Source organism: Pyrus communis, chromosome 7 (genome assembly GCF_963583255.1).
Source record: "Pyrus communis chromosome 7, drPyrComm1.1, whole genome shotgun sequence".
Lineage (NCBI taxonomy): Eukaryota > Viridiplantae > Streptophyta > Magnoliopsida > Rosales > Rosaceae > Pyrus > Pyrus communis.
Window position 1 is genome coordinate 5,298,804 of NC_084809.1, and position 140,470 is coordinate 5,439,273.

General features: G+C 37.8%; 18 protein-coding genes, 1 long non-coding RNA gene and 1 other non-coding gene across 22 annotated transcripts in view; 9 read left to right on the forward strand and 11 right to left on the reverse strand.

Moving 5' to 3' along the window:
• Positions 1–2,747: 2,747 nt before the first annotated feature.
• LOC137741161 (transcription factor MYB4-like) lies at positions 2,748–4,641 on the reverse strand. Its single transcript, XM_068480968.1, has 3 exons — positions 4,428–4,641; positions 4,160–4,289; positions 2,748–3,542 (listed from the first exon to the last, which is right to left on the reverse strand). Exons 1-3 carry the CDS (start codon positions 4,558–4,560, stop codon positions 3,044–3,046), a joined length of 762 nt encoding a protein of 253 aa, XP_068337069.1. The 5' UTR covers positions 4,561–4,641; the 3' UTR covers positions 2,748–3,043.
• Positions 4,642–17,772: 13,131 nt separating this feature from the next.
• On the reverse strand, positions 17,773–20,124 carry LOC137740405 (uncharacterized). Its single transcript, XM_068480284.1, has one exon. It carries the CDS (start codon positions 20,122–20,124, stop codon positions 17,773–17,775), a length of 2,352 nt encoding a protein of 783 aa, XP_068336385.1.
• A 7,801-nt stretch (positions 20,125–27,925) lies between these two features.
• LOC137738790 (uncharacterized) lies at positions 27,926–29,481 on the forward strand. The gene is made up of 2 exons (XM_068478263.1): positions 27,926–28,412; positions 28,504–29,481. The coding sequence occupies exons 1-2, from the start codon at positions 28,140–28,142 to the stop codon at positions 29,077–29,079; spliced, it is 849 nt and encodes a 282-aa protein (XP_068334364.1). The 5' UTR covers positions 27,926–28,139; the 3' UTR covers positions 29,080–29,481.
• Positions 29,482–32,804: 3,323 nt separating this feature from the next.
• Positions 32,805–34,710, reverse strand: LOC137738737 (uncharacterized). The gene is made up of 4 exons (XR_011069051.1): positions 34,320–34,710; positions 33,714–33,814; positions 33,287–33,627; positions 32,805–33,103 (listed from the first exon to the last, which is right to left on the reverse strand). It is a non-coding gene; the product is annotated as an uncharacterized lncRNA (long non-coding RNA).
• Positions 34,711–35,165: 455 nt separating this feature from the next.
• Positions 35,166–38,163, reverse strand: LOC137740200 (G-type lectin S-receptor-like serine/threonine-protein kinase At2g19130). Its single transcript, XM_068480026.1, has one exon. It carries the CDS (start codon positions 38,104–38,106, stop codon positions 35,599–35,601), a length of 2,508 nt encoding a protein of 835 aa, XP_068336127.1. The 5' UTR covers positions 38,107–38,163; the 3' UTR covers positions 35,166–35,598.
• Positions 38,164–41,475: 3,312 nt separating this feature from the next.
• Positions 41,476–42,602, forward strand: LOC137740391 (universal stress protein PHOS32-like). The gene is made up of 2 exons (XM_068480267.1): positions 41,476–42,248; positions 42,327–42,602. Exons 1-2 carry the CDS (start codon positions 41,567–41,569, stop codon positions 42,335–42,337), a joined length of 693 nt encoding a protein of 230 aa, XP_068336368.1. The 5' UTR covers positions 41,476–41,566; the 3' UTR covers positions 42,338–42,602.
• Positions 42,603–42,895: 293 nt separating this feature from the next.
• LOC137739145 (uncharacterized) lies at positions 42,896–47,174 on the reverse strand. 2 transcript variants are annotated; one of them, XM_068478652.1, is made up of 6 exons: positions 46,830–47,174; positions 45,663–45,945; positions 45,486–45,538; positions 44,111–45,380; positions 43,820–43,966; positions 42,896–43,698 (listed from the first exon to the last, which is right to left on the reverse strand). In XM_068478652.1, exons 3-6 carry the CDS (start codon positions 45,534–45,536, stop codon positions 43,073–43,075), a joined length of 2,094 nt encoding a protein of 697 aa, XP_068334753.1. In that variant the 5' UTR covers positions 45,537–45,538; positions 45,663–45,945; positions 46,830–47,174; the 3' UTR covers positions 42,896–43,072. The 2 variants fall into 2 exon arrangements, with proteins under 2 accessions (XP_068334753.1, XP_068334752.1); XM_068478651.1 differs by having other exon boundaries at positions 45,486–45,945.
• A 1,589-nt stretch (positions 47,175–48,763) lies between these two features.
• LOC137740805 (frataxin, mitochondrial-like) lies at positions 48,764–51,710 on the forward strand. The gene is made up of 5 exons (XM_068480607.1): positions 48,764–49,050; positions 49,462–49,534; positions 49,672–49,719; positions 49,808–49,902; positions 51,412–51,710. The coding sequence occupies exons 1-5, from the start codon at positions 48,809–48,811 to the stop codon at positions 51,539–51,541; spliced, it is 588 nt and encodes a 195-aa protein (XP_068336708.1). The 5' UTR covers positions 48,764–48,808; the 3' UTR covers positions 51,542–51,710.
• Positions 51,711–57,121: 5,411 nt separating this feature from the next.
• On the reverse strand, positions 57,122–58,297 carry LOC137740351 (uncharacterized). The gene is made up of 2 exons (XM_068480218.1): positions 57,640–58,297; positions 57,122–57,559 (listed from the first exon to the last, which is right to left on the reverse strand). The coding sequence occupies exons 1-2, from the start codon at positions 58,168–58,170 to the stop codon at positions 57,350–57,352; spliced, it is 741 nt and encodes a 246-aa protein (XP_068336319.1). The 5' UTR covers positions 58,171–58,297; the 3' UTR covers positions 57,122–57,349.
• Positions 58,298–62,031: 3,734 nt separating this feature from the next.
• On the forward strand, positions 62,032–66,515 carry LOC137739443 (G-type lectin S-receptor-like serine/threonine-protein kinase At4g03230). Its single transcript, XM_068479012.1, has 8 exons — positions 62,032–63,589; positions 63,911–64,408; positions 64,550–64,702; positions 64,795–64,979; positions 65,104–65,314; positions 65,431–65,668; positions 65,771–65,921; positions 66,002–66,515. The coding sequence occupies exons 1-8, from the start codon at positions 62,176–62,178 to the stop codon at positions 66,302–66,304; spliced, it is 3,153 nt and encodes a 1,050-aa protein (XP_068335113.1). The 5' UTR covers positions 62,032–62,175; the 3' UTR covers positions 66,305–66,515.
• Positions 66,516–69,809: 3,294 nt separating this feature from the next.
• Positions 69,810–69,902, forward strand: TRNAY-GUA (transfer RNA tyrosine (anticodon GUA)). The gene is made up of 2 exons: positions 69,810–69,846; positions 69,867–69,902. It is a non-coding gene; the product is annotated as a tRNA-Tyr (tRNA).
• Positions 69,903–70,751: 849 nt separating this feature from the next.
• On the forward strand, positions 70,752–73,919 carry LOC137740406 (G-type lectin S-receptor-like serine/threonine-protein kinase B120). Its single transcript, XM_068480285.1, has 7 exons — positions 70,752–72,012; positions 72,125–72,247; positions 72,416–72,582; positions 72,727–72,937; positions 73,055–73,292; positions 73,370–73,520; positions 73,608–73,919. Exons 1-7 carry the CDS (start codon positions 70,752–70,754, stop codon positions 73,917–73,919), a joined length of 2,463 nt encoding a protein of 820 aa, XP_068336386.1.
• Positions 73,920–80,025: 6,106 nt separating this feature from the next.
• On the forward strand, positions 80,026–85,496 carry LOC137740407 (G-type lectin S-receptor-like serine/threonine-protein kinase RKS1). The gene is made up of 8 exons (XM_068480286.1): positions 80,026–81,229; positions 81,345–81,455; positions 81,598–81,764; positions 81,915–82,122; positions 82,261–82,498; positions 82,578–82,728; positions 82,813–83,002; positions 85,381–85,496. The coding sequence occupies exons 1-8, from the start codon at positions 80,026–80,028 to the stop codon at positions 85,494–85,496; spliced, it is 2,385 nt and encodes a 794-aa protein (XP_068336387.1).
• A 9,479-nt stretch (positions 85,497–94,975) lies between these two features.
• LOC137738750 (calcium-binding protein PBP1-like) lies at positions 94,976–95,607 on the forward strand. Its single transcript, XM_068478226.1, has one exon. It carries the CDS (start codon positions 95,071–95,073, stop codon positions 95,440–95,442), a length of 372 nt encoding a protein of 123 aa, XP_068334327.1. The 5' UTR covers positions 94,976–95,070; the 3' UTR covers positions 95,443–95,607.
• A 2,193-nt stretch (positions 95,608–97,800) lies between these two features.
• LOC137740408 (putative F-box/FBD/LRR-repeat protein At4g03220) lies at positions 97,801–99,765 on the reverse strand. Its single transcript, XM_068480287.1, has 3 exons — positions 98,677–99,765; positions 98,195–98,377; positions 97,801–98,103 (listed from the first exon to the last, which is right to left on the reverse strand). Exons 1-3 carry the CDS (start codon positions 99,763–99,765, stop codon positions 97,801–97,803), a joined length of 1,575 nt encoding a protein of 524 aa, XP_068336388.1.
• Positions 99,766–119,224: 19,459 nt separating this feature from the next.
• Positions 119,225–121,846, reverse strand: LOC137740363 (F-box/LRR-repeat protein At3g58900-like). Its single transcript, XM_068480233.1, has 3 exons — positions 120,890–121,846; positions 119,865–120,038; positions 119,225–119,748 (listed from the first exon to the last, which is right to left on the reverse strand). Exons 1-3 carry the CDS (start codon positions 121,820–121,822, stop codon positions 119,416–119,418), a joined length of 1,440 nt encoding a protein of 479 aa, XP_068336334.1. The 5' UTR covers positions 121,823–121,846; the 3' UTR covers positions 119,225–119,415.
• Positions 121,847–125,063: 3,217 nt separating this feature from the next.
• LOC137740908 (pentatricopeptide repeat-containing protein At3g12770) lies at positions 125,064–127,754 on the reverse strand. Its single transcript, XM_068480712.1, has one exon. The coding sequence runs from the start codon at positions 127,728–127,730 to the stop codon at positions 125,514–125,516; it is 2,217 nt and encodes a 738-aa protein (XP_068336813.1). The 5' UTR covers positions 127,731–127,754; the 3' UTR covers positions 125,064–125,513.
• Positions 127,755–128,640: 886 nt separating this feature from the next.
• Positions 128,641–129,960, forward strand: LOC137740820 (uncharacterized). 2 transcript variants are annotated; one of them, XM_068480627.1, is made up of 2 exons: positions 128,641–129,450; positions 129,626–129,960. In XM_068480627.1, the coding sequence occupies exons 1-2, from the start codon at positions 128,837–128,839 to the stop codon at positions 129,636–129,638; spliced, it is 627 nt and encodes a 208-aa protein (XP_068336728.1). In that variant the 5' UTR covers positions 128,641–128,836; the 3' UTR covers positions 129,639–129,960. The 2 variants fall into 2 exon arrangements, with proteins under 2 accessions (XP_068336728.1, XP_068336727.1); XM_068480626.1 differs by lacking the exon at positions 129,626–129,960 and having other exon boundaries at positions 128,642–129,532.
• Positions 129,961–132,856: 2,896 nt separating this feature from the next.
• LOC137740411 (uncharacterized) lies at positions 132,857–133,174 on the reverse strand. Its single transcript, XM_068480288.1, has one exon. It carries the CDS (start codon positions 133,172–133,174, stop codon positions 132,857–132,859), a length of 318 nt encoding a protein of 105 aa, XP_068336389.1.
• A 6,679-nt stretch (positions 133,175–139,853) lies between these two features.
• LOC137740412 (pre-mRNA-processing-splicing factor 8A-like) overlaps positions 139,854–140,470 on the reverse strand; it is a 1,011-nt gene continuing 394 nt past the window's right edge. The window contains exon 2 of the mRNA XM_068480290.1: positions 139,854–140,158. Within this exon, the coding sequence (XP_068336391.1) occupies positions 139,854–140,158 (305 nt within the window). The remainder of the gene's footprint in view (positions 140,159–140,470) is intronic.

Genomic DNA, 140,470 nt, shown 5'->3' on the forward strand with positions numbered 1-140,470 from the left:
AGACTATATTGATTGATTTTCAATTTCAATGACCATTTGTGATAAAAATCCATCTAACGAAAGACATAAATTATCACAATTTAATACCTTATAATGTAAAGCATTTTACAATTTTATGACCCATTTTGAAAATCACATCAAACCTCAAAATGTAAAATGTAGTAACCCTATCATTTTTTATCTTTGACCACAAATATTATATAGGTAATATTAGGAATACTAAATTCGTAGATTAAATTTTGCAAACTAAATGATATGGAAGTTATTGGTTGAATTATCACTTCAGTGTTGATAAACGTGCTCATTTCTATTGGTGACACATAATTTAGTTTGCAAATTTTGCCTACAAATTTAGTTTCCGTAACATTACCCGACTTATTCTTTTTATGTATAGCAATTCTATTTTATGTTTTTGCATATATTTAAAGGAGGCCATGGCATTGGCAGACGGCAATCTATAGTAATTTGGCAAGGCCACATCACGCAACCATGATATCGTACCCGCAACAAAGAAACAATCAACTAGAGGAGATCACACATATCGTTTTGATCTCGACCAAATTAATATTTTAACTTAGATAACCGCATGTGGACACATATTTATCTTAACAAGTCACACAAAAATTTGGATAGAGGATGCACACTTAATTAATCGATTAATCATAGAACGTAATAGTGATTAAATATTAATTTGATGAAGCTGACATCACATGTAGTGATGAAAATGATGATTCAGTGAAAACGATAGTATATCTCTCCATAGAAAATGACGTAAAGTTGCGATGTCATCAATGGTTGACTAAGAAGCAATAGATTAAGAAAAAGAACTCTTTCTCCATTAATTACACAGACAAGTCTCCCGATAGAAGAAACAAAAGTTTAGTAGGCGGTTTCACACAATTTGAATATTTCGGTTTCACACTCTATTAATCTTGTATAGATGTCAGTATTGGTCTTGTCAAAGACTGCTATATACGCAAACAATAAAACCAACCTACTTAAAGAAAACACCAGAACAAACCACAATCCACAAACCAAAACACACATAGATAACACAGGATTTATAATAGTACTTAGGTCTATTTGTTGATCGTGTTTTAGAGTGCATGAAAAACCTTGTTTGTTGAAACCCTAAGTCCTAATTAATCTCTCTCGGACTTGCTCACAACACTCAAAATGTTTTCACTAAAATTCGCTTTGAAAAAAGAAGTACACATCTCTAGAAGAATTTCGAAGAAACCATTACTTTTTTCTGATGAATAAGCTTAACTAATAATTAAGATTGTGTTGTGTGAATCACATGCATATATATAAAACAGATACAATATATTGTGTAATTAATCATGTTGAATAGTCAATTATGGCGGCGGCACATAAGTTAACGTAATAGTCAAAATGATAATTTCTAAGATAATAACTCTGCCAATGGAGATATGTAGAGTCGTAGAAATAAAAACGAACAACTGACAAGGATGTAGAGACAAAATTTCTAATTTTTTATTTATGTTGGGGCCACAAAGCTTGGAACCTATCACTAAAACCTATGACTAAACCTACAAGATTTGGCAAATTATGGGTTTTCAAATAACATCGGGAGCATAGACTTGGAAGGTCTTCTTTTATTTAAATCTTTACATTAATTTGATATGAATTATTAGTAACTTTATATTATTTTTGTTACACTCTAACAAAATAATAATTTGAATTAAATAGATAAAAGAAAAAATGATTTACATGTGAAATTCTTTCATCTTCTCTTCCTACCGATCTCTCTCCCCTCCATCCCTTCTCTCTTCCTCGCCCTCCCTTGTCCGTCTGAATTTTTTTACCAAGAAAAAAAATATGTAACATCACATTCAATGTCATACCATGCATTTCATAATTGGATCTTTAACAGTAGGCAAAACATTCCATCAATTGGCCTTTTGTTCTAATAATTATTATCTGCAGCATAGGTTACATAGCTAGAATCACCCTATCGTTCTTCCATCACTTTTTCAAATTCTTCACCATCCAGATCCTTCTCTTTAGAAACGAATAGAAGGTCATGTACTTTCCCTGTGTCATTCTAGGCTACAAGTTCTGTTTCAAATCTTCTTCCATAAAATCTAAAATCTGCAATCAATCATTTCAAAAGAGACTTCCATTGTAAACATAGATTCCATTTGTACTGCTGCTCACACAAAAATGCTCAGGGGGAGGAGGAGGGAGAGAGAGGGGATGAAGGAGAGAGACGAGTAAGGGAAGAAGATGGAAGGGTTCACGCGTGAGCCCTTTTATTTATTTTTATTGAGATGATTATTTTGTTAGGGTGTAACAGGAATAATATAAAGTTATTGATTAAATCTATCGTCAAATTAATCTAAGAGTTTAAATGAAAGAGGACTTCATATGTCCTCAAATGAGGACCTAAGTTGAGCATTACCGATTAAGTCCTTTGTACATTGTGTTAAGTTGGGCACAAAGCCGCACAACACAATTCTTTTCCATACTCGTGTCATGTCTTTTATCGCAGATTTGTAGTCTATAGAAATACCAAGTACAAATACGTTTACATTTGTCCACGTGAATAATGGTTTATTTTTGGTTATCAAGCTTGGTTATATTCAGTTAATGTACCATTCATCAAGTTAATAAGGTAGTCGCCAGCATGTTTAGTACTAATTGGATAAATAGGAGAAAGAATTGTAATTTCATCATGTTTTAATTTTTGATAGAGTTCTTGTTCAGATGTATATATAGGGAACACACACAGTATCCTTTATCAAAGGGATGTTGCTGGGTTTACATTATGAACTTTTATAATCTCTTTTCACAAAGTTAAAACACAATTAACAAAAAAAAAAAACACAAAATGCTGGAATTACATTGTATCTCCAAGCATAAAATTGATATTTTGATTAGATAAGACTGTCAGATATTCAGAGAAATAGAAGGGTCACTGACCCACTCTTAGCCACTGATATTGTCCAAACTTAACCACCTATTATTCAATGTTGGGTTTTTATTACAAAAGACAATCTCACATTACAAGAAATCTCCATCAAAATAGTGGATACAAAAACTCGGAATCCATCAAGGGCGTGTAAAACCCACTTGGAATGTAGGAATTATCAGCCAAAAATGGCTCGGTCCAGAAATCATCGATGAACTGATTGTCTGCATATGCTTCCATGGAACTAAGATTAAAGTCTTCCACAAAATTAACCCAATTATCATCTGCACTCATGGACGAGACTTCACTCGATGACAGTTGTGGAGACGATGAAAGTTGGGAGCTATTATCAACACGATCATCACTTTTTTGGGTTACTTGGAGGGCAGTGGTACTTTCTGCATTTGGAAAAATAGCTTTCTTAATTGGTTGATCCACTGCTGCTTCTAGGTTTGAGGAACTGGGAGTTTCTTCAGTATTTGTGGCTGATGATGAAAATGATGAGTTGCACTGTTTTTTATTCGTGCGTTTCTTGAGGTTTGTATGCCAGTGATTTTTGATCTCGTTGTCCGTTCTTCCTGGTAGCTGAGCTGCTATAGCAGACCATCTGCAAATCAAGGAAAACAAGATTCATATATACATATACATATATATATATATATATATAGATATATCATGAGATTTTGCACTTAAATAATTACTGAATTCTAGACTTTGTTTATGACAAGCAATGATCTAAGCTGAATTAAGAGGACGGGGAATTGAATCCGGGACACAAGTTGAAGAGGAATGATCTAAGCTAAATTATTAGATCAATTACACAAATTGAATCCGGGATATTTTTATGGTAAGCTAAATTACTAGATTTTGTTTTCAACTTGTTTATGACAAGCAATGATCTAGCCTAAATTAGGAGGAGGAGGAGTTGGGGGGGGAGAGGAGGGGGGTGGGGGGGGATGTGGAGGGTGTTTGAATCCAATACACAAGCAATGATCTACTAAATTTCAATCCTACAATTACTGAATTCTGGATTACAAAAGGCTTTTTTGTTTTGTTACATTAAAGGGTTTCGGACCCTGAACATAGAAAACTCCTACCTCTCACTCTACGCCCACCCTCACTACTAGGCTAACCCCAGCGGCTTAAAAACATATGATTTTATGTGATCCAAGTTATCAAAGAATTAGGTCTTCATAGGATACATAAATTAATAAGGGTTCATACCTATTCCCCAATTTTTCGTGTAATTTGACGATAGTTTCCTCTTCTTCTTTGCTGTAGTTTCCTCTCTTGATGTTTGGCCTCAAATAATTCATCCACCGCAGTCTGCAACTCTTCCCGCACCTTGACAGACCTAATTCAAGTAAAACAAGATTAATTAGTGCTAAGAACTAATTAACGCTTTAGCTAAACACTTCAACAACTAAAACGCAATTGAATCATTATCTCTAAGTACAAGTTCATCCACTTAATCAATCACTTAGTGTCTCACCTGCAAATTTGGGAAGTTGGCGCCAATTCCAGCAGCCATACCTAGTGACATAAGCAATTAGCTTCCTGTCTTCCTCAGGTGTCCACGTACCTTTCTTCATTCCATTTTCATCACGGCAAGGAGTTCTAACCATTTTTCCTGATCAAATTCTCTCTACTCTTTCTCTATGGTTTCTCTGTTGCCTTTTCTGAAGTTTGAGTGAGAGATCCAGTGCTTGTTTTTTAGGTCTTACCGGAAGTTGAAACTCCTACTTATTTATATCATTCCCAAAAACGTGTGCCACACAATACAGCATTGACACGACCTTGCCCCACATTTGTTTGGGTCCCACATTCCTGACACTAGGACTTAAAATAGGAGCATGTGGCAATTTTCTTCTACAAGTGGGCTCCAAGACGAAGATTCTCGGAGCTACATATTTCTTTTCATTTTTATGTATAAAGCGTGACTTTGACTTTATGTTGTCAGGAGGAATTACATCAAGTAAATATTGAACACGAGTGCAAAATAGCCAGCTTCAAGGAAACAGGGCAGCCTGAACCATGATGCTTCCTACTTGCACCACACCATGTGTTGCACCACGAACGCCTTCTTTTGCATGGGTTCATTGGCCTGATCCGTACAGTGTATATGAAGTAGATAAAGTAGATTCTCTTCCTTCAAATTTTTTTTCTCGCACCTCTCTTCTTTTCTTTCTTTTTTTTTTTTTTGATTTTTTTGATTTAAAAAATTAATATATTTATTAACGTAATTTAATCATAACTATTTAAATAAAAAATAAATATGAAAGAATAATTTAGAGTGGAGATATTCTTTTTCTGAAGTCAACCCCTGACTTTTGTTGCGCAGAAAACTATGTGGCCACGGATGGCGCCGATAAAGGAATAGCAAAATAAAATATTGCGCGTTTGGACAAAGGAAAAACAAGATATTTACTTACTTAGAGACAAAATAAGACAACAATGTCACGGGTCGAAGAAGTTTGTCTGGCCATGGATCATCATCCTATTATACGAGGATGTGGTGTTTGGAGTATATAATGTTGAGATCATGTTATCGATCATATTTTGTAATAGTAAAAATTATGCAGGTAGGAAATAAAATAAACGGATGTTTTGAAATAGGTGGTTAAATTTTGAATTTTTTAAATTAAACATTCATGCTTTTTAGAGATTTGATTAAACTTTTATTCTCATAATTTTGGTGCCTGAATTAATTTTTTTTTGTACCAAAATTACATAACCTGCCACTGCCCCTTAGTTCTTAAAACCTCACACCAAAATTCCCTATAATCTAGCATTTTGATTACTCTCTCCCTCTTTGGAGATAATTGTAAAAAATAAATAAAAAAGAGTAGTTAAATACAATATTTTTTCACAATACTTTCTACAATTTAGCAATGATTATCTACGATTTAATATATATATATATAGATATACATAATGTTTATTTTTTTTTCAAAACAATTTAAAATATTTTTACATCCAACGAAATCAAACGTACCAAAAATAGGACTGACAACTGTATAAACGTACCAATAAATAATGTGTACAAAATCGGACGTACCAAAACTGAAAATAATGTACCAATATCAACAATATATACCAAATCAAACGTAACAAAATCGCAAATAAACGTACCAATCAATGTTTTTTACAAAGTCAAACGTACTCAGTGATAATATACACATAATATGTTGTACTTGATAATAGTTTGTCAACAACTATAAGTAAAAAAAAATGCAAAGAAAAATAGTCTGACAAAAAAATATGAAAAAATTACTGTGGATCACCAAAGATTTGGAAAAAAAAAATCCATAAAAACAAACCATTTGGAAAAAAGAGAATATTTAATGTTTGTAGGACAAAACAATTTATTTTGATCGAAAGAATATAATTGGAAAAAGAGATAATAGAGTTAATAACTAATATCCCACTAAATAAGGAAAAAAAAACACATCCAATAACTTTGAGGATAAATTCAGAAATTAATAATTAACATTTTATTTTCAAAAAATACATAATGATATGTAATTTAAATTAACTGAAAATGCAGGTGTTTATTGGGCAAAACACTTTAATCAAATTTTGAAAAGACACAAATGTTTAGTCTAAAAGATATAAAAAAATTGCAAGGAATTATAATTTTCTCTAAAATAAATAGATAGGTATAAAAGAGAAGTAATAGGTAAGATCAACTATCTTTTAATACGAAGAGAGATCTGAAAATCTTAATACGAATGAATATAAAATAAAATAACCCTAAAACCAACCGATGCAGTTGGAGCGTGATGAAGAATATAATTGAAAATATAAGGAATATGATAGGATAGATAAAACAAGGTTCACTATCTCCTGGTGCAAAGAAATAATAGACCTACTTGTCATTTCCTTTTTATACTTATATATTTATTTTATTTCCCACCCTGCATCAAAAAACTTATACTCTCATAATAAGACCATTTAATATTTTGTTGAAGCATAGGAAAATAGGAAAGTATTATGGAATTGAGAATGTTAGAGTTTTTATTATAAGTAATGCTACACTTATCATCTATTTGTACAATCATTCTAATAAAGGTAGGGCCATCAACACATATGGGTCTCATCTAATTAGAGGGATGGTACAAATAAATAGTAAGATTAGCATTTTTATTTTATAATTTTTTAATGACGACAACTGGTGGCAAGCCATGGTTATCCACTTCTCCCGGGGGCCGAGAAGACTCATAGAAGCATTTCAACCTCTCCCTGGCCATAAGTTTGGCTTCCACACCAGCAGCGGGTTTTAAACCTGAGACCTCCAGTTTTTAATTTAAAGGAAGTCTCGCAATCCTTCTTTTATCATTGGTCCACCAGCTCGTGGTTATTTTTAAGTTACGCTATTATTTGAAGGAAACAGATCTGGTTTTTTTTGTTTTCCTTGTGAATTAGATTTGTTGTTCAATAAAAATGGATATATTTTTGCTTTAATTAGTCTTGTATCTTGTTTTATTGGAAATACATCCTTATAGAGAAGCCCTTTATCCAAAGGGATCCCCATTTTGGGTAAAAAATGAGACTTGTTGTAGGGCCCACTTTGAATTTCAACGATCCGAACCGTTTATTTTGTAAGTCTCAATTCATAGATCATCCTGGCAAATATTCATATTAATCCGAACCATTTGCCTATTTAATTATCACAAATGAAATTTCATTGTTCCATATAGAACAAAATGTTCGTTAATTTCTTTGAACTCAACTAGTTCTGTCAAATATTTCCAATTGGGCTAATATTTTGCAACAATGATCTATGAGGACCAACTTAAAAAATAGACGGTTCGGATCGTTGAAATTCGATGTGAAGTGGGCCCACAACTAATCCTTATTTTTAAAAAATGGGAATCCCTTTCTTTAAAGGCCCTATAATAAAATAGTGTGTATTGTGACATAAAATCTAACACTGTGTAGTCATGTAAATCATTAGCGGATTGTATTTTGGATATTAGAAGATGTTATCCCTTTATGATTGTATTACCAGCAAGGCAAGTAATCTTTTTTAGTTTACTATAAATAAAGGTCGATGAAATGAGAAATACACATCCTAGAAATTCCTCAACTCTCTCTTTGTCACACCCTCTCTCTCCTTTAAAGAAAAAAGGCCAGAACAAGGAGAAATTTGTTTTGAGATTATGAAATATAAAATTTACCCTAAAACTTTTGCTAGCATGTTTGTCAACGAAATTGATGAAAATGTTTAATATGTCTACAAACCTTAAATAGTGATTATGTGACATCCCGTCCCGGAAATATCGAAACGTACGTATGAAATTTACAATTTTGCCCCTAGTGCGTTTTTCGTCACGTTTTTGGTTGCTTTGTGTGTAGTGGCATGTGTTGGGCCACACACACACCTGCACATTCACTGTCTCTCTCTATCCTTTCTCTGTCTCTGTCTCTCATCTCTCTCTCTCCCTTCCCGTTCTCACCATACGTACGGACAAACCCCAAAACCCCTCAAACCTTAGCAGATCGAGGGAACCAAGTACACCATCAAGCTCGTGAGGCTGAGAGGAGTCCAGTGGTACCATTTTCAGGTAAGAAAACTACCATTTCCACGTCGATTCGAAGTGGTCCGAATTGTGTACTGTTCATGCAAGTTTAACCTAGTTAGTTTTTGGACTTTTGAAGCTTGTAGATGTGTTGGTGAGGTCCCAAGGAGCTTGGGAGTGCATCGTTGGACGGAATTGGACGTCGGAACCATGAACTATAAGTTTGGCCGAATTTTCATATTTTTGGAAAGTTTGATTCCGTTGTTTTTAGGCCCTAAAACTTGTCCAACGTGGTAGATTATGATTAGGGCTTCATTTTGGTATAAATTACGTGAAAAATGGTTGAAAAACGAAGGAGAATAGTGAGTTTAAACTTTTCCCAGTTTTCCGGTGACCGGAGTCCGGCGAGGGTAGGCCGGAGAAGAAACAGGAATATTCCGTTAAGTTTAATAGAATATTCCTAACGGCAGTAACGGTATCCAGTTAAGTTTAACGGAATATTCCGGAATTTTAACGGAATATTCCTGACGGCGTCAGTTGACACCGTCAGTGTGCATGGCACGTGGCCGCGCGTGGGGGCGCGTAGGTCCGTGCCTATTTTGGCGCGTGGGGGCGCGTGTGGGGTCCAAAAATTATTTTAAAAATATGGTTGTGATCCTGAGGTTGTGTAGAGTACGTTGGTATATTCATTTGTCCAATTTGAGCAATGTATGAGAAGTTATTACGAGAAGTTGGTTTTGTGCTTTAAAGTTAACGTTTTTATAGTTATTTCGCATATAGGTGACACGTACCCCGAGGACGAGCGTGGTCACTTGAGGCAGGGGGGCTACGACCCTTCCACGTACCAGTGAGTGGGCTTTTGTTTTCCGTATATACCTATATACATTTATATTCCCAGAAATTGATTAAAAAGGGTTATTTACGTTATGCCATGCACCATATTATTATTGTTTATGCATCATCACATGCATTAGTAGTGGTATATATATACATATGCATATTGGGTGCTGTGGACGCACAGGTAAGTGCCAGGTAAGCGTTATTCACGTTTATGTTCAGTAATGGTTTGAGATAGTTAGAGAGCTCATAACCTGCACCCCCGGTGTTAGTGCTCCCGCCCGTGGCCAGGGCACAGTTCTTCACGTGATGTTCACCTCCCGCACCTTATGCTCACCTTGGATTCAAGGTAGGTGCACAGTCCTGTCGTACAGACCACTTTAGGTGGTTCCGACTCGTAGGTGACCCGCGATTATTCGCCCAGTCTTCACGTGATCGTAGCACTTATTTACACCCAGGCCTGTCGTACAGACCACTTTAGGTGGTTCCGACTCGTGGGCAGGTTTAGATATTGAGATTGAGATTTGAGCTCTAGATGCAGCCGTACAGGTCACGTTAGGTGACTCCGGCTGCCAGATTACATGATATTGATATGTTTATACCTGGGCACTTGCATATCGTTATGAGATTTCGGCATGGCACATTATCGAGCATGATTGACATACCTTTGAGCATATTTGGCATATGTTTTATGTGTATATATTTTCTGGGAAGTATACAGGTTTTACGGCGAGGGGTTAGAAAGTATTTTATAAATGGTTTTCGAAAGCTTTGTTTTTGCCCACTCACGCTTTTGTTTTGCACCCCTCCAGGTTCTAGTTGAGTACCAGTTCCAGTGGTTTCCCAGAGGGCTTTTCCGGCACTTCTGACAGACACATATCATAGTAGGGTCACCTTCGGGTGTACTTTTGTCGCAACTTTTCCTTTGGGCTGCTGTAGACCTGCTCTGAATTTGTGACTCTCACGCTAGCACTTGTATTAGTACATTGTATGCTAGTTGATTTTTATTTACTCGTACTTTATATTACTACTTTATTAGCTTCCGCACGTGCACATGGCTACGTCACCTTTGTGTGACGGCCAGCACGCTCCGATCTCGGTCGGGGTGTGTCAGATTAATTGTCTGTATTACCTCAGAAAAATTATAAGAAGTTTGGTTTGGGTCAATAATTAATTTGTATTTTAAGTATAGATTGATGGCAAAGTTAGTATCAAAATGTTGATTTGGATCAAATCCTATTATAAAAACTACTAATCATATGCGCACATGTCATACGTGTGTAATTAAATTTGTCTACTATTTGTTATAAAAATATTTATATCACTTCTTAAAAAAAAAAAAAAATTGGGCATGGAACTTTGAAGGGGGTTAGGGGGCGGTTTTGAAGTGGGAGACGTGGGCTTAAAAAAAATTAAAAATTAAAAAAAAAAGCTCGTCCATTTTTTTGTGTTTTAAATAGGATATGTTATGTTTACTTTGACTGTGAGGTTCGCGAAAAAAATTGAAAATTTGAGTGCTATGGAAGAATAATACTTGGTTACTCAAGGATGAGTTGAAATTCTTACGTAAAATTTCTCAAAATTGTTCGTTGTCAATTTATAAAACTTCATGTTTATAATCAGAACCGTTCATATTATAAATCACCCTATAAAGAATGTCTTTGCCAAAAATCAATTAAAACTAAGGTCGTTGAGTCATCAAACTGTTTAAAAACAAATGAACATAATCGGTAAAAACTTTACGAAACGTCTAAGTATTTGCTACAATAGATTGATTAAACGACCTTAGTTTTTATTTATTTTTTGCAGAGATGATCTTTACAGTGTGATTCATAGTATGAATAGTTTGGTTCATAAGCACAAAACTTTGTGATTAAAACACTAAGAGTTTTGAGTAGGAATTTCTACACATCTTTTAATAGCCAAGTATTGTTCGCTATGGAATTACTAAATTGCCATGTCTTTTAATTTTGTTTAGATTTGATGAGAATGTTAGAATAGTAATTTCAAAAAATTTTGGTTGATAAACAGGATTTTATTAATAGGTAGCTTAGATTTTGTGATCTAAAATAAACTACTATTTCTATCAACATTACTCTTTTATATATATATATATATATATATGTTTACATGATTGATAGTCTATCTCTTGTAATATCTATGTATAAGAACTGGGATGATTAATGTCAAGAACTCAAAGTCGAGTTGGTAGATCACTGTTAATCACATTGATGTTGTCCTAATTTAACCAGATGCACAGTTAGTTTGGCATTTGTTAGTTTTATCACAAAAAACCTCAATGCAATTAGGAGTGGAATAATTCAATGAGAGACTTTGGATATTGTCCCTAACTACTAATGTTCTATGACTAAAACCTTGGTATATTGTTATGTCCTGTTTTCGAGATGGGATTGTATCGCGTATGACGACGTCAGGGCTCTGATACTATGTGAAGACTTAAGAGTCAATTCAATGGCATACTACTAATCACACAAAATTATTCCAACTTAATCACCTACACAGTCTCACAGATGTTAAATTTTATCACAATTGGTACAATTACAAGTGAAACCATTCAATATAAGTTGTAATTTATTCTATCAAATTTTCAAATAATAATTAATTCATTAAGTAATTGCTACATATCATACAATATATGAATGCCTTATTTTTTAAATGACACGTAGTAATTTAACTGCCGATCGAAGCAACATAGTTAGTAAGAGGTTTCACACCACGTGTGAAAAGGGATTTGTTGTTATGTGGTTTGGATGCTTTCATGGTCATGAAGAGTCTTTCTCTTTCAAGACCACCAAATGAAATGAGATGGAAGCAACACACACCATCTGCCCATTTGGGGTGTCCTAATCGGGCAAATTGGGACCCTTTTAGGTAACATATGTACGGTCCTCACTCCATCAGGTCTTAAAAAATAGGAAATAGAAGAGGTATTTTACTCCCTGATTGATTTTATATAGTAGTGTACTTTAATTAAGGACTCCTGTTGAGAAACTGAGAATTATTTCCCACCCTATTATTGAATAAAGGCATGGATTTTGAGAGGCAAACTGAGTGGTCAATTCACTTCAGGAAAGTCGATTGAGACCCGAAAAATGCAAAGAAACATCACCTCAACTTTTCGTCAAGATTATTTTCTCTCAGACATGATGCGGTGGATTTTATAAATTTCTTTTTTTTTTTTCCGGTAGAATTCAAAATCAATTACACTCCAACATAGCGGATTATAAATTAATTTTATAAGCATCAATACAATTTCAATAATAATTTTAATCCAAAGATGCGATGTTTTATTTGTTATATACTGAGCTCATTTGAGGTTGCAAAGGCCTGTAGCTTTTTAGTTGAAAACATTTGAATTTTTGCTTACCTCAAGGTTCAAGAATCAAATCCCTAATCCCACTTTTGGCTTTCCTTATTGTAAAAAGAAAACAATATAAATTCCATGCACATAAAAGATATTTTTAACAGACAAGGTATTGCCATAGCGCTTACATGCATAATTTGGTAAGTAAATTAAACTAAGAACAATCTTAGTGCTCTGGAAGCACAGACTAGAATAAGAGGTGAAGATTGATTGGTAGCATACTCGGCACAATCTCTAGTATTATCATCTTTCTAAAAAGAAAGTAACGCCAACATGCACACAAAAGCTAAGTGTCGAACCAGAATTCTTCAAGTGTATGTAAGATATTCTTGAATAATAATCTAGTGAGATTTTTATTTTCAAATTCTGTAAATTAGCTTCGAGAGTTTGAACATCCTTCCTCTCTAGCTTTGAGAGTTTGAACATCCTTTCAGTTCACTTTTTGAGACATATATAGAGCACTAACAATTATGTTTACTTTTTATATATTTAGAGTCTTTGTGTAAATTTGTTTTTAATTTGCAAATCTATCCATACAGAGTCGTGAATCACGTCTCATTATACAATTAGGAACTTTAATATCATGATGAAATAAAAAATTAAAATCAAAGAATTACTTAACACTAAAGCGAAAGTGTAGTGATATTAGTAGTTTACACAAGGATTTCAACTCATAAATTTTCGACACAAAGTTCCTCAATTATTCTTTTGTGTATAAAGAGACAAAACGCTGTCGTTTGTCCATGACTGATGACTCCATATTGTTTTAATTTTAAAGCCCAGTCCCTGAGCCCCATATCTTTCCCCATTGTTCTCTTTTCCCCGTCGCTTTTCCTCTAATTCCCCGTTATTTGGTTCCCTCTTCCACACCCCCCCCCCCCCAATTTCAAAACACTAAATTTCTAATCCATGACCCAATCCCATATTATAATTACATAAGTCCAATATCATACCTCCACTTATTTCAATTCTCCACTCCACCACTATTTGGTTCAAAATTCAAGTAAGTTTTTTGGAATTCTAATCTAATCTCAATTAAATTATAGGGTAAATTACATAAAACTACCTCAACTATTAGGTCATTAACAGTTTCATACCTCGTCTTTAAAAAGTTTCGATGTCATACCTTAATTTCGAATTTGTTGCAATGTCATACCTTCCATTAGTTGTCTGTCAATTCCTCTGTTAAATGCTAACATGGTTTGAAGCGGGGCCTATTTTCTATTAAAAAATTAATAAAAAATTATTAAAATAATAATTTACCCAAAAAACAAAAAAAAAAACCCCAAACACCATCTTCCCCGACCCCCATTCTCTGCAACCCAGATCCCGTCTTCCCTGTAACCCACCCTTTTCTTCCCCCTCCCGTCTTCCCCAAACCCACCGCACACCCATTCTCCACCTCCTCCTCAGCACCCACCCTCGCACCCATCCTCCACCTCTTCGCACCCACCTTCCGCACCCCAAACACCATCTTCCCCAACCCCCATTTCCCTGCAACCTAGATCCTGTCTTCCCCAAACCCACCCCTTTATTCCCCCTCCCGTCTTCCCCAAACCCATCGCGCACCCACCCTCGCATGCTCCACCTCCTCGCACCCACCTTCCCACCACTTCAGCCTCATCAACCTCATCGGCACCTCCTTCTCCGATAGCTACGTCTACCTCGTCGCAACCCAAGCGCGGTTACATGGCAACGAAGTTTCAGGAGCAAGGCAAGGAAAACAGGGTGGGCCCGGAGAAAATGACTAGAATGAGGATGAAGAGGTCGAGGGTGGCCGACGGCGAGTGCTTACAGAAGATGGTACAATTAGGGTTTGAGGATTTGGGTTTGGGCGTTGGATAAGATGAAGAGGAGGATGACGTGGGTGTGAGTGGTTTTGGATTTGGGTTGTAGGGAATGGGGGTCGGGGAAGATAGTGTTTGGGGTTTTTATTTTTTGGGTAAATTATTATTTTGGGTTAATCTCTGTTTACTACCCTGAAGTTTCATAGTTTTCAACATTTGGTACATTAAGTTTTTATCATCCCAGAGTCATACCTCAAGTCTTAATTTTGGGACAGTTTCATACATCCGTTAAGTTTTCTGTTAGAACTTCTGTTAACTGATGACATGGCGACGCCAACGTGGACAATAACTGAGCGTCACGTGTTAATATGGGCCCACTTCAATATTTAAAAAAAATAAAAAAACCCACCCATCTTCAGCCTCCCCCAACCTCCCTTCCTTCTTCCCACTGCAACCCACATTCTCCCCCCAACCTTCCTTCACCACCAAAACCAGTCTCACTCTGGCACTACAATTTTCCAATTTGATTTATTTGATCAGTAGTATTCAAATTTCCAGAGGTTTAACCAATTGTACTTTTTATAGACTCGGACACACTGCACCCCACCCCCCTAAATTTTCTCTCTTTTCTGTTCCCTCCCTCGTTTCTTCGTCCGGTCCGCTTCCCCTCCCGTCCCAATCTTTGATGTCGTTTTGTCCATTCTCCTTTCTCTTTCACTCCTTAAATTCCTCTTTAAGCCCCTCTTTGTTTTTAAACCTGTCGTCGGTCTCTTCGCAACCAGCTTCCTAACAGTCCATGACTTTGAGCTCAGTTTCTTCTTTGCTCAGAGTCAAAGATCAGAACTGGAAGTCTTAAGGTTTCGACAGATCTGCGTCACTTAGTGTAAATGGGGATGAGAGAGAGGGAGGGTGGGACCTGGGTTGGGGATGGCTGATAGTTTCAGAGGGGATCCCCCCGGCGAGCTTATAGCGCCGGCGTCTCAGCAGCAACCCAGCGGCGATAGCAATAAATCAAAGAACCCATAATGTTGAAGCCATGACTTCAAAACATGGTTGTCCCTCCTTCGAGGTTCCGTAGTCCCCTAAAAGTCATGGCATGGTTAAGAAATTTGAAGAACCCAGTCATCGGGAACCATCATTCTGCAAAGTCAAATAAACAAACCCTCAAGCAACTCATAACTTCGTCGCAATCCCAACACTTGCAGCTACCAACCCGCAAGTTTTAGCATCTCGTCTCTCTTGCCACTTTAAAATCGAACAACAGCTGCACCTTTTTTGCAGACCCGCAACTCCCAGATCCACACTTACAGCCATTACAAATTCTAGCCTCAACCCACGACCTTCAGTGTGCGGATGAGGATGAGAGAGAGGGAGGTGGGATCTCAGTTGGGGGAAGACGGAAGCGGGGAAGAAAGTTGAGGGAGATAAGGGGTGGGTCCTCATGCGAAAAAAAAAATTATTAAATGATTTTATTTTTTTAATGTTTAATTAAATAATTTTAATTTCCACTTGGACCTCTTAATGCCACGTGGTGCCCAGTCATTGTTTACATGAACGCCACATCATTAGTTAACGGAAGACTTAACAGTCAAACTAACGGATGTATGAGACTGTCCCAAAAGTAACACTTCAGGTATGACTCTGGGATGAAAAAAACTTCATGTACTAAATGTTGAAAACCACGAAACTTGAGGGTAGTAAACAGAGATTAACCCTATTATTTTAATAATTTTTAATAGAAAATGGGCACCGCCTCAAGCCGCAGTAGCATTTAAGAGAGAAATTGACAGACAACTGACAAAAGGTATGACATTGCAACAAATTCGAAGATAAGGTATGACATTGCAACTTTTTAAAGACGATGTATGAAACTATTAATGACCCAATAGTTGAGGTAGTTTTATGTAATGTACCCTAAATTATATTAGATATTGATGGAGATTTTTAGTCTATTATTAATATGATTGTTGATATGTTTTATATTTGTATACTCGTTTTATCATTGGAATTTAGATGAAATTTTTGTTTATTGGTTAATTGGTATATGTTTTGTGGAGAAAGGGTTGCATCAAACATCTTTGGTTTTACCGGTTGCAACCGCTTCAGTGGAGATGACATTTTCCACTATGAATATCATTAAGGGTCAACTTCGCAACAAAATGGGAGATCAATGGTTGAGTGACAGCTTAGTTGTTTACATTGAGAAAGATGTTTTTTCATGTATTGGTAATGAAGCTATCATGGAATATTTTCAGACTATGAAACTTTGTCGTGGACGTTTGAATTAGGAATTTATAGTTTGTAATGTTGTTTTGCGTATGATTTTTGAATAAAATGTATTATACTTAACTTTTCAATGCTATTTTTGTCTATAAATTTTTTAACCTTTATTATTGAGACCTTCAAATTTAAAATCATGAATCCGGCACTGATTGCGTGTGTGCGTGTATAAACCGTCGTCTCGCTAACCCATTTTCTATGCAGTACACAGAGGCCCACAGTGCGGATAGCAGTCATCATCAGGCTTGAATTCCATGCATATTGTCCACACTAAAAAAGAAGAAAATCCATGCACATAAAAAGGTAAAGCATATTTCATGCGTCGCGTCTACCTTGTAATTCCATGTTCGATGAAAGGTTGTTGACTTTGAAGTCAAAGTCAAGCTGCTCATGTGCTCTGAATTATTTTCTCTTTATATGCGTTTCATGTTTTCACGTTTTCTCACTATGTCCCCTTCCCACATCTTCCTCAAACGTCACTACGTCATATGTACGTGGAATATTACACCGAAAGCTAATTAAACACAACTTGTTTTGCTATTCTGTTCACATATTTATTTACACCAACTTGGTAGCTTCCTTGGATGCAAGGACATAAAATGTGTGAATATGGGGTTAGTCTATTGTGCCATTTTTAATAAAAATTTCTAAAAAAAGTTATACATGTCATTTAATTTGAACTTTGGGTAGTGTAATGCATGTAATCACATTTAAGTATAATAATCTCTTTCAGTGTAAAATGACGTTCACAACGTAGTCACCGACCTTGTTGTAGTAGTAACAACTTCATTTTGTGTATTAATTATAACCATATCATAATCGTATTACACGGGCTACCTCTAAAACATCTATAAAACAAGACATTACTCATGTATGTATACGCAGTGGCGGATCCAGGATTTTAAACTCGGGGGGTCCCAATAATAAAGGTTAAAAAATTTATAGATAAAAATAACATTGAAAAGTTAAATATAATACATTTTATTCAAAAATCATTTGCATAACAATATTACAAGCTATAAAATCCTAATTCAAGCGTCCACGACGAGGTTTCATGGTCTGAAAATGTTCCATGATAGCTTCATTACCAATACATGAAAAAACATCTTTCTCAATGTAAACAACTAAGCTGTCACTCAACCATTGATCTCCCATTTTGTTGCGAAGTGGACCCTTAATGATATTCATAGCGGAAAATGCCCTCTCCACTGAAGCAGTTACAACCGGTAAAACCAAAGCCAACTGAACAAGCAAATATACATATGCAAATGTTCGATGCAACCCTTTCTCCACCATTTTCTTAGCAAGCTCATTAATTCCCCGCAATTGAGAAAAATCATTATCAGAACGCACAAAATGAATGTAAATATCAAGTTGATCTTGAAGTGCCAATCTATCTCGATCCGTGAAATCTTTAGGATACATATGAGCAAGGCGAACAAGCTTCTCTTTATCAAAAGCTACAAATGAATCATTCGGACTCAAGCATGCCAAGCAAATAAGCAATTCGGTATTACTTTCAGCGAAGCGATCATCTAATTCTGTAAGTTGGAAATCAATGACCTCGAAAAAGAGCTCCACTTTGTAATGATGATGATTGGTCTTTCTTGGAGCCTTACGCAATGACTTCCCTTGAATGACATATAAATCATCCATATTAGGCACCTCAATTTCATGTTCAACACAAAAAGATGATACTTTATCAACCAAAAGATCAAAATTTTCATCATTCCTCATGCAACGTAGTTGTTCTTTACATGTCTTGACTAAAGCCATTGCATTCACAATCTCTTGACCTTTTTTTTGCAATGCTTGTGACAAATCGTTTGTAACTCCTAATATGGATTTCATCAAAAAGAGGAGGAACACAAACTCAAAAGATTGTAAATCTTTTAATAACCTTTTTGCTTCACCAGCACTATCATTGTAGCAATCTTCAACAATCATGTCAAGCACATCCACCACAGATGAGAACATTGTAATCAAACTAATCAAAGCACCATAATGTGAATTCCACCGTGTATCCCCAGCACGTTTGAGACTAGTTTCTTGATTTAACCCTTGCCCCGTTTCAAGACAATCATTTTCAATAGCTTTCAAGAGATTTTCTTGTTGTTTCTCTCTAAGTGCATCACGACGCTTACATGAGCATCCAACAACATTTACCAAACTATTAGTCAATGTGAAAAAAGCGGCAACATCGGAGTTTTTCTTTGCTACGGCAACAAGAGCTAATTGTAGTTGATGAGCAAAACAATGAACATAAAATGCACAACTTTCTTCATCCAAAATTTTTTTTTTAAGGCCATTGAACTCACCTCTCATATTACTCGCACCATCATAACCTTGACCTCGTAGGTTGGAGTAGCTCAAGTCATGTAGTTTCAAGAACTCATCAATGGACTCCTTTAGTTTACTTGAAGTTGTTTCGGTAACATGTTGGACTCCCACGAACCTTTCAATTACTTGACCTTTGTTGTCCACATAACGCAAAATCACCGCCATTTGCTCCTTTGTTGAAATATCACGTGATTCATCTACCATTATAGAAAAGAATTTACTCTCTTTCACTTCTTTCATAATAGCCTTAATAGTTTCGAAGGCACATGAATTGACAATATCTTTTTGAATTGAATGAGCTATTAGCTTGAGATTTCCCGGAGCATTTTCCAACACAACTTCCTTTATTTTCTCATCATGATCTGCAAGGAATTGCAAGAGCTCTAAATAATTCCCCCTATTATTCGAAGTGACACTTTCATCATGGCCACGAAAAGGAAGGCCTTGTCGCAACAAGAACTTAGTGCAATCTATTGATGCATTCAAGCAAAGACGATATTTCATACACTCTTCTTCTGATTGTTTGATCACAACTGCTTCAATATGTGTCTTTTGGTTCATTAGATAACTAGCCGCTTCTCTAGCTTTATTGTGGAAACTACCAATAGGACCAACATGTTTGTCAAAACATTCTCTTGCATTCTTCCATTTCTTAAAGCCTACCCCAGTGAAGGCATCGCTTCCTAATTGTGAAAAGTTGATTTTAAAGAGATAGCAATGAAGACAAAATGCCGCATCTTTAGATATACTATACTCCAAGCAATCATATTCTTCAAACCACGAAACAACAAATCGTCGCTTTTTCTTTGCATGCAAAGTGTATGGGAACTCATACTTTGTAGGCCTACAAGGTCCCATTTGCAAATATGCTCTGCGGACCTCATCTTGAATATTAGAAGGATAGTCCTTCATTCGAATTCTTTTTCCCGGGTCTCTCTCAAGATTATTAAAATCAATGTCACACTCAATTTGTCTTGAGCTCGAACTACCCGAACAAGTAGATGGTGCTATTGGCTTTGGCTTGAAAAATCTTTCCATATTTCTTATTTCTAAACTACACATTTAACCAAAAACACAAAACATATACCAATCAACCAATAAACAAAAATTCCTTATTTCTTATTTCTAAACTACACATTTAACAAAAAATACAAACATATACCAATTACCCAATAAACAAAATTTCCATCTAAATTCTAATGATCAAATGAGTATAAACATAAAACATATCAACAAACATATCAATAATAGACTAAAAATCTTCATCAATATCTAATATAATTTAATTGAGATTAGATTAGAATACCAAAAAACTTACTTGAATTGTGAACCAAATAGTGGTGACCTAGAGATTTGGGGAGGTATGATATTAGAGTAATAAAATTATAATATGGGATTGGGTGTGGGATTTAGAATTTTAGGGTTTTGAAATCTGAGGAGTTGGGGATTGGAAATTGGATGAATATGTTAAAGCTGGGCATTGGGGGAAGCAGAAAAGAAATTTGGGTGAATATGTTATTGGGCATCAGAAAAGAAATTTGGGTGAATATGTTATTGGGCATTGGGGGAAGCAGAACAACGGGAAACGAGGGAAGGGTGGGACAGTGGGGAATGATGTGGGTTAGGGGAGGGATTTAAAATAATGGGCAAACACTTTGGGTGGGATTTAAAAAATAATTTAAAACAATTGGCCAAAACTCTGTTGTTTTGGGCCAATTATTTTCTTTCTTCTCCGGTCATCTTCTCCGACAAGAAGATGTCGCACCTGCAACCTGCACTGTACGAGGGGTCCCCAGACAATTTCTAGTAGCGATTTAGGGTCGTCGAAGGGTCCTGGGACCTCTCAGGTCCCTCTGTGGATCCGCCACTGTGTATACGTATATATGTATTTAGGGTCCGTCTACAATACCTTAATAAAAAAAATGGGTACTGTTATTCACACATATTTTTTACCTCTCATACACTTTTGTTAATTTTCATCCATTGATCTTCTTTAAATCATTTGATTCGATTGCCGGAATTTGAGAGGGGTATATGAGAGGTAAAAATAGTGTGTAAATAGCACTACCCTAAAAAATAAGATATCAGTACCATTTAATTTGAATGTTAAATTGTAATCAATAACGTCCAAGTATACTACCTTAACAATGTAATCTAACGTCCACATCGTAAAGGGCAACCTTGGTATAGTAATATTACTGTCATTTGGTTTAATTAATATAACATTAAAAAAATTATGTAACCTTGGAGTGTAAATTTGAATGATTACGGTGTATGTTAACGTCATATTGTAACATAGTTACGATGTTGTATAAGTTCATAATGTTCCCTAGCAATCATACGTCTATATTCTAATAGTACGTCATTGGTATATTAATAAATGTTAATTTTGTAATTCAATCACGTTGAAGTACAAAAATCTAACTACCTTGACAATGTAATGGAACGTCCACAATATAACCACCAACCTTGTTATTGTGATAATTGCGCCATACTTTGTCATTAACTTGAACCTTATCATAATTGTATAACCTAGAGTGTAATGCTGAATTATCATAGTGTATCTTAATTACTACTGATACTTTTTTTTTATTTTTAATAAGTTACCATAGAATCTTCCTATATTTATGATAGCCCTCATAATCAAAGTGGCTAGCTAACTAATTAACATGGTGATATAAAATAATTTTCTTAAAACATAATTTCATTAACCACTATGAATTATGTAATTATCTATGTATTGTGCAAGGCTCCCTTAGGATATTTGAGAACAAGTATTTGGATTTGACAATAAGGTTAATTAAATTTTCCAAAAAATTAAAAAAAGATATTAGATTGAATGTATTTATTATAACTAGATGGTGTACATTTGGAATTAGTGAATCTAAATGCAAGTGACCATTTACCACAGTGGTGGAAAGGTGTTGAGCCCTTGCATGACGGCGTGGATTCAAACTCCGTCGATGGCTAATCTAACATCTAATCTCACAAAATCTACCGTTAGACAAAAAAAAAAAAAATCTAAATAACTAGCTATGTGAATAGTTTGAAATCCAGTTGTTTCATCCATATTCCTTCTTATTCAAACCCTAGCATATATTAATATGGATTAAGCAAACAAGTTACCCTTTTAAATCATTAGATTTGAAAGCACTCTCCATCCAAATCGGTCCTAATCAAGAATGCTTGTGACTGTGTATGATCTAGTTCATGTAAGATTGACCTGGGAGGCAGAAACTTCTCCTCTTGTTCTATCCCGCATCTAACCAACTATTTGTTTTATTTGCTGGAACTTAATTTGGAATGGTAAGGAAATCCTTTGGGTATTTCAACACTAGATCAAGGTCAACCCTAAGTACGCGCTTGATTGTTTTTATTTAGTGTTATCAGACTAAGTCACAGTCAAGCTTTAAATTATTTTTTTCCCAGAAAGAAATAATTCTGCAGATGATCAGACTTGACTCCATTACTTCGTTAAAAAAAACGACTTCAGTAATCCAAGCTACACCAAGCTTAATGCATGCATGTATATTCAATTAAACTTACTAATTAATTTGTTTAAACAAAGTGATACCTTGCGCGTTTAATTGTGAGGAACTTGACTCCAACTTTCTAATTCGTAAGAAGACCAGTCAATACTGCTGGAATTTAGTATTGAGCCAGTCTTTTTTTATCCATAATGTCCTAACCTAATTTTCTAGTCAGGTGGGTTGGGCTAGAAAATGCTTATATGGTTCCAGGCTACAAGATCCAGATGACGATTAGGGCTTTGAGTTTCTTGGCCCAAGGGTCATTTCTTGCTTCTTTCCTCAATTTGTTGGGCCATTAATCTCCATCCCCAAATTGCTTAGTTAACTAGTTATTAATTAATGGAAAGAAGCGCTCAAGTGCTAACTAGTTAGTAACTTAATACAAACTTAACCATTCTTTTTGGCCTGCTCCACAAAGTAATCTCATTGATTTGAACCGTTCATTTTTAGGTTCTTATTCATAAATCATTATGTAGAAATTCATCCAAAGTGGAAATCCTTAGCCCTTTAATCATTATTGTGAACATTTCAAGGTTTATCAACAACATTACGTTCATCTATTTCTCAACTCCCATTTAGAACTAAACGTCTCTCGATTTTAGTGAGAGTTTGTAAGATGACCTTCTAGTTATGACCTTAAAAAGGGTTGGTTCAGATTATGAAAAATATTGTAAAATATATCTAAACAAGTAGCTAGTGCCGTATTAACTTACCAACCCGTAAGTCAAAAACCACCTTAGGCTTTCATGAGAAAGAAAGATAACGCAAACATGAGTTAACCCAGTTGACTATAATAGTGTGGATGTCTTCTTGCTCTCGAGTTTGAATCCCTTCTTCTTTTTTTTCATTTTTTTTTTTGTCCCTTGTCTTTAACTTACCGATGTACTCACCGCACTGGTAAAAGTACTAATCTTCTACCTCATGTGTACTAAGAAAAAATTACCATGATGTACAAGACATGAAAGACATTAGATTCATGCGTTATGGCCAATTTCTTCCCATTTACTTGTTAATTCTCAATATATAGATTCGTAGAAGTACCTGTACCAATTTAGAGACATAAAAATGATAATATTGGCACGTACTATGGACTGTAGACTATAGTAATTTACTCTTGCTAGCTTCCTTTGTATCGACATGTTATAAAGCCTACTCGCATATGTTTTTGTTTTTCTATTTTGGTCAAAGCACAACATTTTAAAGTAAGTAAATGAGTCATGCAATGTCAAAATCAATATCTATATTCTGCAACAATATAATTAGAGCAGGAAAAAGAAATACTCAGTTCTTAATCGTATATTCATCAATTATGCTAATAGACAATCAAATGGACGGCCTGCCACTATCTCAAACACTCAAACCATAAGTCTCAACCACACCAACCAACTCATTACAAATTGATAACCCATAATCCCCTCCCCCTCCCCTCCCAAAAACAAATAAGAGTTTGGCCAAATTGGATTAATGGTACTCGTGGTGATAAGGTATTCAGAAGATAGTCCGTGTGGTAAAAAAATTAAGATTCAAATCCTCGTAGCAAAGACCAGTTGCAAATTTAATCCGAAAGTGGAATTTCCTTCAAATCTTTGTTAGATGCAGGGAAAAAAAAAAGTCCATCACCACCCTTTTTCTGTTTACCTTATTCTCTTCTTTGTAATTGTAGCTTCGTCAAATCTATGTTAGCAGTAGCATCTGACACACCCCGACCGAGATCAGGGCGTGCTGGCCGTCACACGAAGGTGACGTAGCCATGTGCACGTGCGGAAGCTAATAGAACAGTAATGTAAAAAGTACGAATAATTAAAAACTAGCATACAAGGTACAAAACGAGTGCTAGCGTAAGTGAAATACAAATTCAGAGCAGGTCTAAAGCAGTCCAAAAGAAAAGTTGCGACATAAGTACACCCGAAGGTGACCCTACGCTGGTGAGTATCTGTCAGAAAAGCCGGAAGAACCCTCTGGGAGACCACCGAAACTGCTAAGCAACTAGAACCTGGAGGGGCGCAAAACAAAAGCGTGAGTGGGCAAAAACAAATCTTTTCTAAAACCATTTAGCAAAATACTTTCTAACCCCTCTCCGTAAAACCTGTATACTTCCCAGAAAAATAAACATATATACGTATGTATAGATATGCCAAACATGCTCAAGGGTATACCAATCATGCTCAATAATATGCCATGTCTGAACCTCATAATGAAATGCAAGTGCTCAGGTATAAATCACATCAATAGCGTAACATCTGGCAGTGGGAGTCACCTAACGTGACCTGTACGGCTGCATATAGAGCTCAAATCTCACAATCAATAACTGAACCTGCCCACGAGTCGGAACCACCTAAAGTGGTCTGTACGACAGGCCTGGGTGTAATATATATATACGCTCTAGTGCTACGATCACGTGAAGGCTGTGCGAATAATCGCGGGTTACCTACGAGTCGGAACCACCTAAAGTGGTCTGTACGACAGGACTGTGCACCTAACTTGGATCCAAGCTGAGCGTGTGGTGCGAGAGGTGAACATCACGTGAAGGACTGTGCCCTACTCTGGGCGGGAGCACTAACACCGGGGGTGCAGGTTATGAGCTCTCTAATCATCTCAAACCACTACTGAAATGTAAACATGAATACCACTTACCTGGCACTTACCTGTGCGTCCACAGCACCAAATATACATATGTATATGTGTACCACTACTAATGTATGCAATGATGCATAAACGATAATAATATGGTGCATGGCATAAAACACTTAACCCTTTTTAATCAATTTCTGGGAATATAAATGTATATAGGTATATACGGAAAACAAAAGCCCACTCACTGGTACGTGGAAGGGTCGTAGCCCCCCTGCCTCGAGTGACCACGCTCGTCCTCGGGGTACGTGTCACCTATATGCGAAACAACTATAAAAACGTTAACTTTAAAGCACATAACCAACTTCTCGTAATAACTTCTCATACATTGCTCAAAATGGACAAATGAATATACCAACGTGCTCTACACAACCATATTTTTAGAAAAATTTTCCTCCGCCGCACGCGCCCCCACGTGCCGGCCAAGGCACGGCCACACGCGCCGGCCACGCGCAGGCACGTGCGGCGTACACGGACAGCGTCAACTGACGCCGTGAGGAATATTCCGTTATCTCTAACGGATTCCGTCAACGGCGTCAGGAATATTCCGTCAGATTTGACGGAATATTCCGTCATCTTCTCCGGCCAGACTCCGGCGACGTCGCCGGCGCCGGAAAACTGGAAAAACTTCCCACCGTGTTTTCTCACTCGTTTTTCAACCATTTTTCATGATTCTTGCACCAAAATGAAGCTTAGGACTAGTAGAATCACGATAGACTACTTTTAAAGGCTAAAAACTACGGGATCATACCTGTCTCAAAACTCAAAAATCGCCCAACTTCGAAACCCACGATCTCGACGTCCAATTTCGTCCAACGAGCTACTCCGATGCTCCTTAGGACCTCACTAAGACATCTACGAGCTTCAAAATCCCAAAAACAAGCTAGATTAAGTTTGCATGAACAGTACTCAAAACGGATTACCTTGAATCGACGTGAAAACGGTGAAGTTCTTACCTAAAAATGGTATGGCTGTGTTCCTCTCAGCCTCACGAGTTCGAAGGTGTCCTTAGTTTCCTCGATCTGTGATGGTTTGAGGGGTTTTGGGTTTGTCCGTACAAGTTTGAAGGAAGAAGAAGAAGAAATGGGAGCACGGGAAAGAGAGAGAGAGACAGGGAGAAGACAGAGGGTGAGGGAGAGTGAGACAGTGTGTGTGTGTGGCCCTACACCTGCCAACACCACACAAAACAACCAAAAACATGACGAAACAACCTAGGGGCAAATTTGTAATTTCACATGTACGTTTTGATATTTCCGGGACGGGATGTCACAGCATCAAAATTGTGGGAATGGCCGTGAGCTTGCCGTCTCCGCCACTCAACCCATCTCTCACTCTCCTCCAAATTCACAGGTTGAAACAGGAGTCAACAGTGGAGATCTCGATGTGGAAGAGAAGAAGCCTGGTATTATTTCTTCATATTTTGATGACCTCCGTAGCACGAACCACATAGAGAAGTTCAAGAAATATGAAGCTGACTATAGCCGTTGGTTGACTGCAAAATACTTCTCAAAGAAGAACCTATATGGAGATTGGAGAGGCAACATCTTTGATGAGAGTGTGACAGTACATGATTAGGTTATAAAGTCAAGTAGATGGCCTTGCACCCGCTCATATGCAGACCCGATGCTTGAGTACATGAACCTAAATTTTTTTATGCTTGCATCTAACTGATATTTGACGGAAAGTTTAAGTTTTAGATTAAATTTATTAACAGTCTTCTTCACGAGGGTTTTAATCCTAATTTTTTTTTACCATGAAGCCTATCTTCCTGGTACCTTATTACATGGAGACCATTAATCCGATTCGGCCTAAGAGTTCAGCATAACTTGTAACCCTAAACATGTCTCCCGTGCAGAAAAAGGTTCTAAAGCGAATGTACATACAAGGCTTTCTCTCACAATAGTTAACTACGTGATTAGTTAAAAGACGATTATAATGTGATGACTCAATTGGAAATTATTAAATGGCAATAGGTTAAGAGGTTCGGATCTTGTATACATGAGGATTCCTTGTAAGCCAATATTGGAAAGCAATTCCTAAGGCTTGGGCCACTTGGCTATCAATACTGTAGTAGTCTGAAAACCAATAGAATGGTCCTCCCCTCTGTGCAACAAGAACACGAAAACTAAATCGCCCGATCAACTTATCCATGGAGCCAAATGCCCTTAATCAAGGTTAGTAAAATTGTGTGTTTTAATTGCACGAAACACTAAATTAACCACAAGCGCATGTCTGGGAGAGATTTTTCAGTGTGACCGGCACACGAGGTGGTACATCACATGTCGTTATACAAATGATGAGATATGTGTGCTAAAAAGTTAATAACTTAAAAAATAAAATTTCCCACCATTTATATAAAAACACGTAGTGTATCACCCGTGTTCCCATCACAATAAAAAATTTCTCCATGTCTTGGGTCAAATATTATAGTTTTTATATTAAAATATGAGTATCCAGCGAAGAATCAAAACTAATGATTAAAAAACTAACTAATTTAAAATCAAAATCTTGGGATAACATAGCATATAAATCATCTGTGTGACAAAAGCTTTTAATTTTTTTGGATGGCTTTTACCAAGATTCAATAAATAAACTCCATATGGTACACTCTTGTTAAGAGAGAGAACCCCCTCGTATATATCTCCCAAAAGTCGCAAAGTTCCAACCGATCACTCTTTGTCTAGTAATTGAACAAGACACCAATGCCGGCCTCCAGCACCCAAAACTCCCAAAAGAAAACAGAGTCTCTCTTTCTCTTCTTGCTCTTTCCTCGTTTTGACCAAAACCTTAACCCATTTACCTCCTCCGATATATGTAACCTTCAAACCCCAATAATTATCCCATCTTAAACAAGCCCGTTTAGGCGTTTCTTTTTGTTGTTGTTAACAGGCAATGAAGAAAAACGTCTCGAAGTCAAAACCCAAGTTTTTGCACTGTTTCCGACCGGTGGACGTGGACATGGTGTTCGAGACCAAAGCTGTCCGGAGGAGACAAGTTCGGACTGTCGAAAACAAGGAGGACAAGAAGGCGGCTCGGGTGACGAAAACCATGTCTCTGGACAGAGGGTTTTCTTCTCCGGCGGATTCAGTGAACTCGAAAATGCCTCCTCGTCCGAGCCGAACTTTTTCGAAGGCGGTGAAAGCCGTGGTGTTCGAAACTATCTTGGTCAGTGTTCTGAAATCCTTAATCTTTGATGGATTATAGATTCAGGGTTTTTTTTTTTTTTTTTTTAACAATGTTTTTCTGTATTTTGCAGGCGAAGAAAGCTCGTGATCGGAAAGTTTGCCGGCAGGACTCGTTCGGATCAAAGCGGTGTTTTTCGCTCAGAAGCGAGGCGTCTCTGAATTTGGGAGGCGATGAGTCGGTGAAGAAATTTGAAGAAACAAAACCAATTTCTGAAATGTCATTACATTCTCGTTCTTCCAGTTCATCATCGTCCGCATTATCTTCTTCGAGTTCGGTTTCGGAATCCAAAAGGTTGTCCAAAACTTTCTCGGACCCGACGAAACAGAGCCTCCGGAATCCTCAAAACCCCGCGGCGAAACCAAAGAATACGGAAGTGGTGTGCTCCGGTTTCAACTCCGGAACATATTTTCTTCTCATCAGCCTTGCAGTGACGGTGTTTTGGGGCAAGGCGATTGCAATCCTTGTCTCGTCGATCTGGCTCTACTTTTTTCCGTGGCGGAGTTCATGTAAAATATCGCCGGAAAATGTGAGGAGGTGGTCGGATGCGGAGTGCAGGGACAATAACAAGAGGGTAATAATGGAAGGGTTGATTGAGAGGAAAAACCACCTCCACCACCACCACCAGCAGGGGGAGAGAAGGCAGTAAATTTCGACGTGAAAATTATCTGTTTCGTGTTTGATGCAGCTTCTGGTTGGAAAGGACATCAGAGTTTTAATTGTGTAGGTGCCTTGTGGTACATGAGGAGAAAAACAGAACAATCTGTATTTACATTTACTTCTCCTCTGTTTTGTTTTTTTTTCTTGTGACCTGTGACTTTTATGTGGTTTAAGTTCTATAGCCATGCCACAGAAAATTGGAAGTGGTTTTTCGTATTTGTGTTTGATTGTGAAGAAAATCTTGATTGTAACCAGGGATACCTCTTAGGCTACAATTTTTATATTTAGTACTCAACCGATAAGCATCTCTTGCTTTGCTTTCGCTCTCTTGTGGGCGGGTGCTCACTAATCACAATATAAAAGTGCCTCACTCATCATGTGATTTATCGGTGACAAGGCAAAATCACTCCTAATTGTTGTTTAGGCAAATTTGAGAAAAATCCAATACTTATGAGATTTGGCACACCATATCTTCACAATGTTGATTTGAGAAGTTAAAACGTTAATAAAAACTTGTGCATAACCTTGTAAATTGAGATAAATTTCTATATAATGTCTGCCTAGAGTAATTCTCTCACATTAAGTGAGCTCAGTATGGGGTCAAATGTGATCAAAATAAACAGGGTTTCACACTTTTGCGAAACCCTCAAAGAAAATTAGAAGTGGGTATGTATATTTAATTGTGAAAAATATGATTAAAATCTCGATTGTGACCGGATATTTATCCAAAGATATGAATCTATATCCAATATGCAATCAAATGATTTCCCATGCTTTGTTTTTACTCCGCTCATGTACTTTGTGTCCCTTACTCGCTACATACAAGTGTCTCATTCATCACGTGATATCTCTATTCATCAATGTGCTTTTAACCTCTTTATGGTGTCAATATGAGGTCATTGTTTAGACAAATTTGAGAAACACTCGATGCTTATACTATTTGGCACACCATACACCACAATGTGGTGGATTTGAGCAGTAAAATCTTATAAAAACGTGTACATAAACTGCAACTGATGCTGATGCGCACATTGCACATTCTTAGATATTTATTAAAGATACTTTTCTTTTTCTAATTTCTCAGCATTATTTATCGAGGAGGTTCCAAAGCATCTCTCCCATGAAGGATCAACTTAGCTATCAATGCACTATCTGTTCTTGTCCATTTTGGTTGGTGCTTTGGGCATATGAATGTACGTAAATAGGGCAAAATGGCCTCCTCGATTTAAACCACGCAATTGATCTCATGCCAATATCGAAAGATCTCAAAATTGAAAAATTGTATAGTGTGTCAGGAACATAATTTAGTATACAAAATGTCATAGTATAAGTGATTGTAAATTTCTTTTTTAAAGTATTTAATCACTTATATTATGAAATTTAATGTCTGAAATGTATTTCCAGTACACTAAAATATTCTTCGTAAAAATTTGAATATCATTAAAGATCTAGAGAGGCATACAATTCTTTACTACCCTCCCAAAATTCATAAAGATGGTTTGATTTGATTGGGAAACTTCTTTTGTCAAAAAAATTACTGCGCCTGTCATAATATTAATCTCAGTATATTAAATGGGTGTTTACCACGAGGATTGTAGGTAGTTGAAGTAATCGTTTCCTGTGAAGTTGTAATGTTAAAATAAAATGGGAGATCACATTTTTATTATAAGCGAAGTGAAAAGTAATGCATGCGATGAATTATACATTCGATAAAATAATTTTATTAACTGTTATTATATGTACACATTACACATCATGTGATTCTTAAATGTGACACACAAATGTAGTCTTTTTAATATTTTCCAAACAAAGCATGAGAGAAGTATTGATTTGGTTTATGATCTAACCGAATTATGCAACTTATCAATGGTAAAGAATAAGAGATTCTTAAGTATCATCAGTTATATACTTATATGTGCTTATTTCTCTTAGCAAACAAACTATTTGATAAGATAATACACATAATTATATACAATATGGGATATAAATAGATTTTTTAACAAGAAGTTAGAGTGCAAGGTATCATAGATTTATATATGGTTCAATGACCCATGACTGTGCTATTACAATGTTTGAGCTTTGAAGTTTTTTTTCCTTCCCCCTCTTTCTTTAATTAAAGGGAATATTTTTGCTCGTCGTTCTCAAGTGATTGTAATGTTAATCACCTTATTTATTATCATGAGATGAGTTTATATTTCGATATTTGTGTAATAGATTGATATAAATCTTAATATTTAAACTCATCAAATTGTAATAAATAAACTGATGAACATTACCAACATTTGAAAGTGCTGAACAAAAATACACCCTTAATTAAATCAAATCAAAATAAAAAGTTGTCTTTTGCTCTTTTTCTCTACTCTTTTTTTTGTTCAAGCTCTTTTTCTCTACATTGATTAATAAAAAGATCAAGTGGCTAGGCAGGGATTTATTTAAGGTTTTTATGTCTTTCAACTGTAAAAGGAAGATCAGAAAGAAAGGGACAGCGTGCTCTGCTTTTATCTAGATATTTATTGCAAAAGCTAGAGAAAAAGATAAGTGTTAGGTCACTCACTTAATAAAACCCCAAAAAATCACACATATTCTTGTTTTTGCATTCAACAATTAATGGAGAAGAATTTCTATAGTACGAGTATATTGTTATAATAATGTTTTATATCAATAATAAAAGTGTGGAACAAATAATAAAAATGAGGCTCACATCCGTTCCATGCGCAATTCAACTACAAGAAGACCTGAGCCATGGACTACACTTTTCTCCAAGCTCATATGTTCACGGCAAAGAGATAAGACGAGATTAAAAATAAAATTAATAACTAATTATTACTTTAAGTTTTCGTGGGCAAATACTTAATTCCTCTATTCAAAGAAGCACAGTTAAATTCAATCAAGTATTCTACGAGATAATTCTAAGATGATATCTTTGAAATTATTTCCTGCTTCATTCAAAAGATGATACACTTTGGTCAATTAGATGGCGACAGAGATCTATTGGCCAAACAACACACCCGACCCACCCCCCCCCCCCCCCAAAAAAAAATTAAGTGCATATGGCTTTGGTCTTTGATCAAAGTTGTTTAATTGTCCTGTAGGTATAATTTTGTCAAGACTGAAAACAACAAATTCTTGCTAAGTATATGTAGAGAAAAACAACATTATCCGTTTATTATTAGCACAAAATGTCAATGTGGCAATATACAAATAACATACAAGTCATTCTCAAACTTAATGGGCATTGAGGCAGGCACTGCAACTCTGCCGTGTGGCAGTTTCTTAACACCAATACAAGTCATAAGAGATGACTGGATGTAAGTACAAACCATAAAAAGAGGGCACAATAACAATAATGGATGCAAAAAGGCACCCAACTCTTTGTTTTGCAGCCTTGGAGTTTCACATGTTCCTTGAGATTTAGTTAAAGGCTTTTGCATCAATAGCAAGCTACGGGATGAACCCTCTCAGGCCAAGAGATTCTTAGTTATCTTCGGTTTCATATCTCCTTTTGTCTAATTGTTTTATCAAAGAATCACCAAGTTACGTGATGAGAGGCAAAGACACGAAGGGATTCTCTCCTCCTGTGACATGTACACACTTTTCATGGAATTCTAGAACAAAGATGAAAAAGGAACATCACTAAATCAATTTCAATTTGTTATCTAAAAACTAAGACACAGAACAGAAGAACAGAAGAACAGAAGAGTACATTTCCTTCTCCTTTTACCCTTTACAGATCCTTATCCATTTACAATTCTTCTTCCCTTTCCAATTTTCGCTATGTAGGCCAACTCAGATCACAAAATCAGTTCACTACGCAGGCAAACTCAAATTCACAAAACCGGAAAGAGATGGTATTAGTTGTATGTAACTATTTATGATGTGTTCTTCGAGAAATGAAGAACTCGTAATCCGGCTGCCTGTTGGAGACCATGACTTGATCCTTGCAAACGCAAACTCTTGCAAAACTTAATGCATAATCCTCCAATGTTCTGAGCCTTTCTTTGAGAATTTCTGCACTGTTAGAAGTAGATTCATTTGAAGAATGTCCGAAAGGCGTTTTGGGATCAAACCAGCATTCACCCTACAAGAAGGATATCCAGAACAAGTTTCTAAGCGGGAATTTATCAAGAGTGAGCGAAGAGTCTATGCATGAAAAGTTTAACTTTTTAAATTCTAAGCCTCATACTACTAGGACTTACAGTGTTTCCAGACACTTGCAAACTGTCACGGAGCGTGGTTTTATGCTCGTCAGTATTAATAGTTGATGTCTTTTAATGGCTTCCAACCCTTTCAGTGACTAACTGTTACATAGAAAGAGTGATACTGACTAAAATCTAGAGCATGAAAGACACAGTATTGATTTCTTACATGTGCATTGTGGCTTTGCAATCCTAACACAGGGCGGTGACTTGTGTACTTATTGGCAAGATCTACTGAAATAGGTCTCCGTACAAAATGTCCAAGTGAATGGTAAGTTAAGAATGTTGCACGCAAGTTCCCTTCTGGAATTCGATACATAGGGTACTAGGCCACTGAAAACCTGAAAGCCGAATTTACCCAACTTTCTTCACTATGCTAAAAATTAGTTACATATAAAGAAAATTGAGTAGAAAAACTGATTCTCACCAAGACTCAGGATGTAAATCGTGCGAACTCAGACAATCTAGCTTTGATGGATCGCCAAACATGTGATGATAGAAGTTTCAACGTCGGTTAGCTCCAGAATTCTGCAATCAAACAGGAATATCTAGCTATTAAACCAGTGACATCGTATGTCAGAAACAAAAGGATAAACAAGCAAATAAGAGAAGTGAAGAACATACAGAAGACCAAAGCATGAAACTCAATTACGAACCAACATAGTTGTTATGAACACTTTTTGAGTTCTTTGAGCGCATGCCGAGATTCTTATATGTAACCTGTGTATAGGATATCGGGCAATTTCTCACAGCCTAATCAACTTACTTTTTTCCTTCCATTGTTGTTTCAAACATGAAACAACCCTACCGTATCATTGTTTTTATATTTTAAAGGTTCATTTCTATATCTTTGAGTTTCTATCTCTCAGTCTCAGTTCAATAACTTGATAATGTGCGTACAGAAACTGAACAGCTAGAGAAGTAAATGAGCATTGTTAACATCAAATCCAATTTTATTACTGTCTACACAAACTTTGCTAGTACAAGATGAATAGAACGATGATATCTTATCGTAAGAGTAGTAAGAACATACTTAATGCACAAGGGCTTTCGCTAACATGGCGTCTCAGATTCAAAAAAATTCAAATATGAGCTCAAAATCAGGTGACCATTCTAGACTGGACAGGCCACTTCCGTCATGTTTCTCTGTCCTTGCCTGAAGATGGTTCAACTCTGCTGCTTTTGAAGAATGTGTGAAATTTAATGTCTTGGAACCATGGTTATGGGGTCGAAACAATTGAACAGCGGGAAAGTAAGGAACAAAATGGGCACATAATGGCATTGAACCATTGAAGTTTTATGAATCATCTGCCTGGACCTCCAATCCGTCGTTCCCTGGTTTCTCGTACTAGTTCCAAACACATTTTTTATGCACATATGAAGAAGCAATAACAGGAGCAGCGCAGTGGCTAAATCTTTCAAACTCTGCAAGTGGACACCCCATTGTAAGCTGACCAAGCTCGGATGCTAATTGCATTCTGTAACAAGCAAGTATTTAGAGCTTCCACTGCCATTTGTGAGCCTATCAGGAACTCGCCGGCGTCCTTTGGTCTTCAACCATTTGCTTCATAACCGTTACTTTCAATTTTCTGATTCTCTATTTCAGCAAAGGCCTTATGAAATGTTGGTAGTCATAGGACGCCGAAGGCAATTGTTGGCTAAATATTGGGCAGTCAACAGTATCATCTCACAAGCTTGCATTTGCAACCTTGTATTTGGAAGGAATAGGAGGGTTAGGGTCGACTTTGCAGTTTAGGGTTGTGAAATTTGGGAATTTGGGGGTGATTTGGGAATTATTTGGAGCTAATTAGTGTGATTAAGGTTTCAATCTTCGTCTCAGCATTCAGGATGTTTATTTATGTCAAGAAAATGGTGGGGCCCAACTGACGACGATAAAAATTTGAGCGGGAGGTTTGGGTAAGATGGCCAAAATACCCTTTACCTTCTGTTTAGGTTAAGGAAAATGCCCAATATGAATGTATCACAGTGTCACTTAACGTCCTTCCTTGAGGATGGATTGACGAAGGTACCACGTACCATTCTATGATTCAAGTAAAATTTTCAAGTTTGAGAAAGAAAAAATAAAGTTTTCAAAACTAACGGTCTATCACTTATGCATTATGATATGAACCATTGCTTATTGGGATATTTGAATAATATTACAACATACCTCATCAGAAGCTATCTATACACACACACACACACACACTAACACATAGAGATACACACACACACACACACACACTAACACATAGAGACAATTACTTGAGGATCAAACTCAATGACCAGATAGAAAAGGCACATCAAAATGCTCACTGATGCTCTTCAGATCTCTTGGAGATGGTTGAAGATGGGGAGCTCTTGGTTTGAGAGGAAGCCGTTGATGTGTTATTGCTCCGTGGGCGTGAACTCTGGCTCGAGGATGACTCAGTGAAGAAGATTATCTGCTCCTGGTCGTCTCCTAACAGTTGAAGAGCTCTCGGAATTGGCGGCAAGTTGACATCGGAAACCGCCTCGAGGATTTGTACCACCAGCCCCATAGACGGCCTCCGGGCCTCATCATCTTGGACACACCAGCAAGCAACTCTACAAACCCTTGTGAGCTCTTCTACATCCACAATGCCATCGAGCCTCGGGTCTAATAGGCTCAGCACATCGCTTTCTGGAGTACTAATCTTGCTAGCAGCATAAGTTGGGAAGAACCTAACTTTCCCATCTTCAGATTGCTCAGAGTTTCTTCTCCCCGACACGAATTCAAACAGCATCATTCCGTAGCTGTACACATCCGCTTTCACTGTGATCGCCACGCCCGAAATCCACTCCGGTGCAAGATAGCCTCTTGTCCCTCTCATGGTAGTCAAGACCCTGCTGAACTCTCTTCCAACAAGCTTTGCAAGGCCAAAGTCTGCCACTTTGGGGCAAAGTTCAGCGTCCAAGAGAATGTTTTCCGGCTTTATGTCACAATGTATGATGCAATCTCTGCATTTCTCGTGAAGATAAGCCAACCCTCTTGCTGTCCCAAGTGCAATTTGGTACCTTGTTTTCCAACTCAAGACATTCGGATGCTGATCGTTGAAAAGGTGAGAGTCTAAAGACCCATTCGGCATGTAATCATAAACCAACATCCTTTTAGCACCTTCAGAGCAGAACCCGCGAAGGCGGACAAGGTTGACATGTTGGATTGTCCCAATTGTGCTCACTTCTGTTCTGAATTGCTTTTCCCCTTGGCTAACACTTTCAAGCTTCTTCACTGCTATGACAGACGAATCAGGCAATGTCCCTTTGAAAACAGAACCAAAACCTCCTCCCCCCAATTTTTCAGAGAAGTTCTTCGTTGCATCTTGCATCTCTCTGTACCCGAATGCCATCAACGAACCCTCTACTGCTTTTCCCATTCCAGTCCCTCGCTTTCTCTGTCCCAAGATTACAAACACAATAAGGCCTAAAAGGACTGCTAAGCCGGCAGCTGAGCCTGCCACAACACCAACAATCAATCCCTTGTTACTTTTAGAATTCTTAAACTCAGAAGCTGCAAGTCTGAGGTATAAAGTTATTCCCTGGTCGACACTTGATGTTAGTTGTTGCAAATTCAAGAGCTCTCCTTCCCAAATCGAACATCCACTTGTGTTATAAGAATAAGCAGTGCAAGAGCAGTTTCTAAGGCAGAACGATTCACATTCCGCAATATTCCCAACCTCCACAGATTGTTCATTTTCAGGCAATGACATGCTAGGAAGTTCAAGAAACCGGTCTGGCTTCCTGTTCGCACTAGTAGCATTTTCACAATGCAGATCGGTTTTTCTCTTACACCCACCAGAGTAGTCCTGCAAATCCCAATCTCTCTTCGCCTTTGGCTCAAAACCGTTCAAGCAATTACAGGAGAGGGCGCTTTCCTGATTGCAAGTTCCGAAGGCGCCACACAAATCATAAACTTCGCATCGTTGTCTTGGTTGAGACCAAAACATATTCCATTGCCTGGAAGGCTCCAACCATGTCAGCTGTTGAATCTGCCCCGAAGTATCCATCAGGAATCGAGAAATTATCTTTGGATCATAAACAGAATAGGTGAAGTAACTCTCGTTTGCGTTCGTAACAAAGCTGAAGTTGTATATATAATTGAGCCTCATTTCCGGAACCCAGCTGAAAAGCTTTGATTTTGCATCCCATGGTCCACTACTCCAATACTGCCTAGACCTATTCCACCGTAAGAAATACGCATCGCTCCCGTTCGGGTCTAACTCGAGCGAGAAAAGACCCGGTGCAGGATCCTCCGAACTCTTCCATGAAGTAAGAATTTGGGTTTGTTTGGTAACAGCGTTAAACCCAATTCTAGCTCCTGGCAGCCATGTATGAGCCGGATGATCAAAGCTTTGCCATAACGGCTCTGACGTACTATTACTAGACCCCTCTCTCAAGACCAGGTTTCCGGCATCCAAAAGAAGTGCAGTGGCGGTGGAGGAGGAGGTTAAATTCGTTGACCAAACGGGGGTTTCGGACTCGTTAAAGAGAACTAAATTACCATCTGAAATCCTTAAAACCGAAGAAAATCTATCGGAAACAGGTTTTTCTCTGTTTGCCACCCAAACTATGGTCCTCTCGGATACTAGTTGTTTGGTGTACCATATGCCGATGTAGAAGTTTGAAGAATTACCTGGTGCGAAGAAACCGAGCTCGAAAACACCACCGGCGGAGACAATGGTTTGATCACCGGAGAGAGATTGGTTGGCGGTGATGGAGTCGGCTGCAAGGGAGACATGGGTTTTGAGGAAGAAGAAGAAAACAACTGAAAGCACCAATCTTTTCTTGGTTTTGGTATCCATGGCTGCTCAAAGCAAATTTGCAGACAAAGTTTAAAGAGAGAGAGAGAGAGAGAGAGAGAGAGAGAGAGATTTTTGGGCCATATAGTTTTGGTCATTGGGTGGAGGGTGAACTTGGGCAGCTACGGACAGGGTCAAAGTAAAAATCACATCCATGAGCGCCTAAAATTCAAAGGTGAGCTTTTTTCTTCTCCTTTCCAAAAATCCAACCGAGAATCCATTGCCGGTTTGGAAGTAAATTTTTGTCATGAGGTCAGCCAACCAAACAGTAGAATTGGACAACATCAACTATATTACTATGTGAGTTTTTTCGGTCCCGAAAGAATGAATTGTCGTGATCAAATATAATTGATTGTGTAAGCGAGAATTTATTCCGTCCGATTAATGTTTAATTAATGTCATTTAGAGTTGATTGAGTTTTTGAAGCGGTTGTAATCTTTTTATACAAGTCATTTGTATTAAACATTGTAATCATTCAAAAATTAATCAATACAACCCTTTGGAATTTCTCTCAAATTTCTGATGGATTCCAGACTTTATTCTACAAGGAAGTACGTTAGTAACTCTTTTATTGCTTTGTACTGCGTCACATTTGAACAAACTTTATACACCATCAACAACAATTCATCGGTGAAGACCATTTCCACCAAATAACCTACGGAAGAGAACAAAGTTGAGAAATTGGACCCGACTGCAAGATTTTCCTTTCATTGTTCTGACGTGTTGAAAAGGCAACACAAACCCCTTTGATTAATTTTTGTTTCAATGCTAATTTCTGTTGTTGTAACCCTTCTTCCAGGGCAACTATTTTTCCATTCAAATTAAACATCTTTGTAACTTTGACGCTGGCGGTTCAGCAGGAGCATTGCGTATGATTTGGTTGCAGGTATCCATCTTGACCTGGTCTAGGCTTTTTCTGCACTATAGCCTTGCTAGCTCTGTTGGAGTTGGAGTTGAGCACCCAACAGAGCCAGCAAAGCTACACAAAAGTTTCTAGATTACTAGAGTTGCCCCGATGTTTTATGGAAAAATAGCCTTTTGCTGGCTCTCTTGGGAGCTCAGCTTTCCAACATGGACAAACTTAGGACTTATATGAAAACAGTAACGTTATCGCATGTGTAAAGAAATCGTCCCAAATAAGGCACAAACCGGTTATTTTCAGTTGTGGATAGACATGGAATAATAATAGAAATTAGGGTTTATTACACTTTGGACCTTTGTGATTAGAATTCAGCAAAAGTTTGGTTCATGTCTTTCAAAATTAACAAGAACAATCCTTAAAGTTATAAGATGTTTACATTATTAGCGTATCGGTCTGTCTAACTATCAAGCTAACTATTATTTTTTGACGTGACAATTGGTTGTTTTTTCCTTGCATGAATACAGGATTAATACCAAGTTGACTGTTTTTGATCAATTATTATATCTCAGAGGTTGAGGTTCCATTTTAAGAATAAAGTTACTATTGTTATACAAACTAAGGGTGGGCTTGATTTCATTCGGTTTAGTTTCTTCTCAAAGCCAAAAATAAAAACGAAATTATTATTTGGTTCGGTTTTGCAATTTTTTTTTTTGGCGTATTGGTTTTTCGTTTAGTTTTGAAATTTTTCAAAAAAAAAAAAAATCTTTTTCTTTTTTACTTAGAAATTGGAGAGAAAATGAAGAAATGTTATCTAGGGAATAAGACTATCAACATAATTGGGCTTAAAGTTAAGTTTTTACCTAGCTTGGGATTGAAATTAGACTAATAGTTGACTTGAAATTGGACTTTAGAAAATGAATATCCAACATAAATAAAAAATATATTGATTTGTATCTCACTCGGTTCGGTTTTTGAACCACCAAAACTAAAACCTAACCAATCATTTTTGGTTTAGTTCGGCTTTCAACCGATTTGGATTTTCGACTTCGGTTGGATATTCGGCACAATTTTTTCAATCTTCAATTTTTCGAGCCCACCTCTATTTGAGATCTTAGTTGGGTCGGTCAAAGAAGATCAACGAGGAAAGTCGACACCATGGCCCAAAGAGAGCCTCAAAAGGGAGCCGAACTGCCCGTAAGTGCAGTGAGCCCCAGCGGCACAAGAGGGCTCAATCATCCCACAAGTCCAAGGGGCAACTACGGAGTATGGACCGAGTCGCTCTGCGCTACCAACAATTCCCTGCTGTAGGTAAAACTGAATCGAACTAAAATCGTCTTATTTGGTTTACTTACAATTTAAAAATAGGGAATTTTAACGAAAAGTTCTTGGTACTGTTTATTTTAACAAAAAAATTATATTTTTACACTAAAAAGTCAATCCTGTTACTATTCACTTTACCCTTTATTTTGTCATTTTCGTTAAAACTCAAAGTTTTCAAGTCATTTTCATTAGTTTTCCTTTAAAAATATTATTACCGGCAAGGGACGTTTGATCAATGGTTCAGGCTTTGGACCAAAACGAAACTGGGTCGTCGCAGCAACAGCAGAAGTAATAGTGTTGCACGACTAGTAATTCAGGAACACAAGATTCTTCATCCAAAGACTTTAACCACAGTAGGGACAAAGAAACTTGATGAGCATTTGTTCTTGCACTTGAACTCAACACATATTCATGGTCTCAATTTATAGAGTTTTGACAAAAATGGAAAAGAAGAATTTGTGGAGCGAGGAGTAGGCGTTACATGATGACGGGACGACCAAACTTGGTTCTTTTTATTTTTATGAACCTTGGTTTAGTTTGGTTTCTTTGCGAGTCTTGGTTTAAGATTGAATTAAAAAAAGTGATGCCTTGTGACTATGCAACTTTATAATTAAGTCATGGGCACTCCTAATTCGTAAGTCACAGTATTTCAGCCTCACTCTGTTGCGCCTGTTATTTTATGTGGATGTCTGTACATAAGACCTTCTCCTCGAGAATGCTCTCAAACCTAATGGTGCTGTGTCATCCAAGAATGATCAGTGAGTAGGGTTTCCCTCGACTTGGACATGAGAGCCTTTCCAGCTATCTCCAGCTTCTATTTGTAATTGATAGTCTGATATGAATAGGATAGAATGGTAAAGGCCGTTCAAACACATGACTCACACTCACAGCCAAAAATGACCTCCTCTTCACAACTTGGTTCCAGCGAGCTTTTAAAAGCCCACACAATTCTATACTGATTTCGCATCGTTTATCTGAGTGAATAAATTAAACGAAAACAACAAACATCACTAAACAGAAATATACGAGAGACTATAAAATTTGTGTGCCTAATGTTTTATGTTTTACCGTCTAAATAATTCATGCGACAAGAAAATAAATAAAAAAGATAATACAACAGTTATACGGTAAAATCTCTCCTAACCCTATATATATATGTGGATGATTAATTTATCAATACTTCAAATAGAACCTCCTCCTTAACAGTATTATAGTTGCGAACCCATCAAATTCCCACCGAAGTCCCAAGTACGCAAAGTACTCGATCGTAACTTCGAAACAATGAACCAGCCACCGCCCGTACACATCCAACCATCCTCCCCGCGGCTAACCAACACGATCACCCCAACACCTGATGGAACCCACCGGAAGGTCGCGATCGCCGTCGATTTAAGCGAGGAGAGCGCCTTTGCCGTCCGATGGGCCGTCCAGAACTACCTTCGACCGGGGGACTCTGTCGTCCTCCTCCACGTGCGACCCACCAGCGTCCTCTACGGCGCCGACTGGGGCTCCGTCGACCCCAACGACGCCGTCTCCTCCTCATCCGAGTCGCAGCAGAAATTGGAGGACGACTTCGACGCCTTCACCACCACCAAGGCAGCGGACCTGGCGCAGCCGTTAGTGGAGGCGCAATTTCCGTTTAAAATCCACATAGTGAAGGACCACGATATGAAGGAGCGGCTCTGCTTGGAAGTCGAGAGGCTCTGGCTCAGCGTCGTCATCATGGGCAGCCGCGGCTTCGGCGCCACCAAGCGTGCCGCAAAGGTCGGCAGGCTCGGCAGCGTCACTGATTACTGCGTGCAACACTGTGTCTGTCCAGTTGTGGTTGTGAGGTATCCTGATGACTCGGACAGGTCGGGCGCTGGCGGTGAACCCGATGGCCCGGTGGAGCTCCACCCGGTGCCGGAAGAGGACCCGGAGGAATTCAACGACGGTTCCTCCTCCGATAACAATGACGCTCATGGTAAATTCCTTTTGCCCTGAACTGTAAATTACACTAAATAATCGTAAATTGACCCCTTTTTCTCTTGTTATGTTGCAGAAGTTGAATAAATTGAAGGTTGCGGGGTTTACATAGCAAATTTAAATGGATTTATGGCTACTCTTGTAATTTCGTATTTGTTCTGCAAGTGTTTTGACCTTGCGTTCTCTCATTGTCAGACTGTAAAAATTGTGGTGGTGAATTTGACTGTTCGTCTCAGTTTGTATAATTGCAATGCATTTTTTGATTTTATAGCTTTACCCTGGTAATTGGTAATTATCTTTTACGCATTTTGGTCAAAATGGTCATGTAGATTGTGGAAGTTCCTCACCTTGGTCTTGAGATTTGAAATCAATAAAAGTAATTCATGAGTTTGTCCACCGTTCTATTAATTTTAAATCTCAGGTACCAAAGTGAGAAGTTATCTCGCCTTTGAGACCATTTTGGCAGCCTGTTTTTTATTTTTCTACTCAGGAAACAAAGAAATCAAACATAGAACTTCGGGTGTAGGCAAATGTTGCTGACTTTAAAGGCAGACCAGGGCTTCGCCGCTTAGGGTATACAAGCATACATGCAAACACAGGACTAGACGTATAGAAGGACTACGAGGTAACTCGGTTAACCACTTGAGCTACAAACAAGACATCAATGCTTGCAAAAGAAAATTCAACCATTCACTAATAGGGTGTTCGGTAAGCACACAAAAAATACAGAATTTCAGAAGTTACACAAAATGCAAATGTAGAAATCCACATACCGAAACTCAAGTAATGTATATGATCCGATACAAAGCTTGAAATAAATTTTCACATGGCTGCCATAGTTCCCTCACTCCGACTCCTGCGCATCGAGAGATCCTGCTTGAGGTTCATAATTCTGCTGCCCAAGTCGAAGTAGTGCTGCCGACTCTGCGATGTTACTTTTGTTCCACTCGGAGGGAGGTGGCTGTGCCTGCCCCGAGACTTTTTCAGTGACGCTACAGATTGACTTGCATGACCGTGAGTTGATGAAGTCGATGGCTTTTTAGAAGATACACCGTGACTAGCCTTCCTCGGAGCCTTGTGATCGGGTCTAAGGCTGCGATCAAACTGGTGGTTGCTAATGCCTAAGCGTACTGACCGATCTGCAGCGTCCTTGAGAGTGCTGGACTTGATTTGCTGCCGGTTGTAGTAAACCATGTGGGGAAGAAGTCCTTGCAGGTATTTCTTCAATTGGTCATCGCCGACATTCTTCTGAGCTGGGTTTCCTTCCAGGCTGATGGCTTGTAAGGAATTGTAGTTAGCCGCCAGTTGACCAAGACATTTTGCCGTTGAGATTTTGTTGAAGCGCAGATCCAGAACAGTCAGTTTTAGGAGGCGATGAAGACCCTCCACCTCACTGATTTTGTTTCCAGCCAAGTACAATTCCTTTAGAGACGAACAAGAAGCTAGGCCTTCAAAATAATTTAGAAAAAATGGAAAAAAAAAAAATATGTTAGGACAGGAATTATTCATGAGTAATCAACAAGAAAGCCAGCAAATTTATTAATACGTAATTTGATATATGCAACCTACCATGTCCGATTCTCAAAATCCTGTTATAGCTCAGGTCCAGTACACGAAGTCTTGTGAGTTCACGCAAACCTTCGATGGTAGAAATACCGTTTTTTGAAAGATTCAACATATGGAGTCCTCGAGGAAGAGCTCCAGCAGTTATCCTTACTGCAGCAAGTTTGCAAATGGAACGCTAATTAGAATGCAGAATCAATTAATGCAACGAATCATCACAAACACCACAACGCAGAAGCATACCGTAAGTAATAAAATATTCGAATAAAATGGAACAGATGAGTCAGATAGGCAAACCTATGGAATTTCCTGATAAATTGAGCACCCTGAGATTTACAAAAGCACTAAGGAATGGGATCACTACCAATCCATGATTTGCAAGCTGAGCTGTGGTGGCAGCTGCACTCAGAGAAGATATATATCGCTTAGCAGCTTCCATGCCAGGAGTGACCTTACCATCCACCTTAGCAGCAGTCAAACTGTTTGAATCATTGGACTCTCTCTTCACCTGATCATTAGATTGGGACAATTCATTCGTTTCTTCCACCAGACTGCTGCTATGCTGAAGATTATTAACCCACTCCTCGATACGCTTATATTTAAAATCCTTGCTTGGCAATTCATCCCAACTTTGAACTGAGGATTCTCCTTGGAGGTTTTTCTCTGCCCTTATCTCATCTGCAGGTGGCATTATCCAGTCCTTTGCAAAACTAGAGTAGTTACAGGAATCATAGCCATCATCGATGGAGTTTTCAATATTATCGTTCTCAGCTTTACTTACAATATCATCTCTTTCTTGTTCTTGCTTTACCTGCATTTCAGTCTCATGTACTGAATTCCCTTTCCCCCTCATCCCTAGGACATGCAGGTCCTCGGAAGATCTTGAATGCACTGCTAAACGATTAACAAGAGAACTCTCTTCAGTAGCCGGAGTAGAAGCACTAATGTTTGCAAGAGAACAAGATTTAACAAGCCCTTTTGCAGTACGAGGTGTGAGGTCAGCAGAGTCATCAGCAAACTCTCCAGATGTTGGAGTATCACAGTTTTCATGGCCGTCCTTTTCTGATTGTAATGGTTCTCCAATCGAAAAAATTGATTCATTATTGACAATTTCAGAACTTACTTGACCAAGGTCAGAAGCAGGAGTTGTCTTAGATGGTTGAGGTGGGCTTTCTCCTCGGTCCCTACTTCCCTCGGGTACCACCAATCCATTCCGATGAAGAGAACCATCAGAAGAAACTCCTTGATCAGTCTCGTCCCCAGCATCATTGTCAGCAGAAGCCCTCCCCTCAAGGTATAATTCACTTCCTAGAGACCTACATTTTATGAGCCGTGCTGCCTGAGTAACCTTGCTGCTACTTTCATTGATATAGCTGCTTTCCATATCACCTGCTTTCCAATCAGCCTCAAGGGAAGATACATGCTTCCAACTGCTGTTAACTTGAGAAACTCCTTTAGACTGTGATGGGTTTACGCTTGATTTTCCAGGCGAATCCTTCAAAACTTGATTTCGAGAAGAAGTTTGCAATGTTTTATGCATTATATCAACAGAAGGTTGAATACTTTTCTGTTTGAAAAAGAAGACTCAGAATCAAAATAAGGAATGGACTATAAAACCAATCAGAATAAATCAGAAGTGCCAACGACCTGATGTGATGATTGTTCCGCTTACCTTAGGTTTGGGGCAATGGACGTTAGCTTGGAAACATGAAAACCTAACCATTGCTGGAAAAATATAAGAGCTAGTGAGCTACATCAACACGCGAACTACCTTTTGACTACGCCAGAAACTATCAACGAGAAACTATTGTGCTCATTGCTGTCTGGAAACCTGTATGAACAAACTGACCTTGCTAAGTACACAGAAAAACTACCATCAAACTTCCGAAAGGGCAGCCACGAATGTCATTAGCCATAATCAAGCGACAAACCCACTGAAACACGGCACAATCTCCAGATGTGTGATGATCTCGATCTCCTTAAAACACAAAGCAAAATCACTCTCTCATTATTACCCCACACCTTTTTAGAGGTGCGAGAGGGAATTGATTTTGCAGTAGCGGCCAGACTGAAAGAAAATATCTGTCAAATGGAGAAGAACCCCAACCAGAACATGCGCCGGAAATGCTGGCCTGATAAAAGAAGGAAAAACAAAATACTAAGACTTAGCACCCCACGCAGTAACGCAAAACATACTATATATAACACACTAATTCCAAATCGAGGGACAGCAAAATACAACTTTCTACGAATCCATGCCAAAAAATAGACTGAAGTCCCGTGCTTCCTACTTGAATTCATGACCTCCCACCATTTCCTCTTATGCACACATTATAAGCTCGTTTGGTGCATAGGATTGGATTAGACGGAATAACTCATAAGATCCAAGGTATGTTGAAGTAAGAAACAATCAAGGTAGAAGTGAATGGATAATTTTTTTCTGTTTAGTCTAAGGTGTTGATGTCCAACCACTTTGCTAGGATTTGAAGCGATAAGTTTCTTTTGTAAGTAATCCATATTCTATCTTGGACCAAAATTTCTTCAATTTTTTCCTTCAACGTGCCTTAAAATCTAGCGAATTAGCCAATCCAATCCGAGGCAGCAAATCAACCCAAAAGCCATAATGTTCTAATCATATTTAACTCAACTTTCATTGTTTATGTTAAACTTTGCAGTAGACAAACATTATCATATCATTAATTGAGTGTATTTTGGCTCACCGCCTAAAATGATGGTGCCATCATATTAATTACCGTTAAATTAATTAAATTTTGAGAATTGTGCAATAAAGAGATTAAATCAAATTCACGTAACGGTAATCAATGGGACGGTGAGCAAATATATTTCCCAAAAGATTAAAAAACATCAAGATTCTTGAAAGGCAATCAAACACAACCCATTAGAGGAAACAACCCAGAAGTCAAAAATAAACAACAAGAAGACGTTTTTACATCAAAAAATAAGAAATCCACAAAAGAAACGCAAAGATTATAAATTTTAGAAGCAGAGATCTGACCTCCCCGTTGCCAGATTGTAATGGAAGGCAAGCGGTGAAACGGAGAAAGACCTTGCCTTTCTTCTTCTTCTTCTGTAGCAGAGCCACAAAGTTGCAATTTTTATTTACTTTTTTTTATTTTTTGGACTTATTGGTTTGGATGTATTATTAATCCATGGTTTCGAATAAACGGCGCGAGAGCTAAATGCCAACCCTAAAGCTCGTCCTGGCTCCGATTTTATACGCCCCAAAAAAGCAACGGCTCACAAAAATTAAGGGAAACTACGAGCTGAGAAAAATGAAGAAACAAAAGAAGGACACGGAATTGGAGAGAAGATTGGATTAGATTCTGTTGATTTTTGCTTGTGTTGTTGGTTAAGTTCGAGGATTTTGCCAAGAATTTGTGCTTGCTGTTTGTCAAATAAATGGGGGAGAATCTGCGTCCACACACGCACCGATATGCGAGGAGGGTCCTTGGTCGCCAAGCCACTCTTTTTTTTTACCCTTCTTTTTTCTTCTTTGATGCTTTTCTTTTTTCTTCTTTGTTTTTTTTTTTTTTTTTTTTTAATTTTTGTGAGTACATCGATATTTTTATATTAAAAGGAGTGAGAGTTCAGTTGAGCTACACAATGGTAGCCTAATTTGGTATCGAATTCGTCATTCGTGAGATTTAACTTAATATCTCTCACTTCCAAATGAAGAGGAATATCAACAAATCGTAGTACTAAGTGGCTTGTATTTTCGATTTTAATTTCAAATCTCTCATTTTTAATTAAATAAAAATGTGTATTTTTATTTCATTTATTTTATCCAAGTGACATTTTATGTCCCAGGTTCGAGACCTGGTGTGGGCGGGGTGGGGTGGGAAAAAAAATATTAAATTTATTTTAATTACTGAGAAGGGTATTGGTGTTTAAAAATAGCACATTATTCTAGTCAATTTAGTTATATTTAGGTTAGGTCTAAAAAAAAAGTGATATTATTTAGATACACTAACTAGCATACTTGTGCTCATACATTCTTTACTATTGGTGGCCCAGTTAAATATATGTCAAAAGTTTGTCAGTTTGTATGTCTAAATAATTTTATTGATAAAAAACACGTTAAAGCAATGTTGAATACCATCCAAGTTAGGGATTTTGCTACAATACTTACATGTTTAATGCAACTACTATCTCGATGGTCATATGGTCATTTTATTAGTTACATATATCACCATGCATATATCGGTCGACCAAATGATTATATTAAACACATATAAGTATTCTAATCAATCTCCTAAATTATATTATCATTTAACTGAAATATGATTCATTTCTTACATAAATTAGAATAAATTAGCTAGAATATCGCATAATCAAAGAAAACATATTCTCATTTTTTTTCTTTCATAGAATCAAATTTTCATCACATATTTCACTTTAAATCTTCCTAGCAATTCTCACCACATCATATCTTGTTGTTTGTTTCACAATGTGAATCGAACCTAAACACATATTAATCATAGCACATTATTCTAATTCCAAAAACATAACATGTGACAACTTTTGATTGTGTATTCTAAAGGTAATTTTAGCTTTTTAAGAAACATAAATAAACAGAAAAATAATAACCGCACATTATTATTAATTTCTCGCACACTCTTATTTAATATTTTTCTGTTGTTTCAAATAAATTTTATTTAAATTCACGGCCGTACAAAATAAAAGATACAACATATTTAGGATTTAGGCCAGCAATATGCCCAATAAACTAGGCACACGTAATGAGGGTAGATGTAAATAAAAATGGTTGTGCGAAATTTATTTTTTAAGTTATTAATTTTTTATTACATATATCTCATTATTTATATAATGTAACACGTAATATATCATTTTATGTACCGATCATATTGAAAAATCTCTCGAGAGATTGCCGTAGGCCCATAATTAGGAATTTAGGCCCATCCCGTCTTCTACCTCAAGCTTTAGCTCGAGAAAGAAGCTGTTGGCTTTCCGCTAATGGCTTCAAAGCTGCTTCCGCTGCGACGGCTCTCGAGGAGGCTTCTCAGACCTCCATCTTCTCCTTCTTCTTCTTTCACCGCCTCCAGGTCGTGCTTCCATATTCTAGAAGCTAAGAAATCTCATCATCTCTCCTCGAACAGCCACTACGGACCTCGTCGTTGGATAGCTTCCAGAAGCTTCTGTTCGAGCCCTTTGAATCTCGATGACGATACTAATATTCCCGCGGCCATCGATTACCAGTAAGTCTCAATTTTCCGTCAAAATTTTATATTCTGCTTGGTTACCGAGAAAATATGGAAAGAAAGTTTTGATCTTTTTCTCTAAGAAGTTGTAGGAAGCAGAAATGTTGCTCCAACTAAGTTAAGATATGCAGTTTTAATACAACAAATAGAACATTAGTGATAATAAACCGTACATTAGTCGCGGTTTAGCGGCCTTTTATTGTCTGTTTAGTGTCACGCCAGTTTTAATTTTTACTAAAAGATTGTAACCGGTTCTATTTGCGCATATTTTTCTTTATTTTTTGAAGTTATTCATAAATTGGGAATTCTAAAGATACAGATTTTGTGTTGGGATTGGAATTTTAGCTGAAATTGCTGTTTGGTTCGAGGCGTAAAATTAATGTTGCTAATGAGTTGATGCGCATACAGTTCTGTACTGCAGGAGGATGAATTTCACAGGCTAGCTGATTCTACAATACAAGACCTCCAAGAGAAATTCGAGGTATTTCATTTTTTCCGTTCCTTTTCGTGCGGAGTTATTCGAGTTTCAAACTCGTTATGCATTGTTTTCTTGTTTTGGTACATAACACATTTTGTATTGTTATGCATTATGTTTTCATTGATGGTTCTACCTGGCAGGAATATGGAGATTCTGTTCAAGTCGACGACTTTGACATAGACTATGGGGTGAGAATGGCTGGTTGTTGTTTGAAATTGATTAAGTAAATAGGAAAGTAATTAGTTTTTGGCAAGTAATTGGGTTTGCATTTGGCAGAATGAGGTGCTGACCTTAAAACTCGGGGATCGTGGTACCTATGTTTTGAACAAACAAACACCAAACAGACAAATTTGGTTGTCTTCCCCAGTGAGGTATGTTTTCTTCTGTCGCCCTTATTGGATTCAGGTTTGCTTGTCTGATTGTGTCTCGTATAGTTACACTTTTGTGAGTCTATATGTTGGTTCGTTCAAAATGTCTGCGAGTCTTCTTGATACCTTTGCTTCATGCCATTGTTCGGACTGCATGTTAACTAAATTTACAATCAAGGATCATTTCTCTGGGAAGAACCAATCAAAGAATTTCATTATATCCCTTCTAAGATCATTCTATTTCGTCTGGTATTTCGTAGGAATAAACGGTGTATACAGATGAAGTGGAGAATCCATTTTTTGTTCCTTCTATTAAAACTAATAAAAGAGACCTTCGAGGGAAGGGTTAAGGATTTACCCGGTGTGAGATATCACATTGTTCGAGGAACCCTAGATGCTGTCGGAGTAAAGGATCTCTGATTGAGCAGTTCTGTGACGTGGGAAACTCTTCCATTATGTACTTAAGAATGAAACTGGATGTTTCCTCAACAGTCTATACCTTAGTCTGACACACCATACCATAGTGCACACATATATATTGAAATGTGTGAATGAACATAATTTTTATCTTCAAATGATGTATTACTGCATGTCCATGAGTTTGCTTCTGTGTCCATGCCTCTTCATATTTCCTTGATAGCGGCATTATTTTTGAGCAATTTGTACACACCTTTGCACGTGCTTGTGATCAGAAATTAATGCCTTAAACTTATGAGTGAATTATAAATTACAGAAATTTGAATACGATATTACAATGTTCTAATACTGTCTGAAGCAAGAACAGGTATCAAATGGCGCAGGCTTGAATTAAACGTCTCCTTCAAGATTTTGGAAAGGAAGCTAAAAATTTGAAATTGAAACTAATTTGTAGGAAATATTATCTGATTAGTGAGTGGTGAATAGAATCTTGAATGGTAGCCCTTCAACTGGAACCTGTGACCTTCCTTCTCTCACGTGGAAGAATGTCCTGATGCCCTTAAACTCATGAAAGGGAGGTAGTTTGATGGGGCGGAGGGTCTTTATTGTTTACGCATCTTCTATATGGGGAAATCCCATCCATTGCAGCACATTTTTATACGTAATCAATCTCAGAAATCCATGTGCTAGTATTCTGTGGAGATGTGACTCACTGAGTTACCATCATGCATGTGCCCATTATTCTTGGCACGTCGTTGATGTATAACATGTTTCCAATGTGGTGGCCATCGACATGTCTTTGTGGAAGCTAACTACATTCATTGTAGCTTCGAGCCTTGTGTTTACAGAAGTGGAATGCTTTACTATACTGCCATGTCAAGTGTCATGTAAACATGGTCTCCCGTAATCACCATCTTGACAAGTACTTGTATTAATATCGTAATCCCATGATAGAAATTTTCGTGCTCATTCTCCTACCTGCATCTTGCTCATGTAGTGTTAGAAATCCACGGTCCCGTTTACTCCTTACTATTTTGCTCAACTTCTTAATAATTTGTCTTTCGTTTTGCTATAAGATTTATGTTCTTGATGCAGTGGTCCTCAGAGATTTGACTGGGATCGGAGTGCTCGAGCGTGGGTTTATAGGAGGACCAAAGCTTGCTTATTGAAAATTCTAGAGAGTGAGTTGGAGGAACTGTGTGGTGAACCCATCAGCCTTTCATAAACTGCCTCAAAAGTTTGGTAATATAGTTTCACTTGGAAATTCAACCGCCTCAAAAGTTAGATAATATTGTCTGAAAATTTGTTTTTGTGTAAATAAAATACAAGATTTCGAGCATTTCAATAAGCAACATACTTAAGAGGCAGGCAAGAACTTCATTTCATTTCTCCAATTTTCTTTCAATGCAATTATCTTTTAATTTCCCTTTCGAGTTTTTTAGTCTCGCTGATTAATGTTAACGGAAAATTTAGAAGCGCAGCTTATGACCTACTGTGACGAAAATTTATACATTTTGTTTTAGTTTCCTTGTCGCTTAAGCGGACGAAATAACCCTCTATTCGATTGAAAATTTGACAAATTTGACAGTGTACCAAGTTCAATGACCATGGTTCAAAAATATTGTATGTGGCTGGGGTACCAGGGCACTCTATAAACCCCAACGCTACCATCACAGCCACAAAACTGTAATTTGACTTGGGCATAAGTGCTTTTCCTCACCGTGCTTTTCTGCATAATGCATGACGAGCACCTCCTGGTTTTCATGCATTAAACAAATAATGGATATTTTACAGAAGAATAAATCGCTGTGAAGTGTCTATTCCGATAGAATTAAGAACTTGCTTTTTGTGTGTTGTCCCTTTCGTTTGCAGACAAGGTAGTTTCAAATGTAAGTGGAGAAGCAGCTTTTTATTTGAAATCAAGATAGAATAATCCTCGGATTCGTACTGGTAAAAATATTTTGGCTGGCATAGAAGTATGATCCTCTCAATTATTCACCCAACGTACAACGCGCATGAAAGTAATTTTTTTTTAAATAATTAAAAACGTTCTCAGACTATAAAAAAATGTTTTTAAGTTAAAGAGAAGCCCTTGCATTTTTATTAAAAATTTCGATGCGTTTCTAATAAAAAATCATTTATTGGAAATTCTTCTGAGTACAGGTGTTTTATAAGTTTTGTAAATTTGTACTATTATATCCACTTACAAGAAGTCGAGGATATATCTTTAATAGTATACAATAATCTCCCTTGAAAACTAGATCAACGCATCAGTATATAAGATAAACATGTATATTACAGTAATTTGGCGTAAAGGTAACACTCATTTAATTTTGGAAACCAGCTGAGTGGTTAGTGTAAAACGATGGCACTATTAAGTTTTTGTCAGGAAGCTAAAATGGGTAAGCACGATGCAAATATTCTAATCCAAAACTAGCCTACTATTAGCAAAGGCGGTGAAACAGATTACTTTCTGCCAAGATACTCGTTCGATTCTTTTGGTGACGATCATAGAGATTCGTGAATCGTGTCTGTTCATTATATATGTATGATAGGTTTTTGTCAAGTACTGTTTATGTTTATTTTTAAATAAAAATATTTAAAATAATTTATAACCGTACGATGAACGATAAACAGACATAATTTATAAATATTTGAGATCATCACAAAGAAAATCTGACGAGGGCATGGACTCTACTTTCTGCAGCTGGTTTTTTTATTCTCTCAAATATCCCCTTTACCAATTTTTGTGGCCAGAAAACCAAGTGAAAATTTAGATGAACCTCCATCGTTCAATGTGGGAAAGGATACAAACATTTCACCGTAAACCTTGTGACAGTCATTTTTTAGATATTTTTGGTTAAGAATTTTATTTTTATTCTAATGAAGAAAATTTATCTACAAATGATCAATTGTTCTGGTGGATGGGATTGTTCTTGTCGATAAATTGCATCAAGGATTCAAATCTTCCCTATGCCCCTTTCCTAAGTCGAGTTTAGAGTGGAAATATTGTTTGTAAGAACCATTAACTAGCCTTCCAAGAAGTGTACTTGACAATTGTCCAAACTCATGTTTATTGATTGGTAATCATTAATGGATGTAAACCCCACGATCTATCAATTGAGAAAAAAACTTGAATAGGGTTGTTTGACTAGTTAGATAGTTAAGACACTCTCAAAGAATCAGACCCACACACAATATTAGATATCATCCAACCGTTCATTAGCCACAAGCTCGCTCTTTGAAGTGTGACCTAACCAGCGGGTTGATCAAACTCTTCGAAATATTTTCTTCGGCCAACAACTAATAATCACATACGTGGGTTCAATCCTCCAAGACTAGTTAGAGCTCTCTTCAACCTACTCATGGCTAGATTGATCGGTTTAGGGTCAAATAGAAAGAAAGAAGATTCCACCTCTGGAAAGCGCCTACACCTAATGGTTTAAGCCAAGCTAGTATCACTTATCTTCTAATTTAAATAACATTTTACAAAGATTGGGATGGAAAACAACCCTCCCTTTTGTCACTCCAAGTGCTAGGAACATACTCCCTCTTTTGTCACCATCGTGGTGTCATATTTCATCAAGTTATGGTCAAGATAAATAAAAGCACCTACCATACTTTTGCTTTGGCTACTAGTAATATCTTCCCTTCAGACTAGGAACCTCTTTCTTCTTCTTTCCATTCCCTTCCATCTCTTCCTCTCACATTCTCTTATTTTGTTTTTCTCTTATTATAAAAAATTAATATAAGATGTTGACGTGGCTTAACCGTGACCATTCAAATAGGAGGGGATGGAAGGGGAGAGAAAAAAAGAGGAGAGAAAATCTTACTCCCTTCCGGACTAGTGGGTTAGAAATTTTCATAAATAAGTACAACTGCAAACACCACCACCACATAACCATTCGAACCCTAAAAGCTTCAAACAAATATCCACCACAAGAACCAAACCTCTCGATCGAGTTCAGATCCTTTATGCTAATTTGCAGAGGTTATTATTCTTTCTCAATAGAGAAAGTTGTAGCAATGATCCTTAAATTTTAACCTAATTGGAGCAATGGTTCTTCAATTAAAAATTTATAACCATTGATTCTTTAACTTATCAAAACGTATAGCTATGATCATTTTCGTCAACTCCGTCAGAACTGCCGTCAAAATAAATTATGTTGGAAGAACCATTGGTACAATTGGATTAAAGTTGATGGATCATTGCTCTAATTCGGTTAGAGTTGAGAGACTATTTCTTCAATTGGTTTAAAATTAAGGGGTTATTGCTACAATTTTCTCATTCGGTTTTTCATATTTGCCCTTGATTCAGCCTCTCATTTTGGCTGAAGTTCTAACAGAGTTGACAAAAAGAATCATAACTGCACATTTTAATGACTTAAGGGACCACTAGACAAGAATTTTAATTGAATGATCGTTACTACAATTTCCTCTTCTTAATAATTAACAACCCTTGAAGACGAACCAAAACAATGTATTAAAAAATATGATTGGTTGATGATCTTGTGGTGTTCTGCTGAGAGCCTCTCCAACCACAACCTGGTTACTTGGGAGATTTTTCTCGTATTATTTTATGATAAATCAGATTAATTAATCATATAATAGAGATTTAATTTCTCGGTTTTAGTAAAGTGATTGAATCCTTGCATAAACGTTTGGCCTACTTGATGCGACGGCCGGCCATAGACCTTAAATTAATCAACTAATAAAGGTTACGGAAAAGATACTAATCTTCATGTTCTTCGTTAATCAACTTTGTTTATGGTCTTGAGGTAGATATTTGTTGAGAAAAAATAATAAACAAACATACAAAGATATCCAACCCCGGACAATGTTAACAACTAAGATTAGAACAAATTATAGGTACTTAACAAAACCCAACGGCTTGTAAAAATCTATAAAAAATCAAGAAGAAAGAAACTACGATAGGTTGAAGCATTTTATTAGTTGAAACATGACATGTCTTAGTTTTTTTGTAAAAGCTGATCTTATGTTTGATGTAAATCAAATGAGTAAAAACGTCTAGGATATTAATCAAAGGTTGAGAATTTGGACAAGAACTATTACATCATGAACGTTGATGCATATGATTCCTACGACACATAAGTGGTACGACACTTATCTGGCTGTTGTTGATATGATACTCACGACACAAGAATGGTTAGACTTCGAAGGTGATATGATAGATACCTCACGACACATGAACAGTAAAAAATTATCTGATCATTGGTACAGTTTCAATACCCACAATGTATTAACGATCGTAATTGTATCACACGTGCAGGAGCGACTAAATCCAGAATATCACTATGAGTTGGTGCCTGCTCCCTATTGTGTTGTGACTCGTGAGGCTATTATGGGTCATGGCATTGTGTGTTCAAAGGACAAACGCATTATGTACTTTCAGAAAGGTCCCAATCTGATGAGTTGATATGTATGAGATGAGGATTTTCTTCGAATTCTTTCTACAGGGATCTTCGAAATTCTCACATTATAATCATTCAACATACATTGTACGATTAATTTTCATTAGTTACTATTTATGTTTAATTTTAAATAAATAAATTTAAAATAATTTTTGACCACATGATATACAATAAACGACTAAAATGTAAGAATCTTTAGAACTCTCGCAAGGATCCAAATTCGTCAATATGGACTAGGGTTTTCTGACAACTGCCACAATTCTAAAGACAGGGGCAGGCAGGCCATCACGATTCACGCCACCTCCATCCATCATCTGCACTCCTCCACGAGGACTCGGTCTTTTCACCTCCACCACACTCAAAAGTCAAATCTATTCCTTGCAAGACCGCATCTAAATCAACCACCTCGAGCGGCGGTTGGGATGATAATTCAAACCCGTACATAAAACGGACTTGAATTCGATTTTTCAGGCTTGTGAACAATTAATAATAGTCAGAAAGAGGTTAAAATATTTGTATGAATTTTTTTTAAGAATTGTTATTAACATTTTAAAAATCTTATTTGATACTTTAAACTTTTTAGAATTAAAAAGAAAAATACACTTGTAAGAAGTGTAAAATGCAATTTTTAAAATGTTAATAACAATTCCTTTTTTTTTAGCTTTGAAAAAATTCCTTTTTTTTTAGCTTTGAAAAGATAAATTATTATGATGAAACCATCAACTAATTTATTTTATAAAATATATATATATATTCTTTTTTTGATCTTCATAAAAATAAAGTTGTCATGGTAAAATCATCAATTGATTTTTTAAATGGCATCTAAGAGCTCGTTTGAATGTGCTTTTAAAATGACTGAAAGCGTTTTTAGATAAAATATTATTGGGTTCCAGAAGCACTTTAAATCCTTTCTACAAAAAGCATCACTTATGTACTTCTTCCAGAAAACACTTTAAGTGATTTTCTAGAATTTATTAACATTTTTATTAAAGATTGTTTCAAAAAAAAAATTCACCAAAAACGCTTTCAGTCATTTTAAAAGCTCATAAGCTTTTAGTTAAAACTTTCTCATCAAATCATATAATAAGCTTAGCAAAATTTAAGGTATAGGAGACGTGTCAACCACGTGACTAATCAAAGCAAAACAGGTAACATATTCTACCAAGTATCAAATTTCATTAACAAATTTGACGTTAAAATATGATGACATGTTATGTTAATAATTTAAATCATCAAGAAATAAAGATTTAACTTGATTGATAATTCATATTAACGGCGGAGTAAAAAGTAAAAATAATAAAAACAAACCCAAAATTCCATTTTAATACAAGAAAAAAAAAACAGAAAGAAAAAAATTCAAACTCTCCTACAAATTACAAAGTACTGTTTTTTTTATTATAAAATAATGGCACAACATAAACAAGGAGAATATTAAACAAATTGTCTGACTAATACAAATTTAACTAGTGCTCAAATCAGGATCAGTTGAGTTGAAACTGTTGTTAGGTAATTAAAAAGAATTATCCATCATAAGCTACCTCATATCCGACGGCTACGACGGCTGCGGTCAAGATCGACGGCTTCAGATCCTTCATTAAAGGTTACGGATTGCCTTGCCGGCGAAAACTCCTCGGGGACTCAATAACGGGCGAGGACGGAGAAGCCGGCCGGTTTAGGTCGATTCTCCGGTCTTTTCGAGGTCTCGATGAGTCAACCGAAGTGGCTCCGCCGTTGCGTTCCGACGGACCCGCTCGAGCAGCCTTAGCGGAGCCACACCTCTGGTGAGGACATGAACGGTCGAGATCGGCGATCTGTGATATAAACATACGAATCTTAGCCGTTGAAAAATGAAAGACGATTCTGAAATCAACGGAAACGGAGAATAACGTACCTGGGAGCGAAGATCCGACGCGGTTTCTCTGAATCGCTTCAACGAAACGGCGGTGGCGGTTTTGGAATCACCTCCACCGCCATTGTTGAAAGCAGTCGTAGACTGCTCGCCGCTCGATGCGCTTGAAGTCGGCGGAGGCGGCGTCGCGGTGGAAGACAACGGCACCACCTGATTATCTCCGTCCTCATCGAAATCAACATCCTCATCATCATCGTCGTCATCGTCGTCGTCAATCTCATCGTTATCCGAATCGAATTCCTCATCATTGCCGCCCTGGCTCTCGTCGTCGTCGTCTCTGCCTCCGTCTGGGAGAACGCAGCTCTCGCACACCGAAAAAGTGTGGCCGAGCTTTTCGCCGGAGGCCTTCCAAGGCGTGGGAGACTGGCAGCCGTGGCAGAGGAGGCTCCGGGAGTGGCGAGACACCAGGAAATTGGCGCCGTGAACCTTGGCGTCGCAGTCCCAGCACAGAATCGCCTGGTCCGATTCGCAGAAGATTCTCGCTGGAAGCCGGCAGAGCTCGCAATTCTTCATCTTTCTCTTGATTGCAAAGGACGCAGAGTCCGCCTTCAGTTTTTGGGAATTTTCTTTTCTCGCAGTTTCTTTGTGTTTCTCGGAAAATCTTATTCTCTCTCTTCTGCAACTTCAGGATGGGTAAGATGGAAGGGAAAACAAGGGAAAGGGCCACTTGCCGACAATAATAGCATCAACCCTGCTTTTTATTTCAATTACGATTTTACCATTCTTGGAACATGTTTTTGACACATCAACTACTCAAATAATTAAATTTCAAGAATTAGCTTAATACAAATTACTTACCTCATTTACAGATGATTGCACGTATTTTAAGTTTATTTTTAAGCTTCAAGCCTTATACGAGGTTGTGGACTTGGGGTTGAAGTTGTCATTGTCTACTAGATAAACTTCTCGCCTTAGGTTATGTCATATAATCGTACAGGTAATTAAATGATGAAAAAAAATTATAGGCTGAGTTATAAATATAATAGATCGTTTGAATTACTTTTGCTTAAGAAGCTTTAAATACATTGAATACATATTTTTTCAAGTGATTGCATGTATCTAAAATTTACTCGATGAGACGAGAAAATCAAAGAACAGTAAATTCACTCAAATCTCTCACCAATTTCTTTTAAAAAAATAGAAAAAAGTTGAAAAGAAAGTGCCTTGAATACCACCAAGTAGACAAAGGGCATGGAGGTCATTTCAAGTACAAAACGATGCAGAAATTCAAAATAGTCCAAAGGTTTCAATGGGAGGACGACCAAAGGCGGAGGCTGTGGTGCTCCGCGGCGCCAGGTGTCGGCTCCTGGGGGAGCAAAAGCTTGTGTGGTCTGTATGTGCACGCGGGGGGGGCCTTCGGTCTTTTCCCTCCTTTGGTTGGTGCAGACTCGCAAGGATATTTTCGAAAATCTGGCTGACATGGCATCCAGGTGGCGTATTTCTATGTGAGGAGATTCTATTCGCTTACGTGGCGGAATTTGAGCCATCGGACCACGTGGGTCTGCACCCGCAAGATTTGATTATTTATTACGTGTACCGTGGGTCCCGAATCCCCGAATAGCGCGATTTTCAGCCTTGCGTTTCGCGGCTCCGAATCATGTCCTCAATTCCTATCCTACTTTTTTATTAAAAATATTATAATAGATAAGAATCATCAAGCCGACGCGCTCAACCTAGAAACCGCCAATAGCCAGTCGTCGAATTAGGAAAAGTAACAAAGATTGAAGACTTACCATGTTTTTATTGCATATTTCTATATTATTTTAAGTGATATTTGATGTGAACAGTCATATTATTTAAAAAATTTACAAAATTCAAGGAAATGAAGGAGAAAGACTTTTCGTATAACACAATTGTTATTTAATTAATTAGTTTTTTTTAATTATCAGTTTATTAAATAATGAACTAAATTTAAAAATCTGATTTATTCAAATGATGTGGCTGTCCACATCTAATGCTATCTAAGGTGATATGAAAATGTGGTAGAAAAATATGGTATAAATAACATTACTCGGAAATATAACTAGTGTCGTTTTAAGCTTCTCGAAAACTCTTGTTAAATATTGTCCGTTATTTTGTTCGATTTATTTAATTTTATGATCAGATATTAAAGGTAGTGTGTGTAAGGTTAAAAGGTGTAAACAAAATATCTCCCAAGATTAATATTACAAAATTCTAAACATATATTAATTTATTTTTTATTTTCTTGAATATAGGATTAGTACAATTTTTTTTTTATGTAATATGTACCAATTTTTTATATACCACTTTGTTATAAAACTAAGAACTTTGCAAAAATCTGACTTTAGTATTGGGATATGGTGTCGAAACGAAAAATGAAAAGTGCATATGGGGTGTAATATCCTAATAAAAGTGAAGGAGTGGACACAAAGATTCGCGATAGCATTGACTGTGAAAAAAATTAAGGTTTCATTATAAAATCAATTGCTAATATGAAGAGTAGTTCAATCTCTTATAAACCCTTGCGTCCCTCACCAAAGTGGAATTTCGTCCCCACATTCTCACAAAGTGATTGCAACAAGGTTAACATTTACCAGTATGAGGGTAGCAAGATCAAAGTACGTCATTGCATCAAGGTTTGTGAATTGCCTGCTGTTTTCCATCTTCATTTCGTATGCAATAGTAGTCTTGTTGTGCTGGAGGAAGATTTGAACTCGAATTCTTTACCCCTTCGCCAAAAGAAATAGGAAAAAAAAAAAAAATTCAGATTTCTTGCACTCCAAGACTGTAAGGTCCACGTGTTGGATACTACTGGAAATAGTTAATGGGCTAAATAAGCGACTTCACTAGTACAAAAATGTTGGGCCAAATCCGAAGCCCAAAGGTTAAATGGCCGACAGTTGGGTTCGAACCTGCACTGCTGAAGCCCAGCATAACTATCGATGCCACCAAAAAATTTCCAAAATTGCATATGTACCCCTCAAGGTGCATTGAGAATTGAAAGGAAATTTAATTTTCACAAGGAATAACAGCCATCAACAATGGGGCTCTGGATGATAAGCAAGGGCGGAGCCATGATTTTTTTTTTTTTTTGGATGAGTTAGTTGAAATTAGTACTATAAAATCATATGTTTATTTTTTTATTATATAAAATTATATAATAATCAATATAAAAACTATAATAGAATATAAACAATTCTTGAAATCATAACCTAACAGATAACTTCAAGGACCATATAAATAATTAACCTACTAAATAAATCAAGAATAAGTAATTAAAGCAATTAAGAACGTACCAAAAGTTACATTCATTGGAAAATCGGTAACGAAAAATAAGGAATTGCAGATATAGGAATTTAATTGTGAACTAAAAAAAGTTCTTTTCCTTTTCTTGAGTAAGAAGTACAGAGGTTAAATTGCATAGAGTAAATGATCTTTTTCTTTAACGAATAGGATAGAAGGAAGAGAGGAGATAGAACTAGTTTATTATTTTTAGCATAAAAAGTTCTATTTATTACCTATCATCTACTAAATATACATGAAATGCTAACCTGTTTTGGGATTGAGTGGGCTATGTAGGCTACATGCATTAACATAAGCCATTAAAGCATGAGTTAAAAAAAAGATAGTGCTATTCACACATCCTTATTAATTTTTTGCCATTAATCTTATAATTTATTCCATCGAATGACGAAAACTGAGAAGGATGTGTGAGAAATAAAAACGAGCGTGTAAACAGCACAACACTTACAAAAAACCTTCCTAAGCTACAGCCCACCTTAGCCTTGTGGGTGGCTTTGCCCGTGCTGACAGGATCGTCATCCTCATGCTCACGGTTCGCTTCTCAACAACAGCCTCGGAGTGAGGTGGTGCAATTGGCCGAGCATCGGAGGTGGAGATACTCACTCGCCGGCCGCCACAGCATTCTCGATTTCCTAATAGTATGCTCCTCATTAGTCATTACTTCTTAATCTTGCTTATTTACCTCCTTATAAAGCACAAAATTAAACTGCTTCGCCCTGCATAACTGCCATATACTCCCCAAAGAAGATGAAGACCCAAATTAAATTCTTATTTATTTATTTATTTATTTTTCTTTCAAATTGCATGCATCGGTAAAATCGAAAATTTTGGATAAATTAGCTTGGACTATGGACGCTGGATAATGTATATGCATTGTCTCGTTATTGACTATTCTTGTACAACAGAAAAATGAAAAAAAGAAAGAAAAAAAGCCATTTACAAAATAAGAGGGAAAGCGAGAAATAAAGTTGTGGACACGAAGAAGAGATGATATACAACAATTCGACGACCGTGACCGTGCATTTGCCACTTTGCAATCATTGAGCTCAGTCTCTATACATGTAGGCCATAGCCGTATCGACATTTGTGGAAACAAAGAAAAGTTGAACAAGAACTGGACGACCTTGACTTTCACGTTGTGCCAACTACTGTTCAACCATGCAGCATTGAATGATTGCCACAGGATCAACATTCTCTACGATATATGTTAATTAAGTTGCCAATCTTTTGGTAGCAGTAGCCTCTCCTTAATTAATGATGTTTCTCAGAGGGATGTTAACAAGATCAAATTACGAGGTTGCATGGTTTGCGAATCGCATGCTGTTTTCCATCTTCGTTTCGTATGCTGTAGCAGTCTTGTTGTGGTCATCTCACCCATGTTGCCGTGCTAGAGATACAATAATATTCAGCACTCCAATGAATGAATCAGAAACTCTTGTTTCATCTGGAGGAAGATTTGAACTCGGATTCTTTAGCCCTTCACCTAAAGGGACTCAAAGATATGTTGGCATATGGTATCACCAACTGAGTCCGAGGACAGTGGTATGGGTTGCCAACAGAGAAAAGCCAGTTCTCAATTCCACTGGTACCATACTCCTTGCACTCCGATATGATGACCTCCAAGTGTTGGATACTACTGGAAAGAGTTACTGGTCAACGGAGCTTGAATCCAAGTCTTCAGCACGGACCGCGAAGCTCATGGATTCCGGGAACCTTGTTCTAAGCAGTGGCGATGATCAGTGGGCATGGAATATTTTGTGGCAGAGCTTTCAAAATCCAACTGATACATTCATTCCTGGGATGGTGATGGCTGGAAGCTTGGTGCTGACTTCGTGGACAGGCAAAGATGACCCGGCAAGCGGGCAATTCAACTTCAAACAAGATCCAGATAAAGAGGACCAGTATGTCATCACAAAATCAAAATCAAAAATTGAATCGATTCCGTACTGGAAAGGCGGAGAACAGGCAACTGATACATTTTACAGCTTTGATCAAATGCTTCCTGCGGTTACTTACTTACTATCAAATTTCAGCAAGAAATATATTGTTAGAAATTCCAACATTTTCAGGAATGCGAGTCAAAACTCCGCTAATAAAAACATAGCAATTCCTCAACTATCAGAATACAATTATACAAGGTTGGTGATTAATATTACTGGAGAGATACAGTTTTGGAAGTGGATTAATTCCACAAAGCAGTGGAATTTGTATTGGTGGGCGCCAAGAGATAACTGCAGTGTGTTTAATGCTTGCGGCAACTTTGGCAGCTGCAATGATAATAATATTCCGTTTCTGTGCAAATGTTTGCCAGGTTTCAATCCCCAGTCTCTACAACGGTGGAATTCTGGGGACTTTTCAGATGGATGCACAAGAGAGCCCGCATTATGTGGCGACAACAAGAATGCAACCTTCTTGAGCTTGAAGAAGATGAAAGTGGGAAAACCAGATTCAGAACTCAACGTTGACAATGAAACAGAATGCGGGAAAAGGTGCTTAAATAGCTGCCAGTGCAAGGCTTATTCATATGCTAAATCTGAAAACTATGGTAAACGAGGGGATGCGCCTACTCCATTGTGCAAAATATGGGAGGGAGATCTAAATAATCTTGAGGAAGAGTATACTGATGCGGGCCAGAACCTCTCTGTTCGTGTTGCGTTCTCTGATTTAGGTACTCTTCCTCTGAAGCTTCTCGAAACAAACAAATGAATGAGTGGATGGAATAACTAATTTACCTTGTGATTAGATGATCAAACCATTTTCCAAACTTCAGTTACATGAGTTTTATCTTTATGCTTTCTGCTGTTTCACACTATTCCTTACATGTATATGTCGTTTCAATTAGCATGATTCTATTTATATTTGATTAAACGCGGGGTTAAACCTTTGTGAACATAATTGCAAAAGCATGAGATCATTCGATGTGAACATAAATGAGGTACTGATAATTTCTTAGCTCGTTATGACAGTCAATTAATTACTCCTTGTGCAGAATCAACTGTAAGAGACTGTAAGCCTTGTGGCACAACCATCGTCCCTTATCCCCTAAGCACAAGCCTGGATTGCGGTGACCCCATGTACTCCCGTTTCAAGTGCAACAACTTCACTGGTCAGGTTAACTTTGTGGGACTGAATGACACCTTGTTTAGAGTTGTTAGCATAAACCCAAGTACACAGAGCTTTTTCATCCAAGGCTTCCAACCCAAAAATATAGAAGAATGTGATCGTAAAAACATAGAGGCTAATCGGCAGATCAATCCATCATTTCCATTTAAAGTAAGCAGTTTGTGCAATGGAAGTCCTAAAGTAGTGGAGATGGGTTGGGAGCTACCAATGGAACCAACCTGCACAACATCTGCAGACTGCGGGGATTGGGCACATTCAATTTGCAAGAGTGCACGAGATGGAAAGAAAAGATGCCTGTGCGAAGCCAATTTTCGATGGAATGGCTCGATAATAAGATGTACTCAAGATGAGAATATCATGTTAGGTATAAAATTTCGGTCATGCATGTGCCCTCTTGCAAATCAAATTTTTATGTCGATACGAGTGCTGCAGAATGTTTTACATTGTACAGTACAGTAAAAATGATTATATGACAATAAAAAATATTTTCTTTTCTTTCTTGCAGAAGGTAATCCTCTAGGGCAACCAAAAGAAGAGCATACGAGAAGAAAATTGCCATTGCCTCTGATAATTGTAGCGGTGCTTTTAAGTGTGATTTTTCTGGCGTGCATCGTCATTTCCATTTATATATGGCGAAGAAATATGAACAACAAACGAGGTAACTGCTTTTCTATATGCGTTATTGTCATGAAAGATCTGCAGAGTTGTTCATAGTCGATGAGAATAAATGTCTTCAATTCCCTGCATTAGATCAAATAAGACGAGGACAATTTGATAGTGAAAGGAGAGTCAAGGAGTTGATAACCACAAGCGAGTTCAAGGAAGAGGAAGGTATAGATGTACCTTTTTTTGATATGCAAACTATACTAGACGCTACAGATAATTTCTCAAATGCAAACAAGCTTGGACAAGGGGGATACGGGCCTGTTTACAAGGTAATCGAACAGTTGTTTACCATTCCTTAGTACTTGAATCACCTTATATAGTAACACTTGTTTGTCATTGATGTTTATGTGTTGTGGTTTCTTATAAATTTATATGTAAGGGATTTTGTTGCAGGGAATGTTTCTTGGAGGCCAAGAAATCGCGGTGAAAAGGCTATCAAGGGTTTCAGGACAAGGCTTACAGGAATTTAGAAATGAGGTGGTGCTGATCGCCAAACTTCAACACCGAAACCTTGTTAGACTTAAGGGCTATTGCATGAAAGGAGAAGAAAAGATCTTACTCTATGAGTACATGCCTAACAAAAGTTTAGACTCCTTTATATTCGGTCCGTTCCTACTCCTCTTTTCATTATCTGTCACTGCATGACATATGGTTTCTTGATTGACTTAACTACGATAGCTACTAAATTTTTCTCTATATGGAAAATGGAAATTCTGCAAGATCATACAAAAAGTATGTTTCTCAACTGGGAGATGCGTTTTAGCATCATTTTGGGAATCGCTCGAGGGCTTCTTTATCTTCATCAAGATTCCAGATTGAGGATCATTCATAGAGATTTGAAAACCAGCAACATTCTCCTAGATGAGGAGATGAACCCCAAAATATCGGACTTTGGTTTAGCGAGGATTGTTGGAGGCAAGGAAACTCATGCAAACACAAACACTGTAGTTGGAACTTAGTAAGCTACTAAGTTCTGTGTCTATGATTTCATATCCTTGACCCTCTTAGGTGAAAGTGCTTTTGTGCCTGCATAAGTTACCAAGTATATTTTTTGATGCAGTGGTTACATGTCTCCAGAGTATGCATTGGACGGAACTTTCTCAGTGAAATCAGATGTCTTTAGCTTTGGCGTGGTTCTTCTTGAGATAATCAGTGGAAAAAAGAACACAGGCTTTTATCAATCGAAACAAACTTTCAGCCTCATAAATTATGTAAGTGCGTCAAATATTCCATATCCATTTAAACCCCATTAAACCCTATACACAATTTTTGAATTTTACCATTTTCCCAGGCATGGAGACTCTGGACAGAAAACAAGGTGCTGGATTTAATGGACAAGACTCTGGAAGAAAGTTGCAACGAAAGCCAGTTTATCAAGTGTGTCAATGTCGGACTCTTATGCGTACAAGAAGATCCGAGCGATCGCCACTCCATGTCGAATGTGATCACCATGCTCGACAGTGAAACTGCAATGTGTCCGGCTCCTAAACAGCCAGCATTTCTCACAAGGAGAGGCAACTCCAGCACAGCTTCTTCTTCTAGTAAGCCAGAAATTATATCTGAAATAACCAATAGTCTGGTTGAAGGTAGATAATTAAAGCACGGCTGATACTCTAATTTTTCACTCTTTCATAAACCCTTGACCTTTTCACGTCGCATTTGTTTTCTTTCTGTATATTTAACGCTTAACGGGTAATTGTAAAAGCCTATCTCTAATGTTTCTGGTCCCAAAAGTTTGAGTTTGACCTCTTTGCTGTGTGACTTGGGCTCATCATGTATTCTTTTCTTTCTTATCCTGGAATCAACTTGGAATGAATGTTTTTCTTTTTTATTTCCTTTCTTTTTATGGGGGTCGAGGAGGAGGTGGGACTTGTGATATTTTGGCTTGGGCATAAAAATTAGGATACATTATGGGAAAATAAAACTTCTATCAAAGAGAGCAACAAAATAAGGAATATGTTTATTTTTCTACATGTTAGTATTATTTCTTTGATACTTCCAAGGGGATTTCAGCATATTTTGCTTGGGGTTAATCTTTAGGAAGTGCTATTCACACATCCATTTGTACTTTCCACATACTTTTGTAATATTTGGTTATTAATACTCTTCGATTCATTCGATATGACCCACTATCCTAAATAATACATCATTCGTCCATTATATAGTTGTCATGTAGAGTTGTGCAACATGCCTTTGCATGTGCATGTCAGAGAGTTTTTAATCAATTGGGTGACGAAATTAATGATCTTAGATTAATAACGCTCAATACTTTTTGTTTAGAAAACTTATCCTCCACTAGAGAATCGTTTTATGATTTACCCCTCTCAGATCTGGCAAACGGGTCGTGTTTGTCGTGTTCGTGTAACACCTGTTATCTTAACGGATCGTGTAGTGTTACACCCGTTATCTTAACTGGTCCTTAACAGGTCGGGTCACTTTACCTAATGGGTAAAGTGACTCGACCTGTTATGACCCATTATGACCCGTTAAGAAAAAAAATATTTTTTTTTCTTAAATTTGCATATACCACACATTGCCACATAAATATTACTTCATAATATTAAAACACATTTGTCGTTTAAGTACTACATCTACACTCGAAAATAAGATCCTAATAAACAAACATCCATACACTACTTGTCTATTACAAAATATTAAATGTGCAAGGATATGCAAAATGAAAGAGTTTTTGTTTTCAAGGTTGTGAAGCCTTTCTCAAAAGTTCAAACCTTGCCAATGGAACTCAAAGCTTGCATGCTATTCCTTTTACAAAATCCTCAATTTTTATCGATCATCATGACATAAGATTTTGTGGTATCTACTAGTGTAATATTTTAAATTGAAGATTGAATTCATTCATTGTATTCATATAGGGACAGGGAGTGTAGCTGGAAAAAAAATCATCAAATCAGAGTTAAAATAACCATTAAATCGTGATTTTTTGTTGATAACCATCGAAAAGTTTTGTCCCGTTACTTGATATCTGAATGTTTGTTTGTTGTGATTTTGGCGTATGCGATCTTGAAGCATATACAAACAAGTTTGACGGTTGGATCGTTGAAATTAGTTTTGTAGAATGTGTATCCCATCAAAACGATAGATTCACTAACACTTAGAGTTTATTTATACTTTCATTAAGTATAACATAAGATTTTGTGGTATCGACTAGTGTAAATATTTTAAATTGAATATCGAATTCATTCATTGTATTCATATAGGGTCAAAGAGTGTAGCTGTAAAAAATCATCAAAATCGGAGTTAAAATAACCGTTAAATCGTGATGTTTTGTTTATAACCGTCGAAAAGTTTTGTCCCGTTACTTGATCTCTGAATGTTTGTTTTTTGCAATTTTTGGCGTATGCGATCTCGAAGTATATACAAACATGTTTGATGGTTGGATCGTTGAAACTAGTTTCGTAGAATGTGTATCCCATCAAAACAATAGATTCACTAAAACTTAGGAGTTTATTCATACTTTCATCAAGTATAACATAAGATTTTGCGATATCCACTAGTGTAAATTTTTTAAATTGAAGATCGAGTTCATTCATTGTATTCGTATAGGGTCAAGGAGTGTAATTGTAAAAAATCATCTAAGTCGGAGTTAAAATAACCATTAAATTGTGATTTTTCATTTATAACCGTCAAAAAGTTTTGTCCCGTTACTTGATCTCTGAATTTTTTTTTTTACGATTTTTGGTGTATGCGATCGTGAAGCATATACAAACAAGTTTGACGGTTGGATCGTTGAAATTAGTTTCGTAGAATTCGTATCTTATCAAAACGATAGATTTACTAACACTTAAGAATTTTTATTCATACTTTCATTAAGTTTAACATAAGATTTTGTGGTATCCACTAGTGTAAATATTTTAAATTGAAGATCGAATTTATTCATTGTATTCATATAGGCTCAAGGAGTGTAGCTGTAAAAAATCATTAAAATAACCATTAAATCTTGATTTTTTGTTGATAACCATCGAAAAGTTTTGTCCCGTTACTTAATCTCTGAATGTTTGTTTTTTTGCGATTTTTGGTGTATGCAATCTTGAAGCATATACAAGCAAGTTTGATGGTTGGATCGTTGAAATTAGTTTCGTAGAATGCGTATCACATCAAAACAATAGATTCACTAACACTTAAGAGTTTATTCATACTTTCATCGAGTATAACATAATATTTTGTGGTATCCACTAGTGTAAATATTTTAAATTGAAGATCGAGTTCATTCATTGTATTCATATAGGGTAAAGGAGTGTGGCTGTAAAAAATCATCAAAATCGGAGTTAAAATAACCGTTAAATCGTGATTTTTTGTTGATAACCGTTGAAAAGTTTTGTCCCGTTACTTGACCTCTGAATGTTAGTTTTTTGCGATTTTTTGTTGATTCGATCTTGAAGCATATACAAACAAGTTTGACGGTTAGATCGTTGAAATTAGTTTCGTAGAATTTGTATCTTATCAAGTTCAATGATGTGTGTGTATATATATATATTTATTAAGTAGATTTAAATTTATTTATTTTGTACGTATAACACTTAAGAAATTGAATGGTATGTATATTTAAGCCGATCCAATGGTCACCAATTTTTAATATTTAATTTAATATATATATATATATATATAATTAGTATAGTTTTTAGGGGTATAAAATTGTTAAATTAATATATATATATATATATATATATATAATTATTATAGTATTTGTTTAGGGTTATAAGGTTATAAAATTAATATTTTGTTTATCGTATATCGTGTTACCCACGTGTATACCCGAACCAACCCGTTATCTTAACAGGTGCTTATCGGATTACCCGATAACAGTTGTGAAAAGGAATTGAGTCATTGCATGACTGCGTGGGTTCGAACCCCATCGGTGGCTAATCTAACAAAATCTTTCGTTTAACAAAAACAAAAAATCTATGACACAACCCATAAACTACACAATATTTTCGATAGTACAACGAAATTTAACAAATTTTCGTGGTAATAATCAACTGATTATTCGATTAATTCTCATTTTGCAAAATTTTTTGCCAAATTGCACTATTAAGTTTTGTCATTATTTCTATATAAATCCCATGCAAAACGACAGCGATCCGACCTTAGCTCAGTTGGTAGAGCGGAGGACTGTAGTGGGTAGTAATCTCTCAGCCATCCTTAGGTCGCTGGTTCGAATCCGGCAGGTCGGATTTAAATTTTGGTAACTTTTTTTTTCTTTTTTTAATTTAATAAAAATATTTCTTATACCTTCGAAGTTACTTAAAAAACGGGTGAAAACAAATCCAATTTCCAATTTTTTTTTTGGGTCAAAGTTTCCAATTTTCCTGATCATTGCATATTCTTAGCAGCATTTTTTCAACAAAATTAAGTGGTAACAAGGTTGCCCACAAACTATTTGATATTATGACAGCAGTTTCTATTCAAATTCTCAAAAATCCAAAATTTGCATGGAGTTGTTTGAGATATGCTCGGCCAATCATACCTTTTACATTAGCAGAATAAGGTAGCACACTGAGTGCAATTCTCTAATGTAACGGAGATTTAGTTTTAGTGGCGTCACTGTCCAATAAATGTTTGTCACGTGTTTAAAAGGGCACTATTCATCTAATAGACGATTGGCACGTGATAAATCAGTGGCGTGAGACAATCACTCGACTTCGTGGGTAGGTAAAAGGTATATTTGATGCTTTTTTTGTGCCACACGTGATAAATCAGTGACGTGAGACAATCTCTCGACTTAGTGGGTAAGTAATACTTAATAGGTATATTTGATGCTTTTTTGCACCACAGTGGAAGGTGATCATACTCACTTTGAACCTAATAAGTGGCTGGCTGGCCAAAGGGGACCGTGAAAAAGTACAAGTGGACTCACATTGTCTATTAAATTGCCGTCACTACCGACATTTGGACTTAAATATTTGATGAAATTAAGGTTGTTCATGATGCGCATTTGCAATAGGGTGGCACTTTCACTAGTTGTTGGGACAAAATATTGTTGAACACTTCTTCTTCTTCCTTCTTTGTATCTCTGTATCTGAATGGGGTGGCTTCTTCTTTGTGCTTTTATGTTTCTCCTATCTGTTTGTACAAGCCTTGACAATTTAGTACCGGGAGAATCTATCAGCACAGACCAGACCTTGATTTCTTCCAGTGGAACATTTGCATTAGGCTTCTTTAGTCCCGGAAATTCGAAGAAATTCTTCCTTGGTATATGGTACAACACAATCCCAAAGACCCCGAAAGTATGGGTTGCCAACAGAGAATTCCCACTTGATTCTCCGGGTGTATTAACGCTTAGCAAGGATGGAAATCTTGTGGTGTTAGATGGGATGACTAAAAAACTAGTTATCTGGTCTTCTAATGCATCGGTACCAGCTTCTGCAATGAATGCCACAACTGCTGTACTGATGGATAGTGGAAACCTTCAACTAAAACTTGGAGAAGACATTTTGTGGCAGAGCTTCGATCATCCCTCTGACACATTGTTGCCTAGCGTGAAGCTTAGCCTGAGCAAGATAACAGGTCAACAAGCGCGTCTGACATCGTGGGCAGCACTTGATGATCCACAACCCGGAATGTTCAGCTTAGGCATTGATCCGAAAGTTCAGAGGCAGCTAATAACCTGGAAGGCAAATGCTACGTATTGGAGAAGTGCTGTATACTTCGACAAGGAGTCAAAAACGTTCTTTCGAAATCAAAGCGGAGGCTTCTTTTACGTTGCGTACAGTTTTGATGCTAATGAGATTTATTTTACTTTTGGTGTGTCGGATAGTTCAGTAAAGCTGAGGGCTGTTTTGAGTCCAACTGGGCAGTTCCACCTACTGTTGTGGACGGAGAGAAGTAAGACATGGTTTGAAGCATGGGGAGAGCCTATCAATAAATGTGACTATTATGCTAGATGTGGTCCATATGGTGCCTGTGATAAAAATGGTGATCCCCTTTCCTCACAATGCAAGTGTTTGAAAGGTTTTAGGACCGAATTTCAGAAACAATGGGCTACAGGTGAATGGCCCGGTAGTTGTGTTCGGGAAAAGGCATTGACATGTGATAAAGGGGAAGGGTTTTCAAAGTTTGAGAAGATGAAACTACCGGATCATGCTATTATTTTAGGAAGTATGAGTATGAGTGAGTGTGGATATGAATGCCTTCGGAACTGCTCTTGCACAGCTTATGCCTATTCAAATGTGACAGAAGGAGGTACTGTAAAATGCTTGACATGGCTTGGTGACTTGACGGATCTTGTAGAGAATCATGGGCTTGGGCAAAACATGTATATTCGTGTTCACCGCTCTGATCAAGGTATGTTTGTTTGGTTTCTTTCGCTGTTTTCTGTGTCAATTAACTTTCTTAGCATACAGCAAAAGTTACTCAGAAAACGATAATTAGTTGGAACCTTTTCCGTTCACTGCAGGTGGTAAGGGTCATGTTCATAAGCTGTCCCTTGTAATAACACTAGTCTCAGCAACAGCAGGATTGCTTACAATATTATTTGTCTATTTATTGTGGAAGAAAACTTTGAGAAATGAAGGCAGAGGTACCGCACGTTTGCACACACTGCCACCATCTCTCTCTCACTCTCACTCTCTCTCTCTCTCTCTCTCTCTCTCTCTCTCTCACACACACACACACACACACACACACACAGACGCAGGCACCGATTAACACACAAACAAATGGTGCTCTTATAATAAGACTCAAACAGGGAGTGCAGGAGGAAGTATGAGTGAGGCTATAAGCAATGTTAGCCTTGGAGGTGGAAAGAATGATAACGAACTACCACTCTTCAGTTTAAGGAGTATAGTCGCATCAACAAACAACTTTTCTGAAGCTAATAAACTTGGAGAGGGAGGGTTTGGCCCTGTTTATAAGGTGACCCTTCCACTGTGCGCTCTTAATGCTAGTACATTAATGGTTCTTCGTCATATCTTTTGTATATTTCTTAACAATGTCCCAAATTTTCCTAGTTAAGGAGTCTAGCAGCTCTCTTATTCTGGAATTTTTCATCCTCTACAGGGGATTTTGACTGAAAATGAAGAAGTAGCGATAAAAAGGCTGTCAAGGAAGTCAGGGCAAGGACATCAGGAGTTCATGAATGAGTTAAAGCTTATAGCCAAGCTCCAACATACCAATCTCGTTAGGCTCTTGGGTTGCTGCATTGAAGAGGAGGAAATGATATTGATCTACGAGTTCATGCCCAATAGAAGTTTGGACAAATTTTTGTTTGGTATATGGTCATCACTACTACCATTAATTCTTTAATATTGTTGACTTCCATGGCATCACATTTTTATTACCTTTTTTCAACATTAAAATCATTCTTCTTCATGGTTTGCGCAATCAGATTCATCCAAAAATACAACACTGGATTGGGGTACACGCTTTCGAATTATAGAAGGTGTTGCTCAAGGAGTACTTTATATCCACAAGTACTCCAGGTTGAAAATCATTCACAGGGACCTAAAAGCAAGCAATGTTCTGTTGGATGGAACAATGAACCCCAAAATTTCAGACTTCGGGATGGCAAAAATTTTCAGCATGGATCAAACTGAGGCAAATACAAACAGGGTTGTTGGGACATAGTAAGTGCTTTCCTTCATATGTAAACTGTATGCAATTACTTGCTTGTTGCTGACTTCTCTACCTTTGATTCGTTCAGCGGCTACATGTCACCTGAGTACGCACTTTACGGCCATTTTTCAGAGAAACTGGATGTGTTTAGCTTTGGAGTGCTGCTCTTAGAGATTGTAAGTGGAAAGAGGAATTCTGCTTTTCATCGTCTTGAACAGCCGCTTAGTCTTGCTGGATGGGTAAGTAATGTTTTTCAGATTTGATTCAATCTCAAGAAAGTGAATGGTCATGCATGATTGATGGGTTTGTTTATATGTTAAAATTAGGCATGGGAGTTATGGAAAGAAGGTAGAGGAATCGAGGTGATTGATGAGTCAGTAAGGGAAACATGCTGTTTGGATGAAGCTCTGAAGTATATCCATGTAGGGATTTTGTGTGTCCAAGAAGCTCCAGCTAATCGACCAACAATGTCTTCTGTAGTTTTTATGCTAAACAATGAAGCTACATCACTTCCACCCATCAAAGAACCTGCTTTTTCAACGCCGAGGAAGTCCAGTCATGTTGGCTCTTCTTTTTCTCAAAATTCGACAAGTTTTTCCAATAATGCAGTCACCATTAGTATGCCAGAAGCTCGATAATGGTTCGTTAGTGTTTCCTTTCTCTAAACTAAAAACCGTGTAAGAATTTCTCAATTTCAATATAATGTTGGATTGTGCTCTTTTCTATGGGTAATGTGGGAGCCGAAGGCCTACAGAGGAATACTTTCTGATATTTTTCATTAATCAGTACTTATTTTTGGTTCTTCTTGTCACATAAATATGCCAACAAGGTATTTGGAAAATAGTAAGTATATATTGCACATGTTTTCGTCCAAGTACTAAACCTTATGTGATCACCATTACTGCTTAATTTAATTTCTCTGAGAAATTGGATATTAATCTTTGGAGAGTTGTTAGAAAATGTTAGTGGAAAGAGGCATTGTTCGTGGAGTGTTGAAGATTCACCAACGCTTGATGATCGGGCAAGTTTTTAGAAATTATAGTTAGACTCATATGCCTACTCTATTCATGTCCCGTTATGACTTGGCTCGCAACTTTGCATTAGTCCTCAGTCTTAATTTTTCCTAGAAATAGAAAATGCACGTCGAGAAAGAAGACGTAGTGTTAGAGTTTGGTGATTTTAGATTGAATTTTGGAATGGATTTCTGTGTTTGCGATGCAACCTCAGTGTTCGGTTTTTTCTGAGAAAGAAGACGATGAAGGGGAATATTATAAGAAACTGACTCTTCGTATTTCATTACTTAATGTGTAAGAATTACAACTCAATATATATACAGTTCTCTAACAAAGCTTAGTACCTAATTACACATAATTAGGTCTCTAATACAGAGATTAGTTACAAAACTGTTACATCTATAAATGACAGCTGTACAAGCTGTTAGCTATGACTACTTATCCCTTTACACCCCCTCAAGCTAATCGGAGGAGAACCCAGAGAAAGCTTGGATTGAAGGAAATGAAATCGTGCCTTGGGTAAGGACTTAGTATGAATATCTGCAACCTGGTGTTCAGTGGGGACATAGAGCACCTTGACCAAACCTGCAAGAACAAGCTCCCGAATGTAATGGTAATCGATCTCCACATGCTTAGTGCGCGCATGAAAGACAGGATTGGAAGCCAAAGAAATTGTAGAGACATTGTCACACCACAGTATAGGGGGATGAGAAAGAGGGAAAGTAATGTCATGGAAAATCTTGCAGATCCATGTAAGTTCTGCAGCAGTAAGTGCAAGAGAGCGATATTCGGCCTCAGTGGAAGAACGGGCAACAGTGGGCTCCTTTTTAGCACTCCAACTGATAAGATTGGAACCGAAGTAGATACAATAGCCAGAAGTAGAGCGACGATCAAAAACACAGCCAGCCCAATCCGCATCAGAGAAAGCGGTGAGCTGCAGAGATCCCTTTTTGAACCAGATGCCTTGATCAATAGTGCCTTTGAGAAACCGAAGAATGCGTTTAACAGCTTGAAAATGAGTGTCACGAGGACAGTGAAGAAACTGACAGACTTGGTTCACAGCAAAGGATAAATCTGGCCGAGTCCAGGTGAGATACTGAAGGGCATCAACGATGGACCGGTACTCCTTTGGATCAGGCAGCAGGGTTCCAATGTGATCTAATTTAGTAGTACCAAGAGGAGTGGCACAAGGCTTGCACCCTTCCATATGCGTCTTGATAAGAAGATCCATAGCGTATTTGCCCTGAGACATGAAAATACCATCAGAGGATCGATGGACTTCAAGACCAAGAAAATAATGGAGAGGTCCTAAGTCCTTAACAGGAAACAGGGTACTGAGCTGTTGAATAAAAGTTTGACACTGAGAGGCATCGGGACCAGTAACAAGTATGTCATCGACATACACCAAGACCATCACCAGAGAAGGAGCAGAGCGCACAAACAAAGAGCAATCAGACTGAGAATTAACAAAACCAAGAGAAAGCAAGGTGTGACCAAGTTTGTCATACCAGGCCCGAGGGGCTTGTTTTAAGCCATAAAGAGATCTATTTAGCTTGCAGACAAAGGAAGGCTTAGAGGCATCAACAAAACCAGGAGGTTGTTGCATAAACACCTCCTCTTTCAGGGAACCATGAAGAAACGCATTACTGATATCCAACTGATGAAGAAACCAATCATTTTGGACAGCAAGGGTTAATAAAATGCGAATGGTGACTGGTTTGGCAACAGGACTGAAGGTTTCTGTAAAATCAAGACCGGCTTGCTGGTGAAATCCCTTGGCTACAAGGCGAGCCTTGTACCGATCAATCGTGCCATCAGGTTTCCTTTTAATCCGGAACACCCATTTGCAGCCCACAATATTGTGGTGAGGAGAGGAAGGAACTAAGGTCCAAGTGCCTGTATTTTGGAGAGCAGCAAATTCATCGGACATGGCTTGAACCCAATGAGTATGTTTAGAGGCCTGGTGGTAAGTGGTAGGCACAAAGGAATCAAGGTTGAGGGGATGTTTAGTGGCAGAAAGAGCTTTGGGTTTGAAAACGCCTGCTTTAGACCGTGTGATCATAGGATGAGAGTTAGTGGGAATAGAAGGCTGAAGAGGAGAAGAAGAATGAGGTGGCAGAGGAAAAGACGGATTAATTGGAGAAGAAGAGGAGGACATATGGGAGGGTGCAGCAGCAACTGGCTGAGATGAAGAGATGATAGAAGAGACTGAAGGGTGCTGAAGAGGAGAAGGAGAGACAGAAGGATGGCGAATGTTAGGAAAAGGAAGGGTGAAGGAAAGAGATGAATCAGAGGCAGTGGAGGATGGCAGGGATGAGGGAGAAAGCTGCCTGGTATCATGAAAGGGAAAATGGTCTTCATGGAACAGGACATGCCGAGAAATATAAAGGCGCTGAGAGTGGAGATCTAAACAGCGATAACCTTTGTGCTGAAGACTGTAACCCAGAAAGACACAATGCTTGCTCTTGCCTTCCAGTTTCGAGGAAGCATAGGGTTTGAGCCAAGGATAGCAGCTGCAGCCAAAAATCTTTAACTTGGAATAATCTGGAGGTTTGTGAAAGAGAAGTTCCCAAGGAGATGTATCCAACCGAGAAATAGGCAGCCGATTAATAAGATACAAAGCAGTGGAAAATGCTTCAACCCAAAATTTGTGTGGAACCCGAGAAGAAACCAAAAGAGTTCTTGCAGTCTCAGTAAGGTGTCGATGCTTCCGTTCAACACATCCATTTTGTTCGGGAGTGTGAGGACAGCTATATTGATGAGAGATGCCATTGCTGGAGAGAAATGAATTGAACACAGAACTGGTGAATTCACCCCCTGAATCAGATCTCAAGTTTTGATTTTATTACCAATCTAGTTCTCAACATAGGCCTTGAAGATGACAAAGAGAGAATAGACCTCAGATTTAGCTTTCATAGGAAACATCCATGTGTATTTAGTAAAATCATCCATAATCAACAAGTAGAATCTGTAACCAGTAACAGAAAGGACTGGAGACGGACCTTAAACATCACAATGGAGTAACTCTAAACTAGTTGAAGTAGAACTAGTGCTAGGAGAAAAAGACAGCTTATGGTTTTTGCCTATGGCACAATCTGTGCAAAAAAAAGATACAGACTTGTCACCAATGGAGGGAAGACACTGCTTATTTAAAACTTTCCGAAACATAGCAGAGGAAGGATGACCAAGTCTGTGATGCCATGTCTTCAACGAAACTTTAGTGGTAAGAAGAGCAGTAGGTGAAGAAGAAGCCGGAGAGAGACCTTGAAGGGGATAGAATCCATCTGTAACTGGCCCTCTAAAAAGCGTCCTCCCCGAAGAGCGATCCTTGATTTCAGAACCATCAGAATCAAGGGTCAAAGAACAGTAGTTATCTTTTAAGAAGTGATAAGCAGAGAGTAAGTTGAATTTCATCATGGGAACATGAAGAATATTATTCAAGCGGAAAGAAGCATGTAGAGTTGTGACAATAGAGTTACCAGTATGATGGATAACCATACCTTGACCATCACCAACATACACCTTGTCGTCGCCAGAATAAGGATGTGGAGACCTAATTGCAGAAATGTCATTAACAATATGAGACGTAGCACCCGAGTCCATCAACCAAGTGGGAGCAGATTGCTTAGAGGTAGTGTGAGCACACATAGCAGCAAGCTTGGCAGGAGGGATTTTGCCGGCAAAAGAATGATTCATCCGGTCATAGCAATCAAGAGCATCATGATCAAATGAATGACAGATCTGGCAAGAAATGCGACCACCAGAATTGGGACGATTTCCAGAGTTGTTGCCACCAAAATCAGTACGACTGCTAGAATTGGATCTGTATTGACCACGATGTCCACCATAATTGTTGAATTGAGGACGATTGTTGAAGTTCTTAGAGAAATTACCACGATGATTGCGCTGAGAGAAATTTCCACGATTACCACGATTGTTGTTGTGAAACCTGGATGGCACAGATGACTGGTGAGCAGCAAAAGCTTGGGGAAAAGGATAGAACTGGGATGGTGTAGGAAGGAGAGGAGGTTGAGACTGCGCAGCAAACGCCTGAAACGGCTCAGAAGCAGGGGAAACCATATTTTTCTTCTTGCGATTCATGAAAACTTCCTTGTTAAGCAACAAGCCATGAAGTTCATCCAGAGTTGTGGTAGAAATCCTGAGCATGAGAGAGTCAATGAATGACTCATACTCATCAGGTAAGCCATTGAGAGTGACAGCAATTAAATCATGATCAGAAACCGGAGCTCCAACAGCCATTAAGGAGTCAGCAAGACCTTTGATGCGCTGAAGATAATCGGAGATAGAAAGATCGCCTTTGTGAACAGAGTGAAGGCGAGAGCGGAGCTGATGAATGTGAGCTGCAGACACACCACCAAATCGATGCTCAAGATTTAACCAGAGATCGCGAGATGAGGTGACACCAACAGTGAACGGAACAATATCCTCAGAGAGAGTAGAATTTAACCAGATCAGGATATTCTGATCTTTCTCATACCACGTTTCGAAGGCAGGATTTGGAACGCCAGTGCTGCAACCAGATTCATCAAGAGTAAACGGCGGCGGGCAAACCTCCGAGCCATCAATAATACCGGTGAGTTTGTAACGACGAAAAATTGGAGCGAATAGAGCTTTCCAGACAAGATAATTGTCACGCTTGAGCTTCGTAGGAACCATACAGCTGATATTCTGAACAGTTATAGAAGAAATTGAAGAAGAAGAAGAATTAGGGTTCATCCCAGTAAAATTGGGGAAAGAAGCCGCAGGAAGAGGAGTAGCAACAACTTCAGGTTGCACAGGAGAAGAAGTCGAAGACGCCATGATCGAAGATCAAAGAACAAATCAAAGAGCGAGGAAGCAACGATCGAAGAACAAATCGATCGAAAAAAAAAAAAATCGCAAGAGAAAGAGGATCGAGAAGCGGTTAGGCAGAGAGGCGGTGATACCATATAAGAAACTGACTCTTCGTATTTCATTACTTAATGTGTAAGAATTACAACTCAATATATATACAGTTCTCTAACAAAGCTTAGTACCTAATTACACATAATTAGGTCTCTAATACAGAGATTAGTTACAAAACTGTTACATCTATAAATGACAGCTGTACAAGCTGTTAGCTATGACTACTTATCCCTTTAAATATTGCAGAGGAATGTCTAACATAACTGCATCATCACATTTATTCATTCACACACACATGAGGGTGTGGTATTTGTTGCCATTGGAGAGAAAGGAGGGAGCTTCTCTCCCTTGCATCATTTCAAACTAAATCTAGCCATTCAATTTCAAACTAAGTCATCATGTAAGATGCTTACAGTTGTCATGAGCTATGAATCAATACAACTAAGACTAAGACTAAGCAAGCTGAGTGTGTGTGTGTGTGTATATATATATACACATACACACACACACACACTCTGTAAACTTATTATTTTTCAGTCAATGGAAAATACTTTTCCAATTACCTTTGACTTAAATGGCTAAATGACCCACATTTCTGATTTGCTGTGAAATTTAATAATTTCAGTGAGTACAAGGCATGATCCACATTTCTGATTTGATGTGAAATTTAAACCATTTCGGTTAGTATAAATTATAGCTTGCGACCGAGGCATTCTCTGAACAAATTTCTTCTTATTCCGCTTCTTCTGTTTTATGTCCCTGACTGGAGATGGAGATGGAGTGGCTCTTAGTTTGTCTTGTTACATTACCATTCTTATACTTTACTATGCCGTCATGTGCCAGCCAACCAACTTTAGTACCAGGGCAATCTGTCGGTCCAAACCAGACCATGATTTCTCCAGCAGGGAACTTCACATTAGGCTTCTTCAGTCCTGAAAATTCTACCAAACACTTCCTTGGTGTCTGGTACAGCAGAATGCCAAAGGCACCAATAGTATGGGTTGCTAACAGAGAATCCCCACTTGATTCTCCGGGTGTTTTCATGTTCCGTGGTGATGGAAATCTCGTTGTGTTGGATTCCATAATGTATGGGAAGGTTATCTGGTCTTCTAATGTATTACCTGGTTCTGCAGCGAATGCCACGAAAGCAATGTTAATGAATAATGGTAACCTTCAAGTGCTGTTTGGAGGAGAAGTTTTGTGGCAGAGCTTTGATCATCCTTCCGACACATTGTTGCCCGGCCAGAGGGTTAGCCAACAAGTGCGTCTGACATCGTGGGCAACAGTAGATGATCCAAAACCTGGAATGTTCAGCGTAGGCATTGATCCAAAAGTTCCCAGGCAGCTAATTACCCGGAAGGGAAATGCTACATATTGGAGAAGTTCCGTTTACTTCAGTACGGAGGTAAACACATACTTTAGAAATCAAAGTGGAGGCTTTTTTTACATTGCTTACAGTTTCGATGCTGATGGTATTTATTTTACTTTTGGTGCGTCGGATAACTCCATAAAACTGAGGGCCGTTTTGAGTCCATCTGGCAAGCTTAATCTGCTGCGCTGGATTGATGAAAGTAAGACGTGGATTGAAGAGTGGGCAGAGCCTACCAATAAATGTGACTTTTATGCTCGATGCGGTCCATATGGTGCCTGTGATAAAAACGGCGATCCATTCTCGTCACAATGCAAGAGTTTGAAGGGTTTCAGGACCGAATTTACAAAACAATGGGCTATGGAGGACTGGCCCGGTGGTTGTGTTCGGGAAAAGGCATTGGCATGTGATAAAGGCGAAGTGTTTTCAATGTTTGAGAAGATGAAACTGCCGGATCATGCTATAATTTTTGTAAATGGGAATATGAGTGAATGTAAATCTGAATGCCTTCAGAACTGCTCTTGCCCAGCTTATGCCTATTCAAAGGTGACAGAAAAAGGTGGTCTAGGATGCTTGACATGGTTTGGTAACTTGACGGATCTTGTCAAGAATCATCATTTTGGGCAAACCATGTATATTCGTGTTCACTGCTCTGATCAAGGTATGTTTGTTTGGTTTCTTTTTCTATTTTCCGTGAGTATGTATTTTGCCTGGAATGGAAATTACTTGGGGCCATCATTTTATTTGTTAAAGAGATCCATTTCTCTTCGTTGCAGGTGGTAAGGGTCATATTCAGCAGCTTGCAATAGCCATAGTCTCGGCAATAGCAGGATCGCTGACAATAATTTTTGGCTATTTCTTGTGGAAGAAAACTTTGAGAAATGGGGGTATAGATAGCGCACACACACAACATCTCTCTCTCTCTCTCTCTCTCTCTCTCTCTTTCTCTCTCTCGTACATGTGCAGTCACCAAATAGCAAACCCGATTCTATCCAAAGAAACGGTGCTCTAACAATAAGTCTCAAACAGGGAGCATCGGAGGAAGGATGAGTGAGGTTGTAAGAAATGTTAGCGCTGAAGGTGGAAGGAATGAAACAGAACTACCACTCTTCAGTTTAAGGAGTATATTAGCTGCTACAAACAACTTCTCTGAATCTAATAAACTCGGAGAGGGAGGATTTGGCCCTGTTTATAAGGTGACCCTTCCAATATGTGCACTAAATGCTAGTACACTATTTGTTCTTCATATTCCTTAATAAGGTTAGAATTAAGTTTAACAATGTTTGAATTAGGTTTCATAACGAGTCTATTGGTTCTCTTATTGCGGTACTTTTCATCCTCTGCAGGGGATTTTGACTGAAAATGAAGTAGCAATAAAAAGGCTGTCAAGAAAGTCAGGGCAAGGACATCAGGAGTTCATGAATGAGTTGAAGCTTATAGCCAAGCTGCAACATACCAATCTCGTTTGGCTCTTGGGTTGCTGTATTGAAGATGAAGAAATGATATCGATCTACGAGTTCATGCCCAATCGAAGTTTGGACAAATTTTTGTTTGGTATATGCTCATCACTTCTAACATTAATTCTTTCATATTGTTTGGAAATCACATTTCATTACCCTTCTGCAAGATCTTTTTCCAACTTTTAAAGAATTTTCACTAAAACCATTTTCCCTCATGGTTTTTGGCAATCAGATCCATCTCAAAAGGAAAAACTGGATTGGGGTAAACGCTTTCGAATTATAGAAGGCGTTGCTCAAGGAGTACTTTATCTCCACAAGTACTCCAGATTGAAAATCATCCACCGGGATCTCAAAGCAAGTAATGTTCTATTGGATGGAACATTGAACCCCAAAATCTCAGACTTTGGAATGGCAAGGATTTTTGGGATCGATCAAATGGAAGCAAATACAAATAGGGTTGTTGGCACATAGTAAGTTGCATGCTTTCCTTTGCGTAGACCTTATGCAATCCCTTGCTGTTGTTGACTCATCTACCTTTAATTCATGCAGCGGCTACATGTCACCAGAATATGCAATGTATGGCTATTTTTCAGAGAAATTGGATGTGTTTAGCTTCGGAGTGTTGCTCTTAGAGATTGTAAGTGGAAGGAAGAATTCTGCTTTTTATTGTTTTGAAGATCCATTTTCTCTTGCTGGATGGGTAAGTAATAGAACCCCTACTTCATATTCCTTATATTTTAAGCCTTGCAAGATTGATGGGTTTGTTTATATGCTAAACCTACAGGCATGGGAATTATGGAATGAAGGTAGAATAATGGAGGTGATTGATGAATCAATAAGGGAAACATGCCGGCCCAATGAAGCTCTGAGATGTATCTATGTAGGGTTTTTGTGTGTCCAAGATGCTCCAACTGATCGACCAACAATGTCTTCTGTAGTTCTTATGTTGGCCAATGAAGCTACATCACTTCCACATATCAATAATGACACGCCCCGACCCCGAGGTCCTAGGGACATCGAGATGGTCACGTGCTGGCCGACACCCGAAGGGTGACGCAAGCCATTTAATTAAACAAAAACTAAGAAAATAAATTAAAGTAAGCAATAAAGGCTAAAAACCCAAATAAAAGTTCTACTTCTAAATATTGAAATTAGGTAAACACACAGAACGTCCAGAGCATAATTCTAATACAGAGTACAAGCAGAACTAAGAATAAAGAAGTGCTATTACAATAAGTGATGAAGCGGAGCGAAAATGACACAAATCACTGGTAGGGGAACGCCTCGTAGCTCAAGTCGTAATCCTCGTTCCTAGGTCCTGAAGGGGGCGCAAAACAAAGGTGAGTGGACCAAGTTTATATATACAGTAATAGTAAAACAGTTATCAACATACTAACCCCCAGGTTTTATGAAAACACAAGTATAGTGAGAAACATAGGTTTTCCGAAATCTAACATGTCGTGCAATGTCTCAAATCATAAATCGCATAAGTAATAAACACTAGTGAATGTCCGATATAACACTTCAGGCCCCATGCCGGCTCCCCGTCTCTGAGCACACAGTCAGAGGAAAATGCACTTCAGGCCCCTTGCCGGCTCCCCGTCTCTGAGCAGGCAGTCAAAGGAAAACACACTTCAGGCCCTATGCCAACACCAAACCGTCGCCCGGGACGGACCGGATCTATCCCTTCGTCCCGTAGCGGAAATGACCACTAGGTAAGTACAAAACCAGTGAACATACATATATTGAAAATCAACTTCATAGTATAAAGTCATCCATCATCTATACTATAAAGAAGTGTTCTAAACATGTTCTAAATATTATATCGTCATCCATCAGATATCATATAAGAACATGGGTTATAGGAAAAATAGTAATACTTCAAACTAGCCTTAGTAAGCATGTTATCTCAAAACGTTTCATAAGACATAATCATAAAGTCATGCTTTTCTGTGTATGCAATTCTACCATTAAAACATGCATTTTCAGAAGGGGTCCACTCACCGTACACCGAGGGTGCAAGCTGTACCAAATAGGAATAACGGAATCATCGCTAAGAATCGCACCTAAACACATAATTGAGTACTTTCAGTCAAATTCTACTCAAACGATTGAATTTGAGAAAACGGACATTGGAAACGGGTTTAGAACGTCGAAATTAGCCTAGGAGGGTCCCCGTACGAAAACATAAAAAGTCAACGGGTCAAAGTCAACATGTCAGAGTCAACGGGTCAAACGGGTTCACGGGTCAACGGGTACGGGTCACGGATCACTGGGTTTTGGATTAGGGTTTTGGGCTTTGGGTAAATGGGTTTAGGTTTTTAGGTGGGTTGGGTTGGGTTGGTTAAAAACAGAAAATGGTTTGGGTTTTGGCTAACAGGCCCGAAGGCCTTAATACAAAGGGGAATGGGTTTTGGGCTGCAACCAAGGCCCTAAGGCCTTTTGGGTTTTTAAAATGAAACAAAATAAAAATAAAAAAGGAAAGGCTTGGGGTTTTGGGCCAGAGACCAAACGGGCCTAAGGCCCGTGGGTGTGTGTGTGGAGAACGGCCCGAAGGCCTGGGTGCGCCGGAGAAGACCACCGGAGCTTCCATAGCTCCGGCCAACGCCAAACACTCGAACTAGACCTCGATCTAGGTACCAAAATGAAGCACTAGAGGAGAGGAGTAGTTTTATACCTTGGGTTCGCCGTGTAACGGCTTGTGGTGGCCGGAAAAGTCCTCGGAACCCACCCAACTCGCCGGAAATTTGGGTGCCTTCACCCGTGCCAAAAACACTCCAAAACCTTGGAAATCAAGAACCCAAACTCAATAACCACATTTAACCAACATCTAACAAGACTAAAAAGGGGAAAACCAAGCTTACCCAACCGGAAAACAAGCTAAAACTCGCCGGAGGTGTTCGTACCCTCTTGGCGCCGTGAGCAAGGGAGAGAGAAAGAGAGAGAGGGATGCAGTTGAACGACGACGATGGTGATGATTTCCTCGCGTAGGTGTAGCTGTGGGTGTAAGTATGTGTGTGTGTCTTTCACGGGGAAGAAGAAGAGAGAAAGGGAGGAGTTTTCGAAAGAAAGGAAAAAGAAGGTGCAGACAAACCAAAAGAAAAGAAAAGAAAAGAAAAGAAAAGAAAAAGAAAAAGAAGAAAGGAGAGATGAGGGACACGGCAGGTGGGGGGGGGGGGACAAAAGAGAAAAAGGGAAGTGGGTTAAGGTGCTGCCACGTGGCAGTCTAGGGTAGAGTAATAATTTAAATTTTCAGATCTTGGTTGTGTGACAAAATGAGGACTAAAGTGATAATTCTATAAATTTTTAGGGAAAATTACAGAATTATCCTTATAAGCAGGGGCGGGTGTAACAAATAAACCTGTTTTTTCAGCAAACAGGAATTACAGCGCTGTTGGTTCTTCTTCTCAAGCACCTAAAAGTTTTTCCAATAATGTAGTCACCATTAGTTTGCCAGAAGCTCGATAGAGGTTCGATATTTACTGTTTCCTTTTCTCTGAACTAAAAACTGTGTAAGAATGTCTCCTTGCTTGTTAAGTGTAATATTTTTCTTTTGGTCAATGCTAGAACTTTGGTGTACTGTTAGTTACTTTCCTAATCAATGTATTGTTTCACCATGTGGAAATTAGTACTTGTTGGTTCATTTTTAATATTAAATAATTTATAATTGTCTACGTGCTTTTTAGAAGAATATTACAATTTTCTTGTAATTTTCCCAACAATTTTAAGAAGATTCAATCATGGAACCTGTACTTGATTTTTGTTTCTTCTAGATTCCTAGACATGCCTATTCCGACAGCGTTCTCTACAATACCATTTTAAACGAAGATGGAAGATTTTTGGGATGAATCAAATTGTAGCATATACCAACAAGGTTGTTGGCACATAGTACAACACAAGTTTTCTTTCGTGTATATATGCGATCGCTAATACTGCTTACTTCTCTGCTATTTCTGTGAGAAATTTGTTGTTTTCAGCTTTGAAGAGTTGTTGCTAAAGAGATCTGGGCCGTTCAAAAGCTTGATTTTGTGTGAAGTGGCCCAAGTGGATCAGTGAGATGAGCTAATGAAGGTTGCATGATTTAAATTGAGTGGTTCGGTTTCTAAGTCTGTTGACTCTGAACACAGAGATCAACAGAGAATCTCAATTCAAATGACCAAATGACTATAGGTCTAGCCCTTACATGTTTACGTTGATTTGAGTCATAATTGTAAATATTTCTGCAGTTCTATTTTAGGTTGAATTATGATTTGTAATTTTTAGGATTTAATATCCTTATCTTTTGTAATTACTTTCCTTGTAAAATACGTCATGTATCTATATATATTGTAAATCCAAGAGAATAAAGTAACAAAGTATTTGACGTATTGGCATCAAGACTTGGTTTCGTTCCGTATATAATTGGTGCGTGTTAGTAGCAGTATCATTTTTTGCGCCGTGCTGCTTGTGTACCGTGTTCAGTTGCTTTACTACAGCTGTTATGTAATTAGTATCTAACAACTACAGCAATCTTGGTTGTCCGGTGTATTGGCTTGTGGCTATGCCGTGTGGATATTTTGCTGCTACCTGGATTGCATCTTGGATTGTGTGTTTTTTGCCTATTGCAGCGTTAATTCTTACTTTAAATTTTTTGGATTTTTTTTTCGTGAATTCTTGCTGTCAGTGGCAAGTTGACCGGTTGCAGTCAGTAAAATTGTTTGGTTGCTGTCCGTGCTTTACTGCTGCTGCATGCTTTACTGTTTTCCATATGCTGTAGTTTCTACCGTGGGCACAGTTCTGTTGCAGCTGTTTGCTGTTTGCAGTCTTGGCAGTCTTGCTCATCTGCTAGTTGTCATCATTCCAGTTGCGGCGCTTAGGCAAGTATTTTGTTGCAAGTAGGTCTTGTGTGCAGTCCTTGTGGAGAGATAAATTTATACATCTCATGTTCGTCTAGATATTGCATACACTGCAAGTGTTGTAAGTTAGTTTATGCACTCATCGAGTGAAGATCACATGCCTGTGGTAATGCAAATTTTGGCATATCTGAAGTCAATGGCAGAACCAGAATTTCGGGTTAGGAGGGGCTTATTGCATATCTAAAGAAAATGCTACAACACCACCAACAACCCCTGCTCTGCAACAATGCTACAACTGACCGTAATGTACTGATGAAATGGAGTGAAAATGTTTAAACTCTAGGAGAACCAGCACCATGTGAAAATGTTTAAACTCAGGAGAACCAGCTCTCTCTCACCTACTTCCTCTCTCTCCCTTTGGTTGGGGTCCTAATCCCATGAAAAATCTATGGAAAACAGAAGGATAACTCTAATTTCTTTTCCAATGGAAAAAAAATGTTAGGTAGGCCAGGACCATTATGGTCCATTCATGGCTTTGCCCTTATTTGAAGTTTGCACCCAATAAGAAATACTTTATGGAAAACATGGGCATTTAAAGGTTGAGGGGGATGACAATGTTATTGACTGACGGTCTATATTTGGGTATTTTAATTTTTACGTTTGTTGGACATAATTTGGTTACGTGGTGTAGTAAGAAGCAGAAAGTGGTGTCAAGGTCATCTGCGGAAGCTAAGTAGAGAGATATGGCACACGAAATATGTAAACATCTTTAGTTACGTAAACTTTTGAGGTGTCTTCGTTTTGAACGAAATGAAACCATGGAGTTATATTGTGACAATAAATCTTCAAGGTAGATAGCTGAGAATCCGATACAACATGATCAAACAATGTGAAGGTTGATCAACACTTTGTCAAAGAAATCTTGAAAGGAAAGATTGTGTCTATACCGTTGATCGACACTTTGTCAAGAAAAATCTTGAAAGGAAGATTGTGCCTATAACGTTTGTGAAATTATCAGAAAGATGGGCCAAAAATGCCTTCTTCCAACAACATCAATATTGTCCCTAACTTGGTTATCATTTGCACAATTCGTCAATTGTGAGGTTTGATCACAAAATGTCTCGATATTAGTTGAAATGTGATTAGAATATTTAAACTCTATTTTCTCACAGGTACCGATGATGTTGGATATTTCAACCGTTTGCACATATTTTTCCTCACTAGGACTCACTATTGCCACATGGCCAGTGGATGTAGGTGAACTACTCAAATCCCTTGGGTTATGTGTGTGAATGCAATCTTAGTAAAACCCTAACATCTTTGACTTTGACCCGCTCTAAGTCCTTCGATGACCATGGTAAAAATCATACGTCAACTTTTGATGGCGTTTGTGAGAATAGACGTAAGAATTCAAGTCGGTTTCTTTCTTTCAATCTCTCAAATTCTTCTTACTGTAAAATCACATAAAACCACCTCCAAAATCAATTTCCGGTCCAACTAGCTTATGAGAATTTTGGTGTTTCCAGAAAATATATGTAGGTAATTTGGGTATGAAAAATTTGATATCGATTCACCCTTGTCCAACCCGACCTTCTCCCTCCGGAATTCAATTTCTTCAATATCAAAAATTGGTCTCCTAATTTTATGTGGGACCCGTACTACTGTTCATTCTACTTTGGTTGATAAACAAATTTTGAGTAATTCGGAATTGGAATAAGTCTCATTCCAGCCATTCTCTTTCCTTTCCGTATATGTAAACACGAGCCTGTAATAATAGGTATATTTGATGTTTTTTGTGCCACCGTGGAAGGTGATCAAACTCACTTTGAACTTATGAGGCTGGCGGACTCGGATTGTCTTTATTAAATTGATGTCACTACTGACAGCAGGAGGTGATAATAGGTATATTTTTCATTGTATCACTCATATTTCTGGCATAACAAAAAATTTTCCATTACTTCAAATGATTGGTGGACTCAGATTGTCAATTAAATTGCTGTCATTACTGACATTTTGGACTAAAATATTTTTACAAGTTTAGAACACATGATGCTGGGTACGTACTTTCCCTAGATTTTGGAAATTAAGAGAAATTTCCACCTTGTTATATGGTATAACACAATCCCAAAGAACTCGAAAGTATGGGTTGGCAACAGAGAGTTCCCACTTGATTCTCCGGGTGTTTTAAAGCTTAGCGGTGATGGAAATCTTGTGGTGTTGGATAGGATGACTATAAAACTAGTTATCTGGTCGTCTAATGCATCAGTATCAGCTTCTGCAATGATTGCCACAACTGCTGCACCAATGGAAAGTGGAATCCTTCACCTTAATATTTGGAGTGGACATTTTGTGGCAGAGCTTCGAACATCCCTCTGACACATTATTGCCTAACGTGAAGCTTAGTCTGTACAAAAGAACAAGTCAACAAGCACGTCTGACATCGTGGGCAGCATGAACCTGGGAATTGCTCAATGCTCACCACCTTATTTATCACCGTTAGATGAGTTTGAATTTTGAGATTTGTACTTATTAGAGAACATCCTTCTTTGAACTTCACAATTCTTATGTGAATGTGTCGTAACTTCAAGGCTTCAATCGTGCTTCACGTACAACTATTATTATTTCAGAAAATGATCGTGCTTCGCGACATATGTTGGCCTGTTTGAGGTGCGTTTTCAAAAGTAAAACACTTATTTATTCCTCATACTCTATTTGCCTGGGCTTCTTTTTGTCTGTCAATTCTTAAATCATTACATATTTTAGAGCATTATATGAACACATTGTAGATCAATTAATATGTTAGAAGAAACTGTTAGCTAGTTAGTCAATAGGGAGGGGTTTTGTTTTGTTTGGGAAATGCGGTATTCTAAACTACTCTATTTACGGAAAAGGGAGTTCAAGATCGGATGAAATGAGGTTAGCACAGTCACAATTATGTCCTCGTTAGTAGATTGATCTCATATTCTCTCATGGAATGGAGGTGATTAACGAATCCGTAAGGGAAACATGGTGGCCTGGTGAAGCTTTAGTGTATCCATGTAGGGTTTTGTGTGTTCAACAAGCTCCAGAGATGGACCAACAATGTCTTCTATAATTCGCATGCTGCATCTCTTCCACCCTACAAAGCACCTGCTTTTGCAACACAGGAATTCCAGTGTTGCTAATTCTTCTTCTTAAACTTCTACAAGTTTATCCAATATAGTCACCATTAGTTTGCCAGAAGGTTGATAAAAGTTTCGAAATTAGAATTTGGGAATGTGTAAATGTATACTATGGGAGGACTTCCTCTTTGGTCTTCATATAATTTTTATTATTTCGGCAAGTGAGCGTGAATCAAATGAATACCTGCGAAGGTTCAATTAGGTATGACATTTAGACTGACAGAAGCATGGAAAGAGCTAGAGGAAGAACAACATTTTTTTTATATATATAAAAGGCATATTTGTCGATTTACTCCCTGAACTTGTATGGAGCTGCCAATTCCCCCTTGAACTTTTATAATTAAGCAATTTCCCCCTTGAACTATAATTTTAGCCGATTACCTCTTGAACTTTTGTAAATAGCCAATTTTCCATCCATCTTGATCACGGAAACAACACATGACAACTGTATGACGGCAAAAAGGATGAAAAACTGAATGAAAGTTTTTTAAAATCTAACCCCAGGGGAAATTGGCTATTTATAAAAGTTCAAAGGGGTAATCGGCTAAAATTCAAGTTCAAGGGGAAAATTGGCTAATTAAAAAAGTTCAAGGAGGTAATCGACTAAAATTAAAGTTCGGGGGGGGGGGGGGGGAATTGACAACTGCATACAAGTTCAAGAGACAAATCAACAAACACCTCTTTATAAAATCATGAGCTAAAACTGATTGGAATTGTGTTTTTTCGTACATGATTTGCTGTGACACATAATGGCAGCTAATTAAGTGAACCAAGTAACTCAAGGAGTACTACCTTATATATCAAACTATGTGTCCACAAGTAGGTAAAGAACTTATACCTGTTGTGAAGTCTTTGGATCAATGTCTACTCGCATTGTCCTCTACACATAGTACACCAGGAGATTAGACCAACAAGGACTATTCTTGGGACGCTCTATGGAACTTGAAGGTTCTCGCTAAGTATTTTAGTTGTCTCTAGGTTTCACCTCAACAAGTCCTCAGGAAATGGGAATCTGATAATTTCAAAATAAGAAAAAGTAAGGAAAGGGAATTGGATTAACACCTATTCGTTTTCTTTTCATTCCCATTACTAATAAGTACACGAGCTCTTAGTACTGTTCTTCTCTCTTCTCTAAAGCTCACATAGACGTTACGCAACTAATGAGTCACATAACTTGGTGTAGTTTTGAGCCATCTTCTCTAAGCTCTTATGTCAATTCAATTAGGCTCAACTGCTTACCTAAAAACTTTAGTAGTGAAAGATTAATAAAATTGAAGTTTTGATATTTGGACTGCTAGAAGCTTTGTAAGAGCAGTGAATAACGAGGTGAGTAGGCCTCCCACGGTCTGAACGTGGATTGTAAGGAAACAGAAGAGGAAGAATAGGTAACAACTGTGGCAGGCCAAAAAAGTGAGTATGTGGTGGATGAGGAAAGTCATACCCATGTCTAAGACACATATATATACCCCAAAGAGCAATGGGCTACTCAGTATTATTTGTTTTTTTTCTTTCTTTCAATTATTGTTTCTCGCATAAACGGCAACATGTGTACAAATTATACACAAGAACTGTTGAATATAATATTATGAGGTATGATGGAGATACAATTTTATACTTGCTAAAGTAATAGTTCGTGTAAGTGCTAGAATCAAAGTGCATTTTTGCTTACCGTTCTCAAATTGTGAGAATGTTCATCGCTCTACTTATTATTAACAGTGACAAATAAAGTAGTAAGCATCACTTGAGGGTAATGTGCAAAAATATTCTCAAGAATCATCGACCTTTTCCTTCTTTACGCAAAAAGTGGGAAGCTATACATGAATTCTCTAGTAGATAAATATGGAAAGGAGGTAATTACAATCTCATTTTCACGAGGACGTCAATGGGTAAACTTAACGTTATCCTGACATCGAATTATTCATATAATATTTGTATTATTAATACGAAACATATTATATTCACAATAATGTAAGAAGGTGTTTGTTTGCCCTCATTAAATGTCATTGGACTAGACTGGACTAACTATTAGTCTAGTCCTGTGTTTGATATCATGCGAGACTAGTGTTAATGAGATTAGCCCGAACTTGCCTAGACTAAAGGCATCACTAAAGGTTCTTAGCGGGAGTCCCCGAAAACCATGGGACTAGCTAAGAACTGCCTCTCTCTACTCTCTGTTTCACTCTCTCCTACTCTCTCCCTCACTCCTTGCCTAGAACCTAGAATCATGAGACCTCATATATGCTTTTCTCGTGCACATCTCGAGTTTATCGCCGAGCACGCTATCGAAAGGCAGTGCTTCTCCTACACTCAGATCCTCGGCTTCCCCAACTCCCAATATCGCTCTCGACCATCACCTTCATCCGTTGGGACATCGTCGGCAAACTCCACAATGCCAGCCAAAACCCAGAAACAAAAAATACCAATCTGCCAAAACCCAAATGAAATCCAGAAGCTTGTGAAAAATCTAGAAAAAAAAAACCTATATGACAAATCAGAAGCCTTTTTTTAGAATGAATGAAAAAAATGGAATTTGATGATGAGGGAGAAAGTGGTGAAAAAGAATGGAATTTGGTGATGAGGGAGAAAGTAAAAAGAGAGTCAGAGAGGCAGTTGGACAGGAAGAAGTAAAAAATGAAGAGCATGCAAGAGAGAGAGGGTGTTCTAGAAAGGTAAAAGAAGAAAAGAAAAAGAAATAAAATGTAAAAGATAGAATTAAATATTATTATTTTTATTATTTTAGTTCTTAATTCAATACTACACCAAACGCTTTACTAAGTTAGTCCAGATTAGTTTAATCTAAGCTAGCTCAGCTTAGTCCCTAAAATTAATCTAGTCCGAATTAGTCCGGTTCAACAAACGCACCCTAAAGTTATTCTCTATTTTCCACATACTACCTTTCAATATTTTATACTCTTGCTGATAATAAGTTGCAGGTGTAGAAAAACCTTCTAAACTAAGCAAAGTGGGATGAGATTCTTAACACCAACGTGCGACCATTTCTTATATGTGGAACAAATTAAAGCCTATTTGAATGGAATATGTTTCATATCTATAAGTAACACTTTTTGGCACGTATATTTTCCGGGAAAGAGAACGACCGACCTTAAGCCCAACCAGAAAAGAGGTTGGTTTTTTTTTAATTTTTCAGCCCTTGACCAACTTTTCATGTTCATTGCATGTGAACATGTTCAAAACTAGTTAAGTTATGTAAACCAACTTCCATCCAATGTGGTGAAAATCAAAGGGCTCATAATCTGAAGTCTAAGTCATCCAACAAGTGGTGAAAGTCAAAATTGGAGGTAAATTCCAAGGGAAACTACTGATGATGTCCATCGCATGTGCCCCTCATTGTCCGTTGCAAATGGGATTAACATATTTTAACCACCCCCATTTCATGGTTAGTACAATTTATTATCTTAATTATTATTTACACATCATTTCTGTAAAATTTCAATCAAATTGATCATCATTTAGTCATTTATCTATATATATATATATATATATATGTATATATGTGTGTGTGTGTATGTGCGCGCACTTATGCATCAAACAATGTAATATTTTTGTGATGAAACATCTATTTGTTTATACGTACGAATGATCAAATAATTAATATTTTATTTGATTATTTTTTGTACAGATGATTTATCTTTAGATTATTAAGAAAACGAATAGATTATGAAATTTGTAAGGTTAAAATATACTAATCACGTTTGACTGCATAAAGAAATACACCTATATGGAGTCGATGTAAGTAAATTCCAAATACAAATATCCTAGTAGATAAGATGTTAAATTTCCACCAACACATCCTCAGTTCCAAATTCCCCTTCTCTACGTTATTGTAATAGGTTTGAACCCTCTTATTCCTTAATAATCATAAATTCTTAATTTTTTTTTTTTAGAAAGCACAAAATGCCCCAAAAGTTTCTTCAAAAGTATAAAAACTGAAACAATGCCCCCTAATAGGTGGGAGAGAAGTGAGAGAAGGGAATTTCTAATTTTCTACTGGAACCCAACAACCTGTTTCTACCCGAACACAAAAAAATTTATTATTATTTTTTTTAATTTCTAATTCACCATTTGATTAAAACTGAAAAATGAAGAAACAAAACCAAAATCTCTTTCCACACGAGTAGTTCTCTTCCACCTCAAACCAATGGAAGATTCACGGGTGATTCTCCATGGAAACTTCAAATCCAATTCTTTTAGCATCACAACTGCGTTCCATGCCACCCCATTCGGTTTTCACTAGTTTTGACTTTAAAATGTACATACAACAAAAATGATCCCTCTTCATCTCAACACCTTCCTCGTCGACGACTCCACTTTCCCTTCTCCATTGTAGAGGCAGTCGTGGTTCTCCACATCACTGACTTTGAACCACTCGGAAACTTTATAGGCCTCCGATGTCGGCGTTATGGTTGAAGAGAGTGAGAAATAGAGGAGGGAGAAAATATGGAAGAGAAGGAGGTGTGGTTAAGAGACTCCGACGACAAGAGATTCACCGACGTCAATGAAGGGGACGTCGGATAGTGGTGGGCATCAAGGTGGGGGGCAGATATATGGATTCATGTACTTTTAATTTACTTTTACTTTTCAAATCAATATAGGATCCAAATGGAGAATTCAATGGTGAAAATATTTACGTTGGGTGTGATGATAAGATAATTGGTTGAATAAAAATTTTCGAGAAAGAATGGCACCAACTTTGTACAATGACAGAATTACCCTTGACAAGTTTCTGAGAAATAGATGAGGCAACTGCTGGCCCTTGCGGTTGCATAGAATCAAAGCGGACCAGCAATTTATCCACTGTTCCATTGCTGTCATCCGTAGGGAGACCACAACTCTCCTCTTTCCAAGAACCCCTTTCCAATTTCCACCCTCCTTCCCTTGTCTTTTATAATATAAATCCCTCCACTCCCCTTCCATGTTTTCCTCACACAACCAAAACCCCACATCTCATTTCTCTCTCCAAAACCCAATACATCAGAGAAAGAGCTTATCTCATTTTTAATCCCACAAGATTATCAATCATCACCAATGGCAGGAGTTGGAAAGAGGGCTGCTGACGATTTTGAAGACTTGCTGCCGGTGATGGCGGATAAGCTCGGCGGCAAGGGGCTGATAAGAGAGCTGTGCAACGGGTTTCAGCTGCTGATGGACAAGGACAAAGGGGTCATTACGCTGGAGAGCTTGAGGAGGAACTCTGCCCTGCTTGGTCTGCAGAACTTTAGAGAAGATGAGCTTGTGAGCATGGTGAGGGAAGGTGACATGGACGGTGATGGTGCTCTGAACCAGATGGAGTTTTGCGTTTTGATGTTCAGACTGAGTCCTGAGTTGATGGAAGAGTCTTGGATTTGGCTTGAGCAGGCCATGCAAGAGGAGTTTAGTGATGATAACAAGAGACCCTAATTTCTTGATCAATTTTGATTTGTTAGTTGATCAAGGAGAAGTTTTACTTTTACTTGGGTTAGGTGCATGTTTTTTATTTCGTGGTTTTACTTTCAACGTCATTCGTCCAGAAAAAGTCAAATTTGGAAAATACAGAGAAATAACACCTTCTTTTAGTTGTAATTCTTGGACTTGATAAATATTCTTATTTGCATATCAATTCTTTCTTTTTTAACATAGAAGAATTTCTACAGATTCTTAAATCATACATATCAAAATTAAGCCAAAGTACAACTTCATTAGAAAAATCATATAACCAAATACATGAGTAATTATATTTGTGATCTAAATTAGTTGTTGTCATATTGATTTTCCTCTAAGTATGCTGAAATGTTATATTGAAATTTCTACAGATTCTTAATTCTATTCCCCTCGTACTGCCGAGGTTTTCCACCAAAAAAAAAAAAAAAAAGTGGACTCTCCACGGACCAATTTTCTGAATTCTGATCTTTGACCTCGTTACTACAAAAAGTTTCATTTCACATGACCTATACCGGCAGGAAAGCAAATGTAAAGCCATATATATTATATTACAAGGATCAAAACTGGTATTTTTTAAAATTAAAGACTGCATTTTTAATATATCTGTCGCACGAGGAGCATGCAAACAATGCAGGCTGCCGCTGCTTTGGGTTTACTGATTCTTGTTTAAGAAATTGTCTATCACCGTATTAGATCACTAAAGTATTTGGTTATGTCGGGTAATGGTATGTACCCGTTAAAAATGAATTTCACGAAAGTGCCATGGCCACGCAGCCGTGTCATGGTAAGATGCCACGGCTGTCGTTAGATGATCATAGAGTACTCTTAGCTTTGGCGAAAGATTTGTCTCAACTGTTTAAAGAATTTTAAATTATTTTTCTTGTTCCACATTTTTCTCTCGTTTATTTAAATAAGTATATAGAAAAAGATGATCTAGAAATTTCCAAGGGCACATTTTCTTTCTCATTAAGCCTTTTGACTTTAGATGTGGCTATCCCACAAATCATTACGATCGAATGGAGTAATTTTTATATGTACTCGAAAACTTATTATATACTAAATTATTTTATATGTTATAATATGCGTATATGATAAATTTTCTATATGTTTATGACATTTCTAGGTATACATAACAAAAAATAAATACATTTATCATAATTTGAATGAACAATGATATTATGCGACAATATTTCGAATAAAATAAATAAATAGAAAACTAATGAAAATGGTTTGAAATTTTTTAGTTTTAATGATAAAGACAAAATAAAAGGTAACGTAAATAGTATCAAGATTTACTTTTTAATATAAAAATATAATTTTTCATTAAAATAAATAGTATCGAAAACTTTTTGTCAACTAAAATAACTCTAGACGTGATGACCGATGAGTAGTAAGACCAAGAAACTTCCGTATATGATAAAAAATATATTTTTTGTCAGCTGTACATCCGAAGGAATTAATATACATATGTAGGCCAGCACTTGCATAATAATATAATATAAAGTATCATTCAGTGTTGTTCCCAAAAAAAAAAAAAACGTATAATTCAGTGAATTGAATATATATGATGACACTTCTCAAATTTAAACTCTCTTCAATTAGTGAATCGTACGGTGGTGGTTAGAAAAAAACTGAAATATTTCTGTAAGTTTTTTCAACCTCTGAAAACGTATGGTGGTATTATTCATTGAATCGAATATATACAAAACAAACAGCTAATCATCTTTAAAATAATTTATTTTAAAAAAAGAAAGAGAATTAGTGAATATATTTAGTCTTCTTATGACATCTCACAACAGTTCTTTAAATTTATAGCCGTTGTCACATGTCAAATTGGATATATTGTCCACATCACATGCCCCAAGATCTAGTACTGGTTGCTTAGGAGATTAGGAGGAACGTCGAAGCTATCCACAAGAAAAACAAGTGTCCCTTCTTGTACTGATTGAATTTTAAACATTTCTTGCGATTCCATAGTTCTAGTTAATGTATATTTCATTGTAGACTTTTATCAAATGGAGAAATTCTGTGTGCACTTTGAAACATTTGTCACGTAATACATTTTTCACAGGTCTTATAATATGAGCTGAGAAATAAACAGACGTTATAACCAACGATATTTTGGATGCAGCTTACTGCTCCTCAAAATGAAGCAAGAGAAAATGGTTAACGGTCCATCCAAATTTATCCTAATAAAGTGAAAAAGAAGACATTAATTATTAAGGAAAAGTGCTTATATATATATATATATATTCAGAAAAAGAACTGAAGAAGCAAAATAAGGTAGTACAATTCCATAAAAAAAAATTAAAAAAATAAGGTAGTACAAATTTAAGTTCAATGAAAGGCAATTTTAGCACTAGAAGACGCCCAAGAAAATCCCATCATCTGTGACCTAATCTTTTGTCGCTGGAGAGAATATCTAGCTTTGCAGTGTCCAGTGCACAGAATCATTTCTTCCAAGGCCTTTCCATGCTTTAGCAAGAACTTGGCTAGACTAACTTCATTCTCGTACTCTAAAAACCCATGAATCTTTACCACCTTAAGGTTTTGTAGGAAGGGCTTCAAGATTTGGGTTTGAGATTCCCAGTACTTTTCTTCCTCCGAGTTGGACATTTCCCACATATCCTTATTCCATTGCTAGATATGCATACAAATGAGAAACCAAATTAAATTAATTAAGAACATAATAGAAAAACATAAACGAAATAATCTCATTTGTAACACTTACTCTCCTTACAGTCTTGTAATCATTTATAATGTTGAGAATCAGTGTGTGGAGCATGGGAGAACTCTTGAATATGCACGCCAACCCTGGGACATTATTCTTGTTGAAACACGTATGCAGCTCCAAAGATTTGAGATTGTGAAAGGGATTTAGATAAACTGCAAAATAATTACTGTTTGATAGAATCTGCAAACAACAAAAGACTAATCATGTAAGTCATGCCCCGCACCGAAAATGCCACCTAGACTGATGACCATATAAAGTTAGCAATGTCACACGCATTTACAAGATAATATTCTCTTGTCAAATGATGTTACCAAGTCATGAATCTAAACCACACATTTAGAAAAAAGCTAACATGATTAACGGTTAGATATTTAAAGCTTTCTTGCCACTTTCGTTGTCAGACTGTCAATCGGAGCTTTAATGGTCTTGTCAACAAAACGGAATATCTAGCAAAAGAATGTTACTTAAAATTAAAGTACCTCAATGCATTGGCTTTCAAGTGTCAAGCAATGGGCATGAGAGAGTCCCATAAAAAGATTGGACACACTATGAAGCTTTGCCACACTAATATCTTCCCGCACACGAAAGAAACCAACGTAAGCCTCTTGCAGAGAACTCAAATTCTCTATAGAACAACTATCAGTAATAGCATTATGTTTCCAAAGAATAATTCTAAGTCTTGCTGCATTAATCTTCACCCAACTCTTAACAACATAAACATCAAAACAACTCCCAATTTTCAACCTCTCCAATTTCCCACCCGAAACATCCAACCCTTGAAGCTGAAAACAGTTTTCCAAGGTTAAATCCTCAATCGCCCGGCACCCAACCAGAAGGTGTTTCAACCCGAAACAGGCGTCCAGGCTCAGTTTCTTGAGCATAGGGAAAGAAGAGTCGGTGAACATATCCGAGAGAGAAGGCTGGTTGTTTAAAATAATGCGCGAAAGCGACAGTGATTGGAGGGATTTAAATCCACTGGTCATCACAGATGAAGGGGGCAATCTGAAACCAGGGTCAAGAGATTTCATTTTGAAAACTCGTAAAGACTCACTGGCAATCACACATCGAGGGAAGTTGAAGTAATCCTCGGTGGCTACATCCACGTCCAGCTCCTGCACATTGCGCCGGATGGCGAGGCGGATCAGGCCATTAAGGCGAGAGAAACTCAACCGAGAACGAAATCTGAGGATCCGAATACCAGAGTGCTTGTCGCGGAGGGTTAGGACTTGCCTTATGAAGTCGGCTTCTTTAGAATTTTGAGAGTTTGGCCTTGATAATGAATGCGATCTTCCGGTGGTGGTAGAGGATATTATGATATTCGGGTTTAAAGTGGTGAAGTCTAGGTCAGGGAATGAGGACCAGATATCACGCCACCGTTTTGATAAGACGCTGGTTTGGGCGACGGTTTTGATGGGTAGGAGGAAGAGGATGTGGTGGAGAACCGCGTCCGGGAGGTCACTTATTCGGTCAATGCTTCTGCATCTGCTGCTCTTGTCATCGTCGATTTGATCGTTTTGGTTGTAGAAAATGAGAAGCTTTCTTTTCTTGGCAGCAGATCTTGTTTCCATTGTGATCCGGCCAATGCTTGTGCTTCTGCTACTATTGTCGTCATCAATTTGATCGTTTTGGTTGTACAAGATCAGAAGCTCTCTTTTCTTGGCAGCCGATCTTGTTTCCATTGTGATGATGATTTTTAGGGTTTCATCTGGTTTTTACTGGTTTGTTGAAAGAATGTCCGTGTTACGTACTTTAGGGTTTGAATGGTTCAAAGATTCAGTGAGGTGAGGACGGGAACAGCGTTTGAGTTTGTTTCAAACTATCCCTACTTGTATAAAAGAGTTTAAGTACATTTTTACTGTCTCTTAATTTGCCTAGGTTTTTAAATATTCGCCATGAAGTTTTAATTTTTTTTCATATTGCACTTTAATGTTTTAAAATTGTATGAATTTGTGTTTTCGGTCAGATTGATTGTATAATAATTTATTATATATGTGACATGATGAGCTTCAGACTCCTATATATATGGTCTAACATGTAAGTCATATTTGCACTACCTTAATAAAAAATGAAAAAAATCTCATCAATAATGTGGATGATTGTCTATTCAAAGAAAAAGGAGTATAATTATACAATTTCAAAACTTTAAGTTAAACCTTGTTACCTATTTTGAAAACCACCACAAATTTATATAAGGGTGTAAAATGTTTTTAGCCCTACATTAAAATAAAATAATGAAAAATATAAAATGAGGATAATCAACACTTTCTAAAACAAAATGAAATTATTAACACAATATGTATGGGTATCTATTGTGTGTGTGCATGTATCTCTATTAATTAATGAAACCCTCTTTGTCAACCAAAAGATGGTGAAAAGACTACTTAGTCTTCTATCACACCAAAAAAATGGTGGGCAATAATGTAATTCACAATTCCAAATTTTACTTTTTTTTATTGAAGCCTCACCTACAGGTGATATTAAAATACCTCCAATATTTAATAAAAAAAATTAAAAAAAAATCTCCCACTCTGCCCGCGTTCTCCCTCTCTCCCTCTTTCCTTCTCATTTTCTAAAAAAATATGTTCATACACCATAAAGTGTGTAGACAAATGTTAGAATATATTAAGATAATTCTATTTGTCAACCAAATAGGGTCGCATAACTATTATAGCCTTTAAATGCTAAAGAGTTGTAATATTTGCTTAAAAAATCAGGGCATTATAATGATTCAAATCTGTTTTGACACTCTCTCACTCCCTTCTTTTTTCTTCATATATAATCTACTGCGATAACTTCCTTCAAAGCACATTCATTGCATGTGTGAACATTGCTAGTAATTATTAAGAAAAGAGAGTTGGTATACTTTTTAGCAAGTTTCAAAACTCTGCATGTTTTGATAAGAAAACAATCTCTACTTAAATCAATAAAAATAGGTAGTGTTATCTACACACTCACTTTTACTTCTCACACATCTTCATCAATGTTCGGTCGTTGAATAGAATGAATTAAAGAAGATTAATGGCAAAAAAAAAAAGAATAAGGGTGTTCGAGAGGTAAAAATGAGTGTGTAAATAACATTATCCTAAAAATACTAGTGGAATTGTGGAAGTTTGACAAAAATAAAAATAAAAATACTAGTGGAAGATAAGTTTTAAAATAAATTTTAAGAACCTTATGATTCAATATATAAGAATGCCGCGGGAATATATATGTTTTACTAATTATATGTAGATTTATCCTTAACTTATTAAAAATCTTCAAGTATATTCGGAAGAAGACACCGAACCAAGTGTTAGCGGTTCGCCAAATCAGGGCCGAACCTCACCCAACTTGTTGGATTTTTCCTTCGATCTATTTTGAAACCACTGCTAAAATTAAACACCTTTTGGCGCCTTGAACCTGCTCCAACCAAATTTTCAGAGCAAAGTTCATGTTTGTTAAAGATATTGAAACATCCAGAGATATCTGATTGCAATTTTGGTCTCACGTTTGAAGCCGCAGTGGGGGTGGGGTGTAGTGTGAGTTGGGTGCAATATTACCTGGTAATATAGGTTGGGTTGTGAGGGTAGTTTTGGAATATGGTTGGGTGTACTTATAATTACATTTTATTATAAAAAGTTGGTTCAAATATCAAATTGGGAGAACTTAACTAAAAACTGAGTGCCAATAAAGCTATCTTTTAGAAAACTAACGTCCTATTTTCATGGGAGACTATGCGGAATTTTCGTTAGAAATCAATCTTTAAATGATATCTTGAAATTAGGGATGGCAACGGATCGGTTTGAGGATGAAAATTCTATATCAATCCCCATAACCATGAAAATTAACTGTATTCATAACCAAAATTAATCATCGGGTATTATCCATAAGCATACCCACCAGATAACGGAGTTCTCATTGGTTAACAGTTATATCTATTTTCGTTAATACAAAAAATATATTCGCCCAATTGACGCATAATAATTTAGTAAATATTAATTTCGTCATTAAATATTTGATGTATAAAATGATTTAATTAATGGATCTTGTTGAACATAAAAATTAAAGTTAAACATTGATAATGTTGGTTGATCCTTAATATCTCGCATAAATACTAGTAAATTCTCATAGATTTTGATTCATATCAAAACTTTTGAACTTTGGCACAAAATGCAACTCACATAATGCAATTTTTGTATTCTCAAGTAATGGATTCAGTGAATAATGAATATACACACACACACACACATATATACATATGATTATATTATATATTATTCACTTCAGATTCGAGTACGGATATAGATTGGGGGCCCCTATAACCATATTCAAAACCATAACCGAATAATAGTCACGGTTTTTCCCCATACCCAAAATATACCCAAATTTTCATACCCAAATCCAATCCATTCAGGCAATTATCTACGATTATCGGGTTTAACGGTTATAATTGTCATCCCTACTTGAAACAAGAGTTACAAGTAATTCAAACTAGCAGACTCACACTCAACACCTGATGAGCAATATACTCCTCAGGACTAGAAACTAGGAAGGGTCTCAATGTTTGAGCTGGATGAGTTTCCAATGGTTGCTTTTCTGTAGTGCAAAGTTGGCATTGTCCAACGTTCCATTTCTGAAACTTAAAACAGAAACCTATCTTTTGCTGATCAACAACTTTCTTAAACGGTATCTCATCACTGGCACTGATATAAGGCAATGGAGGGCGAACCATGGAAAAGGCGAGTAAAGGACAAGCCCAAATATAGCTCCATCTTTGTGTGGATTTGACGGTTAAGGACGAGAAGCATAGAATATGTGAGTATGTCCGAGTTGGAAGAGATTTGAGCAATCGGATTGAGTTTGGTGAAGTTGAGGTAGGGAATGAGGACCACAGCCAACACTACCGTATTGACGGGTAGAAGAAACCTCTACAGCTATATTGAGGTAAATATGCAATGCCAGTATGCATAGTGTGAATCTGATTTTGCTGGGTTTGTTTTAGCATACTAAACAGAAGTAAGAAAGCAAGCAAGCAGAAGAAGCTGAACCGAAAAAGTTTTTCTTTTCTATTGTTCTCTCTGCAAAAGTATTGCAGAGGAATAATCTTTGTACAGCACACACTATGCGCACTCACCCTGCTTTACATTTAATTTATGGCCTTAGCTTTAGGACCACACAAAACACTACTTTTAATCTTAGTCACTCATCACCTAATTACATGGATCAAATACCACATGGCACTCATGGCCTTACATCATTTAACCTTACACTTGGCAGATATGCTCAAATGAATACACACATTAAAACTCATCTTATTTCTAATACTTAATCAGCTAGAGACTTATAATTCAACACTCCCCTTTAAGTCTTGAGCTGATTTCAATCCTAGCATGCTCCTGAGATAATTAAACCGATCTTTAGGCAGAGGTTTTGTGAAGATATCAGCAAGTTGTTCATTAGTTGGACAGTACACCAGATCAATGATGCCATCCTTCAGTGCATCCTTGATGAAATGATATCTTCTGTTAATGTGTTTGGTCTTCTGATGGAACACAGAGTTCTTGGTGATTGCAATTGCTGAGGTGTTGTCACAGTGCACTGGAGTGGCTTCGGTTTGAAATTCTCCAAAGTCTTCAAGAACAAATCTCAACCAAATGGCTTGAGTAGTTGCTTCTGAAGCACTGATGTACTCTGCTTCTGCAGTGGAAAGAGCAACACAATTTTGCTTCACAGATGCCCAAGAGAATACTCCACTGCCAAAAGAGAAAGCATAACCAGAAGTACTTTTACTGTCCTCAATTGATCCACTCCAGTCACTGTCACAGAACCCAATTAACATTGAATTCTTGCCCTTCACATATTCCAGACCATAATCAAGTGTACCCTTAATGTATCTTAATACTCTTTTAGCAGTTCCAACATGCTTACTGGTAGGGCAGTGCATAAATCTGGCTAACAGACTGGATGCATACATAATATCAGGCCTGGTTGCAGTGAGATATAAGAGACTTCCCACCAAACTTCTGTATAATTCTTCACTTGCAGCACCACTTCCATCATCCATGGTTAACTTCTCAGTTGCAACCAATGGAGTAAGCACAGGTTTGCACTCTTTTAGACCAAATTTGTCTAACAAAGAGCTTGCATATTTCTTTTGGTGGATGAAAATGCTTGAAGTGGTCTGAATTATTCCCATTCCAAGAAAATGATATAGAAGACCCAAATCAGTCATCTCATACTTTCGTTTCATGTCTTCCTTGAATTCTTCAAGCATTCGTTTGTTGCTCCCAGTATAGATTATGTCATCCACATAGATCGACACAATCAAAATGCCTTCCTCTTCTGTCTTGATGTACAGTGTTGGTTCACTTAAACTTCTTGTGAAACCACATTGTGAGAAATAGGTATCTATTTCTCCATACCAGGCCCGTGGTGCCTGTTTTAGGCCATACAAGGCTTTGTGAAGTTTATATACCCTGTCTTCCTCCCCTTTAGCTACAAAACCATCAGGCTGCTCCACATAAACCTCATCCTCTAGAACACCATTCAAAAAAGCCGATTTGACATCAAGTTGATAGAGTTTCCAACTCTTTTGTGCAGCCAATGCTATAAGGGTTCTGATTGTATCTAAACGGGCAACAGGAGCAAAGGTCTCGTTGTAATCTATTCCTGGTTTCTGGGCATATCCCTTTGCAACAAGCCTTGCCTTGTTCTTTTGCACAGTTCCATCCAGGTTGAGCTTTGTTTTAAACACCCATTTTACTCCAATTATAGGCTTGTTACTTGGCCTGTCCACTAACTCCCAGGTTGCATTCTTTTCAATCATGGAGAGCTCATCCTTCATAGCATTCATCCAAGATTCATCCTTAGCTGCATCTTCATATTTCTCTGGTTCTATAATGCACAGATTACATTTAGCAAGTACATCATCCAGCCTTCTCCATTTTAATGGAGTATGATCAAATGCCTGAGTGTCACTCACACCTGCACTTGACTGTGAGTTGATCTGTGTATCATCAATACCACTTGCAGCTTCTTCCAATATACCAGGTGATAAACCACTTGAAACTTGAATGTCATTTTCTGTATTCTCACTTCTTGATGTATCAACAGAGTCAAACTCATAAGTAGGCAGTGACATATATCTTTCTGTGCTTCTTTCCCATTCCCAAGCTGAGTTTTCATCGAACACAACATCTCTTGACAAAATCAGTCTCTTAGAGATTGGATCAAATACTCTATAGCCTTTCTCACATTTTGCATATCCAACAAAGACTCCTTTTATACTCTTGGGTTCTAGCTTGTGTCTTAGCTCAGATGGAGTATGGACATAACACACTGAGCCAAAAACCTTCAAGTGAGCAATACCTGGTTTCCTTTTGCTGTAAGCTTCAAATGGTGTTATACTATCCAGTGATTTGGTAGGACATCTGTTTAACAGATAGACAGCAGTATGCACAGCTTCTGCCCACATATAGTAAGGCATTCCTTTGTCATGAAGCATAGACTTGGCCATTTCAATAACCGTTCTGTTTTTTCTTTCAACCACTCCATTTTGCTGTGGAGTGTAAGAGAGAGACAGTTGCCTTTGGATTCCCTCTGTGTCACAGTATTGCTTGAATTCATTTGATAAGAACTCCCCTCCTCTATCACTCCTTACACATTTTACCTTCATTCCACTTTGCAACTCAGTCATGGCCTTGAATTTCTGAAAACAAATAAAAGCTTCAGATTTGAATCTAAGGAAATACACCCATGTCATCCTGGTTGCATCATCTACAAGCAACATGAAGTACTTGTTTCCTCCAGTAGACTCAATTCTCATCGGTCCACACAAATCTACATGAACCAATTCAAGTGGAGCACCAGCTCTTTGTGCTTGACCACTAGGAAACCTTTCTCTGTGTTGCTTACCATATTGGCAGCCTTCACACACTTTGTCATACTCATCTAGATATGGTAATCCATGAACCATGTCATTATCCTTCAATTTCTTGATTCCACCAAAGTGTAGGTGGCCTAATCTTCTGTGCCAAGTCAGAGAACAATGAGCAAAAACTGGTCTTCAACACAAGTTGCTTCTCAGGCCTTAGAGATAGAGGATAGCACCTGTTTTCTTTCATTTTTACACAGATAATTTGACATTTCAGAGAAGGACCATCAAAAACAGTACACATATGTCCACCAAACACAAGATAATATCCGTGCTCATCCATTTGTCCTACACTTAATAGATTCTCTTTCAAACCAGGTAGGTACATGACTTCTCGAATGTATTTTCTTCCTCTGTTAGTCTCAATTTCCAGTGATCCCATTCCTGCCACATTAACTAACCCTCCTGTTGGCATTTGAACTTTCCCTGCAACATTTGTATTCACATCAACAAGAAGATCAACATTTCCTGTCATATGATTACTGCAGCCACTATCTATGTACCAATCTCCATTAACCTTAGTCTCAGCAACTGCACAATTTGCATAAAACAAGTTCCTTGTTACTTCCATTTGACTTGCACAGTTTGCCTTTTGAACAGACTTTCCAACAGTACACTCTCTGGCCCAATGACCAAATCTATCACAGTTATGGCACTTGGATTTCCCCTTATACCTACATTCACCATAATGAAACTTTAAACACACCTTACATTGAGGTTTTACACTCTCTTGACCCATACCCTGTGAGGAAGTACTATTCTGTGCAACATTTGTGTATGATTTTTGCTGAAACTTTGGTTTTGACTCCCATTTCTTGCCCTTTTGATTCCAATTTCTCTGTGGTTTAAAAGTACTAGACTGAGCATAACTTCGATTCTGCCCTTTTGAACTAACAGTAAGAGAAGAAAATGCTCTCTCAGTTGCATCTGAGGAATGCAAATCAAACCTCTGCTCTTGACTCTTCAATATAGCTAATACCTCTTGCAGTTCAACAGATTCTAAACATTTGGTATTTTCTATCACTAAGCATATAGGATCATATATCTTAGTGAGACTGATTAATACCTTCTGTACTAGTCTCTCATTTGACATAGTTTCACCAAACGTTTTCATTTGATTTATCAGATCATTTAACCGAGTAAGATACCCAGTCAAGGATTCATCATCACGCATTCTAGTGTATTCGAATTCTCTTCTAAGATTCTGGAGTTTCACAGATCTTACCTGATCCCCACCGTGATATTCGCCATATAACAGATCCCATGCCATTTTTGCTGAGTCTGCGTTTGCGATTCGAGGGAAAATCTGGTCAGAGACTGCGTTTTGAATGATTCCGAGAGCTTTTGCATCTTTCATGAAGATTGCAGCCATTTTCTCATCATCGTCAGCATCAACATCTGTATCTTCATCAGTCTTAGCTTTCTTCTTCTTCGAATCAGAAACTGGAATCCCTTTTTCCACCAGGTTCCACAGTCCATATGACTTGAAAATGGTAACCATTTTGATTCTCCAGAACTCGTAGTTCTCACCGGAGAAGATCGGGGTCCTCACTTCAGCACTCCCAGATCCAGCCATCGTGAGCTTGTGTGAATCCAGAAAACACGTAGTTCTTAGATCACAGACAAGCTCCGGCAAACTTCACTGAGTCCAGAGACGGTGATGTTTGAGCTCACAGAAACACGCCCAGATCTAATCGAAACAAGGCTCTGAGGCCATGTTAGTGTGAATCTGATTTTGCTGGGTTTGTTTTAGCATACTAAACAGAAGCAAGAAAGCAAGCAAGCAGAAGAAGCTGAACCGAAAAAGTTTTTCTTTTCTATTGTTCTCTCTGCAAAAGTATTGCAGAGGAATAATCTTTGTACAGCACACACTATGCGCACTCACCCTGCTTTACATTTAATTTATGGCCTTAGCTTTAGGACCACACAAAACACTACTTTTAATCTTAGTCACTCATCACCTAATTACATGGATCAAATACCACATGGCACTCATGGCCTTACATCATTTAACCTTACACTTGGCAGATATGCTCAAATGAATACACACATTAAAACTCATCTTATTTCTAATACTTAATCAGCTAGAGACTTATAATTCAACAGCAGTCACCCTCATCTCATACAGACATGAATATTACTATATAGCTGCACACAAAAACTGGCATGATTGTAAAATCTTGCTACTGGTAACCGTCCATGAAAGTTAATAATCTTAAATTCAGAGTGCAGCTTTTTTTTAAAGAAAAAAAAAGGGATAATTCATTAATTCCTTACAATCAAAAGATACGACTTGGGGCCTCGCTAAAACCTCCCGAAGAAAACCACATGGGAAAAACAAGGGGTTAGGAATTAGCAAAACCAAAGTCATTACATTAAGCAGAGGAGCGCTTGGGCTGAAGTTCAGCTAGCCCCTCGTCGGCTTGAAAGAGCTGTCATTAGTACCTTGACATGAGGAGATGCCGGGCGAAATCCTTCTGTTAGACCCGTTTTGTCCTTCCAAGTATCTAGATTATTGGCATTAGATTGCGGTACAACAAGAACCATTTCTTGCAAGCTTGTAACCTGTTCAAGCAAAAATCTTGTCATCGTAACTGCTCTCTCAAGTTCTTCTATACCTTCCCCAACATAAATCGTCACCATCTTTATGTTACACAGGATTGACCTCAAAGTTGGAACTTGTTTTTCCCAGTATTGCTCTTCAGCACAGTTAGCATTGTCCAACAAAATGTTGTTCCAGTTTGGGACCTAAGTTTTAGAATAAATTAATTATTCAATCAGATAGTTGAACTGTAAATCTGTGCATAAATATATTATAGGACTTCTTACGTACTGTTTGAAATATAAACATATCGAATTACGCTGAGCTTTACCTCATTGGTTGTTTTAGGACATATCATAATTTTAAGAGTGTCGACGACAGGAGAGCTCTTGAATAAGCATAGCATTCCAGGTATATCATATCTTTTCAAACCATAAGCAAAAATATCCAACGTCTTAAGTTTCATAAATGAAAATGGTAGACCGCCTTGAAAATATACGCTTGCTAAAACCTGCATAGATAAATATGCCAAATAAATCCACCAAACATACTAATTAAGGAAATTTTCAGCATAAAATATATGAAGATGATAGAGACATGCATAGATAAATATGCCAAATTAATACACAGAACATACTAATTAAGGAAATTTCCAGCATAGAATATATTAACATGGTCTCAGAGCTCTAGTTCTGATTTTTGGAACTGGCCATTACAGTCTCTGAATCTGTGAAGAAGAAAAGGGGGCAAAACCCAGGTCTCGAAGAACCCTAGCTTTCGACTCAAAGTCTCAGATGGTTGGATCGAACAATGTCGAGAAAAAATGGGTCATATCTTCATTGGATTCAACTATAATTTCTAGTTATCAAAATGCAGACCATATTCAAGTCTCATGATCTCTAGAAGCTCACGGAAAAAGGGTATGAAAACTAAAAAATGGAGGATGATTCGAGCGATGATGAACAACTATCAGTGAAGAGGATTGCGATGAAAGAAAATGAAACTAAATAGGCAAAAGCTCTTGGTATCATTCACGGAGCAGTTTCAGACGAGATATTTCTCCGAATCTCAAACTTGGAGACATCCAAGGCAGCTCAGGATGTCCTACAACAGGAATTTCGACGTGACAAAAAGGTTAGATCAGTCAAATAGCTCCAATGTTAAGGAGAGATTTTGAATATACTAGGATGAGTGAAGGTGAATCCTTGTCTACCTACTTGACTAGGATGTTCAATATTGTGAACCAAATGAAAACTTATGGTGAGGAACTGTCAAATCAGAGATTAGTGCAGAAAATCCTTATTAGTTTACCTTAGTCCTAAGATTCTATTGCGTCCATTGCATCCACTATTGCATCCAGGAGGGCATGTGCCCCTCTCATCCATTTTTCTCTTGAAATTTTATCATGTTAATCGTTGTTAAAGTGCTTCAAAACACTTAATGAATTCTTAAGTGCTCCTCCCTTTTTATTATTTTCATTTTAATGTTCCTTAGATTAATTAATATAACAAGTAATTATAGATTACACATATTAGTTAGGCTTTATATATATATTGTATGTTAATCTTGCTAAAATATTTTAGTTAGGCTTTGGAATAAGATATTGGTATGATATGATATCCTATCACACCAATATCTCACTCACAAGGCCCTCTTCTTGGAGCATAAAACCTAAACCAAGTAATGCTAGCTTGCTGAAAAACATTCCTTTTTGTAGACCAAAACTTTTGAAATATATTATCTTCCACTAAAATGTGTATGGATGTATCGTGAAATGAATTAAGTGGTTCTTCATAAATGACATGCACAATTTGAAGCACTGTTAGTATAGGTATATATAGGAGCAGATCTATGGACCCGGTTGGTTCCACAACTCTTCGAAAGTTCGAAGAAGCGCCTGTAAGGACTTTTGAGGACCACCCAACGGTTTGGGTATGTGGTGGAGGTGAGAAGAGCATCATGGATGTGCATATGCTATGCAACAGAAGCCTTGACAAAATAAGTCTAATTTCAGACTAAGAGGAACACATAGCTCTCTACTGTTCTTGAACCTTGGTTCCAACGAAGAAGAAAGAGAAGATGACTTTCTCTCTCCATTTTCACGTGACCAACTCCCCTTTTTTCTTTTTCTTCCTTTAATTGATGCCCAATCAGGTTGTGCCACCTAACATTTTGGTTAACAAAAGAATGATGTATCACTCACCCAGTTTTTTTATACCACTTGTTTGACACCGTTATTTCTTTTAAAATTCACTATAAATTATAAGACCTGTGAAAAATATTTCGTAAAGTACTATATATGGACTTGTAATCACTTGAACTTCCTCCTACCATCAATTTCACTAAATACTAAAGAGAAAATTAGGATATTTTTGTATGTTATATATGTTAAATAATAAACTTAATTTATCATTACAAGTATATAGTTTTATTTAAATGTAAATAGACACTTATTTTTATGACATATAATAAACTTTATTTAAATTCGTCTAATTCGGCACCCACCTAGGCGCTAGGCTCCAACTCGCCATCTGACTAGCACCTAATGTCTTTTAGAATCTTAATTAGGACCACTAATGCTAAAATCCTAGATCCGCCACTGGGTATACACACACACATATACACGTAACAATTAAGATATTCTCCACCAGCCAATGATGTTGGGAAAAGTTTATGGAGCATGTAGCCTCGTTTGGTAGAGGGGATTGTTTTGAAATGGATAAAACACTAAAATAACAGTACGTCATGGTGAGGCACATACTTCTTTTTACCACAATATTTGCGTAGCTACTTGTTATTTTAGCAACTGTATATCTAACAACTTAAGCTCGTCACCATAGTTTTCTCAAAACAAGTAAAGTCAGATGGGAAAAAGAAAAGTAAACTAACCCGAAGAAGGCCGAAGGATTGAATATCAAGGACAGAAACTTGGGATGATGCTGAGAGAAGTTTGACCACGTTTTTAATAATCACATTGCTAACATCATCTTCTAACCAATAATGCATATAAAATGCATTCAGTCTAGAGAAGTTCTGGATTGAACAATCATCAGTATAGCCATTAAATTGCCAACGGAAGACTTTTAGATTGGGGGCAAAGATGTTTACCCTACTTTTGTTGTCGCCACTGGGATTTTCGAAACAAAATCTAACCGTCAGATTCTCAAGTCTACTTCCAGAGATGTCCAAGCTATTTAAGTTCATATCAACAACTCGCGCATCTTTGAGCTTCGAACAACTGATTTTAAGATGCGTCATTCCTTGACAAGTTTTCATAGTCAAGTTTTCAAGGAATGGAAACGAAGAATCTGACAATAAATCCGCAGTCAAATCATCATCCAAGATATCCACACACTTGAGAGTCAAGGCTTGAAGGGAGCAAAGGCCACTCGTAGCCTTAACAAGGGAAAACGAAAAACAAAACCTAGGCTTTGAATCTTCTGGCTGAGATCGAAGCCGGATGCGAGTGGCGTTAATTAACGCGAGGCTCCGCAAGGAATCACACTCATACACACAATGAGGCAAATTAAACCTTTCGCCGCAAGCCATCAAGAGATTGAGTTGGAGTTCTCCAACCTTATGATTCACCACTCTACAAATGCAATCTTCTAAGCAAGACAAACTCATTAGCCGACCCGAAAATCAAAAAACATTGATGTTAGAATTTTCGGGGCGGCTAAACAATACTCTGGGAATGAATGCCAAAGCTTTCATTTGCTCATCAAGAACTACCTGCAGTTCGTTTGCATGATCTAATCTTTTCGGCATTGGAGGACAAACCTGGTTGAAGTCGAGAACAGGTAAGGTAGCCCAAAGACGGCTCCATGTTCTTGATAAAACACTGTTTTTTGCAACAGATTTGACGGGCACCAAGGAGAAAATCTCATGTAAGATTTCATCAGGAAGATCGCTGATTCTGTCCCTTGCCTCAGTCATTGCTTCTGTTTTTTCAATCTGTTGTAAATCTTGTCCAAGATCTATGAATCTACAATCTCGGGACTGGGGCAGCCAATTTGCCCTCAAATCTAGGGTTTGGGCATTGAGGCCGTCTTGTCTTAACTTATATATATACATATGCGATGAGGATGGAAACTTTTGTTATTTGTTCGCTGTTTTCATTTCCTTTTAAGGGCCTTGGGTTCCTTTGCAACAAAAACCTAAGCCACTACCAGGTGATGTGGATATTAAAGTTTGTTTTCGAAAGATTACATTTATGCGCAATGATAAGGATATCATATTTTTTCATTGTCGGAAAAGATTATAAATATACTTTTATTCTGGAAAAATAATATACATATTTTTATTGTCGAAAAAAATAAATTATAGGCCTATACAATTAGCATTAAGGCCGCATTATTGATATATAAGTTTTTTCATAAGAGTTTGTTATTGATGAACACAATTAAACAACTTAGAGCTACAAGAGTCTTATTTAGTTATAAAATGATTGTTGAATAGCAGCTAGTTTCTTAAGGAGACTATTTTTTTCTAAGCTCTTTGGCGAAGAAAAAAAATTCATCATGCTTAGGTTGAGCTTTAGTTTCCAAGAATTGCACCTAAGTAGTGAAGTTGAGATCGTCCAATGCTGTTCCATGTCTGAAATTAAAAACAGAAACCCCTTTTTTGCTTAAGAACTTTCTGAAATGGTACCTCATCACTAGCACCGACATAGGGCAAATGGTGGACAAACCATGGAGAAGTCGAGGATAGACAAGAATCCCATATATATAAGTAACGGACACTGCAATGCAATGTATGTTTTGGTAAATAAAGAATAAAAATTCCAAATTAAACAAGTTTCTATTTTACGTTCATTGTCTCACCATGCTTTCTAACCCCAGCACTCTGAAAAACCAATTTTCCCACCTCACACTATCTTATCCTTCCCTTATCAATAGAAAGGGGGAAAAAATCACATCAATCTCAAACTGGCCTATTTACTGCTTGCAAAATATGCTCGTACAACCTCAGCTATATGGGTTAGTAGCAAACAGAAATCAAATCACAAAGTTGCTCTAGCAGAAAACTGAATGAGCTTCCAAATTGTAAATAATGGGGTTGGGAAAAAGCAGCAATAAACGCTAGAACCACTGACTGAATAATGTTGAAGCTAGCACATCTTCATTTATTTGAAAAAAGCTATACAATCATTGTCAAAAAGTCGGGAGAAAATCAAGGGAAGACATCAAAACTTAATCCATAGTTTAGGCATGACATTTTGACATCAGCCTATGCCCAAGGGAATCCCTCTATTTCCTAATTTTATCCTTCCACACGCACATAAAGCAACCTGAATGAATGGAGGAAATCTAACACAAGAGCACTGATGATGAATGATCGAGAAGGAAAGGCAGGCACTACGCAGAGGGAGAAATGAAAATTAAAATATAAAAAAGAAAAATCAAACACAAGGGCGCTGATAGGTGTAAGAAAATGTAAGTATTTCAATCTAATTCCAGTATTTTTTTTTTCCCCACATCCTAAGCTGTTCTACTAAAACCTCTAAAACTATAGCTAGTACTCAGGTAGAACTTCAATGGCAACATACATGAAGCCACCCTTATTTACACAAGCACATATCGCTACAGTCTTACAATATAGATAAATAACGAATTGGGTATGGTTGTAAAATCCTGCTACTCGTGTACTTGGAAGTAGCTGGAAATAACGATTGCTTGACATGAGGAGATGCTGGGACACATCCCTCCTTTAGACCAATATTAAAGTAGTCCCAGATAGCTAGATTATTGGCTTTCGATTGCGGCAAATGAAGAACAACTTCTTGCAAGCCTGTACCTTGTTCAATAAAAAATTTTGTGATCTTAACTGCAGTCTCAAGTTCTTCTATGTAGGCCTCAACAAGTAATAGGTGACCCAAGAAAGAGCTCGAGGTTTGGGCTTGAGTTTCCCAGTAATGCTCTTCAGTGCAGCGAGCATCATCCAACAAAATGTTGTTCCATTTCGAACTCTGGGTTTTAGAACAGATAAAATGAATCAATCAGATAGGTCAACTGTAAACCTTAAGGTGCACAAGTATATATTATAGGAATTTGGAAGTAGTATTTTAAAATATAATTAAAAGCATATTGAATTATTCCAAACCTTGCCTCATTTGTTCTATTGCGGGATATTAGAACTTGGAGAGTGTGAACACTAGGAAAGCTCCTGGGATTTCATACTTTCTTAAGCCATAGGATTAAATGTACAGTCCCCAAAGATTCATAAATGAAAGAGTAATATTAGGTAGGCCGCCTTCAAAATATATTCTTGATAACCTACATAGATAAATATGCCGCGTGAATTGATCAACAAAACATATTTAATTAAGGAAATTATCAGCCCAATATATATTTAGATGATAATGTATGATCTCTGACATGTCCAAATGATTGGAGAAATAGTTACCTTCACTTAAATGCATTTGTATATGTAGCATGAAATGGTGACAGCTCTTCACGATTGAACTGCACAATCTGAAGCTCTTCACGATTGATGTTAATTGGGAACATTATGGAGCCTGAAAATAGTTAGAACTAATGCATAAAAGATACAGTCTACCTAGCATTACACTTTTGAAAAAAAAGGTGAATCAAGGATGAAGGCAGTTAGTATAGTATACTGTAATCTAAATACCAATCTCAAGCCTACATATGATAATATCTCATCACACCATAGCTATACAAATCCAGCTTTACTACAGTATCTTAAACAAAAGAACATTTTTAATGTTATTGCATTAGTCGTCTAAAGAGGGGATCTATTTTGATAAGAAGGCTCCACAATGTGGTCCAAATCAATGATTCAAACCGTCAGATTTTTATATCCTTCCTAAAAGGGTGCGAAGAGGAAAAGTCGTCATTGAGGGTTTTGACGCACATAAATAATACAACAATACATATATCTTAAATAACCCCCATGCCGACATTCTCTTCACTTCCTTTGGAGTCTAGAGTTTAAATACATCTTAATTAGGGTTAGACGAACATACGATAATATCTCTCTTTCTCTTTAATAACAAGAAGTAATTAACAACAGACTTTGTTAATGATCTAAAAAGTCAAAAGATAATTAACCTAAAAAAGCTCCTTAGCCGGATCATGGTCCTATTGTACCTTTTCATCTTTCTAATCTGTTTGTAATCTTTTCATCTTTCTGTTTGTAATTTTCAAATTCAAAGTTCCATGTAATTTGGCTTTTCAAACCCACGATGTAGTCTTGAAGTTATTATAAATACATGCAACCCATAGCTGTTTGGGTATGCAACTGAAGTGAAAAACCTGAGTTCCTAAGTTTTACATGGTTTCTAGAGCATTTTTTGTCTAACGACAATGATCCTAGACCTGTTCTTTTTCCATCACTGCTTCCATGGCTCAAAACAACGATACTGCTTCCCAAACTACCAACCCCACAACACACCCCCCCCCCCCCCCCCCCCCAAAAAAAAAAAAAAAAAAAAACCCTTTCCATCATATTTCATGCTCCATGACTACTGTAGTGCACATTAAGCTGATAGGACCAACTACCCACTGTGGTTGGCCCAGATTCTTCCCATCCTAAAGAGTAGGGATTTAATGGGATATGTTGATGATTCTCTGGTGTGTCCTCCTAAGCACCTACCTAGAGTTACGACTGTGAATTCTGCGTACACTTCCTGGGTGCAACAGGACCAAATGATCCTTAGTTGGATCAATGGATCTTTGACTGCTTCTGTTTTGTCTGTGGTGGCAGGCAAACAGACTGTTCAAGCTATTGGGGAAGCTCTTGAGCAAAGGTATGCATCTTCTTCACAGAATCGCATTTTGTTTTTAAGAAATGAAAACATGCTGGTTTGAGGAGATGCTTACTTCAGCAGCTGCATTAGTTAAAATTAAAATCCAAGCTAGCCAGCGAATTTGACATAATCTTCTCAAACGAAGTGAACAAGCAACAAAGAAAAACGGTGAACTAACCTGAAGACAGCCGAAGAACCAAAGATGAAGGATTCGAGCTTGGGATGATGCTGAGAGAAGAGTGACCACATTATGAATAATCACATTGCTAGCTAACATCTACTTCTAAATATATTTACATGCTCTCAGTTTTGGGAAGCTCTGGATTGAGCACCCAAAGAATGTTAGATTGGGGACGAAGATGTTGACCCAACTTTTGTCGTCGTTGTGCTTTTCAAAACAATATTTGGCTAGCAAATTCTCAAGTGTCGTTCCAGAGATGTACAAGTTAGTCCCATTCCAGAGATGTCCAAGTTATGTAAATCATAGTAATAACTTGTACATCTTTGGGTTGAGAACAACTAATTTTAAGATCCGTCATTCCTTTGCAAGTATTGATAGCCAAATTTTCGAGGAAGGGGAATGACGAATCTGAAAATAAATCCACAGCCCAATCACTATCCAAGTCTCCAAGATATCCACATAAGTTAGAGACAAAGTGTGAAGCAAACGAAGACCAGTGGCCTTAACAAGAGAAGATGAAAAACAAAACCTAGATTTTGTATCTTCTGCTGGCTGAGGTGAAATTGGAATGTAACTGGCTTTACTTAATGTGAGAGTCCTCGAGGAATCACACTTAAATACACAATTAGGCAAATCAAACCTGTCACCGCAAGTCATCCAGAGATTGATTAGGAGTTCTTCAACTCTATACTCCACCACTCGACAAATGCAATCATCTAAACAAGAAAAGCACAATGGACCCGAAATCAAAAAGCTTTTATGATAGAGTTTTCAGGGCGGCTAAACAATACTCTTTGAATGGATTCCAAAGATTTCATTAGCCGATCAAATACTTTCTTGATTTCATTTTCATCGACGTTTCACGGAATTGGAGGACGAACCCGGTTGAAGTCGAGAACATGAAATGTAGTTCATAAAGAACTTCATTTGAAGAACAAAGCACTTGTTTGTTCAATATATTTGGGGGTAGGAAGGAGAGTATATGGTGCAATATTTCATCTGGAAGATTGCTGATTGTCCTATGCCTCATTAATTCTTTGCTTTTGGTCTTTATCCCGATCTATGAAGCTACAGCTCTCGGGATTAACCTCTACGGCAGCCAATTTTCTGAAATCTAGGGTTTCGGGTGATGGGCTAATTTACCTTGAACACGAACAAAGAGACGTGTGCAAATAGAAACTATATTTTGTGTGCCCTTTCCTTTAGTGGAAACTTCTATTTAATTTTTATTAATATTTTGTTTCTCACCAAACTGATGAAAAGAAAGAAAAATATCATTAGAAGAAATTAATTAAGAGAAATGATAACAAGACTCTCTTAAAAAGTAAGATTTTCCATGAACTTTCCGCCATCTCATTTTTGGCAGAATTTTCATGTCAACATTATAAAACAAAACTTATGAGGTGACGGAAAGTCTATTGAAAGTCTCACTTTGAGAGTCTCATTAATTAAACGGTAGCGTCTCGCCACTTAATACTATGGTCTGGATCATACTATTGTCAACCCATTATAAGACATTGTTTGTTTAGATTTTTTTTTTTTTTTTTTTTTTGAACAAAAGATATTTTCTATACTAAAGAGAGGGAGTGGGTTTGGCCTCACAACAGGCTAGTAATTAATCTAGTAAAAAAAAAGTAAATTGGTCTTCAGTGCAGTGGGGCAGGGTCATTTTGTTTTTCCATTTCAGAAATTAAATTTTACAAAATATGTGTAACTCAGACATACAATAAAAATCTATGAATTTTAGTTTATAGACGTATATAAACACGTAATGAGATTCAAATACGGAATTTAAAGTTTTATGTGTACTGAAGGCATTTGTAAATGAGTGGCAGCCATGGGTTATGGTTGGGTGTGATGTAGGATAGAATTGGGCATCGGAATATAAAGTAGTTTAACGGAAGCAATAATACTGAAAATTAAACAAAAGAATATAATTGAGATCTCTCTATATAAACTCATATTGCACGAAATTTAACTCAGAATTGAAATAATCTGGTCTGGCCTCTATGAAATTAACTTAGAATTTAACTCATGGAATAGAGAGGGTGCGTGCAGGGTAAAAAGAAGTGTGTGAATAACACTACCATATTTTTATATTTTATTGAAATGTTAATATATAAGCCACCATCAATCAAAGTGACCGGAGGTAAAAAAATTTGGCAAGGTGGTTGGATTCCGGCGAAAATTTCGGGCCTAAAAAAATTCCGGGGAATGGAAACATGTTCCGGCAATGTTCTGGCGACCAAAAAATTTCGGCAAACTTCCAGTGACCTTTCCGGCAAACGAGTCAGGTAGGCTTAGGCCTTGTGCAATAAGGCAAATGTGTAAATAAATGTACAATCCTTATACTTGTATCGACCCACAAATTGTAGCTTAGTCCAAAGAAAACGGGTTGGGCTTGGTACTTTTTCTTAAGTACCTATTTTTCATTAAAACCTGTATACAACTAGATTTCTTGTTGAGTATCAAACGGGTTGGGTTTGAAATAACGGATTGTCCTAGTAGATAGGACATTTCTCTTTAACTCGCTGGATTCAAAGTTCATAGTCTCCCCCTGCGCATGTTTAGATGATTTTTTTTTAAAGGATTGATGAATTCGTATAGATTATCCCATTGTATGTCGTAAAAAAATGGCAATGTAAACAATACCAATTCTTGTGGAATCAAAAAATGAAAGGGGGAACATGATGGAAACGTTTTGCAACCCTAGCTACTATCTCCAATAAAAACATGCCATTTCTATGAAGAAACAAAACGGAAGATAATCGTAATCAAACCCCAGATAACATTTGATCTATGCAATTATCATCTAATCTAAGAAATAACACGGAAACGGGCTGAGCCGATGGATTCCCAATTTAAAGCTCAGAGTACATCTGGCGTTGCGGAGGAGAGAGTACTTCCAACTTTGTGAATCCTTTTTATACAGAACGATTGGGGGAACCTGCATCAGAACTATTCCGTTCTCGCCAACTTGGCCAGGAACAAGTACAATCTTTTCTAGGACAACTCCTTGCTCAGTCAAGATTTTCACAAAATTACCTTCATCTTCTGTTCCTGTATACGGTTTGATTGTAACCTGCTTGAGACTTGGGATGCTAAACTCAACTGATTTATCCGACAACTCTTCTGGTAAACTCTCCTGGAAATTAGAACATCAAGTTTTAATGTGCAGCAAGGAACATAAAAAAGAATGATAAGCAATAGTAACACTGAAACATCAAGCATTGCTATAGTTATGTTTGTAAAAATACTCACATCTTCCCCGGACTTGAAAGGGTATTCTAGAATCATTGTCTCCAGATTGGGACAATGTTTAAGTAGTGCAGCCATGCCAATGAGATCATGCTTGGTAAATCCTGTTTGTAGCTCTAAGAACTTCAGATTGTGGAGCATAAAACTTTCGGGGAAGGAGTCCGTTGATGTCAGAAACTGAGGGCATATGCAAAGAAAACGATTAGGAATATAAGAAGATGTTCAACAACATAGCCCATTACAAACCAGTGGTTATCGTATGTAGGAGAAAAAAGGCAAAAGAGGCTGAGCAGTAAAAAATGAAACTTGAAAAATCCCCTGTTCAAGGAGGTTAAAGCAAAGAGATTGACCATCTGAAAATTATCTAAGAATGTAATGTTGCACACAAGTGAGGTGGACAAAGTTAGAAAGTGACTAAAGATACATTCCAAATGAGAACTCCATACCCAAAGTGAAGAGAGGTTTAAATTATCTTAACAAAGTCGCATATCATGTAACTATCTCACATTCACACCGTTCTTAATGAGAGCTCCATACCTGTTATGAGTTTAAAAACCTATTGCACTGCAGGCAATGAGGAACAATAAGCTGAGTGAAGTTTTACGTTTCTTAACAGACTCACCTATGGTGTCACAATGCCAACAGCAGAAACCTAATGACCAATTGGTATCCACTTCCCTCGGTCTAGACCAAATGCTTACAAAACTGAGGAGAGTTTCACAACTACTTACCTTTTCCATCTTTCAGTCGACTCTTAGATTCAGTGACAAGCTAAAGAGCCTCACTATCTATCATGTTGTTGTCTCTATCAATCTCATTCGAAAATACACGGCTATATCACCAAATCCGAAAACACAAGAATTTAACCTATCTATGACTATAAGAAGCTTTCTACATGATCAGAATACCAACCATACTGCTACGTATTACTCAAATCTTTGACATAATTACTACAAACAAAAAAATCATGATCGAGATCGAAAAGCTTTGTTTGATCAGCACAGAGATGATAAATAAATAAAAATTACCTTAAACCACCAATTTAGTGCATCGAGATGCTTAAGATTAGGCGCTTGCTCAATTAGCTTAACCGTCCTGCTCCACAAGTCATAGTAACGTTCCATTATGTTCACAATCTGGACACGAAAATAAACCAGGGACGCAGCATTCTTCAGGGCAAACCTGTAAAAGCTACAGCAATCAAAGGTAATCGAACAAAGATTTGGGCAATCAATCGAAACAGTCTCTCTGATTTCGGAATCATAGAAGAACCCAAATGCCAGCCTCTTGAGCCTTTTGCTACATATCTTCAAGTGATGATGTCCCCAACAGTTTTGAAGCTCCAAATCTTCCAAATTAGGGCAACCCAATATCAAATCATTCATCATCTGGTCCTCCAAACAAACCATATCGAGAAGCAAGGACCGAATCGTCCAAAACCGCATGGTGGATAATTTCGCCGGCAGAGTGAGAAAACACCGCGTGAGGCTCAATTTCTCAACACACCCATTTCTCAGAAAAGAGAAAGGGAAATCGTAATGGTAATTATGGGTTTCGTCGTTATGAAAATCTCTGTGGATGAAGAAGTCGAGGTGGAGCTCCCGGGCGCGGAGGTGGGTGACGGCGGATCGCACCCAGGAGTCGACGTGGGAGTGGTAGTGATCGTGGAAGATGAAAGTGAGGCGGAAAGTGTGGACGGGAGAATTGGGGCGGGAAATTAGAACGCGGTCGACGAACTCGGCGTAGAACTGGCAAGTGTCCAACGGCAGCTCGCGCGGCGGGAAGAGTTCGAATCTGAAATCGAGGGAGGGGACGAGGGACCAGAGAGGGCGCCATTTTTGGGAGATGATGGAGGTTTGGACGGATGCTAATGTGGGGAGGAAGGTGAGGATGCGGAGGAGGAGGTCCTCCGGCAGATCGTTTAGGCTTCGGTTTTGATCGTTTGCCTCTTCTTCTTCCATCTCCTCTCCCGTGTAAAATGTTTCTGCAATCGGAAAAGCATTATTAATTGGTAATTTGCATTTTACTGTGACCCAAAAAAAACATTTTTTTTTTTAACAAACAATATTATCTATATTAAAGGGTTAAGCCTCATAATAAGCTAGTAATAGTGTAGTTCAAATTCGCCTTTGGCGAGAATCGAACCTAAAACCTCTCACTTACAAGTGAAGAAGAATATCACTAGACTGTAATACTAAATGCCTTTATTTTTCCTCTTTTAAAAGGAAGACAACTAGTGACAAGCCACACTTATCCATCCTTCCAGGCCCAGAGAGGCTATGGATAATTTCACCCTACCCAATCACACAATCACACAAACTCACCATTTTCTAACACCACGCGCCATATACTATGTGTTATAATATAGGTGTCATAATATAAATAGAGCAACACTAAAAATATATATTTTTCTCTATTTATATTATAACACGTTATGTATCAACTTGTGTTATGAGCATATGAAAATATATCTCCGTTGGCATGGCATAAACAAGTTGTGTGACAACCCGTCCCGTAATTTACGGAACGGAAGGGTATTTCTGTACTTTCACTTTGGTTAGGGTTTATTTGTTTAAAATATTGCTTTTTGGTGTTAAATGGTGTGTCCAAGGGGTCCCCCTTGCTTTGGTCCCCTAGTTCCCCTCTCTTCCTTGGCTGCCATGTGGCAAACCCTCACTTACTTCTCCCTCATTCCTCCCCTTGTCAACTCTCACTCTTTCACTTTCGGATCTCTCTCAACTCACTCTCCCTTTCCCTTTTCCAATCGACTTACACCCACACACTTAACGAAGCACCCCAGCGATGACAGCACCCCCCAACTCCGTCGACTAGACCCTCATTTCCTCTCATTCGTCTTTGTGAAGCTTGGCGAGACCAAGAACTCAGGCTCGATGAGCCCGTGACATTCATGCCCAAGTCCAAGTCCGGCCACCTCCAGCCGTTTCACGGCGAATCTTAGGTAATAAACACTCCCTCTCATCTCTACCTTTATTTTGGGTGTTAGATCGTAAGTTAGTTTGGCCGATCGTTGTTAATCGGAGCTCATGAGGCTCTAGCCTTCGTTCCCGACGAGAAACGGGTCGTTCGACCAATACCTGGAGCCCAAGCCCTTTAGCCTAAAGCTTTGGCCCGGGCCTTCAAGCCCAACCTATGTTTAAACCCTTAACCTACCAAACCCTTACGGAACCAGACCCTTAGGGCCATACAGAATTGGGGCTTCGAGTAGTTGCATCTGAGCCCAAACCCAAACTAAACCTTCGGGCTGTGTGAAACAGGCCTTCAGCCTAGTGAATCTTGCGGCCCAGTTCCTTGGAACCAAGGCCTTTAGGCCTTGGAACCCGACCCGGTTACGAAGCCCAAAACCCTTTGGACCCAAGCCCAAAGCTCAGACCCAACCCGGATCCAAACCCTAAGCTCAATCGCGCGTCGCGTGTGCGGCGCATGGGTGCCTGCTGATGCCCGCGCGTGGAGCATATGCGCCATCGTCCACGACGGTGTTGGTGAATTTTCCAACGACCCATGGCGGCGCATAGCGGAGGGTGCGACGACGAGTAAAGGTACCCGAGGCCCCCCCTTATGTTTTTCGACGTCCTGAATATGTTTATGACATCCGTTTTCTGAAATTCAATTGTTTAAGTGGAGTTTTACTAATTGGACCCTTTATGTGCTTAGGGACAATTATTTGTGGCACTTTCGTCTTCGCTAGTTTGCATGGCTCTTCGGTGGCGAAGTATATGTGAGTGGACTCCTTTTTAAAATGCATGTTTTAATAGTAGAAATACATACATAGAAAGCATGATTTAATGGTTACGTTTTATGAGTAAATTAGATTTACACTTTACGATTATCATGTTTTACTGAAAATATTTTGGATTACCATACTTTATTGAAATTATATTCTTTGTAGTATAGATGATGGATGACTATATACTATTTATGAACATATTTTTACACTTCTTTGTAGTATATATGATGGATGATTATATGCTATGAAGATGTTTTGAGATATATACCTATGTTTGGAAAGACTATGTTCAATGATTTTGTGCGTATCTAGTGGTAATTGTTCTGCCTACGGGCAAAGATATATGTAGATGGCTTTGGGCCAAGGGAGATATATGTAGATGGCTTCGGGCCGAGGTAGATATATGTACTAGCTTCGGGCCAAGATATATAGTGCCTACGGGCGATATGATACCACTTTTTAGCACACTTTATATGTTATATGTTTTGAAGGTTATATGGCAATGCTAGGGTTTTCGGAAAACCTATTACATATTATGCTATTAAGTTTTCATAAAACTTTGGTGGTTAGTATGTTGATAACTATTTTAGTATTATATATATACATCAACTTGGTCCACTCATGTTTGTTTTGCGCCCCCTCAGGATTTAGAATCGAGGCGTACAATCCCGGTGTCAGAGCACTTCCACATCGGCATCTGCGAGTCCTCTTGGTGTAAGACTCATCCTCTTATTCATTCAATTTTATATTAATTTTTTTTAGTATTTTAGATTAGTTGTATACTCTGAACAAGTTCCTAAGTTGCATATTCATTGTATTTTAATTCATAACTTTTATTTATATTCGTTGTTCTCATGCATCCTAATATGGTTTCGTCACCTTCAGGTGTCGCCCAGCACGTGCCTACCCTGATGTTAGAGGAATTTCAGGATCGGGCATGTCAAGTTGTGTTAAATGATGGCATGACAGGTGAGTCAAAACTTCGTCACATCGTTAGTTAACGAAGTACTTGAGAGAAAAACTAACATAAATCTGAAAATGGCATAAAATTTAAAATTAAAGTATGAAAGCGACGTTCAGACGGAAAAAAATAAGGGTATTAAATTTAGAATTTTGAGAAACTTGAAGGTAGTTGAGTGAAATTTATCCTTAATTTATAAAGCATTTTTAGGTTTAGGCTTTTTTTTTTTTTTTTTTCCTTCAAGATTAGAAAATTTGTTAGAATGATCTTAATTTCTTTTTTATTGTTAAATGATGTAATCAAATTGCAAGTGATGGATTCTCATAGTGGCTGATGATTAGAATCTTTTCTTTTAACCTACTACATTCCGAGTTCAAATCCTCCCCTTCTTCTTAGTGCACTTATAAGAATGATAGTACTATTCATAAACTCATTTTTACTTTCTACACACCATTAATTTTTTGTCATTGATCTTCTTCAATTCATTCGATCTGACGGTCGAAAATTCAGAGGGATGTGTACTAAATAAAAATAAGTGTATAGATAACACTATCCTATAAGAATATCGCTTATATTTTAAAACAAAATTAATCAAATTTGATTGAAATTCTTTGTTAGTTGAAATGTAATAGATAAGCATCGTGAGAGATTTTGTTGAGATTCTATGCATTGTGAGAGATTGCAGCCCAAGACTTCGACTTCCAGCGTTGCTTCCTGTAACCCCTTCTTTGGGAGTTTACCACATGCCCAATCGATTCCATGTAAATTGCTTCGGCGATCATCCTTGTAAACTCTGAGTAGACAAATGAATCGATCGAAGACTGCCATTCCATTTCCACCCTCAACTAAGAACTGGATTCGGGTTTAGATGGACGATGAACTAGCTTTTATCCTTGTGTGAAGCTGTAACTGAACCCGAAAAGAGATTCACTGCAGACCTTCCCCTTCACCAGTAATCTCCACAGGAACAACATCCATCCTTGAAATGATGAAAACGCTTTGCATCCCTAACAACTATCTCCCTGTTGACAAGCTTCGATATTAGCTTGGTTGCTGAATGACAATTCACACATGCTCGAAGATTTTTGGTTATCCGAAGTGTAGTTCCTGGAGCAGTGCTGATGAGGCCATAAGCAATTGCCAGCCTCTCGCTGTGATTACAAAGTGTCTCTTCTGTCTCTTCATGATTCAAATCATGCAGAACAGAATCTGTATGCAGGATGAATCCTGCCTCCTTCAACCTCCTCTCCAGACTTTCGAGCTCTTCATAAATTTCCTTAGACCTTGGATGAGACTTGTCTCCCACATGAAATGCCTGAAGCTTCCCATTGACCTCAATCAAACTATGTCCAAGGTCCTTGATCAGTCCTTTTTCCCTCATCAATACTCGTACCTTTGCAACATGATCCCATAAACGGGCTGAAGCATAAAGATTTGAGAGTTGAACATAATGCCCTGTATTATATGGATCTATAGAGAAAAGCTGTTCTGCAGCGTATTCTCCCAAAGTTACATGACGATAAATCTTGCATGAACTCAGAAGTGCTCCCCATACACTTATACCAGGTTCAATTGGCATCTTTCTGATAAAATCGTAAGCTTGATCCAAGCGGCCTGCACGTCCAAGAAGATCAACCACACAAGAATAATGTTGGTTTCCAGGCTCAATCCCGCAGTTTACCATGCGGTGGAACAGCTCCCATCCTTCCTCAACAAGGCCTGAATGGTTGCATGCAGTGAGGAGCCCTAGGAAGGTGACATCATTGGGCGGCACTCCTGCCTGCTGCATAGAATGGAAAAGATCGATGGCTTCTCGTGCTCGACCATGTAATCCGTAGCCCACGATCATTGCACTCCACACCACAACATCTTTATTAGGCGTTCTATCAAAAACCATTCGAGCAAAATCGGTACTTCCACATTTTGCATACATATCAATTAGGGCTGTGTTAACAAAGACATTATTTCTATACTCACTTTTATTGATATAATCGTCCATCCATTTTGCTAGGTCAAGGGAACCCACCTGGGCGCATGCAGAAATAGCAGACCTCATTGTTATTGAATCTGTTCTACAATTTTTTGTGATCATATCCCGGAATAGCTCTACAGCCTCGTTAGCATAACCATTCTTCGCATAACCAGATATCATAGCATTCCACAGTATTACGTTCGGCGTTTGCATCTGATCAAAAAACGATCTGGCAGCCATCACCTGCCCACTTTTTGCATACATTGCCGTGAGTGCAATGAGCAAGTCAGGTTCAAATTCAAGACCCATTTTAATCAAACAACCATGAACAGATGTCCCCTGTCCCAAGTCTTCTACATCAGTATAAGCTTTTAGAACACTAACAAGAACGATCCAATCAGGTTTCACATTCAATTTTCTCATCAGACCAAAAATTCTCAAAGCTTCCAAAGGCTGGCCATTCTGGGCATGCCCCGAAATCATCGAAGTCCAGGAAACAACCGTCCTCTCAGCTAAACCATCAAACACAGCCCTAGCACGATCTATTCGACCACATTTAGCATACAACGCCACGAGACCATTCTGCACAAACACATCTGATTCAAACCCATGTCTAAACACCTGTCCATGAACCCGTCGACCCATTTCGAGGTCCGGCATGCCACTGCAAGCTTTAAGCACATGAGGAAAAGTAAACCCATCTGGACTGACACCCATTACTTGCATCCTAGAATACATTTCTATAGCCTGAGAAAACACATTGTGCCTAGAATAACACCTAATGATCGCGTTCCACTGAAACACATCTGGGTCAGTAAATTCATCAAACACTTGGCGGGCGTACCAAATATACCCGAGATTCGAGCTTGCATTGACCAATTTGGTGATCAAAAAGCCACTGTCTATCAAACCTAATACAACTAACTGGGTATGGATTTGACCCAACTGGCTCTTTCGGGTCGAACTATCGATCAGAGACGCGAAGAAGGAGTCCGGGTCGTGGCCGTGACGGAGGTGTTGGTCGTCGTAGCAGTATGGGTCTAGACGGAGAGGAGACGCACAGTAGTGACGGAGGAAGGTGAATGAAAACGACGCCGGAGTTTCAAAATCATGAGACGTCGCCGTTTTGGGAGCCAACGTCAGGAATTTGGCGGGAAGGGGAAAGAGAGAGACTCTCCTTGCGAGAGCCATCTCAGGGACGACGCTGATGTTAAGCTTAAAGGCGCAAAACGACATAGCCGCGTTTTTCCACTGGTATTATGAATTTAGGACCACTGTATTTTGGATCCATTGCAATTCTGGTCACTATAGTTCTATTTTTTTTTTCCAATTTGGCCACCGTATTTAATCTTGTTTGTGAATCAAGTCCAATTGATAACTTCTGTCAACTTTACAAGTAAAAATTACTTACATGAAACAGGTTCACTTCCATGTAACGTTCTAGTCCAATTTTGCTATATGAAGAGAAATTTACACATAGCATGACATCATTCGAGTGCGACTCCACCAAAGGTGGAATCAGGAATTTAAGACAACGAGGTCAAAAAATGGCTTTCAAAAATCTATCATACTTTCATTTATAAATGTCCACGACGTGTTCTCATATTTTGGAAACATCGTATTACAACTTCATTATTAATAGAGTCAAATACCTTTTTCTCAATGTATACAACCAAACTATCATTCAACCATTGATTACCCATCCTATTACGATGTGGATTCTTCATAATTTTCACCACCAAAAAAGCTCTTTCAACTGAAACATACGCAACATGTAAAATCATACTAATTTCACTAGCAAGTACACCAACTTGGGCCACTGGGCTCACATATTCCATGTTGGGTGACCTAACTTGGGTCAATATTTGTTGGCCATTGTGGCCCACGCAACCAAGATTGCAATAGCAACTTTATGTTGCTAGTGATGTTGCAGTGCTATTATAAGGGGAAAAAAAATTATATATGTATATAAAGAGAAAAGTTCACAAAGTTATTGGGATCAAGGGAGCCCAATGCCCCCGCATTAGCTCCGCTAGTGGACGACACGGTTATAGAAAACTTTGTCCTATGTATAACCGCTTTAGTCTCTTCCCACCGCATCAACATCTCACGAACCCCAACTGCTCTTAGCCATAACCCACCTCTAGGTATGACACTCAATCCACCTCTAGGTATATCACTCAATAGCATTGCATGAATGCTCCACGTGTGTGAAAATAGTCAAAATTTAGCAATTCGAGATCCAGTTTTCTACTCAGACCTCCATAGATACAAAGCTTTCTCCGGTCTCCTCCGTTATGGAGAGGCACATCGAGATTTTCCTGAAGAGGCTCTCCTACGTCTCCATACTCATCGGCACCGTCGCCTTCGTCTTCCTCCTCCTCAAAACCCCCGACACCTGCATCGCGCCGAACTCTCCGCCGAAGCCCCACCTCCGCTTCCCCAAATCCTCCTGCGACGCCTCGCCGCGCGTGGTCCTCACTCTCCACAAGAAGAACAAGCGCCTCTGGTCCACCAAGACCTGGCAGAACAAGGTCCACTCCTTCTCCAACTTCTTTCGCGCATTTTATCAAATGGGTCTCCTGCACAACGAGTCCAAGGTCCTCTGCGTCTCCGCCGGCGCCGGCCACGAGGTCATGGCGCTGACCCAGTTGGGCGTCGCCGACGTCACCGGAATTGAGCTCCTCGAGTCGCCTCCGCTGGTGAGCCGGGCGGATCCCCATAACTTGCCTTACTTCGATAATGTGTTTAATTTGGGATTCAGTGCGCATTTCGCGGAGGCGTTGTTTCCGAACCGGTTCGCAGCGGAGATGGAGAGGACGGTGAAGGCCGGCGGGGTGTGTGTGGTGGTTGTGGACGAATGTGGGGATGAGGAGGTTAGGGAGATTGTGGATTTGTTCACGAATTCAAGGTTTGTTGGTGCTCTTAATGTTACATTGACTGGATTGAGAATGACAAGGATTATTATGAAAGTTAAGCTTTCACCTTAATTTCCTTTTGGTAATTCTCTCTTTGCTTTACATGTTTATGTCATATGTTTCGAATTCGATTTCTTGTTTGTGTGTGAATTGGTGTTTCTCTTTTAGGATCTGGGGTTAGTGAGCTACTTATACTGTGAATTTGTGATTTGAAAGCGGATTAAGCAACCGCGTATGAACTCGAACGGATCTAGGTTAAGTTTATAACCCTTGTGGAGAAGCATGGCATTGAGAGCGAATGGTTTCGCTGCGATGTACGCTTTGCTTTCCTCTCAAGTCTCGTCATTTCGGGCAAGTTTCTCTGTTTTAGTTGTGTTCGTTTGATCTCTTTCTTTGTCTGCTTGAGATCACAAATGCTAGGCACTCTTCGATTGTAAGGATCTTAATGATATATGCAATTTAGGATGTTCTTCTTGTTGGAAACAAGCATGTGTGCTGAATGTGAGTTGGCCTGAGAACATGTATGATAACATCTTCTTTGAGAATCTATGTCAACACCTGAATGTGAATTGACTCAAGAACATAGACGATAACATCTTCATTGGCGGGTTGGTGATGATTGATGCCCGAGGTTATCGTTCATATCGGCATCTGGTTTTCTTGAGTCCGACCTAGTTACAGATTCTTAGGTTCTGTCAGTCTTGAAGCACTGGTTTTGAGAATTTGGACACGAACATAGTTTCACAATTTGTTTGAAGTCGATGGTTCACAAAATGCTTCTTGAGTTGGTTTCTTTGATTCTTTCCCTGCCGATGATTTTCACCATGAGTTTTGAATGACAAGCCAAGGAATTTGGAAGCGAGCAAAACGCGAGTGGGTTGATTAATAAGTCCGGGAATGGATGTTAAAACAGAAACACACGAACTTCGTAACTTTTCCATGCGGATTCGTCGATTGTCAAGGACAATACCAGATTTTACATCCTAAACCTCGTGTTGATTCACCAAGAACGCCAAGAAGTTTACCACACGAACGTTGTTGATTCTATGAGCTATAACGAATCAACACAAGAATGCCAAGAAGTTTACCACACAAAAATTGTTGATTCTCTGAGCTATAACGGCCAATGATCGTCGGGATGTCTATACCTCATTAATTCCGTGGAATATCGGAGTTAATAGAACAAGAACAAGAGTGAGAAAACTCTCTCAAACTGCACTCGGTTTTTAGTTCAGTTCATTATATTATAATCTTCATCCCCATCTAGAATACAAAATACTTTTTATTTAAAAATTTAATCTTCCTAGCATTATTCAATTCGAAAAGCCAAATGCATGTTCTCGGAAATATTGTCCTACGTGCTTCACAACATGTGTATGCTTCTGCATCATTAACATTGTCACCAGTTCACATTGATGAATTAGTAATACTCGGCCTCACTCCAAAGATAACCTCATTTTGAAAGTTTCCTTAGCATTTCTTTTCAAGTTTATTAAAAATTACAAAATACATATCATCGTTGAGTTAAAGTGCCATTGACGTTAAATCTTGGATATCATAGAATGTCTGAAATCTATTTGGTTATAGGTCTTTTCTGAGCTAACACTTTGTGCAAGCTTGGTCTTACCTAAACCTCAATTTGGTAAAAGTTTCCCCTTTTAAATTAAATATTGGAGATGAATAATTGTAATTGTCAATAAATTAGTGACAAAGACAGACCTCCAAGCATTTTGAAGACACATGATTATTTCTTAACAACCACAAATACAGGATTAGTGGATATTAATGCCAATATTCAAAGGTTGTGTCCCTAGTTTCTTCACTAAATTAGCTGGACTTGGACTTGATTGCAAACCTGTATCTATTAGATTGTGATCTAAATTCAATTCGTCACGCGTAAGGGGGCATGTAAATATCTCTCCAGATCGGTGAGGGGCCAAACCGTGCATTTTCCTATTAAAATCAACTTAGAAATCTAACACACAACTCCAATCCAATTGCTAAGTAACATGATTCGTCCAAAGTTTCAATCTCAAACTAATTAGAACAACTTTTTAACTCTTTAATAAGACCGTTTCAGACAAATTTCAAACACTACAATCAGTTCTAACTCGCATTATCATACTCACATTACTATAACTCCTTAATAATATACTTTAAGAAGTATCATAAAATGTTGCTTAGCACAAGAACATCCGATTAAGCTACTATGACTACGTTAAGCAAACAAATAAAGTGAAAGAAATTAAAGCAGTGACGGAGAGAAAAAGTAGCAGGAAAGAGGAATATATGTAGTTCTACTTCCAAAACAAAGATTTTGGTCTTCTGCTTCACGTGTGAACACCTGGAGTATTTGTCTACTTCTTCTTTGACTCCCAACTTTTTTCAAAAGATTCAGTCTCCGTTAGGTTACCATCTCCAATCTCCATAGATTATTCTCATATATTTATTTATCTACCTGGCTGGTTCCGCCTTCATTTCTGATACAACCTCCACAGGAAGAACAACTTCATGCACATAAAATATCATAAAAATGTTTAACAAATTTAATATTTTCTCCTTTATTTTCGGGAAAAATAAACTAAATGCAGCACCGTCATCTTCACAAAACGCAGAGTTTTGAGTTTTGAGCTTTGGCAAAGGTGGCTGCAGGCTTGCAGCATAACAGAGGCACCGACCCGACGACTCTTTAATTTTATATGCGAAATCATGTGGTTTGGCAAATATCCCACTGTCTTGGAGGACTCGAGTTTTTTGTGTCCGCGACGCAATGCAGACGCTATAATTTTGCTCTTTCTTTTGGAACCCCATGAGCCATGACACAATCAGCTTTTGGCTCCTTTTTTTTGCAGACCAAGTGAATTGAAAATTTAGCTTTATATTTTGGGTGAAGATTTCCCAGCAGATTTCTCGGAAACTTTTTTTCTTTGCTTAGAGGGGAAGAAAACAAGTCCACCCTTCTTAGTTCCACCGCACGAGTTCACTGCAACCGTGACGTTACAAATACAAAGGCATGTGTAAGACATTTTTATATTAGAGATTAAAGATATTACGGTGGCAGTTAATCCATTTCATAGAAACCGGAGATACATTTCCCTCTCTATTTACGATTTCATATAAAAATTTAGTAATATTTTGATAAAACAAAAAAATAGAGAAGGAAAAAAAAAAGGGGAAAAGGGACAAGCAAACAATTAGAGAATTCAAATGCAGAAGCTAAAGAATACTGATATTTTCATAGAAATCACATTTGATAATATTCACATTCATAATTAAACCCATAAAATAAATTTAATCTAAACTAGATCACTAATTCTCATGTATCTGTGCGGATCAAAATCACCTCTTCACTGCTTTACACTAATCCTCATATAATCTCATCTAATCCATCAGAAGACCTTAATTAATCACACCCCTTTTTCTGGTGACCCTAATGTAGCAGAACACAGCTGCAAAAATGGTAGTGACAAGCCCGCCAATGATAATCCCTCCACCAGCCACCGACTTATCAGCTTTCTTTTCAGCAGGCCCCAAACGCCGGAAAGTAGGAGCTTCCGCCACCTCGCCTTCTTCCATGCTCTCAGTATCGGACGGCTCTGCCGCAATGGAAGTAGAGTGCTCTGTTTCTCTGCCCAAGTCATCAGATTTGTCGGCAGCCATTGCAGAAACCAGAAGGAACCCAGTAAGGAGGAGGCAAATCAGACCAAGTCTCGCCATTTGGGTTGAAATTTTGGGTATTGTTGGTTTTGGAATTTGATGATGTTGGGTGGTAAAAGATTGAATCTTTGGTTGGGGTTTGGGGAGTTTATATAGCGGAGAATGAATGTGTAGTCTTTGTTGTTAGGAAGTGGGTCCGATGTGTGATGTGCGAAGGTAACTATTTTGGGGTAGGGATCTGGGAAAGATTTGATACGCGGAAGAAATAAAATAGGAATAAAGTGGTTCTCTGTGTGCATGAAAAGTTTGGAAATGGATCTTTTCAAATCTCTCCTAATTTATAAAATCAGCACATTCGAACCATTAAAATTTAATTAAAATGTTACAAATAGTGGCTCATTTTAAAAGTTATAATAATTTTAGCTGTTTAATCAAATTTCAACGATCTGAATCTTCTGATTTTGTGAAATAAGAGGAATATGAATCTTGGGTAGGTGAAAGCTTTTTTTAGAGAGAGAGTGGTGAAGTGCAAAACGACATGCAACTACAGCTGGGTACACACTGTGAACTCGAGATTTGTAGTAGACTAGTAGTAGGAGTGCTTTGGTCTTTGGGAGGATAAAAGCTGGAAAGCAAAGAAATTAAAGAAAGTAAATTGCTGTGGCTGTGGATCGGGGGAAGGATTCGCTTTGGGAAAGAAAGAAAGTAAAATGTAGGAGGGTTGTTACATGTATCCAATCCGAATACACTATGTATCATAATTCATATAGTGTATGATTTCTCTTAAATTATAATATGTATGTATTCAATACGATATACAATTTACAATGATTCATGCAGTGTACAAATACATACATTCAAATTATAATGCGTATTCAATTACTTTTGCAGCTTCCTTTAATTGATTTTAAAAAACTGTACTCAGACTCATTCATGCAAATCTTACTAAACAGAAGTTTAGATAGACATTTAGGCTTGCAACTGTTGGTGTAGCCTCCTGAAAGTTATGACAGTAGCTTTCAATCGATAAAAAAAAAACTATAGTATTTTGCAACCGTTAATTCTTAGTTTTTGTGTTTTAGACTAAAAATCGGTAAAACTTTGGAGTATCCTATAATCTAGAGTACTATAGAAAATCTCTTTATTGGATTGGTGCTCAGTTGCCTTAGGCTTTTTTTTTCACACTTTTGGCTTCATTTTCTCTTCTCTTTTTAATAATTCTTGTAAAAAAAGTAACCCTAGGTCTTATATTTGAGTTTGATTATTGTCTCCACCAACATCTCAACTATTTAAAAGGAAAGTATAATTTTACTTTTCTTACTTTTGTAATACCATAAGTATTAACCATAACCACAACTCATTAAGTCCAAAGCTCCAAAGTTTAATACTGGCCGAATCGAGAAATATTATTGGAAGGGTCAATGAGAATCGAGCGTGCAACGCACAAAATTTTTTGGTCAAAAGCATACAAATTGGCATTTCATTAAATTTTGGTAGGCTCAAGGTATTTTTTAAGTCATATTGCATGTTTGTCGACAGATGTTAACAACTTTCAAGCGAGCATATTGATTGATGATCGTAATTTTTGAGCGAACATGCCGATAAATGCTAACATATGCGAAGCGAGTTTATCAAAAAATGTTCATAGTACCTCGTACAAAAGTATGAAGCTAACAGCTAACATGCTCTATGGCTATGCTTTGTGCCAGCTCTCCTGGAATGCTGAATTTGAATATAATTTGGAGTAGTTATATTATTTTCCCCTTTTAGTGTTGGATTAATTGCACACAGCTGGCCTCCCAGCTGGAAATATAGCAACCGCAAATTGGTCTCACATAACATTTTCCAGTTGGCCAGGGGTCTTTGGTCTCGAACACTTCACCAACTTACTTGGCAAACACTACGATATAGTATACACCACCGTCTTGTTTGGATATTAAGGACATGTTTTTTTTTAGTACATTGAATCGATATTTTTACATTAATGTGGTGAGAAGTCTAGCTAAGTCACATAATAGGCAGTCTAATTTGATATCGAATTCGACATTCATGAGATTCGAACCTAAGACCTCTCACTTCCAAATGAAGAGAAATACCACTAGATCATAATACTAAGTGTTAGATATTAAGGGCATATTTACTTAACAAAAATGAATAAATAAAGAAAAAGGAGAACTTAAAATTAGGGTAAGGAAAATGAATCCGATCAAACAAAATTCTTGATTTTAAATATTTGATTGCGAATTTCAAGAGAAATATTACACCTTAATTTCATGTGTAACGCAGACGAGTAAGAGAAATTTAATGATACTCATACCCATGTCATATTAAACACAAGAAACTCAAGAATCAAAATGATTTCAATTCCTAATTCTTCTAAGAAAACTTACCTTAATTTCTTGATATGTACATTTTTTTTTGGCCATTCATCTAACTCTCTATTCATTCAATGCATGCCAACATACTACTATATAAAATTCTCAAAAATGCTATATGAAGTTATGAAGGCATACCCATTTTTTACCGCACATTCATCTATTCATTCAGTATATATTATACACTTAAATACAGTGGAATTCTCAAAAATATAACTATATTAAGTTATGAACGCAACGACTCTTTTTATTCGCATGCTTCATTTTCCTCAACATTCACGATTCATGTGAGTTTGGTTTAATTAGGTGAACTCACTGGCCAATGCTCCCTGTGATCAACCACTGTAATTAATTAAAGAACAAGGACAAATTAACATAAATTAGTGTTTCATAATTAAGCTTTAGATTTTAACTTTATGAAGGAATTGGTATTCACCAAGGGGATCCCATCATGGTAAATGATGCCAACTGTGAAGTGTGAACTTCGCACTCAAGACTTACCCCGAATCCTAAGAGTCTCAACTGCCTAAAGATACCTCACTGGCTTTGCCACATTTCTCGAATCCCATCATGACGATGTGGGTCAACCAGACTAGTCGACTGTGTCAAAGCCTCTCATATTAAACAGGCCGACTACTGGGACCATGCCACTTATCCGGCACACTATATAAAAGAGCAAGAGCAATTGTAATTTGGATCATCTCTGGACTTTAGTGTTCGGAGCTTCAGAATTAAGGAATCCGAGCTCTTGATTTGTTTGAAAGAGAAATTGGAGTCCTTAGTTTGTGTGAGGTGGGTCAATGGAATAAGTTAATGTGAATCGTCATATTCAATTTGAGCGGTCCGAATTGTTTAGTCCTTGTCTTCCGGACGGTAAGATCCAGAGTGGATCTCTGTTCAGAACAATTGTATTTGGTCTTATTCAATTCCATGTTAGTTTTATACGTTTGAGTCATGATACCCTAAACAAATGAGTTGTCGCCCATACGTAACCTCTTCAACATATATCCACTAAAAATTTCAATGTGTGATCAAGATATATCTCGTTCAGGTACAGCTCTCTCACGACCACTCATTGCTTTTTGAAAACTTAAGAAGGATTACTTATTTGGATTTATTATCTTGAACTAGAGCGATACACGAGAACAATAATAGTGATATACGTATTATTTGATTGTAATGTCTATTGGGAGTTTGTGGTCCTATAGTGTTAGTGGCCATATATCGGACTAGTCAGTTGCAAGTCGTAGTTCCTTCTTCAGGCCAAGACTTAAGTGCTTAATTAGGTTGGTTGGGGATTTGTGGCCTTTGTTTTTCAGTTGAGGTATGCTATCGTGCCCTTAAATTCGAATCCCATGTTTGCCTGGCTTGATAGATGCAGCAGATTTGTCGGCATGTTTGTGTCCATAATATCAATAGAAAACCTTGTTTTTTTTTTTCACAAAAAAAAGAAAAAAAGAAAAACCCTAAACCCTAAACCTTGTCTTTGGCTTAGTAGCATTGGCAACGACTATCTTATCCGAACTCTGAGAGCTTAAGATCTGTTCAAAAAAGGGTTGGCATTTGGGCAGCTTAATTATTCATCATTTCGGGCTATCCCAAACTTCAATTGCCATTTCAGGCTCAAGTAAGAACAACTTATATGACAAAAGAGTATACCGTCACCATAACGTCCTATGTCATGTAAGTCATTCCTTGAGTACATGGTAGGTTTTGTTTTTAGATTGATCATGGAGTCCGACTTCAACTTCCGTTTCAACTTTCTAAAGTAGAATGGTTGTTCCTAAGCATGATCTTCCCAAATTCTATGAAACGAAATTGAAGGCCTTTCATGTTTTATACTAAAGCTAAGAACTTTCAGAGACTGCAAAAGTAAAATATTGATAGAACGAAAACTCGGTTGGTAGAAAACGAAAGCCTGAATCATGAAGCAAAATCATATCACCGGGAAAAGTTAGCAAGCATATCGCTACTTTCTCTACCATGTAGAGACGTTTAGAGAATTGAGCCTGTTTGGTATCCTATTTGAAAATTTTTATCATTTCTCAAAACATTTCTTAAAAACAATTTTCTTTAAAACTCAAAAACTTGATTGGTTTGCGATTTAAACTAAATAAAAAGACCTAAAAAGAGGGGTTCGCAAGAGAGGGAGAAAGAGGAGAGAGGAAGAAAGAAAGTAAGAGATGATTGAAGGAAAGAGAAAGAAGAGAGAGGATCAGACGACATAAAGAGGAAGAGGAGTGAGAGAAAGAACCGAGAGAATGAAGAGAGCGAATTGGGGGAGAGACAAAAAAAGTAAAAAAAAAGGAGAGAGAGATAGATTTGGAGTGAGAATGAAGGAGGGAGGGAAAAGAAACGAATGAGTTTAAGTTTAAAAACTCACTTTTTATGCTTTTAGAGAATAGACTATTATTTTTTAGTTAGTCTTGAGTTCAATTTTTTAAAATAGTCCTATCAAACAAGTTTTTAAAGCTTAAAACTTGAAAATTATTTTTGAATTAAAAAGTTAGATTCAAGTAGAGTATCAAATGGCCCTAATCTCTCTAATTCATGTTGGAAAACCACAAAAGAATGGAGAAGGATTTACTCGAAGTGATCGTCACAACCTCCCCCTACTGCGTCACCTTCCTCCATGTTGCAGAACTCCAGGAAATGGATCGGGCGGTGGTCCTGGTGACAGTACTCCCTCGGCATCCCAAGCTTGATGTCATACTTCATTCTCGCGGTATGCTTCACCCCCATGAAGTTGTAGTTCCAGGGAATGGATCGGGAATCATGAAGAAGCCAAGAAACTGGTCGCTGAGAATCATCTGAGCTTTCTCATAATGGATTGGAAGGTATCCGTGCGGATTAACATTGCTTCCGCTGTCTCCTGTATTAACACGACGTCCCCACTCATAACCAGCTGGAGTAAGCTTATACGCAGCCAACGAGCATGAACCTGGAGTGAAGCTGCAGGTTAAAATGATGCACTTCTCCCCATTCCATTGCTCGGTGTTCTCCAGCATCTTAGCATGAGATGCGACATCCTGGGGAGAGAGCTGAGGAAGCTCATTTGGCTGCGTGTGCATCCATCCCAAAGGCTCCAAATCATTGAGGAAGTCATTCTCAGGACGAGCCGATGGGAGATAAACTTGCTGGTGAGTCCCCCATTGTGGTGGCATGACAATGCATCGAATTTCCTTAACATGAGGATTGTCGGGCGGGCTTATACCGTACAAGTAACCAGCAATTTGCGTCCTCAGATCGGCAATGGTGATAAACTCTTTCAAAATGTTCTTCGGAATAATATACGTGTATCCCGTTTCCTTAATATCTTCTGAATTCACAAATATATGATTGGCCCGAAAGTATAGATTTGCAGCAAAGATTAATCTGACAGTATGAGATCTCTCAGAGAAAACTCAACCGTCATCCACTGATCGTCAGAAAGAGAAGGCCAGACGTGGTGTGCCTCAGTAATTACCATTCTGTCGGGCTTCAATAACATATTTGCCTTTTCCTTGTTCACATGCAGTGCACGAAGAATCAGAATGAGTCTGCAGAATGCAGTGTATGATCGTATACTCTTCAACCAATCATCGTAAATGTTGAAAAGAAGCATCTGCAGCTCAGTCGCGTTTAATATAGGATCACCAAATTTCTCAACCTTCAAGCAAGCCTGGAAAGGAAGCTGCAGTTCACCTATTATGACTATGTTAGGGAAATCCAGCAAGTGAACCCCCAATGGGTCCAGCATTCCTTTACGAGTCACAATAATTTGCTTTGGCTGTTCTTCAATGGGTAGAGATCTCACAAGTGCAGCAACTTCTTCTGCGGTTTTCCACTTAGCCAACTGACCAAATCGTTTCTGCCCTGCCCACACACTTGTGTGAATGACCTTCAAGAATAGCAGCCCAGTCCTTCGATTGAGTATGAAAATAGCACCATTGATGGATTTTGTAACAAGATTCTCTTCACGTGTATTATGGACTGTAACACGATACACATTTGTGTCATCAACAAACCAAATAAGTTGATTGCCGAACAGCTCCCCGTAGTTTTGGGAAGACAAATAAGGTTCGTTAGGCTCGGATGAATACAACTGCAACCCTGTCCTTATCCGCTCCCTCAAGGCATACAGAGCTGGATTTGACTTCATGATCTTGTTCATTGCCCGTTGAAGTAGTGGCTTCGACCCAGGAAACCAGTTACCAAATGCAGAATATAAGTTATAAGCCAAATGAATCAATACCAATTACCACCCCTGTGGGAGAAGGATAGAGGGACATGTTGTCAGTTGTATAATCCATAAGCTTGGCTCTGGTGTATCGTTCAATATCATGAGAATCGTAGTCTCCCCAACGGAGTTGTACATCTATCCACTACTTATTGCTTGCTTTCTGATCAAACACATCCTTTGGCTCAGCCACAAGACTTGGTTTCGTGATTGGCCATTTATGGGCCGCAAAGAGAAGAATGTCAGCACAGGAGCTGTTCATTTTGTAACTCTTCCTTGGATGTATAGTTTCCTTCTGCACCGTTTCGATTTCCAAAGCATCCAACTCCTGGTCTAGGACTTGACAGAGATCCATGACAACACTTTCATGAATCTTCTGCCACAAGTGTGCACGAAATATCTGAATCAATGATATCTTCAAGGTCGGTATCTTCCCATGCATAAGGATTCCTGTCAGATCCAACTTCACCTGGAAACGAGCGCTCGATAGCAAAAGTGTGTTTTATAGGCAGCTTTCAAACGAGGGCTCGGTCATACATTCTTTACCATCATAAACCCTAAACCCTAAACCATTCACGCCCATGTACTTTGCACACCGCATGCATGGCCCTTGCCGCTTCATCATAAGCAAGAGCAGCTTCAATTAGGGGTGGGCAAACGGGTCCTGGACCCAGGGTTTGGGGCGTATCCTTGCGGTTCGGGGTGGGTACGGGATGGGTCCAAAAATTATAAATACAAAACAGGGTGGGCCGGGCTGGTTCC

What these genes read in the sequence shown, in the direction of transcription:
- LOC137741161 (XM_068480968.1), bottom strand. Translation starts at nt 4,560, where the DNA reads ATGGTTAGAACTCCTTGCCGTGATGAAAATGGAATGAAGAAAGGTACG. An exon ending in CCAACTTCCCAAATTTGCAG is followed by an intron (nt 4,290 to 4,427) that starts GTGAGACACTAA and finishes TACTTGAATTAG; the next exon opens with GTCTGTCAAGGTGCGGGAAG. An exon ending in CACGAAAAATTGGGGAATAG is followed by an intron (nt 3,543 to 4,159) that starts GTATGAACCCTT and finishes CTTGATTTGCAG; the next exon opens with ATGGTCTGCTATAGCAGCTC.
- LOC137740405 (XM_068480284.1), bottom strand. Translation starts at nt 20,124, where the DNA reads ATGGAAAGATTTTTCAAGCCAAAGCCAATAGCACCATCTACTTGTTCG.
- LOC137738790 (XM_068478263.1), top strand. Translation starts at nt 28,140, where the DNA reads ATGAAGAAAAACGTCTCGAAGTCAAAACCCAAGTTTTTGCACTGTTTC. An exon ending in TGGTGTTCGAAACTATCTTG is followed by an intron (nt 28,413 to 28,503) that starts GTCAGTGTTCTG and finishes TGTATTTTGCAG; the next exon opens with GCGAAGAAAGCTCGTGATCG.
- LOC137740200 (XM_068480026.1), bottom strand. Translation starts at nt 38,106, where the DNA reads ATGGATACCAAAACCAAGAAAAGATTGGTGCTTTCAGTTGTTTTCTTC.
- LOC137740391 (XM_068480267.1), top strand. Translation starts at nt 41,567, where the DNA reads ATGAACCAGCCACCGCCCGTACACATCCAACCATCCTCCCCGCGGCTA.
- LOC137739145 (XM_068478652.1), bottom strand. Translation starts at nt 45,536, where the DNA reads ATGGTTAGGTTTTCATGTTTCCAAGCTAACGTCCATTGCCCCAAACCT. An exon ending in TCCATTGCCCCAAACCTAAG is followed by an intron (nt 45,381 to 45,485) that starts GTAAGCGGAACA and finishes TTTTTCAAACAG; the next exon opens with AAAAGTATTCAACCTTCTGT. An exon ending in GATTTTGAGAATCGGACATG is followed by an intron (nt 43,699 to 43,819) that starts GTAGGTTGCATA and finishes ATTATTTTGAAG; the next exon opens with GCCTAGCTTCTTGTTCGTCT.
- LOC137740805 (XM_068480607.1), top strand. Translation starts at nt 48,809, where the DNA reads ATGGCTTCAAAGCTGCTTCCGCTGCGACGGCTCTCGAGGAGGCTTCTC. An exon ending in ACCTCCAAGAGAAATTCGAG is followed by an intron (nt 49,535 to 49,671) that starts GTATTTCATTTT and finishes TCTACCTGGCAG; the next exon opens with GAATATGGAGATTCTGTTCA. An exon ending in TGGTTGTCTTCCCCAGTGAG is followed by an intron (nt 49,903 to 51,411) that starts GTATGTTTTCTT and finishes TTCTTGATGCAG; the next exon opens with TGGTCCTCAGAGATTTGACT.
- LOC137740351 (XM_068480218.1), bottom strand. Translation starts at nt 58,170, where the DNA reads ATGAAGAATTGCGAGCTCTGCCGGCTTCCAGCGAGAATCTTCTGCGAA. An exon ending in CGTCGGATCTTCGCTCCCAG is followed by an intron (nt 57,560 to 57,639) that starts GTACGTTATTCT and finishes TTTATATCACAG; the next exon opens with ATCGCCGATCTCGACCGTTC.
- LOC137739443 (XM_068479012.1), top strand. Translation starts at nt 62,176, where the DNA reads ATGATGTTTCTCAGAGGGATGTTAACAAGATCAAATTACGAGGTTGCA. An exon ending in AGATGAGAATATCATGTTAG is followed by an intron (nt 64,409 to 64,549) that starts GTATAAAATTTC and finishes TCTTTCTTGCAG; the next exon opens with AAGGTAATCCTCTAGGGCAA. An exon ending in TTTAGACTCCTTTATATTCG is followed by an intron (nt 65,315 to 65,430) that starts GTCCGTTCCTAC and finishes AAATTCTGCAAG; the next exon opens with ATCATACAAAAAGTATGTTT.
- LOC137740406 (XM_068480285.1), top strand. Translation starts at nt 70,752, where the DNA reads ATGGGGTGGCTTCTTCTTTGTGCTTTTATGTTTCTCCTATCTGTTTGT. An exon ending in TGTTCACCGCTCTGATCAAG is followed by an intron (nt 72,013 to 72,124) that starts GTATGTTTGTTT and finishes CGTTCACTGCAG; the next exon opens with GTGGTAAGGGTCATGTTCAT. An exon ending in GGTTTGGCCCTGTTTATAAG is followed by an intron (nt 72,583 to 72,726) that starts GTGACCCTTCCA and finishes CATCCTCTACAG; the next exon opens with GGGATTTTGACTGAAAATGA.
- LOC137740407 (XM_068480286.1), top strand. Translation starts at nt 80,026, where the DNA reads ATGCCGTCATGTGCCAGCCAACCAACTTTAGTACCAGGGCAATCTGTC. An exon ending in TGTTCACTGCTCTGATCAAG is followed by an intron (nt 81,230 to 81,344) that starts GTATGTTTGTTT and finishes TCTTCGTTGCAG; the next exon opens with GTGGTAAGGGTCATATTCAG. An exon ending in TGAAGCTACATCACTTCCAC is followed by an intron (nt 83,003 to 85,380) that starts ATATCAATAATG and finishes GGGCGGGTGTAA; the next exon opens with CAAATAAACCTGTTTTTTCA.
- LOC137738750 (XM_068478226.1), top strand. Translation starts at nt 95,071, where the DNA reads ATGGCAGGAGTTGGAAAGAGGGCTGCTGACGATTTTGAAGACTTGCTG.
- LOC137740408 (XM_068480287.1), bottom strand. Translation starts at nt 99,765, where the DNA reads ATGGAAACAAGATCTGCTGCCAAGAAAAGAAAGCTTCTCATTTTCTAC. An exon ending in TTGAAAGCCAATGCATTGAG is followed by an intron (nt 98,378 to 98,676) that starts GTACTTTAATTT and finishes TGTTGTTTGCAG; the next exon opens with ATTCTATCAAACAGTAATTA. An exon ending in ATTACAAGACTGTAAGGAGA is followed by an intron (nt 98,104 to 98,194) that starts GTAAGTGTTACA and finishes ATGCATATCTAG; the next exon opens with CAATGGAATAAGGATATGTG.
- LOC137740363 (XM_068480233.1), bottom strand. Translation starts at nt 121,822, where the DNA reads ATGGAAGAAGAAGAGGCAAACGATCAAAACCGAAGCCTAAACGATCTG. An exon ending in CACTAAATTGGTGGTTTAAG is followed by an intron (nt 120,039 to 120,889) that starts GTAATTTTTATT and finishes ATATGCCCTCAG; the next exon opens with TTTCTGACATCAACGGACTC. An exon ending in CTTTCAAGTCCGGGGAAGAT is followed by an intron (nt 119,749 to 119,864) that starts GTGAGTATTTTT and finishes TCTAATTTCCAG; the next exon opens with GAGAGTTTACCAGAAGAGTT.
- LOC137740908 (XM_068480712.1), bottom strand. Translation starts at nt 127,730, where the DNA reads ATGGCTCTCGCAAGGAGAGTCTCTCTCTTTCCCCTTCCCGCCAAATTC.
- LOC137740820 (XM_068480626.1), top strand. Translation starts at nt 128,837, where the DNA reads ATGGAGAGGCACATCGAGATTTTCCTGAAGAGGCTCTCCTACGTCTCC.
- LOC137740411 (XM_068480288.1), bottom strand. Translation starts at nt 133,174, where the DNA reads ATGGCGAGACTTGGTCTGATTTGCCTCCTCCTTACTGGGTTCCTTCTG.